Here is a 144,179-nt window from a genome sequence, read left to right on the forward strand (position 1 = left end):
ACTCAGATCTTCCTGATTCCAGACCTGGTGTTCTATCCACTGTACCACCTACCTGCTCTAAAGCTATGGTTCTATCTTGTGGAGGTTTGGGGAAATGTAGATAGTTAATCCTGCTGCATGTGTGTGTTCTTTCTTCGTTTTCAGAAAACACCATACCATCAGAGAAATGATAACATGACTTGCACTTGACTTTGTTTTGAGTGAGGGAAGGCTGTGCAAAGTCACCAGCCTTACTTCTCCTCCAGAGCCATCTGGATCAGATATTCATCAGGATGACTGAAGACGGGCCAGGATGCAATGGGAGACCTTGGCCTTTTTAAGCTAAGGCCTTTTCAGGTGTTAGAGTGAGGTGATGCCCATTCAGTGAATAGGCCTCTTTAAGAAGTAATCAGAGAATGGACCCTTTTATGAGCAAAGGAAAAATATATAAGTAAATCAGGCTGGGAGGGAAAGAGCAACAGTTACTATTGATAATCACTCTGAAGCCAGGAAGGTCCAGAAAACAGATCTTAAGTGGAGTTTGGGCAGAGACTTATTGTTGTACAATCCGTGGGCTTCAGAGTGCAGTGGGTTTAAGGTTTAGGGAGGAAAAGAAAGAAAGGAAGAAAGAAAGAAAGAAAGAAAGAAAGAAAGAAAGAAAGAAAGAAAGAAAGAAAGAAAGAAAGAAAGAAAGAAAGAAAGAAAGAAAGAAAGAAAGAAAGAAAGAAAGAAAGAAAGAAAAAGAAAGGGAGGGAGGGAGGGAAGAATTCTAGCCAGTAAACCCCCATTTCACTGGGCATCTTCTGGCCATCCGAATTTGCCTTCCTTTGGAGAGGAAGAGAAGGGGGCTGGGGATAGAAGGGAGAGGATGAGCTCAGCTACCCAGCTAGCTGGGTCTCCATTCAGGCAGTTCATGGACCAAGTGATAGAATTTGAAGGAAACATGTCTGCTCAACAGAAGAATTTTCTACATAGAGTAGTCACAAAGTGGACTGGACGACCTCAGGAGATAGAAATAGTTTTATCTCCAGAGTTCTTCAAATAGAAAAGCTGTAAGGCCACATGGGGAATGTAGACGAGCTACAAGCTTCAACCATGAGTTACGCTAAATGACTGCGCAGAATTAGACCGAGACCTCAGAGGTCACCTCAGAGGTCAGACTTGTACTTGAACCATAACCTTCCTATACATTCTTAATGAGAGGTCATCCAGCTCACTGGAAAAGCTCCAATGAAGGCTACCCAGTGCAAATTGAAAGGAGGGGGGGGAATAAGCATTTATTAAGCACCAAATATGTGTAAGAGACTCTGCTAGGTGCTTTATAAATACTGTCTTATCTCATTGTCACAACAACTTTGGGAGGTAGCTACTGTTATTATCACCATTTTACAGTTGAGGAAACTGAGGCAGTGTAATACTGCTAATAAGGGTCTAAAAGTAGATTAGAACTCCAGGCTTCCTGACTCCTGGCCCAAGGCTCCAACCACTAGGATATTCAGGCTATGTCTTCTGGTCTGGGGTTATACTATTCAGAGTCATACAGTAGGTGCATAATAATTGGTTTTTGAATTTGACTTGAACTGTGTTGTACCTTGTAGGCTCTTGGGAACAAATGAATCCATTTTATGAGCTGATGGGTGTCCCATCACATGCTGCCTTGGTGAGGCTACATCTGGCATATTGTCATGGCTGGAGAGCTTCCAGATGAGGACATAGAGGATGGTGAAGGGCTTTTGTTTTTGTTTTTTAGCACCACAAGATCATTTAATGAAACTGGGGGTTTTTAGTCTCAACATGAGAAGATAACTTCTTTCAGTATTTGAATGACTGTCTTTCGGAAGAGGCTTGCTCTGATTGACCCCCGAAGACAGGCTTGGAGTGAAAGGCAGTAGTTTCAAGGAAGATTTAGGCTTAAGGTAAAGAAGGACAACATTTCTAACAATTAGAGTTTTCCAAAACCTTAATGAGAGGGTTCAGTCTCCCTGGAGGTCTTCAAAGAAAGACTGATAGACCACTTGTCAAGTATATTGTAGGGGAGACCACTGAGTAGGACCAGTTGGTCTCTGAAGACCTTTCCACCTCAGAGGTTCTATGAATCTGGCATTCTGGGAATCAAAGGAATGTTTTTCTATTCTCATTGGAGGGCAGAACTGAAATAGTGATCGATCTGTAAAGTTCCTAGAGCAGAGAAGGCCACCCCATAGCCCTAGACCTGAAGGCCAAGGGGAGTCACATGGTGTAATATATTTACCCAGTGATAACGCAGACCACACAAAAATATACAGTGGGGTGGAAAAATACATGTCTTAGCCAGGGAGCTATTGAACATTTAAAGCCTGGGAGCAGCAAGGAATTCCTCTGGCTTCCCTAACCAACAAATTACCAGGTTCACATAGTCAAAAGTATTTTAGCCCCAAGGCCGGGAGGTCTAGAGATGTAGCCACTGGAGTGAAGGAGTTTTTCATTAGTGAAGCCTGTGGATGAAAGTGAAACCCCTGACTTGTGGTGCCCAGGGGCTAATATCTGGATTCCTCACTCCCGAAAGGGGGGCTCTGTTCAAGAACAGTGCCCTCCCCTATGCAAGAATTGGCCGGTGGGATTTCTTCAATTTGCACCTGGTGTTGGGCAGGGTTTCATGAAAATCCACAGAAAGGAATGTTTCCAAGTTGAATGGTGGGAGGGAAAAGGAGGGGGGCAAAGCTTTACGAAAGGTTCATTGAAATCATGAAAAGCACTGATTGAATTTGTTAACAGGCAGCTTGAACACACTGGCTGAGGAGAAACTTCTGAGTCTGCTATGGTGGGCTGTGCTATCCTGTCCATGTGCCCAAGCAATGCTGCCCACCAGGCTGGGAATTAGACTTACTGGAGTGTTTGTTCTTCTTTATAGGTTTCATTGGTAAGCTAGGCAGAAATCTAGCCACAGCCTACATATGGATTCTGAGTCCTTTTCCAAATGAGAGATGCTTTTAGCCTCTCAAGGAAAAGCATTCTTCCTCACAACTTTCTCCTGGCTCCAATTAATCCTCCACTTGGCTGCCAAGGTGATAAACTAGATCTGATCATATCACCCGTTCCCCCACTGCTCAGTGGGTTCTAGGGGCTCTCTGTAAACTCCAGGTTCTTCTGGAAGCTCCTCTGGTGTTTAAAATTCTTAACATCACGGCCCCTTCCTCGTTTTCCAATCTTTTTACAGCTTATTCCTCAGTACAAACTCTGGAGTTCAGTTATACTGACCATGCATTTCTTCAAACACACTCCATCTCTCATCTTTAGGATTTTACATTGACTGGATTCCTCCCACTCTACCTCACCATATCTGGAATGGTCCTTTCCCTCACCATCTCCATCACTCATTTTCCTGGCCTCCTTCAGGCCTCAAGGTGGGATCTCAAATCCCACCTTCTATAGAAGGCCTTTCCTGGTCCCACAAGCTGCTAATGCCTTCCTCTTTCACAGTATCTTCATCCACTGGGCATATTATCTGTACCTACTTATTTGCATGTCAGCTCCGCCATTAGAATTCACGCTCCTGGAGGTCAGGGATTTCTCTTCTGCCTTTCATTATATACCCAGTGTTTGGTGCTTGGCAACAAGTATTTAGATTAAACATGAGATTAGTTTCCTTAGTTGCCAAGCCTAGAGGCCTGTATTGGGCTACCCGAGTCTTTCTTACCTGTCCAGGTCTTCGGCTGGCCACGCCGGATGCACGTATGAGAGAAAGGACGTTCCAGAGTCAAACAGGGGTTGAGCTTTATTACAGGGTTTCGGTTACAAGTGCAGGGGGTCTTCTTTCTTAGGACGAAGAGGGGGAGATTTCCTAAGAAGGCTAAGCTTAAGGGAATGGAAGTAGAAGTACAAGCGGGGAGAGAGGGGGAGGGGAGAGAGGAAAGAAAAGAAGCGGAGCCCTACTTTTCTCTTTGGCTCCACACGTGCTAAGAGAGCTTTTAGGCTTCCTCAATCCTACTTAATCTTCAGCCACACAGTTTGCATCTCAATACCGTGCTGTTAGGTAACTAGGTGTGCTCCAATCCGGGACGACCTCGAGGGCAGGGAGACTCCACCCATCAGGTATCTCCGGGGGAGAGGCGGAAATACCCGAGCTAGCCGAGCTAGCTCAGTCTGACCTTCTCGAACCCCCGCTGTTCATGGAGGGCCTCGTAAGACTCTAAGATTTAGAAGTCCCACTTTTACCTGCCCGAGACTGTCCACACGGAATTGAGCTTCCAGTCCCAACACTTAGTAAAGTCTGCAAATTTCCAGTATGTTCTAACCCTACTTGCAAATTTTAAAGGAATTCTCTCTGTTTCTCTCTTTCTCTCTCCCTCCCTTGTCAGGCCTAGAGGCCTAAGGGCTACCCGAGTCTTTCCTTACCTGTCGCAGGTCTTCGGCTGGCCAAACCAGACAAACGTATGAGAGAAGAGACTCTCCAGAGTCGAACAAGGGTTAGGCTTTATTCAGGGTCTTGGTTACATGTGCAGGGTGAATTCTTCCTCAAGAGAGAGGAATCCTCCTCCCAAGGAGACAAAGATCTTACAGTAAGAGAATGGAAGTGGGAGTGGGAGAGGGGAGAGGGGAGAGGGGCCTTCTGTCCTCTAAGGGCCCCTCAGCACTAAGAGCGCCTTCAGGCTTTCCTGACCCTACTTAAGCTCTCCCGCCACATAGTTTGCACCTGAATACCGTGCCTGTTTTCAGCCCTTAGACAACAATAGGTGTGCTCAGACCATGGATTAATCTCGAGGGCGGGATGCTCTCCCCAGCAAGTTTCCCATGGAGAAGAGGCGGAAATGCACGAGATAGCTCGGGTCTCACACCTCAATTCCCAGCTGTTCCCTGGGGGGCCTCATGAGAACTCTAAGGTTTAGAAGTCCTCACTTTTACCTACCCGAGACTGTCCACATGGAACTGAGCTTACACCCCCAACATTCCCTCTCTCCTCTCCTCCTCCTCCTCCTCCTCCTCCTCCTCCTCCTCCTCCTCCTCCTCCTCCTCTTCCTCCTCCTTCTTCTTCTTCTTCTTCTTCTTCTTCTTCTTCTTTTCTCTCATTCTCTTATCCTGAAACTTACATATTAAACAAAATGCAGGATTTTTGAAAAGAAATTACAATCATTTTTCCATCTATCTACACCTCAAAAGGATAGGCCATTCCACAGATATTTGCAGATGGTGCAAATGGCTTCCATAATGTGACAACAATGTTACTTGAGAAGCACAGAAAATTTTCCAACAGCCGTTCTTACAAACTGGAGGCAAGGACCACATTATGAAACTTGGGTGAGTATATGATCAAACCCAGTATGAGGTAAGGAGAGAGTGATTCAGGTTATGGGTTGGGTCCATCCTAATGAGAGAGAATTGCAGTGTTAATCCTGGAGACTTGGGGAAAAGTTTGACTTTATTTCAAATAAATTCTCTGTAATGTTTATTTAAAAAAATGGTTGTTCTGACATTTCAGTCAACACATCAGGGCGGGTGGCTGATATTCTGACTCACATTTTCAATTTCCATTAAGCATTTCATTCGCTCACAGGTTGACTTATCTTGAGTCCAACCTAATTTCTTCCAGGACTTTTTGACATGGATATGAACTCATGCTTTAATGGAAAGAGCCACAGATTTGAAGTCTGAAGACTTGTGTTCATATCCTGCTTCTCCCATCTACTACTTGTATGACCTTGGGCAAGTCATTCAAACTCTTGGAGTCTCCATTTCCCCATTCATAAAAGGAGGAGGTAGGACTAGAAGTCTTGTGAGGTTGTTTCCAGCCCTTAAATGTGATCCTATGAGTTCATTGATATGGCTGGTAAAATTCATGGTCCTTTGTTAATGATGAATTCAATAATGTTCAAAAAGGTATTCTAGATATTCAGAATATATTCATGATGAACTGAGAAACCAGACTGTCTGAAATTCAGTTACCACATCTGTCAGATAAGCAAGTTAGAACAAATGATTTCTTCCTGTTCTTTCCCACGATCTGCATTCTGCTTGGCTCCAGAGGGCAGAATCAGGAACAATGAAAAAACAGAAGCTGAAAACTATCCGAATTATGCTGGAAGTCAGAAAAAACAAACAAAACTTTTCTAACAATTAAAGTTGTCTATGAATGGAACAGGCTCCCTGGGGAAGGAGTAAGCCTCTCCTCAATGGAGGCCTTCAAGCAGCAAGTGAGTAGTGGGGACTCTTTCTCAGAAATGATGACCTCTGAGGTCACTTCCAACTTTGAAATTCTATGGAAAAGTTGTAGAGTAGACAGATAGGCAGGGCAGGTAGGTGTCACAATGGATAAAGTGCCAGGCCTGAAATAAGGAAGACCTCTCTTCCTGAGTTCAAATTTGTCCTAACTGTCTGATCCTAGGCAAGTCACTTAACCCTGTTTGCCTAAAACGAACTGAAGAAGGAAATGGCAAACTACTCCAATATCTTTCCCAAGAGACCCCAAATGGGGTCATGAAGAACCGGACACAACTGAAAACTGACTGAATGACAGATAGATAACCCTTGTCTTTTCACAAGACGTCTCAAATCAAAGTAGGCAATTAGAGGTAGCTAGGTGGTACAGCAGATAGAGCACTGTACCTAAAGTCAGGAAGATCTGAATTCAAATCTGGCCTCAAACACTTAACTTCAATTTTCTCTTTTGTAAAATGAAGGAAATAATAGTGTGCATCTCCCACGATTGTTGTGAGGATCAAATGAGCTTCTATTTGTAAAGCACACTGCAAACCTTAAAGCTCTTTATAAATATGAGCTGTTATTATTAGCTTTCTGTGTTGGCTTCTTGGCAATGGAATCATGGCGTTAAGCTAAGTTCCCCCACTAGGAATCTTGGATAATTACTAATTCTCCAAACTCTTCTCTCCTTGCCCTACATCTGTGTGTCCTTTATATACACATCTTGACACTTACCTCTCCTACACACCACAAATACATACAAGGTAGGTAACTGAATGGAATATGTGCCAAGTGTTCGTCACTGTGTTTCCTAAGCAATCTGGTAGCATAGGTTTGGTTTACGTCATTGTTTACTATGATGCCTTGTAATTGTTCTTTTGTGGTGGTATAGATGTCTCAGTTTGTATGAACGACCAGCCTTTAAGATCCTTGAGAACAAGGACAGTGTCTCATAGAAATGTATCTCCCCCTGTGCTTATTGATTGATGGATGACTCACCACTACAGTTGTGAGACAAGGCCTCAAAGGCATTGAGAATGAACTGATAAGTATTTATTTTCCTTTTCTCAAGTTTAGATAGTCAACAAAACAAGAAATGAATCCTTGATTATAATGCTTGTCCATTTCTGAGATACACAAAGATGTTCACACTGAAAGTGTACTGATCAGCTCTTGGGAGTCCATTTGCGCCACACAACCCTGGGCAAGGACCATTTTTTCTGCTTACAGATCTCAAAACAATTTCTGCATGTACATAGCACTGACACACACAGCATGATATAAGAAGCACTATATCTGGAGCCAGGAGACCTGGGTTTGTATTCTACCTCTCACCCTAACTCTAGGACAACGAATAAGTCACTGAACCTTATCTGATTCTCAGTTTGCTCATCTGTCAAATGGAAATAACATTCACACTCCCTACTTCACAGATGTATGAAGAGGAAAGAGTTTCAGGAACCTCCAAGTACCACTGTAACCTGAGTTATTATTTTTAAAGACATTAAATAAATATTTATTGAATGAATGGGGGAAAAAAATCACATGTGGATTCCTGAGGCCAGAAAGGGAAACAGGAAATGACAGCAAAAAAAAATCAAGAAATGACCCCCTCAGTAGTATAAGAAGCAAATCTGTCCTAGAAAATCGTGCAGAAAGTAACCTATAAATCAGACACTTTGAAAAGGTCCGTGTATCCTGGCTCTCTGTCTATTTCATCCACCATCCACCTACAATGTACTCCATTGGAACAGAGACTGCTGGGCTGGGAAGACCTGTGGGGTAATAATTTCTATTCATTCACCCATAAGCTTCACTTATAAGTGTGACCAAAAATGTGAACAGCCCCTCATTCTTGCTGGCTTCTGCTTATTTATGTTGGTAGAGAGGAAAAGGAACACCTCACTGCAGGTGTGTCTCATGTTACTTTCGTGGATACTAACAGTAGATACCCAATACTCTTAGACGAAAATAAAGCACCTTTTTTGTTTTTAGGGAGAGATATTCAGGTGGTAGTAGCAAGGGGAGTGATTTTGAGAAACACTTGGTTTTAGAAATCAATTTTCTTTAAATAAGAGAAACTTTTTAAAGTTATAGCTAAGCTAATATAATAAAACACTGGTTTCTGATAAGCAGAGGGCTTATTTTTTTTTCTTTTGTAAATTCAAACTCTGTTCTCTGTTTGGAATGGGGTGGGGTAAAGGCACCATCTCTGAAACCTAGTTTAAAACAGGTTTGAGAACCAACGCATTAACACACACAGTTGTTTGTTTTTATGACACATGGTCAGGCTGCATCCCATCTCAACTTGCCATATGATCCCTCCATCCTGGTATGATGCAATACAGAGTCAAGGCAAATAACCCACATTTTTCAAGCTGTCTTTTGGGGAGGTGCATCTTCCCTGGAATATCTTGCACAGAAGACATTCTCTTTCCACAGTCCCATGACACACTGTCATCTTTGGGAATAAAGCCAGTAGCTCAGAAGAAGTTGGAAAAGCTGTGCATTACTTTCAAGCAGGACAAACTGGGCATTCAATCAATTTGACAGGCATGATTTCCATACCCTTTCAGGAAAGGTTATGGCTAGGGCTTCCTTTTTTGCCTGTCCAATATATTGGTGGACCTTGTTGTCCAGGGGCCCCGGACATTCAACCTGGCCTACTATCTCCCAGTTGAGATCTTATTGGACTGATATTGACCAAGAAAGCTTTATAGAATTTTTGGATTTCCTTTTTTATCCTTTCTTTGGAATTCAAATAAATGAAAAGAAAGGAGGTAGCTAGGCAGAGCAGTGGACAGAGTTCAGCACTTGGAATCAAGAAGACCTGGCTCTGCTATTTACTAACTCTGTGACCCTGGGTGAGTCATTTAATTTCTCTCTCTGAGACTCAGTTTCCTTATCTGTAAAACAAGAGGGTTGGATTTGATGGCCTCTAGGGTACCTTCTTTAGAGGCAGTTACGTGGTTCAGTGGATAGAGTGCTAGGGTTTGGATTCAACAACACCTGAGTTCAAATCTGGCCTCAGACACTTACTAGTTGTGTGACCCTGGGCAAGTCACTTCACCCTGTTTGCCTTAATCCACTAGAGAAGGAAATGACAAAGCACTGCAGTATCTTTGCCAAGAAAGCCCTATGGACAATACTGGCATGCTACGGTCCATGGGATCATGAAGAGTTGGACATAACGGAACAACAAAAAAAACCCCAACAAAATACTTTTCAGCTCTGAAATCTATAATCCTCCTTTCAAATCTGTCAGAAGGAAAAAATGGGAAACAACACCATCTTAAACGCGGGCATCCATTCTGAAACTGCCATGGATATTACATCTCCAGGATCCATTTCATGTTGCACACACGGGGCCTTCTGAGTTAGATGAACAGAGCTCACAACCCATAAGGTGCCCTGGATATGAAGTGAGTTAGTTATTCAATGCCACTCTGATCCTTGAGTGTGAAGTCAGAAGCTCCCTTTAAATTACACACTTTTAGAGGGTAGGGAGAAGAGAGCTGAGAAGAATGAATCTGGACCTTTGCCAGTCCTATAATTGTTGAGAAATTGCTTGTGTTGCTTTGCCAAACTCAAAACACAGCCAGGTTTTCTCATCTCTGCATTAAAGGAATGTTAAGGGCCTTAACTATTGACCCAAACTACTAAAGGGAAGGTAATCTAGGGGTTGAAAATAATGCTTTTTTGAAAAAAAGAAATCTTCTGTTGCCAAGTTACTGCTGGGATCTCAGTGTGTAATATTGCATGTCTAATGTTGGATATTCAATAATGTGTAAGTGTGAGCTTTGCAAATAAGTAAGGGAATGTTATACAGAGGGCAGGGACCAATTAGCCTTATTAACTTGAACAGGCAGAAGAACAGACAGCAGGGGAAAGCTGGGTTAAAGTGCTGATAAAGGGGAGGTCACCCACCAGAAGGCCAGCCACATGAGGCAGACCTTTATCAGTTAGCAGAGAAGCATCACCTTCAGATACTCAAGAGAAAGGCACTCTGGGAATCAATTATATGAATAAGAAGTAACATGGCAGAGTGGAAAGAGCCCTGAATTTGTTATAGGAGCCAAGTTCGGATTCCAGTTTCAGTACTTATAGCTTGGGTAATGTTGGGGAGAGTCACTTATACTCTTGGCCAAAGGATGGGAGCTGGACTAAATGGTGTCTGAGGTCCCTTTCAGCTCTAATTCTGTGAAGCTAAGATCTATTTAATTGGCTGGGTCACAGCAGCAGTAGGTAAAGTGCCTGGAGATTCTTAAATCTTCCCCTTCGCACTTGTCCACTTTTCACTTCTCATGAGATTTCAAGTGTCCCTTCTCCATAGGCTAAGAAGAGGGGAGATTTCTTTCTCAGACACAATCATGGTTCCGTTAGACCTTAGTCACTCTAAAAAGGCATCCCACATGCCAAAAGTGGCTTGAAAAATCACAAACTCTCATTCAACAAAAAATCTAGCATTTTACAATACAAATTCAGAGTATAATCTGGGTCAGAAGGTTATTACTGAAGTCCTGCCTGACTAAAGCCTGTGCCCTTATGGACTTTTATTAATTATTCATATTTTTTATTAATTATTCTTTTGAAGTCTGGCCCTAAGACACTAAATAGTATAGACATTACGGAGTCTCTGACTTTCAAGAACTGAAATCCTCTTTACTGGAGGAGCGTTAGGGATTTTACAGTAAAATATTTAAAAATTTTTCCTTTTCATGTTCAAATATATACATTGAGTTTTTTGTCTATCCTAATAATTAATAAAAAGATGATAAAAACAAAATAGACTACTGCAAATTCCTTAAGTTTCAGGAATCCCGGGAATAAAGATGATTTTTACTTCCGAAAAGTCACAGACCTCAAACCACAGGTCACCATAACAGCTATTTTACTCCCCCAAATTCTAATGATTAGATTATTATATTGTGGAAGAAGAGAGACTTTGCCACTGAACACGTCCTGTCCTGCTCAGAAGTCGAGTCCAACCCTGAAGCTTCTAATTTAACAGTGTCCATCTCTTTGACAAAGCCACTTGTTGGGAGGCAGTGAGAGAGAAAGGAGGGTGGTGCATATTGGGCATCAATTGCAAACCTCTGATTGTGCACACCCAGAAGCAGGGACCAAAGTTGTCTTTCTAGAGCCTGTGGTGCTAAAGCAAATGCTCTAATGGAATCTCCCCTCCTGTGTTAAACTTGATACTTGCAAGTATCGAAAGTTTTAGAAGTAGCATGAAATATTGCCCATTAAGGAAGGAAGAGCTTTCTCTTCCAGAAAGTCTCCTTCCCTAATAGGATAGTCTGTGCCCAAAATAGGGGCAGCTGGGTGGTGCAGTGGATAACATACAATGCCTCAGATCAGGAAGACTCACCTCTCTGAGCTCAAATCTGACCTTAGACACTAGCTATGTGACCCTGGGTAAGTCGCTTAATCTTGTTTGCCTCAGTTCCTTCATCTGTAAAAATGAGCTGGAGAAAGAAATGACAAACCACTCCAAAATCTCTGCCAAAAAAAGCTCCAAAAAGGAATCACAAAGCATTGGACACAGCTGATAAGATGACTGAACAGAATGCTCACAATAGTATTACATGGGAATCTATTTCATTAAATGCTACAGATACTGATTAAATGTGAACTACGTTCAAGATACCTAGATGCCAGAGCTACAAAGACACAAAGAAGCAATCACTGTTCTCAAGGAATTGAAGTAAGAGGCAGGGATAAAATGAGCACACAAAAAAGTATGTTACAGGTGTAGATGGAAAAGTCAGTCCCTCAAGAAGCATTATTTATTAAGTACCAACTATGCACCAGGCATTGTATTCAGCACTGGGGCTATAAAGAAAGACAAGACACCCTCAGTTCTCTGAGACCTTACAGCCTAATGGACATAACCTATAAAACACTATGTACAAGCCGGATATTTACAGGATAATTTGGAAATAATCAACAGAGGGAAACATTAGAATTAAGAAGGATCAGGAAAGGTTTTTTTTTTTTTTAATCTGTGACTTGAAGGAAACCAGGGAAGCCAGGAGGTGGGGATAAGGAAGAAGAACATTCCAAGCATGGGGGACAACCAGGAAAATGCCTGGAGCTGGGAGATGAGTGTCTTGTGGTAGGTCACTGTCACTGTATTTTTTGTGGTCGAGATTTAGAGCCATCTCCACTCCAGACATTCATAGGGACTATTTGTGCCCAATGTGGTGGAACCTACCAAGCTCCAATTGGTCTGATGAGCCACGGTCAGACACACTATTCCTTGACCTCAACATTGAGATGTCACTTTGGTCCTTTTCAAGAACAAAGGACAACACCCAAGCATTGCAATTTGGGGGATGAATAAGGTGTAAAAATACTGGAAAGGGAGGAGGAGTTCAAAATATGAAGGCACTTCAATGCCAAACAGAAGGATTTTTCTATTTAATCCTAGAGTTACTGGAGTTTATTGAGTAGAGTGGAGAGGAGTAACATGGTTAGATTTGTGCCTTAGGAAGATTCCTTTGGCATGGCCTGGAGTGGGGAAAAACTCGTGGCATTCAAAAACTTTTTCATTTTTTTCCCCAACCCCTTTTTAGTTTTAGCTTCATGTGTAAGAATTTTAACTGTGGCTGAACTTTGAAGTGTAATGGGTATGATCAAGAGAGTCCTAGGGGTCTATAGGATAGAGGTACCTCCCATAATACTGGGCTTGCACTCTGGTCCCTTTTTGTGGGGTATGCGCTCTTGCTCCTTTCCCAATGGGAAGTGACCCAGTTCAACCAATAAGGGGCTCCCCCGATCATGCTGGATTATACATATCTAGTAGAAAGCTGCTCCTGAGAATTTGTCACACTGGAAGCTTTCTAGGTGTAACCGATCAGCATGGACTTCAAAATGTTAAATGGTTTTATCAGAGGTCCTGAAATGCCTGGATAACAGTAAGTCATATGATTATGTACTTTTAAGATTTTTCAAAGCACCTTTCTCACAACATCCCTGTCAAGCAGGTAGTACAAGGACCTCATTTTATAAATGACAAAACTGAGGCTCAGGGAGATCAGCTGTCCTAGCTAGTAAGTATTAGAGACAAAACATAAATCCAGGGCACCTTACTCCAAATTCAGAGCCACTGTATCCCACTGTATCTAGGATCTGTAGGTCCCAGATGACTAACTTAGTATGATGGTAGACTGCTCTAAATGGTTTGATCAGATATACCTGGAACACATAATGAGGCCAGGCTGCCGCTGTGACTAACTCTATGACTAACTCTACAAGGAAAAGGTAATGATTTGTCCAGAGTACCTTAAACAAGGAGTCAGAAGCAGAGCATAGGTGTATAAACTATATGCTTGCTGATTTACGCACAGAGATGCAAACAAGTCTGACCTGGATGGCTGTTCTTTGAGACCGTTTACTTGACAACACAGTTACATAACCCTCAATATCTGTCCTCCAGTCCTGAGCCAAAAATTCCTGTGATTCTGCCATTAACAAAACTCTAAGGAAAAATTCATATCCGTACAGGTGAAACCTCTATTATCCCAAAAATGGACCCTAAAAACATATGTACTTTAGAGGATCCCTCTGTGAGCTGTTGTAGCCCATCCCCAATCTCCAAAGAATCTGTCAACAAGACCATATCCAGAATTTAGACAAGGTCAGAGGGAGCTGAGGGAGTTCATAGCCTTGTGCAACTGGGCTTTCCCTCAACACCTTCACACACCCAGGGTCTAGCATTTAAAGTCTAGCATTTGGGCTCTTCTGTCTTGTCGTTTCCTTCACAGCCCTACCGACAACCTGGGGCTAGCCCCGGTTAGCCCCTTGGTAAGCTTCGGAGAGTCTTCTGTCAGATGTGTTCATGTCAACACACCACCTGTTGGCAGGAAACCAATTTCTCTCCTATTTCTTCTTCCCCGGGAAATGTGTCTGTTTCTGGCATCTGTCCCCAGTACTCCTCCTTCACAGTTGGAGACAAAGAAGTCATTTCATTTTTTTGTAAAGCCATGTCTTCCCGTTTAGCCAATAATTTACTTGTGTCACTTCTCAGGGACTGTGCTGTCTCCTTCCTGTTTCCATATTTATTTCTGTATTTGAAGATGATTGTTTTTAGTTTGTCCATTCTTATGCCTTCCTTCTCTTTAGACTTCCTTTATTATTCCCACCCCCACCCCATTCTGCAGTTTCATAAAAGGACCTCTGAGGTCAAAATGCCTTTACAATGCTTCCCTAGGACACAGTGGATAGACACCTGGCCTTGGAGTCAGGAGGACTTGAGTTCAAATCTCACCTGTGACTTTTATTAGTTGTGTGACCTTGGACAAGTTCCCTAATTTCTCTGTATCTCAGTTTCCCCACCTATAAAATGAAAATAATAATTCTCATAGTACTTGCTTCATATATCATTGTAAAAATCAAATGATGACTTTTAAATAAGGAAAAGAAATAAAAGAATGACAAATAAAATAAAGAGCTTTAAAGTACCATAGAGCACATGTACAATGGCATAATATGCAGCCACTGGGGGAGAGGGACTGACTTTTTAAAAAATGAATACATGACTTTCAATTTCCTATGCCTTTTTAAAATTTATTTTTCATAAATATGTCTTGTTTTTCCTTTGTTTGTCTCCCTTTTCATTAGTTAAAGAGATTAGGTGAGAAAACCAGGAAGTACTGTCTCACCTACACCAACTGCAGGCATTGCAAAGAAACTAAGGCATGACAGATGGGCATCTGTTGACTGCACAGAAACTTCCCAGCATACTCCTCCTGGACCCCCTGAGGAGCTTTGTCTGGACGTCAGGACCAGTGGATGGGCTGATTTTGACTTAGGAGTCCTTCCTCATCACTTCTGGACTTGAGAAGAGAAGAAAGAGAGAGGCCAGGGCCAGGGTAAGTGCTGGGGAGGGTTTCTGCCAAGAGATCGTTGGTGAGGTGAGGTGGTATGAATGAACATCTCACAGGGCTCACGTCCAGTGCCCATTGGGCAGACAGATGAAGGCTTGTCAGGATCAACTCTTCCCTTTGCCCTCTCTCATTCTCATCTTTCACCAAAGGGTGAGTGAAAGCTTCTGAGACTGCTGTTTGTCCAGACACGGGGAGCTTATTTTTGTTTCTTAAAAATGTATTTACTCTTTTCTATTTAAAATTGTACTTTTTGGCAAGTCAGCAAATGTGATAAAGGTATTGATTGATGAGTAGTTAAACTGAGGGCTATTGTATTGCTTGAATACAGCACTGAATCAAGTGGGGGACATTTTTAAAATGTGTATTTTGCCAAATCAAAACTTCTGACTGGGCACTTTTGGTCTGGAAAACAAAATTATTGATTCTTTTTTGCAACTTTCCACGGAAAAGAAAATACATTCATGAGTGTTTCTTTGGGCAAATAAGTTTACAACAATGGCCGAACAGTTGACCGGCTAGGCTGGCATTTACCATTCCTATGACCTGGTTTGGAGAGAAGACAACTCCTCCCCAAGGGAGGGATGGGAGAGAATAGGAGGAGAGAAAGTCACAACTCAAGGGGAAGAGGACAAGTCACTGACAGCCCTGCTCACCTGTTTAGCAGATAACAACCACGGCTGCTACAGTGAGATCACAGACGGCACTCTAAGGGACTTCAGGGGACCTTCAGCGTCCAACTCTCTTGTTTTACAGATGAGGAAACTGAGGTTAAGAGACTTCCCTTGTATATCAGACAAATCATCATCAATCGTCATCATCCTCATCATCGTTAATATAGTGCCTTAAGGTTTCCAAGCCTCTCTACAATGATCACGCCACATTGCGAGGTAGAAGCTATTATCAATATTCCCTTTTTACAGCTGAGAAAAAGTAAAGTAGACAGAGGTTAAATGACTCACCCAGAGTCACGTGGAAAGGAGGAGTCTGAGGCAGGATTTGAATGCAAGTCTTCTTGACTTCAAGTCTAGCACTCTATTGACTGTGCTACCTGACCTGCTTCAGAGAGGTCAGAAATGGTCACTGAATCCTGGTTCATGCACTTGAGAGCCAATGCCCTTTCCATTTACGTCCTGATGTCCTTTGCATTAGACGCTGAGATTTTCTAAATTTGTCATACAGATGATAATCATCCTGCCCTGTCCCCTCACCTTTTTCCGAGCACTGAAAGAGGCAGGATTCTTCAAGTGGCCACCTGAGTAAACTTTGAGGCAGCTAGGTCTCACAGTGGATAGGATGCTGAGTTTGGAATCAGAAGGAGTTCAAAATCAGTCCCAGATATGTAAGGACAAGTCATTTCATCTGCATTTAGCTCAGTTTCCTCATCTGTAAAATGGGGATAATAACAGCCCCTTGTTATGAAGATAAAATGAGATAATATTTGTAAAGTACTTTGCAAACCCTTAAGTGATGTATAAACTCTATTTGATATTATTTTCATAATTATCACTATTACCTGGACAGTTGGATTCTCTCCTCCCTATAGAATTATGACATAACCTTAGTGAAGTGACAAAATGGCACCAGGGAAAGGAGAACATGATGGAGTTTGGAGCTTAATGAAGTTTTTCTTAATTCTATTGTTTAAATGCCTCTGACCTTAGGGAAGTCAGGTAATCACAAGAGATATTTTAGTTTTACCTCTTAAAGAGACTGTAATAATGACTTCAAAGCAGAGCTTAGGTACCATCTCCTATGCTGACTTTTCCTGATACCATATTGGCTCTCTGTCCCTGTCTCTCTGTCTCTGTCTCTCTGTCTCCCTCTTCTTCTCTGTCTCCATCTCTCTCTCTCTCTCCTTCTCCTCTTAATTTGTATTATTTCATTTACTTCTGTGTGTCCATGGCGTATCCTCCCTTCCCCACCACCCAAGTAGAATGCACAATTTTGGAGGGCAAGGTTTGTTGTTATTTTTGTCTGCTGTACCCCCAGCACCTAGTCTAGCCCCTGGAATGTAATACGCAATTAAATAAATACATGTAATGTTGAACTGAATTAGCATTTTAAGATGTTTTCTTCACAATTACCCTGAGAGGAGAGAGTGCAAAGACTATGACACTCATTTTACAGAGAAATTGAGAGGTCAAGGGACCCAAGCATGGTTCTGCAGCTACTAAATGTTTATGGCAGGATTTGAACCCGGGTCTCTTGACTTGGTGTCCAGTACTTTCCCCGCTCTGACACACCCTCTCTCTTAAAAACAATCTAGTATCTCAGGGTAATTCAATAAATGTGGACTTGAATTCAGTTAAAGAAACATTTCAAGCAACAATTACGTACAAAGTGGCATGAGTGAAAAACCAAAGGAAACATAATGAACTAATTTTAGGAGCTGACTGTGGAATCTCCCTCCCTTTTTCCTTTCCGCTGTTGCTGCCATTTTGAAAAAACTCCATTTCCCTTACAGTAAATTCGTCTACCTTGTAGCAGCCCTTGGGTTTGTTAAATGGCTTTTGTAGAAGGCACAAGTGAAAATGCAATGGAGAAAATTACGAAAAATACTAACTAAAAGGAAATTTGCAACAAATATCATTGGGGAGAGATAGGATTTGATTTTTCTTTAATCTTCATTCGTTCATTCAGTTAACCATTGCTAAACATCTTCTGTGTACAAGGATCTGGGGTAGCTTCTATGAAATACAGAAAAGTAAGTAGAACAGGCCTTCTGGATAAGAAATCTCCAATCTAGCTGGGGAAATCAATTTATACTAAGATTCAAAGTAGAGCATAATGCTTGCATGGAAGAGTTATAAAAATAAAATGTCCTGGGAGGTTAGAGGAAGGTAATTGAATACAGCTGTGGGGGTAGGTTGGAAAGGCTTCATGGAGTAGGTGGCATCCAGATGGATTCGGAAAGATGGTAGGATTACAAGAAGTAGAGATTGGGGCAAGAACATTACCATCATGTGTAACAATATAAGTAAAAGTCACAGAGGTAAGAAAATATGGGACATGTTCATGGAAGAGTGACTGTGTCTTCTTTGGAGTGTAGGAGAAAACACGAAGGTGAACGGTATTAGATAAGGCTGGAAAGGTAGACCGGAGTCAGGGTCTAAAGGGCTTAAATGTCAGGCCAAAATGGTTAGTTTCTAATCAGAAGTCAATGGCGAAATCTACATTTTTAACCCATTAATGGTTGTTCTTTTTGAAATTTGCATCATTTCTAAAAAAAATGTAAAATATTTTGTTTGACTATCGAAAAGTCGTGATTCAATTCAACAAATACTTATTATATGTTTCTATGTACCATTCCTTTGGGAATAAGATTACTTTGGCCATAGCGTGTAGGATAGTTGGGAGAGTAGAGAAGCTAAAGGCAGGAAGACCAGTTAGGACTCAATTTTAGCCATCAAAATAATAGATAATGAGGGTCTCAGTGAGGGTGGTGGCAGCAGAAGGGGATTAGATACAGGAGATATTGCCCATGTAGAATCAACAGGGAACACACAATGTGGAAATTTCCTTTACTAAACCAGAAAAACAATTCATCTGCCAACCCAGAGCACGAAGAGAGTGTGACTTGACAATAGTCAAGCTGCCATTACCTGTCAGTGGCAGGATCTGAACCCAGATTTTTATGATCTCAAGGATACGCTCCTATCCACTATACCATGTTGTCTATGAGTCTTCCATTATCTGAAATAATTAATTGAGTGGACTGCAAATGAAATCTTAGAGTATGAATTAAACAAGTCTCAGATACCACTGTATTTATCAATTGATTAATCAATAAACATTTATTAAGTGCCTACTATGTGCTAGGCATTGTGCTAGGTGCTTTTTTAGACCTTGCTTCCTAATTTCACAGAGGCCATTCATTTAACTGTCCAGAGAGGGTATCCCTATGTTGTGAGAACAGGCTGGTCTTGCAAGGTGCTTTACTCAGCTCACGAGAAAGGTTGTCTGCCAAAACAACCTATTATTACCTTCTCCCATGACAGTGGGTCAGTCAAGGGCACGCATCAGCAAGCATACTCACAGACACAACACTTAGCTATAGGAGTGGTCCCAAACAAAGTTTATGAGCCCTAATCAGATGTACTTTGCAGCTGAATGCCTGAAGCACTTCTTGTTTTGGTCTGAAGTAACCTGCCTAAAAATATAACCTTCCTCCCAATCAGGACCTGTTCCCTGTTGTTTCCCTCCCACCTCCTCCGCTAAGGACCCTGGGCATGTCCTTGACTTCAAAGGGCTCCCTCCCAGCCAGTTCTTTAGAACATGAGTTGACACCAGTGTCATGGATTGCCTTGCAGATTCACGGCCCACCTGTACATAATAACAAGGGCAAGGTGTTATTGTACCGCATGATTACTATGTTGTTGATGGTAATGGTACTGGTGATGATGATGATGGTGGTGGTGGGAGTGGTGGTGGTGGGTGGTGATGATGGTGCTATCAGCTGAATCTGCATGCAAACCCAGGGTGCTTCAGTACATTGGCAGTCAGGTGGACGTGCACACTCAGCCCTACAAGTTGGAGATCAAATATTCCTCTGCTGTTCAGATCTAACAGGATGTTTCAACTTGATGGCATTAGGCAATAGAAGGGACGGTCAGCTTTCAGACTATCTCTTGCATTTGAACATGCTGAGAACCAGACGAAAACCTTAGAAATTACTCAGCGTGAAGATGGGGAGAGGGAAGGAGGAACCCAAAGGGGTGAATTTTAAATTCTACCTCCTTTCTCAGTTGCAAAGAATCCTAGGATTGTAGATTTGGGAAGGAGCTTAGAGATTGTCTAGCTCTGTTCCCACTTCTCAGAGATGAAGAAACTGAAATGTTAACACCTAGACCATGACAGGCAGAGGAGAGAAATGGGGTTACCTGACTTCTTTCCCAGACCTTAACTATTAGAAAATTGTGCCTCAAGTTCCACATCTGTAAAATGAGCTTTACATGGCAGAGTAGCACTGAGGGGAGAGCGTGACTTACTAGATATAAGGTCAGCTTTGGAATCAGGAGGATATAGATTGGAGTGCTGCCTCTGATCATCGACAAATCACTTCAGCTCTCAGTGTTTCAGGCAGCTTTCTGATATTCCAAATTAATGATGAGTAGATGACCTAAGTGAGTGCAGAGGGTTTCCACACAGGAATTTCCTCCCATTGATGAAATCATAGGTCCATAGTAGAAAAATGACAGAGCTACTTCCCCAAGGTCCTACAGAGCAGTACAAGGAGTTCTCCTTCTGGAGGCAAAGGACCTGTGTTCAAACCCCAACTTTGCCACTTACTGCTTCATGGAGTAACCATGATCATCTTTAAAATCTGGGGAGGAGATTAATCCATTAGATTATGAGACCCTTGGGTACAGGGCCTACTTTTTGACCTCTTTTTGTATCTTCAAAACTTAGAATAGTGCCTAGCACATAGTAGGTGCTTAATAAATGTTTATTGATGTTGGCCAATTGATAGATGGTCTATGAGTTCACTTCCAGTTCTAGATCTGATGGGGTACAGGCTCTGGGAACCCCCTTGAACTCTCCTTGAACCTTCCCCTTTGATCCAGGGTCCACTTGAGGCCATAAGCCTTTCATTATCACTTTGTCCAATTGCCTCCTTCTCACCCTTGATTCCATCAAAATCCCACCCTCTTAGTTCTGACCTAGTCACTCCAGTCTCATCCCTCCTTAGACTTCTCCTCAAGACCCTCCCTATATCCCTCCTCCCAGACTACTAGACCACCCCTAGATCCCTCCCATAATCTTTCTGTATATAAGACCCATTGCATTTTCAAGAAGGTGCTTAGATTCAGTCTGGCCTGCCTATCAATACAAGTGCCACAAAATGTTTAGACTCCGTAAAAGTCTACCCAATATGGTGGATCTTTAGGAAACTGTTTTTCTTTTGGCTGAAAGAAGGCTTGAGTCAAATTCATTTGGGCAAGACCTGACCTGTCGGTATTTTGGGATCCCAACCACCCCTAAACCTCAACGAATCCACATTTGCATGATCACATCGTAAGAGTAACAGGAAAACAGGAATTCTCTGAGATTTGAAAGCAATCCGTACATATCCTCACTGGTGAAAGGGACAGGAGAAATCATCTAGTCCAGGGGTGGGTCCTTGGATGTGGCCTTTTGACTGAGTCCAACTCAGTCCCAGTCAGGACCCCAAAAGCCTCACCCAAGGACCTAGAAGATCACATGTGGCCTCGAGGCTGCAGGTTCCCCATCCTTGATCTAGTCCAACACCTTTGTTTTTTATAGAAGTAGATGAGGGTCATAGTCACACAATTAGCATGTGGCAGAGCTAGGATGTGAACGCAGATTGTCCCCGCTGTACCATGCATGATACTTTTTTCTGCTGTTCAATCATTTTCATTTGTGTCTGATTCTTCATGACCCCATTTGGGGTTCTCTTGGCAAAGCTTCTGGAGTGGTTTGCCATTTCCTTCTTCAGCTCATTATATAGTTGAGGAAACTGAGGCAAACAGGGTTAAGTAATTTGCCCAGGGTCACACTGCTAGTAAGTGTCTGAGGCTGGATTTGAACTCATGTCTTCCATCTTCCAGGCCCAACACTCTATCCACTATGCCACCTCTCTTAAAAAAATGCAAAATAATTAAGCTTGTGAGATTCTGCCTTTTACACCAATAAATCCCCTATTCTTTATGTAACCCTTTGTACCCCTGCTCTCCTCTATTTCACGTTTTTCACTTCAGCAAGAAAATACCTTTTCTCAATTTGGGGTTTCTCCTTCCCCCAGTGCGTTTCCCCTTGCCTAGAAGAGGTTCTATTTCTGCCAAACCATGTCCTTTAAAAGATTGCTCAAGATTTTCCTCTTTCATAAAACTTTTCAGCAGTCAATTCTTCTTCCACCCTGTGATCATCCATAACAAATCTCAGCCAGATGGATGTTCCCAACATTCACAGATATATCAGCTTTGCATAAGCAGAATGGTCTGAAAAATTGGTGCCCCGGGCACTTACCTCACCCTTTGAACATCCATTTATTGTGGTACCCTGTCTGGCTAATTAACCTTCTCCTTTCCTGTTCTTTCTCCTATGCTCTTCCCCACTGATGTCCCCAGGTCCTGACAGGGTCTGGAATAACTAAATGCTTTAGCTTCTGTTCCCACTGTGTTTTCTTCTAGAGATGATTCCTAGCAAGGGCTGGGATCTGGGATTCAAAGCTTCTTTTCTTGCCTTCCAGTAATAACAGCAGTCCACCTGGGGCCTGTGACCTGCTGCTGAGATATACATTGTAGGCTCCATTAAGACTGAATTAGCTCTGCATTTATGACAGTGTTTAGTACCCAGGAGCCACTCCAGAAATGGCCTGTGCATTGCCTGTTAACGTATGTTCTCATTCTTTGAGGGTCCATCGTTTCATTAGTGTGAGCATTTCTTCCATGAACATAGATCATGACACCCTGCTAGAGGGTCTTCAAGAGTTTCCATGGCAACACACACACACATATACCTCATATGTAAAATGGAATATATGATATATGTGAATATACATGTAGAACGTAATATAGATATACAAATTCCACCTTGCCCGTGTCCTTTGTAACCTTCCTGATCCTAACATGATGCTCTGTACATAACCGAAGTACTGTAAACGGTGTTATTGCCCACGCTGGTTGGCACAGTGGGCAGATAGCTGGATCTGGAATCAGGAAGACCTTAGTTCAAATCTGACCTCAGACACTTATGACTGGGCAAGTCATTTATTTGCTGTTTGCCTCATTTTCCTCATCTGTAAAATGGAGATGAGAATAGCACTTCCCATTCAGGGTTGTGAAGATAAAATGAGACAAATAGTTGTAAAGCACTTTGCAAAAGCTCAAAGATGCTTCTACGTAAATGCTGCTTCTATTCGGACCTCACACCTTGTCACAGTCATGCCCAGGTTTCTGGGGACCTCCGGCTTTAGAACTGAAGGCAATGACTGGGCGAGCCATCTCATGTGTTTCGTTTGCCATCCTTCAGATCATGGATCTTTAAATCCCAAAGTGTGCGGAACAACTCTCCCTCTGGTCCAAATCACAGTGCAGAATGCACACATTCCAGATGCACCTCCTGTTTCTCAGCCTAATCCACTCTCCCTGTAGCTCCTCAGAGCTTAGGAATACGGGGGACATTAATAATACATCTATGTAGTTTGGTCTGTGTTGTCCTGAACATGCTTTCATTGACTCAGAATGTAGAGCTAGAAGAGACTCTGGAAATAGTCTGGTCCTATCCCTTTGTTTTACAGATGAGGAATATAAACCTTGAGAAAATGTGACTCACCTAAAGTAACAGCCAGTAACAAAGACAGGATTTCAGGCTCTTCTCACTTCCTCATTGTCAAATGTTTTGTCTCTTTGGTTCACTCCTCAACCAACTTCAAAGAGAGGGGAGGGGAGGGCAGGAGAGGAGAGGGGAAGGGTAGGGAGGGGGGGAAAGAAGGGAAGGAGAGGAGAGGAAGAGAGGAAAGGAGAGAGAGAGGAGAAGGGGAGGAGAAAGGAGGGAAGGAGAGGAGAGAGGAGAGGAGGGAAGGGAGGAGAGAAGAGTGGAGGGGAAGGTGGAATAGGATATTTCTCATGCAAGATAGGAAGCTTCTTAAATTCTGCTTCATATTTATATCCCAGGTACTTCAGGGAGATGGGCAGCAGCGCCCTTTCTTAGCTTAGGGCCCAGATTCCGGTTGTCCAGCATTCACTCATTTTGCTCCCACCCAAGGACAGACCCCTCTTCCTTAGCTCCAGCAGTCTTCTACAAATCACTTAGACTTCGAATGATAATAATGAACGAAAATAATCTATTTATAGAAACAAGCTTTTGATATCAAGGAAATACATGACGAGTAAGCACTCTCAACTCTGACTGCCTCAAGAGACCCCCAAGGGATGAAAGGCAGTGGCTTTGGCGCAGTAACGTGCCATTGCTTGGTCCCAGCTTGAAATGTGGGAATGACAGCTTGCCCACAACCACAGGAACAGTACATTGTTGAGATTTGGAAACAGCTGCTGCTGTCGCTGCTGGAGATTGAAACATCGTTGGGTATGGACTCTGTGGTTTCATGTGGGAAGTGTGGTCTATCGTGGGTCCAGAGAAATATGGGCCACTTTGAATCTGCAGGGCAGACATGCGCAGGAGGGATGCAGTGTTCTGTCTCCACATCTGTCCTTAATAGCTGACCTTGATCCGAGGGGAGGATGGATGTATAACGTGTAATACTTGGGGCAGGACAAAGCACGTCATCTTATCGTCCTCTCCTGTCTTCCTTACCTCATTTCTCTCTTCTCCCCAGTGTTTCTTTAAAAATGTCCTGTGACTATTGGTTATCTCTTCTGTACTCTTTATCTGTCCCTCAACTCTCTCCAACCCCACTGTATCCAAAGGTCAAAGCAGTGGCCAGGTACTGAAATACACCCTCTTGATACTTGGCATGACCCTGGACAGGGTAGGAGAAAGAGTGTGCAATAAATTCTTGTTGAATGAATACATAATAGCCTGATATAATGCCATGGCTTCTTGCCAATACAGTCATGACCATAAAATGATATACCTTATTCAAATTTAACCCCTATTTAAAAAAAAAAAAGCCAACAACTTGATTTAAATGTACCTTCTTTATGCCCTAGGATCATTGGACTTTAGAGCTGGAAGAGAATTTGGAGGTGTCCTGGTCCAACCCTCTCCTTATACAGATGAAAAACTGAGGCTCAGAGAGGGAAGTAAATTTCCTTGAGATCAAGTAGGGAGTAAGTGGTGCAATCAGGTTTTCAACTCTAGGTGTGCAGGTCCAGATCGAATTTTCTTTTCACTCTCCTAGGCTGTCTCTCCAAAGTTAATCAGGGGACTCCCCTTGAATGATAGAACAAGCTAAGATTTAGCTTTCTCAAATATCTGCTTTCTTGTCACAGTAAATCCCATCTAATCACGAGATGCTGATTGGGTTACAATTTTGGCTTTGCTCAGAATGTGTCGTAACCTCCCTCAGAGAACGTTCTAGCATTGTACTGTGGAGGATTCTACATTCCCATCCTCAGTGAAATTATTCAAGTCCTTGTGACTCAGGGCTTAATCACTCCACATCATGTTAGTCTAAGAGACTGAAAAGCTTCCTTTGGACTTCAACTCTTACCTGTCTCCTAGAGTTCACTCCACGGTTCTTGAACACGTCATCTGATGCATTAAGCTTTTCAGGACATGACTGCCTTTCCCTCTTTCCACGGTCATTTAGCCAAACATCCAGTGATGCTAACTTGAGGTCATAGACTTAGAGCTGGAAGAGGCAATCTAGCCCAACTCTCTCATTTTTAGAGATGAGGAAACTGAGGCCAAGGGAGTTTAAATGACTTGTATAACATTACACAAGTAGTAAATATGATAGGTGGGATTTTAATCCAGGTTCCATGACTCCAAATCCAGTGCTCTTTCCACTGCACCACATTGCTGGGGGGTATAAAAGATAAAGTTCACACTGATGGAGAAGCAATATGGTACAGTGGACAGAAAGCCTGCCTTGGAGTTGTAACAAACCCAGGTTTTAATCCCAGTGTCGACACTTAGTCGTTGTGATATCTTAGAAAACCCACTTAGCCCCTATGGACTTCATCTTCCTCATCTACACATGGAGTTGGGGCCATTAGATGACAGAGTGGATAGAGTGCCAGGCCTAGAGTCAGGAAGACTCATCTTCCTGAGTTCAGATCTGGCCTTAGACACCAACTAGCAAGTCATTTCACCCTGTTTGCCTCACGTGATGGCAATCAAAACGGGATCTTTCGCCGTTTTTATCTTCTGCATAATCAAGTGCCTCTGATTGAATCTTGCCTTTATCAATCAAGAGTCTTTACAAGGAGTAAAATATGGAAGCAAGTTTCTTTAACTAGACACAGTGTATTTGTATTGTTAATTATTTTAATGTGGTTAAACATCTTTCCCACTCATTGATGGGCCTGCCCATTGTGGGAAGCTTGATTAGGGGAGTTGTTTTATAGGAGGGTCCCAAGTACCTTTTGTTTTTTCTATCAAGGTACTGGGTCAAAGGGCTGTGATGCCCTCTGGCTTTAAAAAGTATATAAATACTCTGAGGTTGAGGTTTTACTTTGGGGCTTAGGTTTTGGTAAGAAGGTTTGAGTGCCACATGATGACTCTGGGAAGCCTTTAAGAAGTACCCTCTATCCCCCTACTCTGCCCCCCCCCACCCCAGCCTTGAGAACCCAGATGTCCCTGGTATCTCTGGTCAGACAGTTGGGGTCCAATTGTCTGTTGAATTCAGACAGAGGAAACCATGCCTGTTGATCTCTTGATTTCTCTGTATTTTCTTTGAAATTCTGGGTGCTAACTCCCTGGACTAACTGAATGCTATATGTACTTGGTTAAAGGAACGACACATGTGCTGGATTAAAGTGATTGTTAACCCCTTAAAAGTTGCTTTCCTTTTATGAATGCAAATCTAAGAACCTGTGTGATAGCAACCCCCCTGTGCATGTTGGGGTACTTACTGATTCACCTCGGTCTCCTCATTTGTCAAATGAGAGAAGGAAATGGCAAACCACTCCAGTATCTTTGCCAAGAAAACCTCAAATGGAGTCATGAAGAGTCTGACATGGCTGAAAGCAACTAAAGAACAGTAAATAAAATGGAACTAACCAACATTTACCAACCACAGCCAACATCACAGGGTGACTATGAAGAAAGAATATGGCATGTGGTAAACACTTAATAAGTGTTTGTTGACTAATTAGAGCTAAAAATGATGTCTAAATGTGAGTTGTTCTGGTGACCTAGGTTTGGTCAGTTGAGCGTTAATAGCCCTAACTCTCAAGATTAAGGAAGTTGCTTGTTATCTCTCCCCCTTATAGGACAGTATTGGGAGAAATGGTACTTGTAAAATAGTTTTAAATGGCTGGGAAACAGATTCTAAAAGAAGTCAGTGGAAGGGTCTGATGGACTTTCATGACTATAATCTGAAAATCTCTAATCCTCAGAAGGTTCTGTCGAGGACTCAGCTCTTATTAATGATGACAGATTCAGAATAGTCAAATACCTTCGTCTCAGAACTCTGGCAATACAGGCTGGTACAGGAGACCCCTCCTGGAACCTATATAGCAAGCAGATAGCTACTGCCTCCCTGCTCCCAGAATTCAACTGTTCTGCCTTCTTCCCATACTAAGAGTCAGATTCCATTATTGCCAAAGCCATTCTAATACAATCTCTCTGCAAGAAAAAGGAAAAACGGAAGCAAACCATGATACACAAAGGACCAGCCTCCCATGAAGAAGACTCAGGTTCAAGTCTTTCCTTTGACAAAAGCTAATTATGTGATTGTGGGCCATTATCTAAACTCTCAGTGCCTTTGGCGATACTATGCATTTTGTGGTCGTTCAGATGTTTCGGTCACGTCTAACTCTTCATAACCCCATTTTGGATTTTTTGGGCAGAGATACTGGAGTGGTTTGCCATTTCCTTCTCCAGCTCCAGATGAGGAAACTGAGGCAAACAGGGTTAAGCTAGTAGGTAGGTGTCTGAGGCCAGATTTGAACTCAAGAAGAAGAGTCTTCCTGATCCCCAGTATTCTATCCACTGTCCTCCTAGCTACTATACATTACAGATAACAATAATAATAGTGGCTAGCATTTTAGTACTTTCAGATTAACAAAACACTTTATTGAATTGATCCTTACAACAGTCCCATAGGGTAAGTAGTAATATTATTCCCATTTTACAGCTGAGTAAAGTGAAGGACAGAGAAGTTAAATGACTCTCACCATTAGTATGGAACACAGATAGGATTTGAACTGATTTTCCTGCCTCCAAGTCTTTTCTAGCAAATGAGCTGAGGATCTGCATCTGTGCAGGAACTTTCCATACCTAGAGATATTATGAAATCACAGATGTAGAACCTCCCATCCCCTAAATCCTCTGAAGGAAATTTCCTAAGTGCCAGCCCACTAGTATCAGGCAATAACCATGAGGACCTAATTCTAGTAAAAGACATAAAGTTCCTTGGAATTCATTTTAACAAGCGGAACAGTTACTATTCATGTTCCCAGCTTATCCCTGGCAAAGCTTCTGAGACTCCCCAGTGTGTTTATCTCTGACGAACAGGTTTGGGAACCTCCTGTGGTTCACCGCCATTTTGCTATGCTCTCTCATTTTTGCCTTCAGAGGCCAGGCAGTGCAAAATAAATGCAAGTCTCTGTGGTTTCCCAAAGTTGTGGAAAGAGGACCGTGAACAATTGGTAGCAGGCTAGAGGAGGGACATTTAAGGGCAGTAACTGATTCTTCCTTTGGGAATGAAATAGCTACGTATGGACTGGGTTTCCAAGGTGAGCTTCTGTAGTGGGGAAAGTGGTGTTGATGTATCAAATAGTCAATTGATACTAATTAAACACCTACTATGTGCCAGGCTCTGTGCTAGGCTCTGGGAATACAAAAAGAGGCAAACGATGGTCCTGCCTTCAAGGTGCTTACAACCCAATGAATTAAATTTAGGGACTATAAGGCTCCTAGATATCAAGATGGAAGAGACCTACCTCAGAGGTCATCTAGATGATACAACCCTTCATTTTACAGATGAAAAAACTGAGGCCCAGAGATGTTCAGTGATTTGCCCAAGGTTATACCTTAGTAATCATCAAAGCTAGAATTGGAACTCAAATCCCTTAACTCTAGAGCCTTTTTTTCCCACTTAACCATGTGACCAGTGGAAATTCCCCTCCATTGTGAAGATCTGCGTGTACCAGCCAAGTAAAAACAGCTTTGAAAGCTATAGTTCGGACTTACTATATAACTTAAAAGAAAAGCAGGTTGTCGTAATAGACAGCTGCATTTTCATGTGCTGGGCTCTTTTTCTATTCTGCTATGTATATGCAAATATCCACTTATTCAAGGTCTAAATTCAAGATGAAAATTTTTTTTTTAAAAAAGAGAGTCAAGGTATAGGATTTAGTATGCTTTTAAAAAACTGTAACTTAAATGTATTCATTGAGTTAATCAGCCAACAATTCAATTCAACAGACTGCTTTGAAGTACATCATGTACGCAGGGTGCTATGCTAAGAAATGAGGAAAGTAGAGGCATAAGACAAGGTCCCTGCCCTCATGCAGCTCACCATATAATAGAGGACAGAGTCCATACACAAATAAAGATAGTAGAAAACAGATACTCATAAGATCAGAGAAGTAGAGCTATGTGAAGTCTGACTGGGGGTAGGGGAGACAGATGGAGACCATGACAGTCCCAGGAGGAGGGAAAGTACTTGAAAGTACTTGATCTAAATCTTGCAAGATGGATTCAGCAGGCAGAGGAAAGGGGAAAAAAGGTTATTCTAGGCAAAAGGAGCAAAGACACAGGAGGACAAAAGTCTGTGGCATCTGTAGAGGACAGTGAATAGCCAGTTTGGCTGGAGCATTGCCTGTGCAGAGAATAACGTGAGACAAAATTGAAAAGAGAGGGTGGTACTTGATGGCAGAGATTCTTGAATGTCAGACTAAAGATCTGAGATTTTGTTCAGTCATTCACAGGCACCCTCCATTTCCTCATTTGTAATATGTTAACACTGTGGGAAGTAAGCACTATCAGGAGGTCACTGTACATGGTCACAGCAGTAGTAACGATGACCAACTATGAAAGCCTCATTAAGACAATGATCTAAGACAATTCCAAAAGTACCCAATGATAAAAGACGCTCTCCACCTCCAGAGAGAGAACTCGTGAGCTCCGAATGCAAATTGAATCATACTTCTTTTAACTTTATTTTTCTTGTTTTGTTTTGGTTTTGGTCTGTGCTTTCATTTGCAACGTGGCTGATATGGAAATGTGTTTTGCATGACTTCACATGTATAATCGATATAAAATTGCCTTCTCCAGTAGGGTGGAGGAGTTGGAGGGAAGGAAAGAATTTGGAACTCAAAGTTGTCAAAAATGAATGTTAAAAATAAAAATGTTAATAAAAAGAATGGGAAAAAAAGACTGAACTGGATAGGTGATCTCTAAGATCCTTTCCAGCTCGAAGATATTCTAATAGTGTCCATTTCCAGAAAGAAGCGTAATTATTTGAGGGGAGTGGAGAGGAGCTCTCATCATAACAAAGAGAGTGGAGCCAACGTGTGGGTGCAACACATGTGTCCCTCTTCCGGGATGAGGAAGAGGGACAGTGAAAGCAAATTCTCAAGTGTGTACATCTGAGAATGAAGTACTAGAATAAACAGTAAGGAGTGAAGACAGGAAATTTTAGCCCCCCTTGCATTGGTCCTTGAAGTTTGGCTCGGGGAATCCTAGCCTTCTCAGACACTGCACAGCCCTGGGAGTGATGTGGAGTGACACACAGAGAAGACTTTCCTGGAAATGAACTGGGAGGACTGCTTATTATAAACTCTAGGCCTTTCTCTGTAGGATTGAAAATAAACGGAGACAGCATGTGTGTAAGGTTACCAGGACGTGCTGAAAGGCAAGACCTACCATCTGTAACTGATGGAGATATTCTGGAACCTGGTTCCCAAAGTATTCTTGAGAGAGGAGAATTAAACATAAGGTGGCTGACTCAGCCTGGACTTCCTTATATGGCTGTTTCACCAAGAGGCGTTTTCCATGGCCAGATGCCAAGGATAGTGCTGTATTATAAGGAGATTCTAGACTAGTGTATTTGTCAAGCCTTAGCTGAAACTTATATGTGATGCTTGAAATGGAACAGCAAACATACATTTTTGTTCTTTTAGGAAAAGAAGGCTGTTTTGTCCTTAGAGCCCCAAATCGTTTCTCAAGTTTTAAGGAATGAGGCGTTACTGATGGGCCTTAAGGATTTGTTCAGAGAAGTCTGTTTCACCTCTTGTGTATTTTTCTCCATAATTTATATATGACCATAAATGTCTCCCTGTGCACGTTCCCCCCAAGGTTATTTGGACACAGGGCAGCTTTGCTCCTCACTTTGGTTCTTTAGTCTCCAGTAAGAAGTCAAGTCTTCCATTCATGCAACTGGGTTCTTTATGAAGCTTCTGGATAACGGCTGTCCCTTGGAAGAGGGATTAGACTTTTTCTGCTTAACCCCAAAGGACAGAAGTAGGAATAATAAATGGAAACTGCAGAGAGGCAGGTTCAAGCTTTGTATCAGGAACATTTTCCTAACAATTAGCACAGCATCAAAAAGACTGATCTTTCTTGGCATATGGTGGGTTCCCCCTCACAAAAGATTTTCAAGTGAGGCCCAGATGGCCCCTCAACAGGCTTTAGTAACAGAGGTTCTATTCAGGTGTAGATTAGGACAGAAGGTCTCTGAGGGTCTTTTTAACCCTGAGATTTTGTGATTCTCAGGTAGATGAAGGTAGATTGCAAAGCATGAAGTGTCCAGACTTGGAAAGCGTATTTTCCCATATATTACTATATAGTTACTAACGCTATCCAATAGAGAGGTACTGACAATTCAAATCTAGAGGTGACGTTTCTACTGGACTTCTCTTTAAATGACACTTTCCTTGTAGCACTAGCTAGTTGTATGTTTGTATTAACGGCACATATTTAGAGGGATCTTTTCCTATGAGTCCAAAGCACTCAAAGAACTTAGCAAAGAACACTTTAATAGGTGATTTGGTAACATTGTTTTACTCTTTGCAATATCCATTTTGGAAGCAAAAGACTCTTCATCGTTCTAATTATATAATTTTCTAATGCTTGGCGCCTGAAGAAAGAGTGCATGGGTGGGTTGTAACCTGCACCACTGGAGGGACTACTCATGTAGGTAAGAAAAGAATTTATGGAAATAATCTATTTCACAAGCAAATTATTCTGGCCCCGTTTCAGGCACCAGATTCCTGATTTAAATGTATTCCTTTACTTTAATTCCTTTGCCTTGGATAAGCGTTGTTGGTGATGGTTAGCCTCCATAATTCCATTCTCAAAGTACTGAACTCATAAAGGGAACTTGCTGGGGAAAAATCTGTTGTCATTTCAGCTGTGCTTTACTCTTCATGACCCCATTTGGGGTTTTCTTAGCAAAGATACTAGAGCGGTTTGTCATTTCCTTCTCCAGCTCCTTTTACAGTTGAGGAAACTGAGGCAAAGAAGGCTAAGTGACTTACCCAAAATCACACAGATACACAGTGTCCGAGGCCAGTTTTGACCTCAGAAGTTTGAGTCTTCCTGACTCCAGACCTAACACTTTATCCAATGTACCTCTTAACCTCCACTGGGAAACACAGTTATCTTCAATCCAGATCAACCCTTTTGAAGAAGGTTGGGGTCTAGGAGGAAATCAATCATAAGGACTGCTCCTCAAGCCCCAAAATATTTTTGTAGTTGTGGAAGCTAAGTGGATAGAGTGTTAGGCTTGGAGTTAGGAAGACCTGAATTCAAATCTGGGCTTAGACATTGACTAGATATGTGACATTGGCCAAGTCATGTCACTTCTGTTTGCCTTGGTTTCCTCATCTGTAAAAGGGATGTAATAATAATGCTACCTCCCAGGGTTATTGTGAGACTCAAATGAGAAAATACTTGTAAAGTACTTTGAACAAAGCCTGGCACATATTAGTTTCTGTAGAAATGTTCATTCACTTACACTGGCTCAAGGGTCTTAGATACACTCTGGGGTGGAGAACAGTCTTTCTCAAGTTAATGGTCTCTCTGGAAACTCCATATAATGAAGAGTACTTCTCCCTGGGACAGCCTAAAATGAAGAGGCAGGACTAAGAAATCCTTTAGTCTTCTTTCTCCTAGGAACTTAATGAATTTGTTTAAAATTCAAATTTAATTAACATAGGAACATAGTGCAAAAGTTTATAGATTTAGAGCCAGAAGGGATTTTACAGATGAGGAACTTCATCTGTAAGGGACCCATTATTTTACAGATATGGAAACCAAGACTCAAAGAGGTTAAGCAAATTGCCCAAAATCATGTAGTTAGTGTCTAAGGCAAAATTTGAACTCCCTGACTCTGTGGCAGCATATATGTAGCATGAATTTCCATGACCACCAGGGGGCCCCAGCGGGAAAGTATAATAATCAATCAATAAACATTTATTAATCACCTAATATGCACCAGGCACTATGCTGAGTGTTGGGGATAAAAAAAGAGGCAAAAGATAGCCCCTGTCCTCAAGGAGCTTGTCATCTAAAGGGGGAGACAAAAAGCAAGCAGATATATACCAACAAGGACGTATACAGAATAAATAGGAAATAATTTATACGGGGAGGGTACTGAAATTAAGGGAGTTTGGGAATTGCTTCCTGTAGAAGATGGGATTTTAACTGGGACATGAAGGTAGCCTGGAAAGTCAGTAACATAGAAAGGAAGTGCCCTATACATTGACCAAAACATCATTAATACACTCATTGCTGCTTGAGAAGTAGGCATTATGACTTGAAAATTAATCAAGACATAGCCATTCAGCAAAGGGAAGAATTTTCACTGAATGATGCTTTCAAGTCACTGTTCCATGAAAGACACAAAAAATGGAACAATCCCTAGAATCCCAGGCCACAAGAAAAGGAACTCCCAGTGAATGAATCTGAAAGGGAAGTCCCTTTAGGAGATGGTGCTCCTGGGAAAGGGGAGACCTTGCAAGTAGATGAGGAGTTGACTTTGTCTCTTGGACCTGCTAAGCAAAAATCATAGATCAACCTATTTTCTGCCCACTCTGGGAGGGAGAAAAAAGACACTCAGTTTCTTCAGCAAAGCTTGAGAGGATTGGAACATGTGTCTGGAGCTTAATGATTAATCTAAATCCCAGAAAATCCAGAAAGCAAAATTGGTAGGGGCCAGGGGTATCTACGGGAACTTTAATTGTAAGGTAACTGTAATACCATAATACTTATGGGGGCCTTGGGAAAAGTGGCTGTGAAGATGGGGGTTGAGATGAACAGAAAGACAGCAGGATAATATTCTGATTGGTTCATACAAAAGAAGGCTGGACAGAAATCTTTTTTGTTTCAACTCTTTCAGTGGAACTTACTCTCTTGTTCAAGATTTCCTCAGTGGGGGTGGATCTGATATAGATTTCTAAGGTAGACCACAACTACATTAGGAGGTCTCCAAGAGTGGATGTGGCCAAAAATGCCATCTGCCTATGACCCAGAAGGTTGAAGAGCCTCTCCTAATTAAGCGAGGCTGGTCCTAGGTCAACAGCTACGTCACCCAGCACCATGCCCACATAATAACAATAACTAATGTTTATATTGTACTTACTGTATGTCAGGCACTGTGCTAAATGCTTTACAATTATTATCTCATTTTATGTTCACAACAAACCTTGGGAGGTGGGGGTTATTATCATCCTCATTTTAAGATGAGGCAAACAGAGGTTAAGTGACTTGCCCAGAGTCACCCAGCTAGTAAGTGTCTGAGACTGGATTTCTACTTGGTCTTCCTGATTCCAGGCCCAACACTCTATCTGCTGTGCCACCTAGCTGCCCATACCTGAAACCTTTCTTAGACCCTCTGCAGTTCTGACTTCGATGGTATAACTTTCAAGAACCCAGGGTCCCATCCATGAGACACTGGGATATTTGATAGAACTAATTACTAAGACGTATGAGCTTAGTCTCAGTCCTAGAGAACAGAGGATGAAATATTCCCTACTCAAGAGGGATGGGGAACTTTGGGAGCAGAGTGTCAAGTGCATCACTAAATGTAGTTATCGGGTCAGTTTTGCTTATCTACTTTGCTTTGCTATGACAGGAATCAGTGACTGTGTATATGTCGAGGGGAGAAGCATACTGGAGGGTGCGGCCATGGTGTAACGTGACAAAAGTTACCAATAACATTTTAAAAAATTAAAATAATTTCTGTGTCTATTTTCCTGTCAACACAATTTATATGAAATGATTCAGATGCCTCCAGTATTTTTGTCACCATCACAGAGTGACAGCGTACAAGAATGTCGATACAGATATTGATGTTGGTATAAAAGATTAGGCTGAAATTTTGGTAAGTTCAGGACTCACTTTGGAAGTTATGTTTTTTAGTTTAGTATATTCCTCCCTGGGATATATTTATTTAGTATATATATGTATGTATATACATATCTATATTTAGTAAATATATATATTTATGTATATACAATTCTAAGTATAAGTTTGTTTCTTTTAATTTACCTCCATCTAAAAATGGAAAGTTGAAGAGAAAATCTAGTTACTTAAGGACCCTCTTAAGTTCATTAAGCTTGTATTGCTCAATAATTCCTATTCTGGTCCCTTGAACTCTCCCCCCACAGAGAAGAGGAGGGCCTGAGGCTAGCTTCATCCTTCTCAGCTTTCCTCACTCCCATCTGATGCTCTCTCCCTAAGGTCTCAACAGAGTGGGAATGGAGTGTGTAGGCCAAGAATTCTTTTTTGTTCCCCTGAGACACTTCAGCCAAGACCACGGTGGGGAAAGGTTGCATCCCAGCAGCCCTGTGGAGTTTGGAAGCACAGATTTTTATTGTTACTGCATCTGAGATAGGAGTGAACAGATAGAAAAAAGGGGGGAACACAAGAGAGGAATGTGGAGGGAAAGAGAGGGAAAAGCGTTGTGTTTGTTTTTTCTGAAATTGAGGATGAGGTCAAACTGGTTAGTTTAAAATTTGTTCTTAGTTTCTGTGTACCCTGACGTGAACGTTGGATGGTAGGCTGCACTGGTCAATTAAAGTCAAAAGAGAGGGAACGCTGGGTTGGGAGCAAGGAGACCTGGATTCAAGTTTTGCGTCTTCTAACTAGTCGGAGGTCTTGGGTAGGTCACTGAGAGTCTTGAGTCCTCAGATCCCTCATCTTCACATGGGATTAAGGGCAAAAGATGCCTAGAACTAGAAAACCTTCCAGCTCTAACTTGATGATTCTAAGTATTTCAACTGAGAATACAAATAACAAAGCATGTATCACTCCAGCGCTGATGCTTTACTGGAAAAGGCTAGAGCGTCCGCTGATTTCATGTTGTGGTGCTCACTTTTCAGGCAGGCAGCTGTCATAATTCTCAGGCATGTTTTCCATTATACCAGCTCATTTTATTTTATTTGGTTTTTAGAGGCAATCAGGGTTAAATGACTTGCGCAGAGCCACACAGCTAGTAAGGGTAAGTGTCTAAGTGCAGATCTGAACTCAGGTCCTCCTGATTCCAGGGCTGGTGTTCTAGCCACTGTCTCACCTAGCTGAGCCCTAAGCTTTAAGTTTGCCAATCTTCTGCAGTACCCAGTAGGCTATGACTGGATTTTTATACTGTGAACTTCTCAAAGCCAGGGAGTAGGTCACTTCATCCGTGTATCACCAGGACCTAGCTTAGCGCCTTGAGCAAAGTTGTTTTTTTTTAATGTTGGCTTATTATTCATTGATGGCTGAAGAGGACACAATCTCAGTTGGTGAAGAGTCACACCAGGTTCTAGTTTCTGAATGGTCATCAGCAACAACACCTGTGCTCCTGAATGGAAACCATTTTCTGTTGTTGTTGAACTCTTACCAAAGTATAGCTGTTATCTTTAGTGATGAGTAGTTAGGTGCTACGGTGGCTAGAGCTCTGGACTTGGAGTCAGGAAGACTCAGCTTTTATGGATTCAAATCATGCCTCAGATATTTACTAGCTGTGTGACCTTGGGCAAGTCGCTTAACTCTCTTTGCCTCAGTTTCCTCATCTGCAAAAAGAGCTTGAGAAGGAAATGGCAAACTTCTCCAGCATCTCTGTCAAGAAAACCCCAAAATGGGATCACAAAGAGTTGGACAAGACTGAAACAACTCAACAACAACAAAAATTTAATGACGATGATGGTACAATGACTAATACCAAAGAGAAGGAGTGACACAATGGGAAGAATGCTGGACCTGGAGTCAGGACAGGCCTGGCTTTGAATCTTGCCTCTAACACTTAACGAGTTGAGGAACCTTGGGGAAACTTTTTCCAGCATTAGGTCTTTGAGCCAGCTAGGTAGCACAGTAGTTAGAGTGTTGGACTGGGAGTTAGGAAGACCTCAGGTTGAATCCTGCCTCAGATACTGACTAGGTGACCCTGGGCAAGTCACTTAAACTCTCTAGGCCTCAATTTCCTCATCCTTAAAAAAAGTCATAAGTTTAACACCTACTTAATAAGTTTGTTCTGAGGATCAATTGAAATAATGTATGTAAAAGACTTTACAAAGCTTAAAGTTCCAGAGACATGTTAGTAATCAGTGCTCACCTCAGAGGATTGTTTTGGGATTAATTAAAGTATAAAAGTGCTTTGTGAACTTAAAGGCAAGATTTAAATGTTGACATTCAAGAAGAAATGAGTCCCCTGTCTCTTATTGAGTCTGCCAGTTGAGCAACTGTGACTTGTGTAAGGGGGAAAGCAGAGAGCCCACCAGCACTGAGTAAATTCTGTTGTAACTCAATGCCATTTAGGGACTCTAGCACCAGGTTCCAATGACCTAGCCTGACTTCCACCTGAATATAAATCAGATCATAGAACAAAGATGAACTGAGAAATGGGTACCCCCTTTCAGAAGATCATTACTACATTCTGGCAGGAAAAAGCTCATGTATTCCAATTCAATTCAATAAACATTTATTAATCACTTACCATTTGCAATGCCCTGGGTGGGGCTCTGGGAATGCAGATTAAGAAACTACATACCTTGCCCTGTAGGAGCTCACTGTCCAGGAGGGAGTCCAAGGCAATATCTTTCTCCTTCCTTGAAAATAAACAGTCTTTGGGGAATGCTGCATTATACAGTCAGGATTTCTCAAAGGAAAGTTGTTTATTATTATTTTTACATGGGAGAACAGTAGATGATCCACAAAAATGTCACCCAGCAACTAGGGTAATGTGAAGAAAGCCCGATCCTGTGTGTCTGGCCTTTTTTGCCTCAACAAGCCGTCCAACTGCTTTTCAGAGGTCCTTCCATCCGGAATGCGTTCCTTTACTCAGGACCCATAATACCATTTCTGATTGTGGTATTGGCAGTGGCAGAGGTGAGGACTGAGTGATGTGTTCTATTTAAATTATCTTAAAACAAATTTTTTGGCGCACTGCTCTAGAATACAGCTTAGTATATAGTGTAATGAGCAGCGATGTCGATGTCAGAAAAGCTGAGTTCAAATTCTACCTTTCATACTTTCTACTTTTATGACCTTGGGTAAGTTACTTGAACTCCATTTCCTCTTCTGTAAAATGAGGGGACTCATGCTACATCACCTCTGACGTCTCTCTTATCTATAATATGGCTACAATATCATGAGACTAGACCACACAGAAATGGAGGTGTGGGGGCAGGGAGAGAATTTATCACTTCTTCCCCTTTCCTTTCCTTTCTTCTTTTCCTCTCTTACCTTTTAGGACGTTGCAGGATTCAGGTGGTCTTGGGGTCAATAATTTATCTCCAGTTTGGTTTTTTTTTGGTTGGTTAATTGCTTATCTCTTGAATCAGAACCATCCCACCAGCCAAGCTATTAGGTCTTCCTGTGACTCAATTCATCTTCAACTAAGCAACTTTCCGAGCATGTGAAAGCTGTTGATCAGATAAATGGGTTTTACCTAAATTTTGGTGAAGGGCTTCATGTGTCACGCACTTATGAGAAGCCGTGTGCTGTCATTAGATTGAATCTCTATGTGTTGCTGGAATTTTGAGATACAGCATCCGTTCAAATTCTGACCCCTGTGATTCAGTCCCCTGAATTCACCAGTCTTCAGGTCAAAGTAAAAGAATTCCTTGATCAGAACACTCCCAGGAATACATTCGAAGCAATCTAATTAATTCTTATATAATGATATCTAACCCCCCCCTCCACACACACACACACACAGTGTTTCTTGTGGTAATGTCAGTCAAAATGGCCAGCCCTTAGAAGAGTCAAATAAAGAGGTCGTGCTTCTATTACTAGATCTACAAGTTTGGAGGTCAGGAGAGAGGTTAGAGCTGAATAAGCTGATCTGATATAATTAGTATAGAAAGAGTAAGTGAATTCATGGGAACTGATGAGATCAATAAGCTATGTAGTATAGTGGAAGAAGACAAGGGACCCAGGACAGAGCCCTGTGGAACAGTCCCCCTTAGTGGGTATGGCGTGAGTGAAAATCCAGCAAAAGACACTGAAGAAGAGTGTTCAGATGGATTGGAGGAAAACCAGTATAGGATAACATCATGGAAGGGAGCAAATCTGAGAAGAGGATAATCAGAGATGTCAAAGGTTGCAGAGAGGTCAGGAAGGATGAGGAATGATAAAGGACCATTAGGTCTGGCAGTTAGGAGATCCTTGGCAACTTTGGAGACAGCAGGTTCAATGGAAAGTTAAGAAGAGAGTGAAAAGAGAAGTGGAGGCATTGATTGTAGATGGTCTTATCAAGTTTATCCACAAAAATGAACAAAGGTGAATTGTAGCTAATGAGGACAGAGTGAGCAAGTGAGAGTTTCTGAGGATAGAGAAGATTTGGGTATGTTTACAGGTAGCAGAGAAGTACCCTTCAGAGAGGGAAAGAATGAAGATGTGTGAAGGTAGGGATGACAGAGTGGATATTTTCTGGAAAAGATGGGAATTAACAGGATCCCTGATACATGTAGCAGGGTTCACCTGCCTAGGCAAGAGGAAAGACTACTTCATCATGTGAGACAGAAATGAAGGAGAGATAGTAGGAGAAGATATCTGAGTTAGACGAGATGAGGAGAGGAGAAAAAGTTACCCTTGAGACCTGGTTTCAGTTTTTTTTTTTTTTTCAGTGAAATATAAGGCAAAATTCTCAGAGAGAGGATGGAGGGGAGGGAGACCTGTGGGATATTTGTGGAGGGATGAAAATGTTTGGAAAAACCACTGTGGTGAGGGGAATAGTAATTATAGAGACAACCAACTGAAGAATATATTTAGGTATTCTTCTTGGTTTTCCCCCTAACTTTACCCCCCAAATCAGAGAACTTCCTTCCCTAAACCTCTGGGGCCAAGAAGCTCTCATTTACAATTCCTATATTCACAGCTCACGGAGCACAGGGCTACACTGGTCTGGGATTGGACTAAGCATGCAGAAGGATGGCAGATTGAACCCAAATGCAGGAACTCGGAGCAGGAAAATGATAAAGACGCATCCAGTCATCATAACATGGTGACTGGAGTTGTACTCAGAAGACCTGGGTTCAAATCCTACTTTTCTATTTACTATTTTTGTAACTTTGGCAAGTTCCTTCACTTCTCTGAGACCATTTCTTCAATTTTAAAATGAAGCAGGACACAATCAGGGTTTAAGATTTGGAGTCAAAGGAGACCTAGGCTCAAAGTCCACCTCTGTATGATATTGTCCAAATCAGTTCCCCATTCTGACCCTCAGGTGTCTCATTTGTAAAAGAGAATTTGACTGAATGCTCAGTATTGTCCCTTCCAACTCAAAAGCTACGATCCCATGACTTTTCCTCATCAAAATTTTGTGCCAAGATTTTCATGTGGCTGAGAAAGGAAGAATGATAGTCATGTTTCTTCTGTGCTTAGGAGAGGAGAGCTGGTCTCAGGGAAGAGTCAGAGGAAAAGTCAGGCAGAAGGATGAAGGTCATTAGGTGCTTAGGGGAAACAATAAATGTATTAATGACTCATAGCATGGGAGGATGCATGAGACAGCAGGCGCCGTGGCTATGAGAAAAGATGAGTGAGCCCTGGGGAGGGTGTGGAAGGGAAGAAAGTTTTGCTATAGACTGACAACTACAACTAACTAACAGCAACTTGGAGACTGCAAGCTATGATCATGAAACTCATGAACTTAGAAAAGGAAGGGACCTCAGAGGTCATCAAATGTGACTCTCTTATTTAACAAATGGAGAAACTGAGGCCCAGGGAGGGTAAATAATTTACACAAGGTCCCACAGATGTTAAATAGTAACGTTGGAATTTGAATTCAGGGGTTCTGGCTCCAGATCTAGTCCTCTTTCCATTGTACTGTCTTCCAGAATCCTTTTAGAACTTCCCAGTGAGAAGGAAGCAGGAGGAAGCAATAAGGAAGGATGTAGTCAGAAACTTAGGTGAAGTAAAAACAGAAGATATCCATGACTTTTCTTTTTAAAGAGAACTTCCCTGAGAGTTTCACTTTGGGAAACACTGATCTGAAAATTGTAAGTATGGAAACTGATAAAGGAGGCAGGGAAGAAATCATTTGGTCCCAGGCCAGTGTTTCACTCCCTGCCTTTAGATGGGCTTGCTGAGGTCAGTCATCTCTTCAGTTGGAAATGTCCCTAAGCTGTGTGACACAGCAAGTCTTTCTTTAGGAGCAGGTATCCTGGAAGTAAGCTGGCAGGGAACAATTCAGATAGGATGTGAGAGGCTGGGTCTGATAGCTGCTCAGTGTGCTCATGCTTCCCTTCCCAGGGGAGCGAAGCCATTCAGCTTCAGAACTGCTGCCCTGGGCTGGAGCAGTCCTGGTGAGGGAGGGAGTGACGGAGTGCAAGCTCACCTGACCCACTGTTATCTAGACAAACCTGGACCATGATTCATCCTGGGGGTTTTGTCATCTGCACTGTTTCCCGTCAGCTGAACTCCACAGAGACCAAAATGTCCCATGGAAGGACTCTCCATGCTGTGCCCAGACCCCTAACACTAAAATATACTCCTCCTTCCTCTCTGTTTCTCAAGATCTATATTTTCCTTCAAGGCTCAATTTGGGGATCACCTTTGCCATGAAATCTTCCATGGTGTTTCATTGGTTAGTCCCTATTTCTGCTCTAATACCTCATGTGTACATGTTGCTGAATGCAAGTTTCTTAGAGAAGCAGCCTGTGGCAGTGGCTAAGAGAGCAACCTGGTGACCCTGCACAAATGACCTAACCTCCCAGAACCCCAAACTACTCTCTAAGACTTGTTTAAGTGGCAAAGCACTTATTAATTTGCCATTGGCAGAAGGAGTATTTGGTGCCAAGAAAATCCCTGGTCCAGTATTTTTAATAGTATATAAACTCCATTGTTTCATTTTTGCCTTTGTCCCTCCAGTATCTTGTCCTTGGTAGTCATTTAGCAAATGTTTGTTGAATTAAAGATGCAACAGAACTAGAGAAGGGCTACGTGTGTGTGTGTGTGTGTGTGTGTGTGTGTGACAGAGAGACAAAAACAGCGATGGAGAGACAGAAACAAAGAAACAGAGAGGAAAGGGAAAGAGAGAGAAAGGAAGAGAAACAGAAAAAGAGAGAAAGAGAAATAGAGAGAAACAGAGAGAGGGGAAGAGAAAGCAAGAGAAAAAGAAAGAGAAATAGAAAGCAGAGAGAGGGAGAGACAGACAGAAAGAGAAGGAAAGAGAGCCAAAAGGAGAGAGGAAGAAAGAGAACAGAAAAAGAAATAATTGCACATGTACATTTATATAACTATCTAGATGTTTATACCCAAATGTTTATATGTATACATTACACATTGCGTACATGTAATACTTCTCTCAGTTATCACATAGTGAAACCAGTATTTTATTAGAACAAAAATCAAAATATGATTTTGGGCTATAGAAAAAAAAAACTAGATTCCATTTTAAAAAGGATGGTGCCATTGACTAGCAATTGGTCCGAACTCTAGCGCTGTTTTCACTCTGCCTCTCTGTTCTGTAGTAAAATTCCAACTGCAAAAGAAAGTTCCTGCCTGAGCTGGTCTTCCTCTCCAAACCCACATGTGGGAAGTCATCTCTGTTCAGTGGCAATGACCCAGAGAGCTCAAGTAAGCCTGCAGACAATGGAAGGAAGAGCTGCTTGTTCTGTGTTCTCCAGCTTGGCTGTTGATGCTTTCCGCAATCAAAGGATCCTTTTGAACCATGTACTGCATCTTGTGCTTGAGAACGATTGTGATTATTTAGCCAGTTTTCAGTCGCATCCAACTTTTCATGGCCCCATTTGGGTTTTTCTTGGCAAAGATCCTGGAGTAGTTTGCCATTTCCTTCTGTAGCTCATTTTATAGATGAGGAAACTGAGGCAAACAGGAGTAAGTGACTTGCCCGGGGTCATACAGCTGATGTCTGTGGTCAGATTTGAGCTCAGGAAGATGAGTCCTCTTGACTCCAGGTTCACGCTCCCATCCACTGCACCACCCAGCTGTCCCTAGGGAACATTAGGAAAAAATAATAAAACTTTTTGTGTACCTTTGTTACAGGGGAGGTTGTAAGAATTGGACATAGCCCTGGTTGTTTGGACTTTAAGCACATGACAATCTGCTGTACCTTTGAGTGTACACAGGTGGACAAGTGAGCAAAAGTCTAGTGAACCTGAGTAGTGAGGACAGGAATAGCAGATAAAATAGCATGCCATCAGGGGAGTTCTCAAGGAATTCTCTTCATTCTCCACTCCATTGTGCTTGCCTTGGTGGCTATACTTTGTCCTGTGAGGATCAGTGACTTCTTCAGCCTCACCCAAAGTTTTTCTCCTGATCATCTTGGTACAGAACCAAACGATGACTGGGAAAAGGGCAGACCAAGAAAGAATGCTAAAAGGAAGGGATGTGGGGCAGTGGAAAAGTACTCAGTGTCCACATGAGCTCCCAGGGGGAGAGGACTAGCATAGTTTTCCTAGGAACAGATTCCCTGGGACATCTACTATTTCTCAGGTCAAGTCCCATTACCATGAACTCCAAAGGAGTGTCAGGATCTTTGGGCTGTCTAGAATGGTTTTTATATATTTATATCAGATATCCTCCCTTGAGTAGGTCAATGCCCGGGTCTTGGAAAATCAATTCACTAACCAGTATCTTTATTGTAAAGGTATTTGTGGTAGTAGAATTAGGCCTAGAATCTTATTTTCACTGTGTTACCCATTGCCCTCCTCCAACCAATCCCCCCCCCAAATTAGAGCAAGCAAAATGTTAATTGGATACAATAAACAAGGAAAATGAAAGTAGAGAAGGAAAAGAAGCAAATAGTTTCTTTTTCTTCGGCTGCATTGGAGCGTGGAGGACAAATTGTTGTCGGCCTCCACATTGGGAAAAAACCATAGGCCTTCTCCCACCTAGGCTGTGGTCTGTGGGCATGGCCCGGCTTCTGCTTCTGTCTTTGTGGGATCCATTCTTTCTTGTTCTTATGTGAAAGAGTATTGAAGATAGCAATGACCTTGAGGGCTTCCAAAGGTCAGAACTGTAGAACTGCTAGAAATCCAAGAGGGCAGCTAACTGGTGCCACAGAGTGCTGGGCCTGAGGTCAGGAGGACTCCTCTTCCTGAGTTCAAATATGACCTCAGACACTTATTAGCTGTGTGACCCTGGGCAAGTCACTTCACCCTGTTTGCCTCAGTTTCCTCAGTTGGAAAAGGAAATGGCAAATCACTGCAATGTCTTTGCCAAGAAAACCCCAAATAAGGTCGTGAAAGATTCAGACACAATTGAAACAACTGAGCCACAAGAGAACCAGGAACTAGAGTTCACACTAGAATTTGCAAAAGACCAGCCCATTAAGGAGGGAAGCCCAGCTGTGAATCACCCCCACCCCACTCCAGGGACCATTCTGCAGAGCAGTTTCATTCACCAGGCACGCCACATTTGAAAGGGAACTTGGTGGGTTGGATGATTTGTAGCAACTGTCCTAAGTTTGAGCTCATTTCTTCAGGGGCAAATGAGACAATACTTGTAAAGAGCTTCTGAGCACAGGGCCTGGCACATAGTAGGTGCTAGGTAAGTACTTTTATTCCTTTCCCTACCCTTGTAAGGACTGAGGTGCTGTAGGGAAGAGCATGGTCCCCTTCTCTTGATGAGGTTTTATACTTCGGTTTTTGCTCCACCTTCTCACCAAACATCCCTTTCTTAAAAGCTAAAAGGAAGACAAGTGAGAAAGAATAATAAATCTGATATTGTCCTAGACTGAATGTGCCAAGTCATTCTCACATTTTAGCTTTCCTCTGATGTATTCCAAACTTCAAAAAAAGCACAGGGTAAAAAAAAAGTTGTGATGATGGGGGAAGATGAGTCAGGCAGTCATCCCTCCCCTCCTCCCCTCACCACCACCCCTGTCATGTTCTTCATGCCTATCCCTTTGCCTTTGCTTTGGCTCTGGGGACCTAGAGGGGCACTTGCTACTCACTTTGGTTCTGTCTCTGAAGCAGTAGAATCAGAAAAAAATCCGGAGGGAAGGAGGCACATTTATAAATCTGCATCTGTAAATGTGCCTGAGGCCAAGGTGGATTTTGCAGACCACCTACAAAACCGGGAGTTTTGCCCCCAAGCAAGTGCATTTGTGGTAGGGGTGGGGTACGAGGGTAACAGTGTCAGCACACAAGACAGTATGTTGGGAGTGCATTTGACTCTGGAGTGGTTTGTACTTCAGTGAGTCTTCCTTGTTTTCCCCACAAAGATTTTTTTGGGAGAAATGGTTCTGGGTGATCGAACCTATGGTGATAGGGCCCATGAATGGCCATGGAGGGTCATAGGCTGGAACAGGACAGTGAAATGAAGAGTGTGCCTACTGGGCAGAACATTTCCTTTCTGCAGATGCCCGTGATGAACTGCAGCCACATCCCAGTCATCCCACAGTAGTTATAGCTCATCCATATATCCAACAACCACTCACCAAGTATTCATTGAATACCCAATGTGCACCAGGCACGTAGACCAGCTCATGTTTGGGGGATGCTGTTCGTGAGGCTCTATGAGCTTTATGTAGCTGTGACTGACAATGGGCAGCAGATGATACCTGGGATTTATTCTTTTCTAAGCACAGTGTTAAAATCGTGCATTAAACAGAGAAATTTTAGAAAGGAAGCAGAAGGAGGCAAGTAAATAAAATGACCTGTACTTTTATACTCTAGAAATGAACTGCGTAGCATTTGTAAAGCAGTCGTAAACTGAAAAAGCAATTCCTTATCTCACTTGTACAATGTCAGTAAATGACTTCCCCATTAAGAGCAGGAAAGAGGGAAAACAATCCCTCTGATGAAGTGCACACACAATTACCAGGAAGTGATGAAACAACCATTTTCCCACTCCTGTGGAGAAAGTCATGGTTAATCAACGTCTAAAGTTAGTCATTAGAAAGTTGGGAATATGCTTTGAACAATTCTTAATGAGGAAGAGGAGAAAGAGAAGGAGGAGGAAGAGAATGAGACCAGGAGAAAGAAGAGGAAGGGAAAGAGGAAAACAAGGAAAGACACAAGTTCCTAGCTTCCTGACTCGTTCAGGGAGCAAGGAGATCTGAAGTCCTTCGCGGTTCATGCTCAGGCACATCTGAACCCTCTAAAGGGAATTTTTCTTGTAAATTTTTGGTTTCTGAAGATTCTCTACAGCAGAGAGAAAAATGTATGAAGGATCTGTGATTTCTCCGGTGTGGAGAACTCCTGGTGTGGGAACTCCCTCTACCATGGCAAATCATATCCACTCCATGAGTAAATAAGGGAGGCTGTCAAGGTCAGCCAGCTTTCCCAGGATAACACAGGTCATAAATAGCAGGAGGAACGTTTTACACTCGACTCTCAACTCCAAGCAGGACACTGGAATGCCACATTTGAGAGTGAACTCGGCATGCTGCGTCCTTTCTAGCAACTGCTTTAAGTCTGAGCTCACTCTTTCCAGGGTCAACTATATTTGAACAGAAAACATCCTTAACAATTGATCAGCTCTTCCTTGTACACCTGTTTTAACTTTCCTTTTACCTTTTCCTCCTTTTATGGACAGCTAGGAGGTATACAGCGTCTGACCTGGAGCCAAGGAGACTCATCTTTCTGAGTTCAAATCCAGACTCAGACTTACTAGCTGTGTGACTCGAAGTCATTTAATTTTGTTTGCCTCAGTTTCCTCATCTGTAAAATGAGCTGGAGAAGGAAATGACAAACCACTACAATATCTTTGCCAAGAAAACCCCACATGGGGTCACAAAGAGTGGGATATGACCAAACAACAAATTCATCTCTATTTTGCTATATCTACAGCTAGGTCCTGTTTAGTGAAAGTAATGAATCTGCGGAATTGGTCATATGTATTTGAATTCTCACTATCTGAAGTTATAATTACGGCAGTTAGTTCCAGTACAATGGAATTATACGGTGTGGATTGGAATTGACCACTTCAGGGAACTTGTTGCTCACACTAATCGAATTGGGACCTACCTAGGTGTAGTTGTACAGACCAGTGATTGAATCTGCGTAAGAAGCTTTCAAGTGAGTAAACTCCCTCTGTCAGGGCAAACTGATAACTGTCCTGTAACTGCTGGCCTTAGAGAGCTGTCTGGGACACTGAGAAGTTAAGTGACTTGTGGAGGATCCCACAATCAGTATCTGCAGGAGGTAAAATTTGGACCCAGGTCAACTTGATTTGAGGGCTGACCCCTGTCCACTAGACCACACTTGTACATGTATTGGCACATATATTTCTCTATTTTTATGGTCAAAGGCAATGTGTTTAGAGTTCCTCTGCTTCTGCTTGCATTGGTTAGACTGGTTCCCATTCATTCTTTCATGAAAGAAAATTTGCAGCCTGTGCCCTTGATATCTCAAGAGCTTTATGTCCTGAAAATTTGAAGAGTGTTGGAAATAGAAAATGAAGTCCACAACACCATGAAATACTGGGGGGAGAATAAATATTTTGACTGAGTTTTCCCTGAAGCTCCTCCACCCCATTATTATCAATAATACCCAGATAACATCTTCAAACGAACCGGTGTGAAGGGCAGCTGAGGACTATACTAGCTGGATTTGGGTGACTGGATTTAGGAAGGATCCAAGCGCAGTTTTGTTCGGCATGCTACTTCCCTTAGGATTCAGCATCCGTTTTGCTATTGTTTACGTAATCTGTGCACAGCTTAGTATCTTCTTTATTTTTGAGCATATAGGGATTTTGGGTGTCCTCACATCCAGAAAGTGAGACAAGAGTTTGATTTTTTTTTCTTTTTGCTCAGTGTTCTAAAATGTGGAGGTCACAGAAAGGAAATTCTCACAGAAGAAGTGAAAGGGCAGGATCACCAGATACTACAAGACTTGAACATGAGATTCAATGGGCACTTAACACACGCCCCCCTTTCTGTGCTCCAGATGTCTACTGACCCTTGGACTTCCGCTGGGCTATACCACTGGTACCGATTATGCCACTGAAACATTTCTTTAGAAGCATTTATACAGCAGACTGATGGAACCGTTTTGCTTTCAGTTTTTTGGGGTTGTTTGTTTGTTTTTCTTATTCCAACTATCTTAAGTCGAACGATGAACAATAATTTAGGTTACCATTTATTCCATCTGGTTGTTAAAATGTTGCAAATAGCCATACTACACCATGATCCATTTAGAGCTGGGGTGAACTTATTCTGATTATCTTAACGGTTAGCTGAAGTCCAGCACTGAACAATTTGGCCGCTAGCTAAATTAAAGTTGGTCTTTGTAAACCCTAGCTGGAGACTGTCATCTTTTTTTTCTTCATTCTTTGGCAAAATAAGTTATCAGCTTGCGTTATATTTCCCCAAGTTTCAAGGTCCTTCAGACACAGAAAATGATACTAACTCATTGTTGAAATAACTATTTTCCGAAGTATTCAGTCTTGATGTAAACCACTATGGAAAATAGGCCAGCTTTTTCTTTGAAATCTCTCTTAATGCAGAGACTTCTAAAAGATAATTTTATGACACAGGCACAAGCAAATTCTCCAAAATGATTTAATTTTTCCTGTTTCTTTTGTTGACACAGGTGCTAGTGGGACAAAGAGTAGGGAGAAACAAGAGAACAGAATCATCCACTAACAAGGTAATACTCATATTAGGGCAGAAAAAGGGTTTCACATCACCTGAACCCAGAGCCGTCATGGCGCTGTTTCTAGTTGTTCGATATTGCTTCGTTGTCTATGGATTCATGGAATATTTCCTCTTACTGGGAATGGGTTCATCAGTGAACCCCTCAAAAAAAGAAATTTACATGATAACTTTATTATATATTTAAAAGGAAGAGTAATATATATATATAATAGATTTGAAGTTTCATGTGTAATCATCTTTTTATTATACTCTTATTGAAACGCTGGTTTTATTCCATACATTTAAAAATAAAATAAATTTTTAAAATTAAAAATTAAAAAATTATATTCATACATGGAAAAAGTGTTACATGGAACTGCCAAAGAAGAAGGAGCAAAATAATGTCCTACGTATGATAAGGAATGGGTAAGTTAAGCATGGTGCGTTCTTGTCTTCTTAATGGGAAGATATATGATGCAATCATATTTGAAGACACAAAAGAATTGAATCCACTAATGCTATTAAGATAGTAAATTTGAAAAATATTTAAAAGAAACTGGAGAGAACTTTACAAATTAATAAAAAGTAAAGAAAAAGCAAGCATAACATCATGGATTTACATCTAGGAAGGATATTAGAAGTCACTAAGTCTATTTTATAGATAAGGAAGCTGTGACCCAGAAAGATTAAGTGACTTGAACAGTGCTTAGTACATAATAGGCACTTCACAAGTACTTGTCACACAATTAGTAAGTACCTGAGAAGGATCTGAATCCAGATCTTTGTGTCCAAGTCTAAGACCCTATCTACTACACCACACTATCTTATTGTAGAACCAGGAGGAGGGTGCATGCTAACTGTGCCCTATATGAAGAAATAGGAATAAGATTAATGGACAAAATGAAGACTTGAAGTAAGGGAGAAGTTAAGACCTCTACCCATGGAAATAAATTTAGCTAAATGGAGATGGTTTTTAAAGTTTAATTCATTTTATAGATGCCCAATACATCTATAATAAGTCATTTAAAATATTAATCAAAATATGGACGCATTTTGTCCATACCCATGGACTGTATAACCATATACCCATGGATATTGTTAGTTATCCTCAAGGAACTTTCATCTTAGGATTTGATGAGATGGACATACGCATGCTCTTCTTTCTTCTTAAATTATTTATTACATATCTTGTATTTTTACTCTATGGAGTAAAACAAGCATTTCCATAACACAGTATAATAAAAAAGATGATTGTACATGAAACCGCAAATCTGTTAGGTACAACTCATTCCTTTTAAATATATAATAAAGTTATTATATAAATATTTTCCCTTGTTTTCTTCCCTCTTCTCTCTCCCACCCTAGAGATGGCTACCTTTAGATACAAATGTGTGTTTATGTGTGTGTGTGTGTGTGTGTATAAAAATCATTCTCTACATACTTCTCTTTCTCAGTTCTTTCTTTAGATTTGGATAGTGTCTCCCTTCCTATATCCTTTGTACTTAATTTGGGCGTTTATAATAGTCCAAATGACATTCCCTCAAAGTTGTTTTTAAAACAATATTACCGTTACTTTATACAATATTTCCTTGGTTCTGCTCATTTCACTTTTCATTATTTCATGCAAATCTCTCCATGTTTTTCTATGATCCTCGAGTCTATATTCATGCTTTCTTTTCTATGCTTTGGTAGCCAGGTGGTGCAATGGACCTAGAGTGCAGGATATGAGTTCCAATTTGACCTCAATACTTACTACCTGTGTGACTCTGCTCAAGTCACTTCATTTGTGTTTGCCTCAGTTTCCTCATCTGTAAAGTGAGGATAGTAGTAGCATCTCCCTTGTTGGATCTTTGTTGTAAAGACCAAACAAGACAATAATTGTATAGTGACTGGCATAGAGCAGGTGCTTAGCAAACATTGGATTATTAAGAAAAACATGCTTGCTCATTGGTTCATCTTGAATCTTTACATCTTTCCTTTTCTTTGGTTACTTGGGAGGGATGAATGCAAGATGAAGGTTTTCTCTATCTACTCACCATAAGGTTTCCTAGAAGTCATGAAATTGAGAGTTGAGATTGAAATCAGGTCAGGAAGGCGGCTCAATGGATGGGGACGGAGGGTTTGTTGCAGCCACATGGCAAGGTCCTGTTATTTATGGACCCATAGAGACTATAGCACATGCTTGTCAAGGCAGCTACATGTGTCGTCTCATTTTTCCCATTATTTCTACCAACAATCATGCTTCCTCTAGAGTCAATGCCTCAAGCCCTAAGACCAAGTCATAACTTTGGAAACACAAGCCATTGACTGGCTCCTCTTTGTGGTGGGAAATGGGCAAAAGTGCAAATATAAACATTTCAAAACCCTAATATTACTTAAGACTGGAAATCCGTTGCCATGATTTTCTGAAAAGGAGTAATGTGATCTAGAAGCTTTTAGATCTAATTCAGTTAAATGTCCGTCCTTGATGTATGCCCTGCACGAGCCGTCTTGAACAGTTTTCACAGCAGGCCTGATATAGAAGCCGGGGGTGACTTTGCTGGAACGAGGCCCACAGTGATCTCAGTCAGTAGAAATTCTGCATCTATAACTACAGTGCCTCTGTAACAGGCAAGCAGAATGGCTGAGTGCCTGTGTACCATGAATGTCATCCTCTGCTCTTTGGTCATTTAGCATCTGACCATTTGAAACCAGAGAACCACAGATGTTAGAGGTGGGAAGGGACCTTAAAAACTCTTTTTCTTTTTCAACCAACCCATTCACAATCATTTACTAAGTCCCTTACTCCATGTTAGTTATTGTGCTAGGCTCTAGCGATGCAAAGACAAAAACCAAAAATCTGCCTACGTTCTTTCAAGGGAGAGAATACATCCACATAGAAGTCTATACAAAATATGCACAAAATAGATACAAGATTATTTTTGGAGCGGCCAGAGGGATCAGGAAAGGTTTCATCTAGAAGGTAGTTTTTGAACTCAATTACAAAGCAAGCAAGGGATTCTGAAAGGTGGAATTAAGAGCAGAGTGAACTCAAGTTGTGGAGGAACAGCCATATACAGACAGATAAGGGAGATGAAGTATTGGGTGCAAGGACAGTGGAAGGAAAGAGAATAAGCATTTCAGGCACTGTGCTAAACACCTTTTTTTAAAAAAAAAAGAGTTTATTTTTCCCCTAATTACATGTAAAAAATCATTTTTTAACATTTTGAAAAATAGTTTTGAGTTCCAAATTCTATCCCTCCTTTTCTCCCTCCTTGAGACAGTGCACAGTCAGATATAGGTTATACCTGTGCAATCATGTAAAACATTTCCATATTAGTCAGATTTTACAAGGAAAGAGAGAGAGAGAGAGAGAGAGAGAGAGAGAGAGAGAGAGAGAGAGAGAGAGAGAGAGACAAACAGACAGACAGACAGACAGACAGAGAGGAAAGAAGGAAGGAAGGAAGGAGGAAGGAAGAGAGGAGGAAGGAAGAAAAAAGAAAGAAAGAAATTAAGAAAGAAAGGAGAGAGATGCTTCTTTTTCCTATTTTTCTGACTACTCCCTTCCCATTTCCCTTCCCCTGTCACAAATTATTATGGTCAATTAAAAAGAATCAATACATTATCCATGTTTGTAAATGTGTGCTCGATTCTCCATTTCTGCTCCACTATTTCCACTGAGAAGTAGGGGCTTTGCTTCCTCCTCAGACTTCTGAAGTTAAGATCAGGGATGGCATGGATCTGCGTTCTGAAGGCTTTGACTCTTAACCTTTTCATGTTCTTGTAGATGATTATCATGGAAATCATTCTCTTGCCTTGGCTTATTTTACTCTCTATCCTCTCACAGAAGTCTGTCCAAGTTTCTGTGAATTCCTCATATTCATTTCTTACTATGAGGTTTTATTGTGGTTCAGTCATTTTAGTTGGGCCTGACTCTTCATGACCTCATCTGGATTTTCTTGGTGGAGATTCTGGACTGTTAGGCCATTTCCTTCTTCAGCTCATTTTACACATGAGGAAACTGAGTCAAACAGGGTGAAGTGACTTGCCCAGTCACACAACTAGGAAGTATCTGAGGTCAGATTTGAACTGAGGAAGATGAGTCTTCCTGACTCCAGGCCTGTCTGCCACCTTGCTGCCCTACCATGCAGTAACACTTGATTACATTTACTCACCATAATTTATTCAACAACTCCCTATTTAATAAATATCTGTTTTCCTTTAGTTCTTTGTGCCTCCAGAAAGTGCTCCAATAATTATTGTTAAATCTCCTTGGGATGGTCCGCCTGTGTTCATCCTTTGTTTTCGAAAAAGACCTTGACATCAGAGAAATGGTGACATGACTTTCACTTGACTTTGTTTTGAGTGAGGGAGGGCTGTGCATGGTCACCAGCCTCACTTTCTCCTCCTCTCTTGGGACAGTAGGTGCTTAATAAATGTTTATTGGAGGATTGATTGATAGAGACCTAGTCGTGGGGTCCCTGGGTCAAAAGATATGTACAATTTAGTGACTTTTTTAGTATAATTCCAAATTTTTATCCAAAATAGCAATGGTCTTATTTTACAGATGGGGAAATTGAGGCTCAGGGAAATAAAGTGATTTTTTCCAAGGTCAAAAAGATAAGGTGAAATAAGAATTCAGCTCTCCTGACTCCTGGACCTTTGCTCCTTATAGTACACTATACTGTTTCATTCTGAAATCATAGGAGGCAGCCGGCCATAGTGGGAGGGTATTAGACCTGGAGGCAGGGAGACCTGAGTAAAGATCCCACCTTTCACTTACTATGTGAGCTTGGGCAAGTCTCCTAACCTCTTTGAACCCCAGCTTCTAGATCCATAAGCTGAGGCTGAAAATCCCTTTCGCATCTCCTTCCTCCTGGTATTGTGAGAAGACACAAATGAGATTAGGAACAGTGTTCTGCAAACATTAATGAGCTGTTCAAATGCAGGCAGTTACTCTTTGTTGCTCAGTCATGTCCAACTTTTTGTGACCCCATGTGGGGTTTTCTTGGCAGAGATACTGGACTGGTTTGCCACTTCCTTCTCTGGCTCATTTTTATAGAGGAGGAAGCTGAGGCCAACAGAGTTAAGTGACTTGCCCGGGGTCACACAGCTAGCAAGTGTCTGAGGTCGGATTTGAACCCAGGTCTTCCTGACTCCAGGCCCAGAGCTCTATCCTCTATGCCATATGGCTACCCCAGTAGTTACTATTACTGTTTGTTATTATTATTTACTGCAGATAGACAGCATGGTATAGTAGTGGACAGAGCACTGAACTAAGAGACTGGATGACCATGGACAAGTGAGGTAAATTTTCTGGGCCTCAGTTTCCTTATCTGTAATATCAGGGGTTTGGACTACATGACTGCCCAGGCCCCTTCCAGTCTAAATCTTTATCATCATCATCATTATTAATTATTTTTATAATAACACAGTGACTCCCAAAAGTCTTAGCTTAGTTTTAGGGTACTTAAGCTTTGCAAACTTAAAATCTCACAAAGAATTTGAGAAACCCTATGTAGAAAGTTCAAGAATATTCTTTTTTAGAAAGCATAGATGAGAATATGACTTCAATTTATTTTTGCATCAGTAAGATGATTCTTCCCTGGCACAGTGTGTGTGTGTGTGTATGTGTGTGTGTGTGTGTGTGTGTGTGTGTGTGTGTATGTGTGCAGGACTCGTTTTTTGGCCTGTAATAGGTCATGACTGAATGCCTTCAGGAATTTCCATGGTGACTTCTAGCCTGTTAAGGTACAACACTTCCCAGAAGATCAGAAATCTCTCTTCATACCAAGTTCATTCCTCTTTTTTGTTGCATCATCAGGCTGGGCTGCTGAAAATAAATCAGCTAAAAGGGAACTAATTACTAAACTCACCTCTAGGCTATTAGTTCTGGGAAATAGCCTGGAAATGGGGCCTTTGACAGTAACTCAACCAGGCACCAGATTAGGACACTGTCTTGGAATGTTGGTAAACTTCTCTGTATAGCCACCTTCAATAAGGTTTCTCCTGATTTACAGAAATATCAATTCAGAGTCTCTTAAATCCTTAGGCTGCAAAGTGCAGCCAAAATTTAAGAGGAAGAAATGGCACTGACCCCATCCACATTCCATTCGCCCAGTCCACTGGCTCTGTTGTCTCTAAACATCTTTTCTTTCTCCTCTAGAACCCTTTATCACTGGGAAAGTAAGCATTGCTCTTGCAGGAAACAGCCTCAATTTATACTCAAATTACAATTTCCTATGTAAACTAAATCAAACTTAAAAGGAATGAAAAATCAAGGCAAAAAAATGAATTCATTTTCATTTAGGTTAATGTTTGATTTTCCTCTCCCATCTCATTTCCTTTAGGGTCTCCTGGATTGTTCTCTGACACATGGGCCAAAGCTGATTTTGGAAGCTGGGGGGAGGATCTGGGATCTCTACTCCCTTCTACTTCTCTCACATCTGTAAATCTCCTGTCAGAAGAACTCTTCCTAGCCTCAGCCACAGAGTCCCTGGATGGACATTGTTAGGCAATAAGCAGCGTAAGACCAGGAAGTTGGCAATGCTAATGGAAGGGGAGGAGATGTTAAAGTAATTACCTCATTAGTGGCTGCTGTTCAAGTGTCCATATTTGTTTTTGCCCATGGTAATGCCACTCTCTTTCTTGAAATCTGGGTTTTGTGTATCAAGAATAGGACTCCTATAGATATGAATACAACATTTGTTTCAGAATTGCCTGTGGGATTACTTTGGGGGGACTATTTTTGTGTCTACTCCAATAAGGAAGATAAAAACAATTTTTCTATTAGAATAATAATAATAATCATCGTGGCATATAATTTGTCCTGTGCTACATACTGGTTGTGTGGCCATGAGTAAATCACTTAACCTCTCAATGCCCCAGGCATCTCTCCAAGAATAAATGAAAGGTAAGTTGCCCATTTTCATCACTAGTGCGAATCACCACATTGGGAGTTTCCTAAACTAATGAAATCCATGGTCTGAATTAAATCGTTATTATTCATCATGATTGAGAAGAGATGAAGAAACTGGAATACCTGGGGTGGGAGGAGAGGGGAGGGAAAGTTAGGTTTCCCTTGACTTGACACCTGAGAAATGAATAGTCCAAAATAGAGGCAGACATGACCATCATGAAACATCATTTCACCATGCAACAATAAAAGTACATGCCATCGGATCTGTCAGATGTTATAGAAAGTAGGTTGTCTCCAAAGAGAACCTATGAAACAACTAAGGTCCAAGAATGAAATCAAAAGGGCTATCATGGGTGAACTCAGCCAACAATATTCCAAAAAAGAATCATCCAAAAAAATGTCCTACAGATTTATTGTGGAAGCATATGATGACAATTCAAGTATAGGTCATTGCTACCAGAAATTCTAAGAAGGTTGTCATTAAGTAGCCTGCGGAACAGTGGAAACCATCAACATCTCACTCACTAGAGGCTACCAAAAAATAGCATCTTCAAAATACGTCTCCAATTCTTGTGGCTAGAATTACACCTTTTTCATGTACTAATAGAAGATAAATCCACACATTACAAATATAGTCCTTAAAATATTTTCAAAAAGTCAACCAGTAAACTACACTAGAACCAGACCATTATTACAGACAGAACCCACAAGGACCTAGACATAACACTGATCTATTAAAAACTGAAGAAGAACACCAGATCTCCAAACTGTGTGGAACGAATCCTTTCAGTGAATCTACAGAAGATAAGCCAATATGCCAATACTCTTATTCATTTATATCATAATAGTTTTATTCAATTACAAAATGCCATATTTTGCCTTCCTGTGTGATAGTCAGAGTAACATTATATACAAAAAAATAATTTCCTTCTGGTGACTTGTCATCTGACTATTTCCGTGTAAAATTCATCCCAGAAGACAAGAACAATGCTTAAATCATCATCATCCTCATGGTGTACTGAGTATTGTTTGTCCTTCATTTTTGAAGAGGACCAACGCCATCCTGAGGTGATATCTTGACTTGGATTGGATTTAAGTGAGGCAGAGCTGCACTAAGGCCAAGTCATCAGCCTCACTATGTCTTACACTCATCAAAGTCCAGTGGCAAGACAAAAGTGAGGACGACTAAGGATGGCCTGAGATGCCATGGATGACCCTGGTGTCTTTGGTGTCTGACTAAGCTCTAAGTGCTCCATAGCATAGCACCTGCTTCTGCCATCTTCCTGGCATAGGACTAAACCAAAACACCTGAGTTCTAATTCTGCTTCATACCGATTTTGTGACCATGAGCAAACCACTTAATTTCTCAGTGCCTTAGCCATCATTCTAAGGGACGGGGAAAAAGAATGAGCTCTTAGGGATTGTACTAAGTATTTTCTACAAATATTATCTCATATTATCTTCATTAAAAAACCTGTAAGCTGGGTGCTATTATTATCTTAATTTACAGTTGAGGAAACTGAAGCAAATAGAACTTAAGTGACTTGCTCATGGTCACATGGCTAGTAAGTGTCTGAGGCATGATTTGAACTGAGGTCTTCCTGACTGCAGACCTGCCCCTCTGTCCACTTTGCCACTTCTCTAAGTGTAGGTTGTGACAAGATGTCCATCTGTAACAGTGGAAGGAGCCACCATATTGGGAGTTCTCTATCCTAATGATATCAATGGTCTGGATCAAATTATTATTAATCATGATGATGGTCACTATGGCACTAGCAATAACAACTTAGATTTATAGAATTTTTAACTTGTTTGATTCTCATTGGATCCTCACAATGACCGTGGTAGGAAGGTACTTTTATTATGCCCACTTTACAGATAAAGAAATCAAAATCTAGTAAGGTTAATGACTTTTCTGGAGTCATACAACTGGTAAGTATCAGAGATGACCATGCCACCCCCTATTCAATCAATTCCAGTTGCTCACTCTTGCCTCCAGGGTCAAGTACTAAATTCTCTATTTGACTTTTAAAGCCATCCATAGTCTATCCTCTTCCTACCTTACCAGTCTTTTTTATACCTTCCACCCCTCCACATACATATATTCTGCAATCCAGTCACACAGATCTCCTTGCTGTTCCTCATACAAGAGTTTCCATCTCCAGACTTCATGCATTTCCACTGATTGCCCCCCAGGCCCAGAATTCCTTCCCTCCTCATCTCTGCCACCTAACTTCCCTAGCTTCCTTCAAGTCACAGCTAAAATCCTCCCTTCTGCAAAAAGCCTTTCCTCATTCCCCTTAATGCTAGTGCCTTCCCTCTGTTGATTAACTCCAATTTATTGGACATAGTTGTTTCCATGCTGTCTCCCCAATGTGAGCTCCTTGAGAACACTGGCTGCCTTTTTGCCAGTCTTTGTATCCTTTGTACTTAGCATAGTGCCTAACATATAGTAGGGTGCTTAATAAATGCTTGCTGACTGACAGATAAAAGTTAAACTCACATGTTTTTGTCTCCAAGTCAGGAAGACTTGAATTTGAATCCCAACTCTGACTTGTGTGAACACTGGCCTCAGCAAGCTCTCTTAGATTATAAGACACAAATTGCAATCGGAGTGGAAAAGAAGAGCTCCCACACCTGGAGTTCCCAAACTGAAAATATCACAGTTTTTGATATATTGACATGGGACTACATGGTGATGTATGTAATTATGTACTATTGTAAACCTCTCAGGAGTTTCCCTGGTGGGAAGCCATGACTCATAGAATTGAAAGAGCTACAATAATACAGAAGGCTAATTATGACCAGGAGCATTCATCTTCATATTCCTCTGTCTCCTGGGAGGAGACAGAAGGGACACCAGCTGTGAATGGTACGAAGAACCAGCAACTGGGTCTCGTCTCAGGCTAACCAGTGTAAAATCCTTACGTTGCCATCCCGTTTGGTACTGGTTAAGAACATCTTCAGATTAGACTCCTGTGTTCTACAACTGGACAAGTCTGTATTCCAGGTGCTTAGTTTATATTTCCTTCTCTTTCTTAAATGTTAGTAAAGGTCTTTTGAAAACCCCAGCTACTATCTTTGAGGTACTGGGAAGAAAAGTTTAAGTAAGGTAGAGAGAATAACAAGGAGGAGCGCAAGCCCTGTGTGGCACCAGGCTCAGGAGGCAAACCTAGGGCAATGCACCGTCCCCAGCAGCTCCATGATAAATGACTACTGAAAAGAAATTAGGTTGGATGGAAATGATTTTTTAAAAAGTAGGTCCCTGTTCCTGAGTGGGGTCTGCTTCCTCAGGATCCCAGCTCCAACTCCAGGAGTCTATGATCTCATGTCTGTTCCAAAGGCTGTCCTCACTGATTTCTGCTCAAGAGCAGAACCCAGCACAGCCAAGGCCTAGGAGCCTACAGGAACCAGGCATACAGGTCTCCTCAAGGAAAGGCACACACCCCTTTCCTTTTCGGCTCCTGCCTGCTCTGTCACTGACTCACTGCCACTGACCCCATACTCAGTGCAGTGACCTAGTCCTCCCTTTGCAAGGGATTAGAAGAGGGCAGTGTGTCCTTCCCCAAAGAACCACACCAGAGATCTCCTGAGACTGTCAAGCTCCCCTGATTCCTTCTTTTAGTGAACGGGGGCACATTTTGGAAATTAAATATGCGCATACCCACAGAACTCTGCACTTACTGTAGGGTTAACCTGCCGCCGATCCCTTGTGTGTCACCAGCAGGTCCAGCTACAGACCAGATTCAAGTCATAGCCCATGTGGCAAAAGCAGGATGGTTTCTTCACCTTAATCTGCAAACATGAGAGAGGAGAAGCAGCTGCTGCCCTTTGGGATGTTTCAAAGGAAAGGCGAGTACATGTCACATGGTTTAGGCTCAGGATCTTTTCTAAAAAAAGGGCTTTTCTTTGATGTCTTTTCTTTAAACATCACAAATCCTTACCCCAGTATCCTTCCCAAAGGACTATCTCATATAACAAATAGCATTTATTTAAAGATGAAAAATTTAAAAAGGAGAAAAATCAGTAAAACGGATCAATTCATTGAATAAGTCTGAAAAATCTGTGTAACATAAAAGACTTGTGGACCTCCCACTTCTGCAGAGGAGGCGTAGGGGGTGTCTTATAACGACTTTCGAGTTCTGCTGGTTCTTTATAATTTTGCAACTTTCCCTTTTGAGTTGTGTTTGTGTGGTGGGCCTTTCCTTTTCCATGTGACAGTCATTGTGTGTGTTGTTTTCTTGGCTCTGGGGACTTCCCTCTGCATCATTTCATATAGATCTTCCACATACTTAATTTCTTATAACACAATTAATATTTAGCCATTTCCCAACTGCTGGGTGCCTACCTTCTTTCCAATTTTTTGATATCACACAAAAAAGTACTGCTATAAATATCTTGGTGTGTATCTGGATGCATCATTTCTAAGCATAGGCACATGCTTGCAAAATTGAATGAAGACAATGATTTGTACAAAGAATCTTGATAAATCATCCTCTTCCCCTCCCCAAGGAAAATACTCTTTGTGCACAACTATTAGCATGACTGTTTCCACTCTCATATCATTTTTCATGTGTAGGTATAGCTTAGAGAAATAGTGCAATGAAAAATGTATTTAAGTACTTAACATCTTGCACCTGACACATAGTGACTGAATGACCCTGGGAAAGTTGCTCAGTCTTTCAGCGACCCCAACAACTCTCTAAGAATGTAAGTAAGAGTGTAGGGACCAATCTACATTGGTAAAAGGAATTTTCTTACTAGGAATTCCCTATACCAATGACATTGCAAGTCCAGTTAAAAAAAGGGGAGGGAGGGAAAAGGCAGAGTGGTGATGCCATGAAACCTGGTTTCAGGGTCAGGATCACCCGGGTTCAGTTCCTGCTTCTGACACAGTGGCTAGGTGACCCTGGCTAGATCCCTTAACATCTCTAAAGCCATCACTTGCTAATCTGCCTCAGGAGAGGAAGGGAGCTTCCTTACCAGGAGTTTCCTATGGATCTCAGCATCTCTTTGTCAAAGCAGCCTTGTTCTCTCCTGATATTGTTTCTTTTTTCTGAGAGGTTTTGGGGTTGGATTTTTTTTTGGTGCCAAATGTCACTCTGAGGTCCCTTAGACACAGGCTGATGTCCTGCAGCATCTCACACCACCAGCTGACAAAGTTTCCCATTCAATGATTCAGCCATATGAAATGGCTAATCTTGGTAACTGGAGCATACCATATGCAAAGGCAAAGTTCAACATTTCCCCCCAGGCACAAGTGGCTTGTCCATTTAAAAACTTTTGCAGTCTTTTTTTTTTTTAGATAAGCTGTGGGGGCTTAGGACACATAATTCATAAAATAGGGTAGGATGTGTACATTATGACTCCAGATCATCTCGAGTTTTATCGATGTGATGGATGTCTCACTTCTCATTTTGCCTTTGGAGACCATAATCCTCCCCTTACCTTGGTCAATAGTCTTCACGAGTTTTTGGTGCTTAAAAAATTCTTTGCCTGGTGGCCCTACTTCTGGTAATGAAACTCTCAAAGCTCCCCTCCTAGAATGCCCTCTTTGAAGGCAGGGACTGTTTCAATTTTGTGTTTTAGAACGGCCACATTAAGCACTTCATAAATGCTTTGTCAGTTGATTGACGGGATTTTGGTTGATTGTCAGTTGACAGAAATACACTCTTCTGATGCATCTTAATGTCAGGAATGGTCTTACTTTTGTCTTTCTGTCTCCAGCACCAAGCACAGTACCTGGCATATAGTAGGTACTTAATAAATGCTGATTGATTGGCATGAGAAATGTATCAATCCTCAATTTCTCAGCATGTCCTGAGAAAGAGAAGAACGTTGAAAGAGAGACATTGAAACACAGAACAGGCTTCAAATCAGCACTGCCTCCCCTCAGCTACTGCTGGAAACTGGATCCTGAACCCAAGACCCTTGAGAAGAGGAGTGCCCTCCAGAGCCATCCCTGCAGCCATCCATCACTATGGAGAAAATCCTTGTGGAGAGGGCTCCCACCATTATCAACAACACCAACACTGGCCACTGACTAAGAGCCACCTATAGGCAGGAAAGTTCAAGAGCCTGAGAATAACAGGACCCCTGCCCCCATACCTCTGGCCCTGCTTCCAGTTCAGCCCCTCCAGCCAGCACTAGGAAAACCTGGAGACAAGAGACTTGGCAACTTCTTCTAGCCTACGTAGCTGAAGACACAGCTTCTACTGATTGGGAAAAGAATGTTTCAGTTTCCAGAGTTCTGAGTACTATAAAATGGTTCAATGTCAGAAATGGGCATTTTGTATCAGTGGAAATGATATCAAAGAGGTCTGACCATCTGTTTTGGAACTGTGCACTAAGACCATGGGGCCTTTCTCTCCTACTTCGAGTTGAAACCTTCTCCACATGTTGTCTCGAGAATTAGAGCATGAGCTACATGAGGGTAAGGTATGTCTTACTTTTCTTTGTGTATCCCCAGAACCTAGCACAGTGTTTTGAATACAGTAAACACTTAATAAAAGGCTTTTTAGAAGTATTCATTCATTCATTCATCTAGAGACTCTAAAACACAAAGTTAAAAAAAAGAAAAAAATTAAAGCTATACATTTCAATGAGCAAGCATTTTTTCTCTTTGCCACCTTCCCACCTACTGAGCAACAGAGAAAAGAAAAGCCAAACCCTAATAACATATACGCAGTCATGCAAACAAATTCCAACGTTGGCCGCATCCCAAAGTAAAGGTCTCCTTCTGAATATTTAGTCCATGATGTTTGTGACAGGAGGGAGGTAGCATGCTTTATTATGAGTCCTCAGGAACCGTGGTTGGTCATTTTAGTTATCAGAGTTCTTAAGTCTTTCAAAATTGTTTTCTACTGGGGAATTGCTGAGCAAATGATGATACATGAATGTGTAACCTGATCCCCAGTGCTCATTGGTATGAGATTCTCCTCACTGGTGGAGATCAAAGCAAGGCAGAGTTGATGTGAAGAAGAGAGAAGAAAGTTCTTCAGCTTTCTTCAGACCCTCTTTGAATCTCTTCCATCTCTCGGGTCTCTGAAGTAATTTTGGGTGCTTCTGGCTTCCAGGTAACTGAAGGAAAAGACTAAGAGAAGAAGCTGATATGAGAGGAGCTAGCAGTCTCTATCATGTCCTTATTCCCAGCTTTCTACAGTAGAGACTTTGGGGAACTTTCCTCTTGGGTGAGAGCTGGGTCAGCTTGCTTCCAATGAGACACCTCCTTCATTCTGTATTGTCGGGTATACACTATCCTATGGATGCTTTCCTTGAGTTCTATTTTGCTGCTGATATGAATAAATAAATTTCATTGCTACTCACTATGTGTATTCGTTATGGAACTGATTTTTGGTAGGAAGGAGCCCAAGGCTGGCATAGAAGCATGGGGTCCTGCATTCCCCATTCATGAAACAGTGATAAGCAGTTAGCGTGAAGTTGAAGACCACATTCCCAGGACTCATGATATTTAAGCAATCAGACGATGTAATTCTAGCCCTGTACTTTCTTTCTTAGAGGAGAGTGGAGAGGCCAAGCTTTTGGACCCCAACCTCCTGACGCCTCTCCCAGTAGGAATTAAAGCCCCACTTTGGAGAACAGTAGGGGAAGAAGCAGCTAGAGATGTTTATTCTACTTCTCTTCCAAATACAAAATGACAAGCCTATACCAATTGTGGGGGCAGCCCTTGCCACAAATTTAATGGAATACTATTGAGCTGTGTGAAACAACAAAAGAGAGTTCCAGAGAATCTTAGGAAGACTTGTATAAATGGAAGCAGAGGCAACATTGCTAAGCATCATACTTAAAACCTATTCAAGTTGATAGACTGAGGCAATCTACTCTAATAGGGTCATAGATTTCATACTGGAAGGGACCTCATCTAATCCAACCCCATATTTCATAGATGAGGAAACCGAGGCCCAGAGTGTTTAAGTGACTTGTAAGGTCACAGAGATAGTAAGTAGCAGACCCCAGGATCCAAAATCGGTCTTAAATCTTTAGATCTGTCTATAGGACTATTGGACTATTGTGCTATTGGACTATACTGTCTCATTCCGTTTACTTTAAACCTAAAACATGATTTGAATGACTGCTAAAAATTCCAATTTGTGCTGTAATTATCTCTGAACTCGGGGCTATGTTGTCAAATTCTATGGGTATTTTCTTTCTAATTTGCTGTATAACAAAAGTGTCAAACACACATCCTGCAGACTGCATCCAGCCCAGGATAATTCTGAGGGCCTCCCGAAGCAGAATAGAATGTAACTGGGAAATATTGAACAAAATGAATTACAAATTCAGTAAAACAGCAAAAATATTAACATATGTTTTTCTAAGTCCATATTCAGCCTCCCATAAGGGATCCTTATATTTGGGTTAATGGCCCCCATTTCTTTTTTAAAAACTTATTTATTTTTAGTTTCCAACATTCACTTTTATAAGATTTTGAATTGTAAATTTTTCTTCCCTCCTTCAGTGCCCCCTCCCTAAGACAGCAAGCAATCTGATAAGGGCTGTACATATAGGATCATACTCAGCATATTTCAACATTAGTCATGTTGTGAAAAAAGAATCAGAACAAAAGGAAAAGCCATGAGAAAGGAAAAAAAGACAACAAAGGAAAGAGAAAATTGTATGCTTCAATCTGCATTTAGACTTCATAGATCTTTGTCTGGATGTGGATGGCATTTTGTATCAAGAGTCTTCTGGAATTGTCTTAAATCATTCCATTGCTGACAGAGTTAGGTCTAACCAAGTCAACCATAGCACAACGTTGCTATTACCGTGTATAACGTTCTCCTGGCTTTATGCACTTCATTCAGCATCAGTTCGTGCAAATCTTCCCAGGTTTTTCTGAAGTCTGTCTGCTCTCCATTTCTTATGAAACAATAGTATCCCATTATATTTGTATACCACAACTTAGCCATTCCCCAGCTGATAGGCATCCCCTCAATTTCCAATTCTTTGCCACCACAAACAGAGCTACTGCTATACAAATTTTTGTATGTGTGGGTCCTTTCCTGTTTTCTATGATCTCTTTGGGACACAGACCTAGTAGCAGTATTGTTGGGTCAAAGAGAATGCAGTTTTAGAGTCCTTTGGGCATAGTTTAAAATTGTTTTCCAGAATGGTTGGATAAGTTCACGACTCCACCAACAATGCAATTTTCCCACATATTCTCCAACATTTGTCATTTTACTATTTTGTCATGTTAGCCAATCTGAACAGTATGATGTGGTATCTCAGAGTTGTTTCATTTCTCTAATCAATAGTGATGTACCTCATTTTTTAAAAATATGACTATAGATAGCTTTCATTTCTTCATCTGAAACTGCCTTTATCCCTTTATATCCTTTGATCATTTATCAGTTGAAGAATGATTTGTATTCTTATAGATTTGACTCAGCTTGAAATGAAGCCTTTATCAGATACACTTGCTGTGAAAATTATTTCCCAGCTTTCTATTTCCCTTTTAATATTGGTTGAGCATAGCTTTTGTTTGTGTAAAAACTGGTTAATTTAATGTAATCAAAATCATCCATTTTACATCTCATAATGCTCTCTATCTCTTGTTTGGTCATAAATTTTTCCCTTCTCCATAGATCTGACAGGTAAACTATTCCTTGCCCTCCTAGTTTGCTTATAGTTTCACCCTTTACATCTGGATCATGTATCCATTTTGACCTTATCTTAGTATACAGTGTAAGATGCTGGTTTATGCCTAGTTTCTGCCATAATGTTCTCCAATTTTCCTGATAATTTTTGTCAAATAGTGAGTTCTTATTCTGGAAACTGGAGTCTTTGTTATCAAACAGTAGATCACTATAGTAATTGACTACTGTGTCTTGTGTACCTACCCCATTCCACTGATCCACCACTTCATCTCTTAGGCAGTGCCAAGCAGTTTTGATGACTGCTGCTTTATAATACAGCTTTAGATCTGGTATGGCTAGGAGTGGCCCCCACTTCCATTTGAGTTTGACACTATTGCTATGTAATCACCTCAACCTCATAGCAAGAATGGGAATCCATGAGGTGGGAACAGGAAAGGAGAGGGTAGTCACCACACTCTTTGTAGGGTTTGGTACATTTTTGGTGCCTAGAAAAAGGTACCTCCGGTATGAGGGCTTGTCAAGTTCTTTTCAGGGCTGCTTTCTTTCGAACATCTTTGATGTCCACCTGTCATTCAGCTTTCACCTGTGGCTCCAAGAAGCTGTATCATGGGCAAGGCCACACACTAGTAAAACCATCTTGGCAGACAAGATAGACTAGATTGGAGGTAACCAATAGCCCTTAAACCCATTGGTGAGTTAAGGGGATGTCTACCCCACGCATGTAAAGACTTCCCCTGGCAAGATGAATGGATGAGAACAATGTGTTTCCACAGTCATGAAGGTAGCTGATGCAGGCTCCATGGAGTACTTAGAACTTGGTCAGATATTGAAGATGCCAATCATCTGCTGTATCTTGAGCCATTGCCAGTTGTCTGGACCTTTGTCCTGCCACTGGACTTCAACGACTCTAGAAGAGAGAGAGTGAGACTGTTGATTTTGTGCAGCTCTGACTCACTTAAATCCAATTTACTTGAGAGTCAAGACATCACTGCATCGTATCATTGGTCCTCTTTGAAAACAAAGGATAAACAACAACTATTCCAGTCATATTTTTAGACCATTGTGGAATTTATTTTATTACCCCTGTTCAACATTTACTGAGCTCCTTTATAGGATAGTTAGAGGAAACCCTCTCTACCTGCACTGAAAACCTAGCTGTGTTTCCTCCAACTGACCTGTCATCAGTTTTCAGGATAATAGGGGTCTAAACTCATTAAATCAAATTCATATCATGGCCATATTTTCTAAAGCTAAAGCTGGGACATGTCATCTGACAAAGAATATTTCTTTTGCAATATCTCATTAAAGAAACATTTCTTTTTGTTGAAATTGGAACTAGCCTGGAAAAAATGCAAAGATATGGGGTCATTGTATCTATGGAAGAAGGTGGAGTTGTTTGAAAAGGTAATGTTAAGAGAAAGAGCAAGACAGGGAGGGAGGGAAGGAGAGGAGCTCTGTCACTCACTCACAGACAGTCTGTCTGTCTTTCTCTTTGTCTTTGTCTCTCTCTCTATCTCTCTGCTTCTCTGTGTCTCTCTCTCCTTTAAAAAACTATCCTGGAATTCAGTCAAAATTCACATGAGCTCTCAGTGAGAGTTCAGCTGCAAAAGGAAGTGGTGCTGGGATGAACCTGAGACTGGGCCTGCTCCCCAACCAGGCTGGTTTTGTGGCACATGTGGATAATGTGATGTGGTGGTAATACTTGTAACATAAGCCTATATGGTAGTGAGCCCTGGTGTGGGAGCACTGTGAGTAGTATAATGTCCCATAGGAGTAGTATTTGCATTGTAATACCCCAAGCTGGTGGTGATCAAAGTTCTAGAAGCAGTAGCAACAGTGTGGTTGCTCCAGAAGTGATGATGACAGTATGAGAGATAATAGCATGAGTAGTAGTAGAGGACTCTATGTTGGTGGTGGTGGTAGCAGAAGCTCCACGAAGGTGGTGACAGTAGTGGTAGTAGTAGCAACAGCGGCAACATATCACACTTGTTCAGTTGTTTCAGTCGTTTCTGACTCTCTGTTGTCCCATGTGGGATTTTCTTGGCAAAGATGCTGGAGCAATTTGCCATTTCCTTCTCCATCTCATTTTATAGATGAGGGAACAGAGGCAAACAGGGTTAAGTGACTTGCCCAGGGTCACACTAGTGACCTAGTGTCTGAGACCAGATTTGACTCAGAAACATGAGTCTTCCGGACTCCAGACCCAGCACTGTGTCTCGTAGCTGCTCTTATATTTGTATAGTTTTTATCATTTAAAAACATTTTCACATGGCTTGATAGTTTGATAATGCTAACTAAAGTATTTACTGCCCAAAGTCTCCATCAAACCCAGTGCCAAATAGTGGGGGACCCAGCAGAAGTTATCACTGGGAATTTCCTGTCAGAGTTTTAACTCTGTCTGACAGAAATACACTTTCTTTTTCTCCTTTCTTCTCCAATTTCCTTAGTTTTGTTTGTGGAATGGTCATGGAACTCACTCAGGCATTGTTTTATTTGAAACCCTAACAAGGTCTACTCGAATTCCTTTTGCCTGCCCTGAACCTACCGGGTGTTCCTGTGGATTTACACTTCTGTCCAATTGTGTTTAAAATGACTGATTTTGTCATAAGAATATCTGGAAAGTTCTATGTGATTTACTTTAAGTAAGCACGTGCTTAATAATTCAAATTGACTGATGTCCCTACTCTTTTTTTTTTAAATTTTTTTTATTTTTAACACAGTTTATAACAGATAAAGCAATTCCAACTTTTGGTCAGGTGGTACATCTTTTTAAAGCATTTACAATATAGATCACAAAAGAATTTTTTTTTTAAACATTAACCAACTGAGACACAAATAATATTTATGTTGCGAACTTCACAAGCTCTTGACCTAATTGTCTCCACAGTATGGCTAAGAATTAAAAGACCCTAACTTATTGTTCTTGGTCTAGAGTCCTGTGCCTAGCAGCTTAATTTTAGACAACCTCGGATGTTCCCCTGCCCATAATCTATAATTGAATAGATCTTGTATTAAGTTTACAAACCTTTGGACTATAGGAAATTGCCACCAAGAGTAGGGACATTGCAGGGATACAATATCTCCCCAGCTTCATGTCAATTCCAGGCAAGATTAGATTATCCACTTGCATTCAGTCAGGTTTAAAGTCTGCCAGGTGTCAGTGGGGAAATTGAGTCAGGAGAATCCCATCTCAGCCCATGCTAAACAGCCACTCTCCCACCCTTCCCTTGAGATCACCTATGCAGTTCATACCGGCATCTCGTCAGCTTACTGGCACCATGGATTGGAGGCTCAGATCATCTTTCTTGCCTCTCATACCTGGAGTTAGACTCAGAAGAACAGTTACTTAATTGTCCCATAGCATCTAAAAATGGCAAGTTCCAATAACCAAATCATACAAGTCATTCCCTAATTGATAAATGGTCAAAGGATATGAACAGGCAATTTTCGGAAGAAGAAATTAAAGATATCTATAATCATATGAAAAAAATGCTCTAAATCACTATTGATTAGAGAGATGCAAATCAAAACAACTCTGAGGTACCACATCACACTTATAAGATTGGTAAACATGACAGAACAAGAAAATGATAAATGCTGGAGAGGATGTGGGAGAGTTGGAACACTAATTCATTGTTGGTGGAGCTGCGAGTGCATCCAACCATTCTGGAGAGCAATTTGGAACTATGCCCAAAGGGCTACAAAAATGTGCATACCCTTTGACCCAGCAATATCGCTACTAGGACTGTATCCCCAAGAGAACATAAAAATGGGAAAGGGTCCCACATGTACAAAAATATTTATAGCAGCCCTCTTTGTAGTTGCCAAAAACTGGAAGTCAAGGGGATGTCCATCAATTGGGGAATGGCTGAATAAATTATGGTATATGAATGTAATGGAGTACTATTGTGCCATAAGAAATGATGAACAAGAAGACTTCAGAGAGGCCTAGAAGGACTTATATGATCTGATGCTGAGTGAAAGGAGTAGAACCAGGAGAACTTTGTGCACAGCAACGACCACAGTGTGCTAGAGTTTTTTCTGGTAGACTTAGAATTTCGTAATAACGCAAGAACTTCTTAAAAAAAAAAAAAAATCCCAATGGTGGTTCTCAAGGCAAAATGCCTTCCACACTCAGAGAAAGAAATATGGAAGTCATTCGCAAAATGTAGCAGATCATGTTTGTGTATGTGTATGTTTTTGTGTATCATGTTTTGATTTGTTATATGATTTCTTTCATTTATTTTAGTCTGACTACATAGCATGACTATAGTGAAAATATACTCAATAGGAAAGTATACATAGAACCTATACAGAATTGTATGCAGTCGTGGGGAGGGAGGGGGGTGGGGGGAGTAGGTGTGGGGGGAATAAAATCTCAATTGTATGGCAGTGATTGTTAAACATTAAAAAATTAAAAAAAATTAAAAAAAAAGTTCCAATAACCAGGTTTCAAATATGATTAGTTTCACTTTGGCTAAGGAACATCTTTTGAGGCAAGTCTTAAGTGGCTTACATGCCTTTCTATATGTGTTCTAGTTCCTGATTAAATGTCAATCATAAAGTCTAATTTACCATTAAAACCTTGACTTTTCCATCAATGCCAAATTTTACCTGAGGTTACCTTCCTCTTGGAAAGTTAGACTGAAATTCTTTTCTCCAAACTAAAGATGTCATTGATTTATTCTCAGTAATTAATTCAGTCAATTGTTTTGATATTAATTTTTTTACCTCACTTTGTAACATGTCCAATTTTTCTCCCCATCGCTCCCCTCCCCCTGCTTCCTAATACCTTGCATTCTGATTACTCCTTCCCTCAGTGTACCCTCCCTTCTATCACACCCCACCCTTCCCTTATCCCCATCTTCTCTCTTTTCTTGCAGGGCAAGATAAATTTCCATACCCCTATTCCTGTAGTTCTTATTTCCCGATTATATGAAACAAAAATTCTCAACATTCATTTCTAATACTCCCTCCCCCACTCCCTCCCCAGGCCTACTGAGAAGGCAAGCAATTCAATACAGACTAAATATGTGTTGTTTTGCAAAAGACTTCCATAGTAATGCTAATTATATTGCCCTCTGACCTACCCTATCCCCTCTTATTTTTTTCCCCCTACAATTGACCTTGTCCCTTCTTGAAAGTGTTTATTTCTAGTGAGTCCCTTCTCCCATTTGCCCTCCCTTCTAACATTCCCCTCGCTCCACTTGTTGCCTCCTCTCCTACTTTCCTGTGGTGTATATAAATTTTCATATCAAATTTAGTGAGCATGTTATTCCCTCCTTCAGCCACATGTGGGGAGAGTAACTTTTTCCCCCCTCTCAACTTCTCCCTTATCTCCTCCATTGAATAAGATTTTTCTTTTCTCTTTTATGAGTTATAGCCTGCCCCATTCCATTACTCCCTTTCTCTTCCCAGAATTTTCCTCCTTCACCCCTTAATTTTTATTTTATTTTATTTTCGTGTGTGTGTGGATATCATCTCTTCTGATATAACACACCCTGTACTCTCTATCTATGTGTATGTGTATGTGTGTGTGTGTGTGTGTGTGTACAATCTCTCCAACTGCCCAAATACTAAGAAAAGATTCGAGTTAAAAATATTTTCTTTCCATGTAATGATGTAAACAGTTCAGCTTTAGAGAGTCTTTTATGATTTTTCTTTTCTGTTTATCTTTCCATGCTTCTCTTGATTCTAGTCTTGGGAAGTCAAATTTTTAAATACATAACATGTATTTAAAAAAACATTTCAACATGAAATCTTGAAATTCGACTCTATCACTGAATGACCATTTTTTTCCCTTGAAGTATTATATTCAGATTTGCTGGACAGGTGACTTTTGGTTTCAATCCCAGTTCCTTTGACTTCTGAAATATCCCACTCCAAGCCCTTCAATCTCTTAATGTTAAAGCTGCCAGATCCTATGTTATCCTGATTGGATTTCCACAGTACTCAAATTGTTTCTTTCTAGCTTCTTGTAGTATTTTCTCCTTTATCTGGGAACTCTGAAATTTGGCCACAATATTCCTAGGAGTTTCTCTGTTTGAATTTCTTTCTGGAGGTGATCGATGAATTCCTTCAATATCCATTTTGCCCTCTGATTCTAGAACATCAGGGCAGTTTTCCTTGATAATTTCATGGAAGATAATGTCTAGGCTCTTTTTGTGACCATGGCTTTCAGGTAGTCCAATAATTTTTAAATTGTTTCTCCTGGATCTATTTTCCAGGTCAGTTATTTTTCCAATGAGTTGTTTCACCTTATCTTCTATTTTTTAAAATTTTTGGTTTCGTTTACTAACTCCTTGGTTTAACTCATAGTCATTCATTTCCCTGAACTCAATTCTCTCTTTCAAAGAATTATTTTGTTCAGTGAGCTTTTGAATCTTCTCCTCCATTTGGCTAATTCTGCTTTTTAAAACCTCCTTCTCCTCGTTGGCTTTTTGGACCTCTTTTTCCAATTGAGTTAGCCTCTTTTTAAAGCTGTTTTTTTCCTCAGCATTTTTTTGGTTCTCCTTTAGTAAGCTGCTAACATGTTTTTTAAGATCTTCTATTGCCTGAGCCCATTTTAAGTTCCCTTTGGGGGCAGAGGCCTTGACTTCCTCTGACAGTATGCCTTGTTCTTCCTCATCTGAAAGGATAGGGGGAGACACCTGTTCCCCAAGAAAGTAACCTTCTATGGTCTTATTTTTTTTCCCCTTTTTGGGCATTTTCCCAGCCAGTTACTTGACTTCTGAGTTTCCTCTCCACACCCACCTCACCTCCAGTTCTGCCCAGCCAGCGCTTGGGGGCTGAGATTCAAATGTGCTGCTCCCAAGCCCTAGGGGTTTTTGGCGGGGTGGGGATGCTATTCAGTGTGAGATTAAGTTCAGCTGCTCAGGTGGGGGCAGGGCCACCACATGGGGTTCAGTTCTCTCAGGGGGTTTACGAGGAGACCTTCAACAATGGATGTGGGCCACTGCCTTCTTTGGGAGCCCTTGTCTGCTGCTGCCTCTGCTGCTGCCTCCTGAAGTGGCCTGAGTTGTGGGGACAACCCGTTCCCCTCTCAGTCAGCTGAAAAGACCCTCTCACTGAGCTTTGGTGCCTGTGAGTTGAGGGATTTGCGCTGCCTCTGGAGATTCCGTCCCTGAAGCCTGCTCGGATCTGCTCTCCTGGGTGCCACGTGGCCAAGGCAGGGCTGGGTTCTGCTCCGGGTCCAATGTGTAATAGACCTTTCCCGTTGGTTTTTCAGGTCTCTCTGGGATAGAAATCTCCTCCACTCTGTTGTTCTGTGGCTTCTGCTGCTTCAGAATTTGTTGAGACTTCTTCTTTACAGGTATTTTATGGGCTGTGGGGTAAGAGCCAAGTGTATGTGTATCTTTCTACTCCACCATCTTGGCTCTTCCCCTTGATGTCCCTACTCTTTCATATGAGTAAGACAGAGATCTCTGTCCAACACTGTCCAGCTCTAGCCAATACTCTCTATCCACATGGCTGATATATATATTTTTTAATTTTTAAGATGTTTTATTGATATTTTTAAACTTTACATCATTTTCATTTCCAGATCTATCCCTCTCCCTCGCTTTCACAGCCAGCCATCCCTTCTAACAAAGAATAAAATGAGGGAGAAAACTGTTCAGCAAAACTAACTAAAACATCAACTGAGTTTGACAGTATACCTGGTGCTCCATATCTACAGTACACCCACCTCTTCAAATAAAGGAGGGAAGTACATTCTCATACCTTTTCTTTAGGGATGAGTCTAGTCAATGTAATTACAATTACACATTGTAATTACATTGTAATTGTAATTAAAAATGCTCAGTTTGTGTGGTGGCCTTTATTCTTTCCACCTGCACTGTTCTAATCACTGTATACACTGTTTTCCTCATTCTGCTTACTGGACTCTTCATCAGTTCCTGTGTCTTTCTATGCTTCCTTGAATTCTTCAAGAAATTTTATTTTTAATTCATGAAATAAAATAAGCATTTCTATGACAAGTCCAATAAAAGAGATGATTGCATGTGAAACTATAAATATACTATACACAACTTGCAATAGCAAATGTATAACAAATGTATAAGAAAACTAACTAAATTTTTTTTTATTTCCCTGCCCCCGCACCCTAGAGATGGCTACCATTTAAACATAAATAAGCACACACGTATCATATTATATATAACACACACACATATATATATGGAGAATTATTCCATACATACTTCTATTCATCAGTCCTTTCTCTGGATATAGACAGAGTCTTTCTTCCTATGTCCTTTATAGTTAATATAGGTTTTGATAATATTTAAGATTACTTATTTGCTCAAAGTTGCTCTTAAAACAATACTGCTCCTACTGTGTAAATTGCTCTCTTGCTTCTGCTCATTTCTCTTTTCATTATTTCATGAAAATCCTTCCATGGTTTTCTACGATTTTTGAGCTCATCATTTCTTATAGCATGATAGACATTGACTATGATTTCTTATGATTTCCTTTGGGTAGGTACAAGGTAAAATCTCAGAACTGTAATCTTCATTTCCCTTAGTATTAGTGTTTTGGAATCATCTTTCATGTATAATTGTTAATAGATCGTAATTATTTCAAGAACTATTCTTTTCATGTAATTTGACCTCTTATTTGGGGTAGAATGACTCTTCCTTATAAGATTGTTAGATCGCTATATGTACTGGCTACCTGATCCTGATCAGAGCTTTCTGATGCTTTTTTATTGCTAGTACTTTCAAAAGTTCACTGCCAAATTTCTCGTGGGCTATGAATGACGAAAACACTTACGGAGAGAGTTTCTGAGTTATGTGACCCACAAGAGGGAGGACTAGGTACTTTCTCTGATCCCTACAACCCCCTCAAAACCAGAAATTATATGCTTCAGTTATCTCTGTGTTCCAAGATGCCCAAAACCCAAAGGAAGGTTTAAAAAAGTAAACAGATGCCTACCCTAGCTCATGCAGCACCCCTTCTGCCACTGAACCCCATGCTACTGACCGTGAGACCATACTAACCTGCCCCAGTACTGACTCATAGGGTTACAACAAAGCACAACTTCATGCTCCAGTTTTCCCCATCCTTTTTCTAGTGCTTTGGAGATGTGAGCTCCAAACTCTAGAAATTTATTGAAGCTACAATAGCTAGCACCTCAGCATTGTTCTGTGCTGCTAAAAGAACTCTCCAGGAAAATGGTCTTGTGTCTTCCCTCCTGCCAGATGCCCAGAGACCCAAACTCCAAAGAGACCATTCCCCAGCTGCAATGGTACCAGTACTGCAGTGTTCTGAGGAGTCAGGCCAGAAGAATGAGGAGCAGATGATGCCAGGCATGATAGATACCCTATGTGCTGGTGCTCTACTAAGCCTGGTGATGCATTCAGCAACTAACTGAGGATGGCTCTTCCCCCAAAAAAGTTACATGGGGCAGAGACCTAGGCTAGTAAGCCATGAATTGCTCAGCATGCTTTGAGATGGTCTTCCCCCAAGGAGACCACCATCAAAGGGAGATGGGTAGGAGGGGAAATAAAAAAGTTAGCAGTCAGGAGAAATAAAGGGAGGGGGAGATTGAAATTACCAAAGATCTCAGGAAGAAAAAAATTCAGAGACATTGCACACAAGCAGGTAAATCAAGAAGGAAAACATTAACAGCAAAAAAAGCTACTTAAACTTTGGAAAAGAAGTTACTTATTAGGACTTCTGGATCGTATGACCATGAGGATGGAGGACTAGACATTTTCCCCAATCTTCTTGACCTTTCAAACCTCTCCAAAATGGGAATTTTGTGCAAAAGATAAGGCAATTTAAACATCCTTTTTATCTAGGACACCGACACGATCACTCAGCAGCTTCTCTCCCACTGTCCACCATTTTTCTGCAGGGCTACACAAGCCTATTCACCCGTTTGCAACAGAACTCAACCCTACCCACCCTACCTCCTCCCAGTACAGTAGAAAAGTGAAAGCCAGAAGTTTGTCCTAACTAGAACAACCATATGACAGCCCTCTGTGCTGCAGCAGAGCTCAGTCAGGGAACTAAAGAACCAAAGGACAGGACATATGTGTGATTTTGTGACTCTCCAAAATGCCTGGGGTACAGAGCTGAGCATGCAGCTAGAGCCAGCTCTGTCCTTCCAGCAAGCCTGGTTAAATGTCAAGTGCCCAGCCTCAGAATCGGTTCAAATCTTTGAGGTTCAGCCCACAAAGTAACTGCTGTCAAAGAAGCAGTCAGAAGGGGAACAATGAGGGACTATAAGGAGGAAAAAAATGTTGGTTACCAAAGATCTCAGGTGGAAGAAAACTGTTAAACACCTGATGTATCGCATATAAACTAATATGGAAGAGAGGGAGTGTGGCCTCCAGATCTGCTAAGCAAGCCCAGGTATCTATGAATAAATATTACAAGAAAAAGGAAAACGAACCAACACCGGACAAGACAGGGAACCCTGGGGATTCTCAATGGAGCATAAAAACACAGCACAAGTTCCCGAGTTCCCGAGTAATTTAAAAGTGAAATAAGAATTAGGAAAGTAGAATTGATGACCTGCACCGCAGAAATAATTAGCCGAGAGAAAAAACTTGAACCTAGGGTGACAAGACTCACCAAAAAAACAAGAGAAAAATAACTGAGAATAAAAATAGATAAAAGTGAGGTCAATCTGGAAAGAGAGAAGTAAAAATGTAGTAACACTAAAAGAAAACACAGGCCCCAAACAAGTAAAACGTTGACTTCAAAGACAATATATAGAGAAACAAATTCAGGATTAAATGTCTGCCAGGAGAACGACAGGTTGGAAAAACAAACAAAACCTGAACACCATAATGTAAAAAGAATGCAAGAAAGCTGCCCTAAAATTCTGAATGTGGACCGTAAAGTTCCAATGAAAAGAATCTACAGATTACTTAAGTAAAAAAAGAAAACCCCATAGCACCAATTCCAGGACATCTACCTATCAAATTTACTAATTCCACTGTCAAACAACAAGTCGTGCAAGAGACTCGTCATCAGGAGAAAGACGTAATCAAGTCAACACCCTCAGGAAGGAGAGGCACTACAGGAGAATGGGAAAGGAGGAAAAAGGATGGATTGAGACAGGAGGGAAGAGAGAAATTTTGTTTAAATTGTAGGAAGGGACACCAATGATGGAAGCTTCATTGTGGGAGGACAGAGATTCTACAAAGCGAGACGGCAGAATTACAGTGGACGTAATACGCAGGGTATGGTGCTCTGAAAGATGGCTCACTCTGCCTCAGAAGAAAGAAAATCAAAGTTCTTGTCATCAACTAGTACCCAAAAGAGTGCAGGGCATGGACCTGGGGAAGTCATTTTGAGGTAAATTTGGAACTCAAAATCTTATAAAAATGAATATTGAAAACTATCTTTACATGTAACTGGAAAAAACAAAATACTGTGGGGGGGGAGGGGAACTACGTAGACTTTTGGGTTAATTGCATGTCTACCTTTGGTTTCAGATTTGGGCCAAATTCTCAGACTGACTTGCACGTGAACAGAAAGAAGAAATTGTAAATAAAGGGTGACCACAACAGCAATTACTGGGACCATATCTATTCCCAAATAAGCCATGGGTCTAAAAACTGTGTTCAGATTAAACAAAAGGGCTGCCTAGCAGCCCTGCTCCAGGATAGGCTGGATCTGCAGTCTCTCAACACTGCAGGTACTCCCTCCAATGGTATAGATTGCAACCCATCTATGTCATCTGATATGGAGCAATTTTTTTTCACATTTTGCCATGACACCACTAGAAGAGCTAAAGATTACTGGAGACTTTTCTAAGGATGCTTCAGAGTAAAATGGAATGAGAGGATCTGGATTTGGGTCCTACCTTTGTCACTAGCTGTGTGACCTAAGATGAGTTACTATATCCTTCGGAGGCTTAGTTTCCTCATCTGGAAAATTATATGGTTGGATTAAATTAGTTCTAAGGTCCTTCAGCTTCAATTCTATGATTCTATGATCCTTTAGATTTTTTTAAAAGTAGTCTGTGACTGGCAGGGTAACCACGAGGGTTACACGTTGCAGAAGAACTCAAAAGTACAAGGTGATCAGGATAATGACGGTGTTGAAGGTGAGGGATAAGGACTGGAAATGTGATTTCATTTGCATAAGGAACTCCCAGATGAGAAAATTGCATTTATCAGTGCAGGTCAAAACCTTCTCAGCAACTTCTAATTTTAGAATCAGATTAGAATTAATCTTAGAGTGTTGTCTAGAACACTGGGAGTGACGTGACCAAGGTCACACAGCTCATAAGTGTTTGAGGTAGGATACTGAAACTGTCATTTAATAACAGTATTAGCTGACATTTATTTAGTGTAGTTTGCAAAGTTTTTTACATAGATCATCTCATTGGAATCTATGGTAGGTGCTAGGAGTATTATTACATCTTTGCTTTTCAAATGAGGAAACCAAGTCTCTGAAGGATTAAATGACTCTTCGAGGATCACATAGTTAGTGTCTGAGGAAGGATTCCATCCCAGGTCTTCCTAATTCCAAGTCCAGAACTCTATCCTTGATATCATGCTGCTTTTTATTGGAGAAATGATTGAGAAAGGAAGGAATATTGAGAGATTTAGAGTGGGGTGGGACATAAAGGTCTTCAGGCAAGAGCTTGGGGATAGTATTCTCATTCTACTTGATGCTGAAGAACAAAATTCAAAGCAACAGGTGGAGGTTACAGAGGGGTGGTTTTTGTCATGATGTAAGGGAAAACGTTCTCAGAGGTAGAATAATTATTCACAGAATTTCTCAGAAATTAAACAAACTGCCTCACAAGGTGCTGGGTTCTTTGTCACTGCTGGTGGTCAAATAGATTATAGAGATTCCCGCACTGAATGAGAGATTGGTCTAAAATTTAGACCCATATGGGGTCATAACCCACAATTTAAGAAGTGCTGAAGGGTTCACAAGTGGAGAAAGGTTGAAGAAGTCCTGGTCTAAATCAACTCTAAAGTCTCTTCTGATTTTCTGTGATTCTGAGAGCTTTGCTTGGGAAGAGAAAACATGTGATGTAAGGGTCAAAAGTTCTAGCGACCAATGAATTGCTGGAGAGGACCTTTGACATCACAGAGTCTGGCCTCCTCATTTTACATACAGGGAAACACTGGCCCTAAAGACTTAGGTGACTTGGGATCATGGGGTCTTAGAATTTAGACCCAAAAGTGTCTTGAAGGGATCATCTAGTCAGTAACTTAATGGACAAGAAACTCAAGATGCAGAGAGGTGAAGCAACTTGGCCCAAGTCCCCAAACTGCTGGCAGGTAGAGCTGAGATGAAAAGCCAAGTTTCCTGCTTCCTGGTCCAGTGCCTTCTTTCACCCCATAATGTTGTCTGTCCTTTAAGTGTTCTAGCATTGCCCAGTGCCATGACGATGCCATAAGGGGAATGGTGCCAGGACTAAAAAAGACTGATTTCTTCTGGGCGATGAAATTTTCTTTACTGAAATTATTGATAAAGATTTAGTCACACAAAGTAAACATTCATCCTGGCACACACTTGGTGCACTTGCCAGACGAGCAGAGAGGGAGCAGAGCTGACTGATTCGAGGGACAGACATTTCCGGAAGAAATCTTGGGCTTGGAGACCGTCTAGCCGCATGATCTTGAATTAGTTGGCCTTCCCTTCTGGTGGAATACTTTCCCATGCATAAAATGGACACAAAAACCAACACAGGGAAGATGTTCTTGAGCACAGACTGACATTAGGGATTGAAACAGATAAAAGGACAATTGAGGGCAGCTAGGGGGCATAGTGGATAGAGCACTGGGCTGGGAATCAGGAAGACTCATCTTCATGAGTTCAAATCCAGTCTCAGATACTTACCAGCTGTGTGACCCTGGGCAAGTCACATAACCTTGTTTGCCTCAGTTTCTTCATCTATAAAATGAGTTGGAGAAGGAAATAGAAATTCACTCCAGTATCTTTGCCAAGAAAATGGGGTCACCAAGAGTTGGACAGGACTGAAAAACGACTGAACAGTTACAACAGAAAGGTGAAGCACACGTTATCCATTCTAGAGTCAATGAACACCAATTCTGCTGTGTGGTTTGATACCAGCTGGAGAGTTGGGTGACCGAGTCAAAAGAGGCCAGGATAGAAGAACACAGAGCTCTGGAATGTTGTAGGCTGCACAAAGAGAACACCTCACCCTTGGTTTGGAGGTCTTTTTTTTCTTCTTCACTAAGTTAGGAAATAAATCAGGTCACATTCTCAGTTTGACCTTAGGGAAAACCACACCTTCTCTCTGTGTGACTACTAATGAAAGATGAGAGTTGTTACTCTTTCCCCTTTGTAAAACATTTTAAAGTTAAATAGAATCTTTGGTGTTCTAACACCAAATATATGTTTAAAAGATAATTATGGCCAAGCCCCAAAATTCATGAATTTTTATTGCATGTCCATAAATCATTGTTGATTCCTGTAGATGACTGTGTATGTGTTTTTTTACTTAAAAAGTTGATGTATTGATTGTGACAGATCCATCAAAAAATATTTATCACGTATACTTTATGATGGCCACTGTGCTAAAACAGATGCCAGATGGACAGATTTGGTGAGCAGATATTAACTCCCCCCCTTACTCCCTGGGGAGGAAAAAAAGCAGGTTGAATTAATTTGTGGACTTCTCGGGGTTCATTTTCTTCTTCAGTAAAATAAAAAGGTTGGGGCACCAGATTCAGTCAAAAGGCTGCACTTAAGGATCTAGAAAGTCACATGTGGCCTCAAGGTCACAGATTCCCCACCCCTGGACCAGAGGATTTCTAAGATCTCTATCAGCCTGGAAACTATGAGGTTTCTTAAGTTATAATCCCATGACATTCATAGTTTTTGGAAGTAGAAAGGATTCTGGAGATTCTCCAGTTCTTATAGATAAAAAAACTGAGGCTAAGAGAATGGAAACAACATCCCTGAAGTCAAATGGCTAGTACATACTTCTATGCCACCACATTCAAGAGTTTTTAAAGGTTCCTCATAGCCTCTAGTATAAAATACCAAACCTTGACATTTAAGAACCTGCATGATCTGGCTTTCATTTACTCTTCTAGGATCATTTCAAATTATTCTCTTCCAGAGACTTTCTTTTCCAATTAAATGGACTGCTAGCTGTTTTTCTGTCTATGAGAATCCATCTTCAAACCCAAAAGAGCCTTCTTTCTCATCTTCACTTTTTGGAATTCCTCCATTCCTTCAAGATACAACTCAGATCCCGTTTCCTGTGCAAGGGCTTTCTTGACATTTCAATTAATAACTCCCCTATTCCTCTTGAAATTTCTTTGTGCATCCTTTGTGTGTATACTTGTGTTTGTGTACATGTTGTGTCTCTCCATCCAAATATGAGCTCCTTGAGGGCAAGAGCTGTCTCACATTTTTTGTCTTTATAATTCCAGTGCCTAACACAGTGCCTGGCATAAGCCTGGTGCTTGTTGGATGGAACTGAGGGCGTATTTTCAGAATGCATTTGATGGGCTGTCTCTGTGGAGAGTTTCCTTGTCTGAATATTAACCCCTGAGGAGTGTATGATATAGAGATAATGTTAATGAAATGAGTTTATGGGAAAAGACGAGATCCTGACATATATTCTCCTGGTGTCTCAGCAATTACTAATCTTTCTTAAACTTGGATTTTACTGTCTCCTTGAGTTGACCAGCTGTCTGGATGCCAGGGAACCTCTAAGAAAGTTTTTTTTTCTTCCAATTCATTTGTTTAGTTAAAATTAGTTCAATTTATATCTCTCTTGTCTGGGATGAACTCCCTGACCATCTGTATCTGCTAAACAGGGGTGGGGAACCTGTGGCCTTGAGGCCACGTGTGACCTTTTAGGTCCTCAAGTGAGGCCCTTTCATTGAATCCAGACTTCACAGAACAAATCTCCTTAATTTGTTCTGTAAAACTTGAATTCAGTCAAAAGGCTGCACCAAAGGACCTAGAAGGCTTCAAAGTCACAGATTCCCCACTCATCTAAAATGTCTTTAATCCATAGCTCAGGTGTGGTTACCTCCTCCAAGAAGTCTTTCCTGATCATCTGTTCAGTTGTTTTTCAGTCATGTCCAATTTTCTGTGACTCCATTTGGGCTTTCCTTGGCAAAGATACTGGAGTGGTTTGCCATTTTCTTCTCCAGCTCATTTTACAGATGAGGAAACTGAGGCAAACAGGGTTAAGTGATTTGCCCAGGATCACATAGCTACTGAGTACCTGAGGCCAGATTTGAACTCAAGAAGATGAGTCTTCCTGACTCCAGGCACAGCACTCTATCCACCATGGCACCACCTAGACCACCTAGATGGGTTAAGGTTTTCTTCTAGCTCAGAGTCTTTGATCTAATGCTCTTGTGACCTGTCCCCAGACCCCAGGCAAAAAGAATCTCTCCCTCTCAAATATCACATAATTCCCTAGATCTCTCCTTTGTATTTATCCCACTATCCCTTTTGTCTCAATTATTTCTGGATATACTTGTCCTTTGCCCTTTACTAAATTGTAAGCTGATTGAAAACATAGTGGGAAACAAGTCAGTTTTCTAGGTATACAGCCTAATTCAGTTCCTTGCACATACTGGACACAATAAATATTTCTTGAATTGAAAGTATTTGTATCATTTGAGCTCATGAATAGGTTGTCAAAGAACGATCTTTTCCAAAATTGAGGTAAAGTCATATTGGTGCCAATAAGAAAGATGTTTATAATGAAATCAATGTGCCATCCCATGCAATTTAACCCAATGAACATTTAATAGGTACCTACTCTGTGCAAATACCTTGGCAGTTAGGTGGCAGCTAGTAGGTAAGACCACCAGCCCTGTGGTCAGGAAGACCTGAATTCAAATGTGGCCTCAGACACTTACTAGTTGTGTGACCCTGGGCAAGTCATTTCATCCCATTTGCCTAAGTTTTCTCTTCTGTAAAACGAACTGGAGAAGGAAATGGCAAACCACTCCAGTATCTTTGCCAAGAAAAGCTCCCATGGGGTCACAGAGGGTCAAAAATGACTGAAATGACTGAACAACACTGGGCAAGGCAATGTCCTGGGTGCTGGAGATCTCCAAAGACAAAACAACAAGTAATCCTTGCCCTCGGGGAGCTTACGTTCGGTTTGAAACTTAATAATAATATTTTACATTTCTACAACACTTGAAGATTTACAAACTACTTTCCTCCAGGCAAGACTTCAAGGTAAGTACTGTTATCTTCATTTGTCCAAGAAAGTGGGACTTAGCATGGCTAAATGATTTGCTAGGCGGTATAAAAGTGATTAACCAGCAGAGCGGAGATTCAGAACCAGATCTTCTTTTCCCCAGTCTGGTGCTCTTTCTGCTACAACAAATTGAAATGAGATCATCTATTTGCTTGAGAACTAGATGAGCAGCTCACTCTTCCATGATGCTTTACAACTTGCAAAACACTTTTCTCACAATAATCCTTCAAGGTAGGTGAGCAGGGAACATGCCATCACCCCCATTTTATTGATGGAGAAACTAAGGTCCAAAGAAGGAAAATATTTTGATTGGGGTCACACAGCTAGTAAGTTGTAGACCAATCAGGAAGTAGGACCCTGATGGCTTCAGTTTTAATGCTTTTGCTAATATAGGTAACTGAAACTGAACATGTATTAAATGGCACAAGTGAAAACTATCACTTTTCTAGCACCTGCCTGAGAAATCACCTTGTCCCCGATCAGGTGGCTCTAACTCCTCACGGAGCAAGTTTGCAGCACAGTCTTAGAGGAGCTTGTCCTCTGCACTGTGGCTATTTGAAAAGTGAGACGTTTAGTCAAGTGGCCAAGAAACTGCTTGTCTGCATTGACTTGTAAAGCCAAAGTGAATCAAATCAGCTGGAGTATAGACAGAAGCTTTATCTAAGATAGCAATGAAACTGCTCAGTGATGGAAAGATCAAAAACTCAGCCAGCTCAATTCTTTTATTTATATGATATCAAATTGTGCTTCTCATCTTTTTTCCCTACTGAAATGACTAGTTATTTTGATGTCATATGGAAATACTTGAGTCACAAAGTGACTTTTACAGCATTGAGTGAATTAAAAGATGATTTTTTTCTTTGTTTTCAAATTTCAAACTATTTTTTTCCTTTTTAATATCCATTTTGGGGGGGAGTTGTGAGAGAGAGAAATGATGGGGATGTGGGGGGGTGGGAGAAAAGAAATGAAAGTAGCAATGAAACATTAGAAACACGTAGAAGAAAGGTCAGAAGGGAACACAGACAAGCATTGCAACGTTGCTACCGTAGTGTTAAATTTGACATATGCTTAAAAAAATAAACTGTACAGGAGAGATTCAAGGTTTTGTATATAACCATCTTTTTTTCTGATCCACTTCGTATGAGGAAATTTTCATGTTTGTTGATATTTGTCAAGTTCCTAATAAAAAAGGGTTTTTTTTAAGAATGTGACATGTGTCCTAATTATAACCATATGAAGAAAAGTGATGAGAATGGATAGACAAAGAATTCTGCGGGGGACTTACAGGAAAGGACTGGAAAAGTGCTCTTATACTTCAAATTCATTGAAATGTAAGTAATTACTAAGAAAGTAGTCATTTAGAGTGATTTTTTTTATTGCTAGTATTTTAAATTTGTATTTATTTTTAATTTATGGAATAAAACAAAAATTTTCATAACAAAATATAATTTTTAAAAAGATGATTGCACATGAACTTGCAAATCCATTGTGTACCACTTGCTATTCCTGTTAAATATATAATAAAATCACCATGTAAATTTCTTCTTTTTCCTTTTTTCCTCCTTTCACCCTCCCTTCTCCCATTCTTGAGATGGCTCCCATTGGTCACAAATGTGTGTATGTAAAATTATTCTATACATCTATTCATCAATCTTTTTCTGGATGCAGATAATGTTTTCCTTCTTGGGCTCTTTATAGTTAATTTGGGCATGTACAATAGTCAAAATGACTTTTTGATCAGTTGTTCTTAAAACAATATTGCTGTTACCGTACACAATGCCCTCTTGGTTACGCTCATTTCACTCTCCATTACTTTAAGTCTCTCGGTGTTTTTCTAAGATCATGGAGCTCATCACTTCTTATCACTCAACAGCACTCCCTCACAATCACGTACCTCAGCTTGTTCAGCTGTTCCTCATCGCTAGCCATCCTTACAATTCCCAGTTCTTTGTCACCACAATATATGATTTGTTTGCTTTTTTTAAAATTCAGACCTTTGATTTTTTTTAATGTGAGGAACTACATGAAGGAAATTTTCCCCAGTAATACAGATGGGTAATTGTTCTGCAGTTTATTGACTTAGGGATTTACCTGGAGCATTGAGGGACTAAAGGATTTGCTCAGGATCACACAACCAGTAAGCTGTCGAAGGCCAGACTCGCACTGAAGTTTTCCTGACCCTGAGGTTGACCTTCTGTGCCAATCTGCTAATTTTTAATAAAACATCTTTTCACAAGAATGATGATGTAAGGGCAGAAACATACTTGATGGTGAAATACATGAGCAGTAGCAGTCCTATCTATCTAGCAATCACCTGTTTGTCATCTATCTAATCCAGCCTAGAAGTACAGGGGTTTCTCACAGCCCGGTTCCACTCCGATCACATGGGAGCTTAAGTCTTCTCTGTTTCTGTCTTAGGCCAATATGGTTTTCCTTAGGAAGGCTTCCTCAGATGGCTGTCACTTGAGCTCTCATAGCTGAGATGACGAGTGTTACCACATCTGCTCTTTTCCCCTATTTTCAACAACCTACCAAAAAATCATACAGCCAACTATTTAACTTATCAATGAGACAGGAAGAATAGTCTATGCTTTGACTCCTAGGTAAAACCACCCTTAATCTATCAGCCAGGTGGCTTTATCAGACAGTATTCACTGCCCATGTGCTGCCTTTCACAAGGGTTGCGGTGGCCCCATTGCTCATTAATAGATGCTCAGCCCATAAACCTAGAGACCACTGCCCCCTCACACAAGTGTGGGCTCATAGAGATGTTGGGGCCTGAGAACTAGCTTTAGATTCTTCACAGAATATAATACAGAATGAGCTCCTAAATTGCTAAAACAGCAAATTCCCACATCTCTGCTCTTGACCCACTACCCTATATTTGGTAAAGTGCCAGATATCAAATCGACCTACTGCATGCATAAGATTTCGATGATTGACTTTTTTGGTTAGCATATGGTTTATTAAAATGTAGCAGGGCAGTTCCAAAAGAACCATAGCGAGGCAAAAGGAAAGAAACCTATAAAGAAGCTGTTTGTCCTAATTAAACATGCTCTGCCTTCTCCCTATCTCCTCCCCTTTCGGCAGTGGATAGATGAGGGAGAAGAACAGGAAACAGATTGTGAGTCTGAGAGATGACTTAGCAACCAATAAAATGAGAAGAAACTCTGGGAGGTGAGGCACAGGAGTAGCCAATCCCATTCATCTGCATCTCAGGCTGGTTTCTACTTCAGTGTCTAGCATTGTCACACCTTGTCCATGCTACTCTGAGTCTCCACCTTTGGGATCTCTACTGACACTGACACAGTGCTCAGGGAACTGTCCCAATTTGTCCATTGCTCTGTCCAGATGACAAGTAGAAGGCTGCTGTTCCTTCCTACCAAGAAGGAAGTCTGAGTCTACGTAGATTCAGAAGTGATTCTACTCAGAGCTACATGGAAGTCATGGCATCGAATGACTGACCTTAAGTGTCTTCAAAGCCAGAGGTAAAGAAACCATGGGGATTTGGTGGAGAAGTAGGATATCTGCCCAAACATAGGTCTCCCTTTAGTTCCCACATTCTCTCACCAATCTCATTTACCATCAGAACTTCCTGGAAGGAGAAGGGTTATTTGGAATACTCCAATGCAAAAATCTTTTTATTATTGTTGAGTTCTGTTTTGGCTGATTCTCAAAATCCTTTCTAAAATGTGGTGCCCAGAAATGAACCCACGAATCCAGATGTTGAAGTGAGGTGGCACAGTGGATAGAGTTCCTGTCCTGGAGTCAGTTCAAATCCAGCCTCGGACACTTACTAGCTGCGAGAGTCTGGACAAGTCATTTAACTTCTGTTTGCCTTGATTTCCTCATCTGTAGTGGGGAGTAATAGTAACACCTGATATCTTCCAGAGTTGTGAAGATCAAAGGAGGTAATACTTGGAAAGCACTTAGCACAGTGTCTGACACGTAGTACGCACTATGTAAACCATTATATAAATTCTCTATATACTTTATATTATAAACTCTATTATTATTTGACAGTCTCAGTAGGGCAGAACACAACAAGACAACTATTTCCTTCCCTCTGTATATGGTACTTCTTGTAAATATTCCTTAAAAGTGAGAGCAAGTACCTAGTTTAAAATTAATTCTCCGAACATGACTGCAATGTATTCATAATTATTTGAGAATTGGTTATGAAAAACAGAACTTCAAAACAAAGTATGTGCAGAGGGGGGATGTCCATGTGTGTGCTTAGGTAACATGAGATATCAGCGTTTGCACTCCCAGGATGGGAAGGTCTGGAAGGACTGGGGAGGACCTTTGCAGAGAAGGTGGATGAATGACAAGCAGACTGGAGAAAACCAAAAATCAAAACATCAGCCCCAGGGTGAGAGAAGAGAAGAGCTTAGAATTGGGCCTTATTCATGCCAGCCTAGAAAGGAGGACTTCCCTTAGCTACACCCAGTCAATGCCAATGTGAGTGGTAGGAGGCATTTCTCCTTATCGGTGTGAGACTCTGAGGGGCCTGATGTTCCCAGTGGAAGCAGTGGCAGATGTTTACCTGCTGAGTTCCGGAACAAAGCAGTCAGCTCGCCTGCTCTCTCTCCCAATCATCCAACAGACAAAGCGTCTACCCTCTGTCCCCCTGTGCTTTAATTTAAGATGCTGTGCTGACAAGTTAACACAGGAAGCTGGAGTTCACACAGTGCTAGGGTTGGAAGGCGGGTAGTTGTAAAGAACTGGGTGTTGAGAGTGATTGCTGCTTAAATTCCTTGTTATTTATTTTACATTCTGCTTTAAGTAAATGTGATGTCACATGTTTAATTCTGTCTAGGCTGAAGCGATCCAGTGTAAAACAGAAAGGTAATAAGCCTCTGATTTGAATGGATGATGGTCCCCAAAGGGTTCTAGCAACCTGAATGTGACTTAAGGTGCCTGCCCCTTACAAAACCCTCCCTCCCCACAGGCACACACACACATACACACACACACACATACACACACACACACACATGCACACACACATATACACACACGTACAGAAATGATATAATTGCCAAAGGCCATAAGGTGTTTAAAATTATTAACTCCCATCCCCTGCCCCACCCTCAGCATTTATTTTAATATGAAATAAGACTTACAAAGAGAAAATTAGCTAGATTGAACAGCTATCAGACCTGGGGAACCTGTGGCCTCCAGGCCACATGTGGTTCTCTAGGTCCTTAGTAAAAGGATTTGTTCTGTAAAACTTGGACTCAGTAAAGGCCACATCCAAGGACCTGGAAGGCCACATGTGGCCTTGAGGCCACAGGTTCCTCACCCCTGAAGATGATAAAGGCTGATTGGCCTTTATTTTTGGCCCTTTGTGCTCCCCTTGCCAATAAGAAAGAAGTCTTTGCTTCTAACCCAGCATTGATTCTCGGGATTTGTGCTACTGATTTCTAAGAAGCTTTGAAGATGGTGTTGGTCCTTTTCAGTCCTGGAAGTATGCAGATAAGTTTGATCTTTCCGTAGGGGACCAGCCTCAGCTGATTTATCAGACATAATCTGAGGCAGTCTCATGACTAATCACTCGATTGACTCATATTGAATTTGAAGCACACTCGAACCTGCAGATCTTTTCCAGACAAACTGATAACTAGTCATGCCTCCCCTGTCTTGATCTTATGGTATCTATTACTTTAACCCAAGAGTAAGTCTTTGAAATTATCCTTATTAAAGTTTATCTTAGCAGATTTGGTCCAACGTTCTAATCTTGGGGTGGTGGAGAACCTGCAGTCTCAAGGTCATATGTGTCCCTCTAGGTTCTCAAGGGCAGCCCTTCGATTGAATCCAAACTTCGTAGAACAAACCATCTTAATAAAAGGAATCTAACCTGTAAGGATCATTTGGGTTCCTGAAGCTGTGACCCAACATGTTAGCTATTCCTATTAGCTTTGTGTCATCTGCAAATGTGACAATATGCCAGCTATGTCTTTATTCAAGTCAACAATAAAAATCTTAACACTGGACCAAGTGCAGATCCCTAAGGCACTCCACTAAAGACCTCCTCCTAAGATGGCTTCAAGCTATCAATGACTATTCTTTGGATTCTGCCATTTAACCACTATGTACCATTTGTCTAATCCATAACTCCCCTTCTTCTCTACAATGATAGAATGAAAGATTTTAAAACACCTAAAATCTAAGTAAAATATATCTATGGTGTTCTCCTGACCTTCCAGTCCAGTAACCTTGTTTTAAATAAAAAGGGGATTGATTGTCTGGCACTGAAAATAAATAAAATAATCTAATTTAAAAATAAATTGTGGTCTACAGTTCCCTCATCTGCAAAATCAGCGGATTGAAGGAGGTGACTTCACAGATCTAAATCTATGATGCTGCAAAGCTCTTCTGGTTCTTTATAGTCACAGCTTCCTGTTCTATGTGATTAATAGAATCCTTCCTTCAATTATGTGCTCTAGAATTTTACCAAGAATCAAAGCCAAGGTCACTGACTTAGAGTCTGAAGACTCCTTTTTCCAACTGTTGAAATCCATGTGAGAATGCATGGATATTTAGTCTAACACTAGCCCCATTGAGTTATATTGGCTGTGCAGCCCCCTTTAGGGGCTGTAAAGCTGCGCAGACCATTTGACCAAGGAGTACCACATGTGTATTCCAAACCGATGAAAGAAAAAGAAGAAAGGACTATTTCTAGCAGCCCTTTTTGTGGTGACAAAGAATTGGAAATGGAGATGTCCATCAATCAGAGAATGGCTGACCAGGTTGTGGTACATGATTGGGACAGAAAAATATTGTGCTATAAGAAATGAGTAGCAGGGGGGCTTCAGAAAATCTAGGAAGACTTACATGAATGATGCAAAATGAAGTGAGCAGAAGCATGAGAACATCGTATAAAGTCACAATAGTATTGCAAGAATGACCAATTGTGAAAGATTTGGCTACTCTGATCAAGGCAATGATCCAAGACAATTCCCAAGTACCCATGATGAAAAATGCTATCGACCTCTAGAGAGAGAACTGATGAACTCTCAATGTAGATTAAAATATGCTTTTTAAACTTTATTTTTATTTTTTCTGCGTTTTATTTTACAACATAGTTCATATGGACACATTTTTTGCAAGATTTCACATTTATAATCAATATCAAATTGGTTGCCCTCTTAAGGGGGAAGAGGGGTGACAGGAAGAGAGAGAATTTAGAACTCATAATTTTTAAAAAATGAATGTTTAAAAAATTTTATACATAACTGGGAAATAATCAATAAAGTAAATCAAATATATCTAGAAAATAAGCCCTTTGGTTCATTTATATTCTGAGAGATTTTTGATTTTTATGTTCCCTTTAGGATGAAAATTTCTTAAGGGAAGGCGTGAACGTGCACCACTGGACCCTGAGGGACACTGGGGAATTCAGGATGGTCACATGTCTGGAAAGGAAAGGGAGAGAGAAACCTGCCTGAGTATACGGATCCACCGGACTTTGTACCATAGAGGGTAGCTACAATGTGACAAGGATAGCAGCTGGAACAGCCAGAAGTTCACAGGAGACAAAAAGCTAAGGACTAAGTAGTTAGTCATATTTTCCAATGTCTATACACAAACAAGTGTCAACAAGGATGTACAAATGATATGCAAGCAAATTTGACCTTCTAGGAATCATTGAGACTTAGTGGTATGAGACCCATTTTTAGAACATGGGCATGTTCTATTACGGATGAGCATGCCAAACTCCGAATATGTGGAATAGGTGAAGTAGAGTGGATGGTGTATATCAAGAAAATAGACTCTTTTGCAGAAATCCAGGAACCAAATAAGGGAAACATTTGAATGAAGGTAGATAGAGGCAGAAACCAAAGTGATGTGCTATTGGGTTAGACTTCTCAGACATAAAAAAGGAAATAGATGATGTATTTCTTGAAAAATAGATCATAAGCCAACATTAAGGCATGATATAGTGGGGAGAAGACCTCAGCTATCCAGGTGCCTGGTGGAACACTCTCTCTTTGAAAAACAGAGCAACTAACACTGACCTCCTGGTAATTTCATCTTTCAGAAGATGGAGAAACCAACAGACAGAATGAGTTAACGGTGTGATGTGACACCCAAGAAAATGAGTGAGATCTTGGGTGGCTCTAAAAGTAATAGTTTCCTGAAGGAAAGAGGCGAGCATCCCCCTGTATTGTGTCTTGATCAGATTCTATCTGGAGTACTCTGTACCAATGTGAGCATCACATTTTAGGAAGATCATTAATTAATTAGAAAATACCTACAAAGGAATAACCAGTTTACAGAAATGCCTTGAAAGCATGCCATATGAGGACTGGTTTAAAGGAATACTTAAGGATATTTAGCATGCAGGAGGAAAGACTTATGATGATATGATAGATATATTCAAGTAATTGGAAGGCTTTCGGGTAGAAGGGTAAATTGACTTTTAGGGAAATTTAGACTTGATTTCATGAAAAGCTCCCTAATAATTAAGCAGTTCAAAAGTGGAATGGATTGCCTTGGGGGTAGGGAATATGGAGGCATGAGTAATGAGGGTTCCCTCATTGAAAGTCTTCAAACAGAGGTTGGATGTCCACTTCTTTGATATAATTGTAGAAGAGATCCTTTTGCAGTTATGGCTGGGTTGGACGAGCTAGTCCCTGAGTTTCCTTCTGACTGAAATTCTGTAATTCCTTGATCTGATGATGCTTTACATCAGGCCATCACCCCTCAGAGATCATGGCTTATTGCAGTCTTCAGATATATTCTAGAGCTGCCTCACCATAAGGGAGAAACACTTTTTTCTTGTTGCCTTTTGCTCTGTGTTGTGGGTTTTTTGTTGAGAGATTCAAGCTGGTAGTCATGGATTGGTGTACCAACGAATGCACTATATTCCCTCATACCAAGCGAGCAAATTTGCAGCCAAAGTAAACCATGTCTTCTGTACAACAGACCAGAAAGATTCAGAATGAGGGATGGAGTACATTATAATGTATGGTAGAGAGCGCTAACAAGGAGCCCTGGAGAACCAAGGATCAAAAGATCATAATCTTAGAGTGGAAAGATATCTTAGAGGTCACTTGATCCAATGCCCTCATTTTACAGTTAGAGGAACTAAAACCCAGAGAAATAGTGACTTACTTAAGGTCACTCAGCTGGGACTTAAACTTAAGTCCTTTGATTCCAAATCCCACTACAACACATAAGGATGAAAACCCAGTGTGTGTGTGTGTGTGTGTGTGTGTGTGTGTGTGTGTGTGTGTGTGTGTGTGTGTGAAAAAGAGAGACACAGAGAGTGCAGAGAGATTTTCTTTGTGTACTCATGATGTCAGTGTTGGGGAGAGATGGAAGGATCTGTAGAAGTCCAAAAGCCTTCTAGGCCCAAAGAAAAAAATTTCTAACAGGATTTCAGGGCAATGAAGGGAAGGGAGGAGATAAGGAGCTTGCCTAGTTCCTTTTAAATCTTGCCTTGTAGCCAAGACCCTACCTATCAATAACACATCTGGAACATTCATGTCTACAAACATCAGAGAGCCGGCTACAAAGGAAAAAAGAAGAACAGTTATGAAATGCCGACTGTGCCAGACCCTGGGCTGAGCTTGTTGTCTCTGAATCTTTGCAGTGACTGGGAGATAGGTGCTATTATTATTATAATTCTACAATTGAGGAAACGAAGGCAAACAGAGTTAAGTGACTCTAAATGGTCACATAACAGGTAAGTGTCTGAGGCCTCATTTGAACTCAGGGCTTCCTGATTCCAGGCCCAGTACTCTCCACCATCCAACTGCCTCACACGCTAGTACTCTTTAACTAGACTGTTGAATACTTGGAACGTTCTGGTTTGTTAAGGAATTGGCCATTATCCTTGTTTAATGGCCTGGTTTTCACATATTAAAGTTTTTAGTTATTCTGACCCACTGCAATAATTTACTTTAAATCAACTGAAAAAAACCGTAGCTGAGGTGACCCAAGATTGCATTTTCCTCTTGGGAGCTTCTCCTCAATATTCTTAGCAACGGCTGGAGGAAAAGTCCTGCTCACTGGGCGCTGTCACCCATGACTGCAGCAGGCAAAGCTCACTAGCTTGTTGTTCTCTTTAGAAAAAAAATTTTCAGTGTCGAACTACACCTATGTCTATGAATGTATAAAAACACACATTTGTATTAATGATTAATAATGGTAATAACAACTCAAATTCACAGAGACCTTTAATGTTTACAAACAGCTTGAAATAGACTGTCTCACTTGATCCTCACAACAGGTTGATGCCATTGTAATCTCATTTTACAGATGAGGAAACTGAGGCCCCAAGAAGCACTGGCTCTAGTCAGGGAATCTGCGTTCAAATCTCAACTCTCTAATTCTTGCTCTCTGTGGGACTTTGGACAAGATGGCTTCCTTATCCAAGGTGTTGAATTAGGTAGCCTTCAGGAAATCTTCCAGGTCTAAATCTTTGTGATCTTGTGATTCTCTTGGGTACTTATGCTCACACAAGCATCTTGTGCCAGGGTTGATCATTTTGCTTGAGGGTTGTTTTTATCCTGTATCTTATCCTTGCTTTGTCTGTGTTTCTTTGCATGACCTTAGATCATAAGGTCCTTGAAGGCTGGGGCTCCCCTTTGCCTCCTTTTGTATCCCCAGTGCTTAGCACGATACCCAGCACATTGTGGATTTTAATCAGTTCACTGACTGATTGATTCTTGGGCCCTAAATGTCCTGGGGAAGCAGAAAGTTTTAGCTAGGGCAATCTCAACATTCTCTCTTTATATTCAATGGTCGTCCTGGTGCATTTCTGTTAGCACAAAGGGTCAGGGGTAATTTGGATTTCTCTCTTTTATGTTTGGCACCCACTGAGCCTACTTCCTGGTTTTGCTAAGGGGTTTCCCTGTCTTTAACAATTCGCTGACTTTCAAATTCTGTCAGCTGCGCTTTCCTCTTCCTGTTTGACTCAGTGTGGCTGCTCTTTCTGAAACGTTCCATTTCTGACCTGGTGTTCCCCAGCCCTTACCAACCAAATGTCATGCAGCTCTGCAGGCAATGTGCCCCTCACCACCAGACCTGGAACATCCCCCATTCCACCCACAGTCTGCTCTCTGTATTCTGCAGATTATGAGTCATAGGCCGCATGGCCTTCCTAGATATAACTATAATTGGAATATCTCTTTCTTCACTGAGGTCATGATCTCTCAGAAACATGGCTGATTTTATGAACACTCCTAGATTTTCATCGTCCTCCTTCTGGAAATCTTCTTGTACCTCATGGTCATGGTCCATTAGCTCAATTACAAGGTGACTTGCTACGGTTTGCAAAAGTCTGGGGCTGTTACTTTATTTTGGCTAACAATTCATTAATACCAGTTCACTGCAATGCAACAAATATTTATCTGAGCAGCTATTCTGTAGGAATCATAGTTGAGGTTACTATATATGGCAGGGGCAGTCCCTTCTCTCAAGGAACCTATAATTTGGTTCAGGTAACATGCCAATCATTGGGGAGGAAACAGTTAAATACAAATACATCATAGGATTAGCAGCAAAAATGAGGAAACGTGTTCAGAAAAAGAAGGTAACGACAACATAGTGTTTGCAAAGTAGGTGTGTAAACATGAGGAATTCATTTAATCCACATTGTTACGTAATACCAATCAAATCCAGCAAGAAGAGACAGAAAGAGAAATTCGATGTAAAATTACTACAGAGAGTATAAAATACTTGGGAATCTATCTTCCAAGATATACAGAACATCTAACAATCCTCTCCTCCTTTTTGGAAAGGAAGTATTAATCTTTCTACACCTGCTTAGGGGGTGAGAAGTCTTGTGCTTTGTTAACATTACAGGGTTTTTGTTCACACATCTTGTACAACCATTTTTGTCAGTTTGACTGGATCAAAACACGTAAATGAACAACGGCATTAGTTGGCTGGGTGAGATGGCACACCTGTAGTCTATTTGAAGGCTGAAACTGAGAGATTGCTTGAGTTTGGGAGTGTTGAGTTGAAGTAGGGTAAAAGCCAATCAAATGTCTATACTTTATCCCTCACTAAGATGTTTACCATAGCCCCCAGGAGTGGAGGGTCACCAAGCTACCTAAGAAGGAGCTAACTGGCCCAGGTTAGAAAAACTTCTATGCCAATCAGTATTGAGAATGGGCCCATGAATGGCATCTGTATTTCCAAGCTGGAAAAGACAAGAGAGATCGTCTCAATTTGCTTTAAGTTTGTTCTTCTAGTTAGGCTTTAAGTTCAGGATGCCAGTCACTCTCTTAACATATATACCCTCAGCTTTCCCTTTTACAGCCTTATCCTCAATGCATCTTTGCTGGAGATGGTCAATGGATTTATAAGATCCTCTTTATCTTTTGTTTCAATTTGACATCCAAGTATTAGTTAGCAAACCTCCAATCCCTACTCTTCTTTGGCAAACGTTAAGAATTTTACACTTTCACTGATACAGTGTTGGTGAAACTGTGAACTGATCTAACAACTTTGGAAAGCAATCTGGATCATGCACAAAGAGTTCTAAAACCAGGCATATCCTCTGACCCAGCAATAACACTATTGGGTCTGCTTCCCAATATGATCAAGGAAAAAGGAAAAGAATCTGTATGTTCTAAATTATTTATAGCAGCTCTCTTTGTGATGGCAAAGAACTGGAAATTGAAAAAATGCCCATCAGTTGGGAAATGGCTAAATAAATTGTGGTATATCATTGTGATGGAATACTACCGTACTGTAAGAAATGAGGAGCAGGTTGATTTTAGAAAAACATGGAAAGACTTGCAAGAAATAATGAAGACTGGAATGAGTAGAGCCAAGAGAACACTGCATACAGTAATAACAACATTGTTCTAAGTATAACTGTGAACAACTAAGCTATTCTGAGTATTATAAATATTCAAATCAACTACAAAGGATCTATAAAGGAAGATGCCATCCACCTCTAGAGAAAGAACAGATAGATAAAAGTATTTATAGTATGGTTTGCTTGGGGGTTTTTTGTGTACGTGTGTGCATGCGTGTGAAATGGTGGACTTTTCTAGTGATGAGTGGGGAGGAAGGAAAGGAGGCTGTTTGGAACTTAAAATGTAACAAAAAATAAATTAAAGTAATTTAAAAAGAAAAAATGATACTTTACATAATTTCCAAGTGACATTTCTATGTCACCGGAGAAAATTTCCATGAGATCTAAAAGCAATTTAATGGACTTTTCAGTGAGCTATTTAACTTAAAGTCATACAGATATATCAAGTGACTAGCATGTTTTGGTAAAATTATTTTGGAAGTCACACTCAATGCCACTCAGAACTGATGATAATGGATTGAAAACTAGAGAGCACCACAGCAGATTTAAATTGTTTTCTTGGAAGATGTTTTATATTGCATGCTAACATTTTATTAATATTTTCTATTAATTGCACTTGACATTACTGTGCTGATGATATTTAAATAGAAAAGTTTCCCGCATGGACATCAAATACACGAGCGTTTTCACTACTTTTGGCTCTATGTTGTATGATTGCAGCACGTGATGAAGCCAAGAGTCCAGAAGTGAGACAAAGGCTTTGTGATGACCGGTGAAGGGTTCTAAATGCTACAGGCTCTGAGGTATCATGTTTAAAAAGTGCCTGGATTGCTAATGAGTTGCTCCTTAAATTCCTTGATCTTTTTGGTACATGCTTTGCCTCTCAGCTGACATATTTTTCCTTGTATGCATTTATGGATTTTCAGCTATACACACTGTGAATGCTTTTCATCACATCTATAAACACGTCATTGGCCTATATTTGGAGGGCTGCTACAGTTCTCATCTTTAGGTAAGAAATATATGATCATCTCTTCAGTTGAAAAAGATGGGATTAAGTTTATGGCAGAAAAGAAGCTGGTAAAGTGCTTTGTTTGTCATTCATTTACTATTGTGAAGCTTTTGAACCAGTAATTGTGGGCCTTCGCCAACTCTACCACTTTCCACTTTTGCAGAGTAGCTAATATTTCAGTCATCTCAATTGATGTAAATTTCTGTCATTCATTACATTAAAAATCCACATTCTGTTTCACATTTAATCCAACTTTCACTTTTATTGTGTTGGCTTTCTTTGGAATACATAGATGACCAGAAATTTTCTATATCTTCTTCTTCTCTTTCTCCTCCATCTCCTCCTTCTTCTTCTCCTCCTCCTCTTCCTCATTGTTGCTATTAGTGCTTTACTTCTCAAACCTTTATAGTATAGCCTTAAATTGATTATGAATTATGTATTTGTCCTTTGACTCATATCACATTAGCCAGCGGACTTTTATTTTTCATTGTTGAAATTGTTGATATATTTCTGTTTCCTGGATTCCATTCTGAATGATTTTTTTTTTTAGTGTCTAATTAGGTGACACAATGTTCACATTTTTCCATTGTGCATGTTTGTTAGAAAAATGAGGTAATCTTCCAATGTCTTTCCACAGGGTTTTTAATATTTTCTTCCAGGCACTTATACCATGATGGCATTTGATGCCTCTTCCTAGGATTATTCCTCAATAGCTCCTGTGTTCCTTATCATAGCAAAAGCTACAGTATAGATTTCTTCATACATGTCCTAGAATATTTTTATACTATTGGTCAAATATCATGATAGAATATACAGTTCATTATAGTAATAGGCTATAATGGTTTTTTCCCCCCACGTTACTCCATTTTGGTTTTTAATAGTTCTAATTCAAAGATTTTTATCCTCAGATTCACAGATGCTCAGGAGATAGATTTCAGGGAATCTATGGCATGGATGGAAGAAGAACTGCATTTTTATTTCAATATAATTAGTTCCCATTGTAATGCTGTGTGTTTTATTTTATTCACTTGAAAACATTGTTCCGAGAAAGCATCCATAAACCTCACTAGACCAGCAAAAGGATCCATGATGCCCAAAAGGTTAAGAGAACCTAGTCTAATTGAATTTTTGCCATCTAATTGAAAAAGAGCATTTTGAAATTCCAATCTAAGTATACCTATCTCCCTTTTAAGACCATTTGAGATGACTGCATTGTTTTTGCCATCCATTTCATGAAAAGGTGACACTTTTGGCATTTCTGTTAAGTATAGATTTTTTCAGTGCTTTCAGGTTTCTTCTTCAAGTTTAAGGAATCTTTCAATTTCTGTTCTTATTTCCTCCAATTTGGGTTAAGGAATGAAGTTATTGGGACAAAAAGCAGTATGAATTTCTTGCCTTGGTAAGATAGATTTCCAAGTTTGTTATGACACAGAAGTAGCCCATAACAAAAGCTCCAGGCCACTTCATGCACATTTGTGATTTGCCTGCTTTGATGGTCAGTACTATCTTCACTGAATTATTTGTAGTAGGGGATGAGGGGTTGGGATTGGTTCTTCTGAGTTGTTCCAATATATCTTGCCTTCTTGTGGTATGGGAAGGTGAAGGAGCATTACTCACTTCTCTGTCTTCTGTGTCCAACTGTTCTTCACAAGAGCTCAGAGTAGGACCAGTCTACAACCTTATGCAGCGAACTTCATTTTTTAGCTTCACAGGAGCAGTGGCAGCAATCACCCTGATTGGAATGCTAGCCCAATCCACCTGACCATCATTTCAGTGTTCCTTTTGGGCTTTCACAACTAAGAAAATGGTGTCAGGGCAACGCGGGGTCCCAGCTGCACATAATCCTAGCTGCCACTGCTCAATGTCCTCGTGACATGGATGACACATTGAGCATTGAGGTGTGATACTATTGTTGTTGGTGATAAGAACTTGACTGGAAGGCATATTGATGTGCAAGAGGGTTCAGGTTTATTTACTTTCATAGGGATAACTAGGAATAGGAAATAGAGTCAATTTTCAGTTTGCTATAAGAAAAATGCACTTTCTTATGATTCCTAATTGTTATTAGTACTAACAGTCAAGTCAATAGTATTTGTTAAGTATCTACTGTATGCCAGACACTGCTGAGCGATAAGGTATGAAAAAAGGCAAAAGCAGTTCCTATTTTCAAGGAGCTTACAGTCTAATGAAGGGGACCGCATGCAAACAACTGTGTACAAAGCATAGATAAAGATAGATGAAAGATAAATCTACATCTGTATAACTATAGATAGAAATAGATCTCTATAGATAGATATATCTACATGTAGATACCTTTATAATACATACACACAAATCCATTTATATATACACATATGCAGGACAAATTTGGAGATAATCTCACAAGAAAGGCATTAACATTAAGGGAGATGGAGAACAGCTTTTTTCAGAAGGTGCAATTTTAGCTAAAGCTTGAAGGAAGCTAAGGGAGCCATGGAAGCCAAGAGGAGGAGATGAGGAGGGAGAGTATTCCAGATTTGGGGAAAATCCAGTACAAATACATGGAATTGGGACACAGAGTATTGTTTAAGGAAAATTGGGGAGAGGCTAAAGTCACTGGATCACAAAATATGCGGTGGGAGACAGAGTAAGGTGTAAGAGGATGGAAAAGTAGGAGAAAAACAGGTTATGAAAGGTTTTAAAAGACAAATAAAAGAATAGTATGCTTCTAAAGAAACACGCTACCCACCTCCCTATAGAAAGGTGATGGACTCGACAGGCATATACATATCGCTACATACATATATATATATATGTATGTGTACATATATGTGTGTGTAAATACACATGTTATATTGGACAAGACCAATTTGGAAATATATTTTGAATGACTGTACATGTTTGTAATGAATTTTTCCCCCTTACTTTCTCAATGAGGGTAGAAAGGAGAAATGAGAGGGGAAAATGAAAACCTGAAAATAAAATAGAATTTAAAAAAATCAAGATGGTGATAATAATAGTAAAAATGTTGCTGTAACAGTAAAATGTTAACGTAGTAGATAGCTGACTATCAAGGGTGAACACACTAGTGGAGGGCTCATGAAGTATGGTTTTAGGAATGCGGGTCCAATGAATACCTTGAACTTGGGATAGTCATCCTACTGGGGACCAAATTGTGAGGGTTAAGTTATAAGGCTAATCCCAGAGAAAGTGCTGCTCTGTGTTTGTTTACCATTACTGGAGGTTTTTGAATGAAGGTTGTATGAATACTTGGGGAGGTTTCTGAAGTGAATCTGTGGTTGGAATAAAGTGACCCCTGATGTCACTGTTACCTCTGAGAGTCTGTGATCATATGTGGAAGGAAAGGGGAAATTAAATGTCAGTGAATACAATACTAGGTCTGGCATCAGGAAGCCATGAGTTCAAATCCAGCCTCAGACACTTATTAGTTATGTGACCTTAGACAAGTCTCTTAACCCTGTTTGCCTCAGTTTCTTTAGTTGTAAAATGAACCAGAGAAGGAAATGGCAAACCACACCAATATCTTTGTTAAGTAAACCCAAAATAGAGTCACAAAGAGTCAGACAAGGATTTGGACAATTGAGATGGATGGGAAAGGAACAGTAGAAAGAAAGGCATGGAGGTTGAATGAGTGTGCACTAATTATGGGGTTATAGACCTACAGCTAGAAGGGAGCTCCAAGACCATCTAATTGAATCTTCTCATTTACAGATGAGGAAACTGAGGTCCAGAGAGGTTATGTGATTTGTCTTTCATTAGTGGACCAGTGCTTGCTTCATAGTATTGGGCCACAATGAACAAGAATCAAAGTTTATTACTGAGTTATTCATTGGAATCACTGACTCTTTGGTGTTTCTCTTTTTCCTTATTCTTCCCACTCCATTTGAACACACTCAGACTGTCCTTACCTGGGAGAACTTTTACAGTTATGGCTAGAATGAGAATGACTGCTTTTCCAGATTAATCTCTGAAAAGTGGGGGCCCCTAGACTTCAGTTTACTTTCTGGTGTGAGGTTTTGACAAGCCAGACGTGACAACAACTGAACCTTTGATCATGAGCCCCAGGCTGTGAGCCCAAGAATGTGGGTAGGACTGTAGATCTATAGGGTCATAGTCTCAGAGCTGGGCATGACTTTAGAGATGATCTAATCTGACCCCTTCCTTCCTTTTTTCCTTCTTTCCTTTCTTCCTTCATCTCTTCTTTCCTTTCTTTTTTCTTCATTCCTTCCTTCCTTCCTTCCTTCCTTCCTTCCTTCCTTCCTTCCTTCCTTCCAAACGCATTTGGTTCCCAATTATTCACCAAGTCTTATGCTAGGTTCTAGGGATGTAAATAATCCAAACAGTCTATGCTTTCACAGAGCTTACATTCTACTGGGGAGGGGGCTGGAAATACACACATGGGATCATATACAAAAATCATTTTGGGAAAGGGCACTAGAAACTGGGTAAGGAGATCTCTTACTGAGTAAGTTGTCTTGATGTAAGGCACCACTTCTAACCTGAAAGGGTATGGGGAAGGGAAAGGAAGAGGCAACTTGGAAAGGTAGAAAGAGGATAAGACTTGGAGTCAGAAAGATCTGGATTCTAATCTTATCTTGGACATTTATTAGCTGTGTAACTCTAGGGAGGTTATTTAGCATCGCTCAGTCTCCATTCATGTTCAGGAGCATCTGCACTGAACTTTGAAGTAAACTAGGGATTCTTATGGGCAGTGGTGAAGAGGTGAAGGCAAGGGAGAGAGACTGTGCCAAGGCACAGAGAAGGTACAAATAAGGAAACAGATCTAGGCAAGTTACAGGAATTACCCACCATCAGTCACATAGGTAGAACATGTCAGAGACAAGATTTGAACCCAAGATTGTTTACTCCAAACCCACTCCTCTTTTCGCTGAACCTCCCTGTTATCATTCTTGCCCATAGTTTGCCATATCCTTTTGGAGTCATCAATTAACATTTCCATTTCTTTGTTTCTCTCTTTTAAGAATCAATCAATCAACAAGTATTAATCAAGTAGCTACTATATACCAGGCACCGTGCTAGGAACTGAATGGAAGGGATGATGGGAAGGGGATATTTGCCTACCAGAGGGACCAAAGGAGAATATCAGGAAAGGCATTTTCAGCTCTTTATTTAATAAGGGGGTAGGGGGGGCAAGCTAAAAGCATTTCTCCAAGCATTAACTAGAAACCTTGAAGAGGGTACACGCAGGTGAATACTTTTCACAGTGGTATCCTATCAACTGATTTTCCCTTGGCAGTTTTAGTGTATATAGAGTGATGGAGGGGAAAGGGCTTCACATGTTTCCAACACGTGCAACACTCACGACCCCCTTGGGAGTGAGTGCACCACCACTATTCAATGACCATTTCCTTTCCAAGAGAAGAAGCAGGTGAAAGGGGACTACAAATCTCTTGCCACTGGTGGTTTTTTGGGGTCAAGGAAATGTCTGGAGCAAAACCTATGTTTTCTACAGAGTGCAAATCTTGGCCTGAATATCTCTTCCTCCTTCACTCTAAGGTAAAGGGCAAGGCTTTCAAACTGGAGGGGCAGAACATCAAAGAGTGCGATAATTTTCAGAGATTGTCAACCCAAAAAATGGACTCTTGCCAGGAAGGAGACCAGGCTGCCTCAGAGGTCCCAAGAAGGGACCTTGGAAAACAATTAGTCAAACACCTTCCTTTTGATGAGCAGGATGCTGCAGTCAGAAGAGGTGGCATGACGAGTCCCAGATCACACAGGCAATAAGGAAGAGAGCCCAAGACTCAATCCTAGGTCACCAGAGCCCAAATATTTTCCAGTGAGAGAACAGCTAGCAGTAGCATGGAGTGGATAGAGTGCTGGGACTACAGTCGGGAAGAAGAGTGTTGAAATCCTCTCTTTTCAGCCTCTAGACACCTACTAGCTTTATGGCCCTTAGTAAATCACTGAACCCCCAAGTATCCTCTTGTGTAAAATGAGGGGGCTGGGCGCTGTATCTTCCACGGTCCTCTCCAGTTCTGAGTCTATGGCTGATCAAGTGTTCTAAAGGTACAAAGGTACCACTAAGGAAAATCAAAACCAGCATATCCACTGGCAAAATTCTTTCACCAGCTGATTTAAATAAACATTAACCATTGGACAGTAGAGGATCTGGAGAGTGTGGATAGTAGAGGTCCTGACCCTTAATCAGAAGGCTCTCCTCAGGCTGCTTCTCTGCCCTCTACACTTTAGGTTAAAGTATCTTCATTGTACAGGGAAAGCTCTATTCCTATCATATTGGGTTTTTTCCTCTTTCTAACATGACCCCTGTCTGACACTCTGCCCATGGAATATGTGCCAGCCGTCATAAGCATCAGTGGCATTCTTTTACCAGTTCATGTCAGGTCCAGGGATGTTAGGGAGTGTAAGGCAATGTGCTTTTTGAATAAAGAAAACCATTGTTGCAGGGCAACTCAACTTGGAAAGCTCCGGAATTACTCAATACCAAATAGATAGGCAACGATCATGTCAGTCCATCTTCCAGGAAGGACATCAGAAGACCCTCTTTAAGCAACTTCACCGAGAGGTTTATCAGACTTCCCAAGGATCTCGAAGTGGAAGATACCTTCCTGAGCACTATCAGGGACTTAAGCCAATGGAGAGGTGGGAAGAAAAGCCAGAAATGAACCTTAAACCTTATGGAGCCCCAGTGGTGACATTTTTGTAGACTTCTGCCTCTGGCATGCACTGGTTCCATGTGATCTTGGACAGGTAACAGTCTCTCAGTGCCCCGGATTCCAATTTGGATGACACTTGCTGATCTCTGGTGACAGAGAAGTTTTCTCAGAGGGCTCCCTAGACTGCTGAAAGCACAGGTCTGAAGGGAAACAATCACAAACCAAACTGGAGCTTGTTTTGTTTAAACAGACAGACAGGAGGACTGACGGACAGACTGGCAGATACATACCACATGGAAATGGAAACCTAAATTATATGCAGAACTGAATGCAGGTTCATTGGCTTACTCCTAAAAACTGTTCAACTGGAACCAAAACTGGAACATTAGAATGTTCTCTTAAACAAAACTGATATGTTTCTATTTTGAAGTCCACAACAAGGCACCTGTTAGAACATTATGCTAATGTCCTTAAGGAAAAGCAATACAGACAAATTCCATTCCACAAGCCTTTATTAATCACCTACTATGTGCCAGACATTTTGCCAGGGACTAAAGATAGAGTATTTAGCACAGTGTTGGAACATAGTAGGTATTTAGTAAATGCTTGTTGACTTGAGTTGAAATAGTCCCTAGGGCCAGAGAAAGGGAGAAAATTTGGAAATCAAAATGTAAAAAAAATGTAAAAAATTTGTTTTTACTTGTAATTGGAAAAAAATAAAACATTTAAAAAATAATCCTCGCTCTCAAGCAGATGTCATCCTATAGAAGAAAACAAATATTTCTGGTTGAGTAGATACAAAATATAAAGTAAACACAACTTACTGGAGAGGAATGAGACAGAGCCCTGAAGATGGGGAGGCGGGGAAACTCTGGAAATGAGGCAGGAGAAGATGGCAGGCTAGAGGATGATTCCATTCAACAAGCAAGCCTTTAGTAATGTTCAATAATGGTGGGATCAGTGCCAACACTAATTCCATTTATTTAATACTAATAAGTGCAAGGTGAAAGGCATCATGGAGTGGTATATCGAAGACCAGCCTTGGAGGCAGGAGGAGCCTCTGACATGCACTAGCCATGATCGTAGGCAAGTCCCGAGGTCTCAGAGAAGTAGCTCTCCAAGGCTACACGTTACCTAGAAGTGGGAGCTCATGGATGACATCATGGGTAGCCCCTTCCTCTGTCCTCCAAACAAACAAGGCACACTGCTAGGCACTGAGGAGTGCTTTTGCTTGTGGAGCTGTGAGAAGTCTTGGAGAAGCTTCAATCTGGAATGCATTCTCAGCGATGCATTGAGTTGGTAGAGGTTGGGGAAATGAAGTTTGCCGTTTAATCACTTGACATAATAATGGAGAAATCATTAGATTTCACAACCTTGACCAAAGGAGAGCTGAATAGTGGGTAGGAAGTAGACCTTTGCTTCCTTCCACCTATACTTTCATAATCCTGCCTGACAAAAAGGAGTGGGCATGTGAATACTGTTCTCTGAACGAGCGCTGAACCGGGCTCTGGGTTTTATCCTGGCAATTCTTTCTTTTCCCTTTCTTGTTGACATCATGACTTATTCTGATTATACCCCTCCTGACTATTGCCAACCCCTTTGTGTTTAATCCCCCCTGCAGTGGAGAGAGCTGGAGCCGGAAGCAGAATGAGAGGTACTTGAAACTAGAAAAACTTAATCACCCTCTCTCCCATCTCCAGGAACTGTATAAGCTTGAAAGACAAATTAAGAGGGCATTCGAAAGGAGCCACTGTTGGGAAGCAGAGGGGTGCAGGGGAAAGAGCATTGACTATTAAGTAAGAAAACTCATGTTCCCTCTGACTTTTCAGACCTGTATGACATGGGGAAGTCACAACACCTGCACCCCTCAGTTTCTTCATCTGTAAAATGATAAAGGGGTTAGATCAGATGGGTTCTGAGGTCCCTTTCAGTTCTACATCTAAGACAACATGACCCCAGCCTGGAGTTTTGAGCAGGCAGAAATTAGGAGGAGGTGAGAGAGAGGGAGAAGGCCAGAAGAAAAACTGGTAAACTTTGTAGGTCTTCACTATATGGCTTCCTCATTTTGGTTAAAGTTTTGTGGAAGTGAAATGTTTCTTCTTTTCTACTATCCATTATACACCTCTCCTCTACTGACAGAGCGGCTGGAGCACAGGTACTCAGAGCCAGTCAGACATACACGCAGTTCCTGCCTCTGACAATTGTTGGTTGTATAACCCTAAGGAAGCCCCTTAACCTCAGCCAATCTCTATTTCTCTATCTGAGAAATAAGGACTGTAGCGCCCACATCACAGGGTTATTGTGCAGATAGAATGAAATAGCCCCCTTGGCAAACAGTGAAATGCTATTTAAATGTTAACTTTGATAAACATTCAAATTATTATAACCGAGAGTTGATTCTGGGTAGAAGGGTACCTGGCTGTGTATTCACTGTGGCTTTGTTGCTATTGCAAAATGTTGAGGCTGGGACCTGACTCAGTAGGCCTTTGGAGGATGCTCCAGTCCAGGCAAGGAGCACTAGCAGTACCCATCCTTCAGAAGACCCTGCAGGCTAGCAGCATAACGACTGAAACTGCCTGGTTGAAGTGAACGATTGGAAAGACAAATAACTATGACATTTGGAGGAGGAGGCCTGCCATGCTACCTCCATCAGCTGCTGTCTGTTGTTAGGTAACATCGGATCAAAGTGTTAAAGCTGAAAGGTATCGAAAAGGTCTTCTAGGCCAACCCTCTCATTTTCCAGATGAGGAAACTGAGATATGAGGATATTAAGTGACTTATCTAAGGTCATGCTCCTAGTTACTGGCAGAGCTGAGATTCAAGCCCAAATGCAGTGGTCTGTTCGCTGTCCCATGCTGCCACTCTAGGTTCGCTAACCAAAAGCCTTAGTAGGATTGTACAATACTCAGATTCATTTTTAATTGGCCTTAGAGGTATATTTTGACAAAATGATTAGAGAGGCCTTTACATATAGCACGCACCAGCAATTGCATGCCAAGGATTGCGGTCCTTTCTTCTAGTTATAGTGAGGGATTAAATCACCAGGACTACCTTGGGAGCAGCTATCAGACTCTCTGCCCTGCCTGCCTCCTTTCTGCAAAACCAGGAAGAGTCTTCCCGGAATAATTTGGGTAACTGGTCAGAAAGGTTTGGAGGAAGGTAGGAGACTTAAAGACAAATGGAATGATAATGTTTCTTTTATATCCCAAAAGTATCGAGAGGGAGAGACAAACCCACAGCTCGATGTATGTATGTTGAGCTAGGAAGAGTCAGTCTGCAGTGAGAAACAGAGACTCCTTTGATCAGAGGGAAAAAAGGTACTAGTTCAATTGAATCAAGAAGGCGTCGCTCCAAGCTACCTGGGAAGCGGTGAAGTATGAGATCTGGGCATTAAAACAGTAGAGTTTAAATGTACAGGAGGCATGGAATGATCCAGTGCTGAGAAAGATCTGTGACCCTGCAACAGATGGCTGTTCTAAATAAAATAAGCATGTAAAAGGTAAAGGGAGTTTGAGACCAGCATCCTGGAGCACCAGCTCTGTGCTCTGACCACAGAGAGACCAAGTGAGAATTCTGTTGTCACTAATCTGCAAGTACCTATTGCTTCAAATTTTGTTCTTTCTTGTTTACTGGCATCATTCTCATTCAGCCACTCACTGCGATGCACATCCTCTTATTACACACACACTCACACACACACACACACACACACACTCACACACACACTCACACACACACTCACACACACTCACACACACACTCACTGTCACACACGCACACTCACACACACACTCAGTCACACACACACACTCACGCACACACACTCACACACACACTCACATGCACACACACACTCACAGTCACACACACACACTCACACGTACACACACACTCACACACACACTCACATGCATACACACACACACCTCATAGATGTATGTTCACATTATAACCATTGCTGTTCAGTCATTTTCAGTCATGTCTGACTATTCAAGACCCCATGTGAGGTTTTCTTGGCAAAGATACTGGAGTGATTACCATTTTCTTCTCTAGATCAGCTTTATAGATGAGGGAACTGAGGCAAAGCTCGGGGCTCCACAGCTGATAAGTGTCTGAGGTCGGTTATAAACTCCAGTCTTCCTGACTTCAGGCCTGGGGCTCTATCAGCTGCATCATTTAGTTGCCTAATATTATAACCATATTTACACACATTATAAACATTACATATTCATTATCTGCATATACATTTATACTTATGTGCACACATGTACACATATGCATACATTATGTGCATGCATACATACATAAGAGAACGGATCACAGAATCACAGATTTAGAACCAGAGGTCATCAGGTCAAGAAGTATCCACCGAGGATTCCCAGGTACCTGCAGCCCAACCCACAACATTCCCTAGTTTGGCAGGAACAAGATTAAAATGCAATTCAGAAGTACTTAACAAAACTCGTAAAAATCCAGTAAAACAGACGTGATACTGCATTTGAAGCTAAGCCAACATGTGGTCCATAGGGATTAGCAGCCCCCACTGGATTTGATACCTTTGACTTAGTGCACAGGTTGGTGACCCAAGCCCAAGGGCCAAATCCAGCCCTAACCATTCCTAACCTAAGAATGATTCTGACACTTTGCAGATGGCCTGCTCTAACCTCCTCATTTACAGATGGAGAGAAGTGACTGGCCCAAGATCACGTAATGAGTAAGTAGCAGAAAGGGGAATTTATACGCAGAAGTTCTGACAAAGAACTTCTGGCTCTGTTCGACTCCTCTTAGCTGGGGCATTATTTGGGAGACCTTCAATTCGGGAAACTTGGGCTGCATCCTGCACATGTCCTTGGCATCTTTGAGTAGCTGATTGCCATGTCTCCAACCTGCCAGGAAATGCCATGAGTTTTCCAATATCTCAATAAAGTCATTCTATTGTACTCTGTGGTGCAGGCCTTATATAACCAGCTCCCTTTGAAAGAAGAATCCTCCTTGCCTTCCCTGGTAGCCCAGAGGGAGCCCACATAATGTTCGCTGTTGGCAGTGTGTGGTGGTAGCACCGGGATGGGGGATGGCTGGAGGGGAGGGGGGTGCTGCTGCTTATTGCCCAAGATGCATTTCCTGGGTACAGGGGAAAGCAGGAGGCAGAGATCCTGATGCACAGCAGGCTTTGTTTGTATAAAGGGGCAGGGATGGATGGGCCACACATTTTCTTTTTGGCTTTTTTGGGGGAAACTTTCTACTGAAAATAATATGACAAATACAGCAGCCTGACTCGGAGGCCCAAACGGTACCAGCTGAGGGAACAAACCCTTCCCTCTCCCTCCCTCCCCCCAGCTCCCTGCCATTCAGCACTTGCCTGAAGCTCCAAGCTCTGCCACTCATTTGGAATCATGAACTAGAGACCAGGGGTGAGGAACCTGTGATCTCAAGGCCATTTGTGGTCCTCTAGGTCCTCAAGGGTGGCCCTTTGACTGCATCCAAACTTCACAGAACAAATCCCCTTAATATGTAAAACTTGGACTCAGGCAAAAGACCGTATCTAGAAGGCCACATGTGGGCTTAAGGACACAGCTTCCCCACCCCTGCTAGAGACATTCCCTGCACCTCTGTCACACAGGCAAGCTGTCTTGGTACCCTTTCAGAACTGGACAACAGGGGACCCTGTCAGGGATTTAAGGGTACACTAAACGGGGAACCTAGGATGGTAGAGATGGGACAGAACTGAAAATCAGAGACTTCTAGTGGGTGTCCCAAAAGTCTTAGTGCCATTGTACACTTTAGTGACTTCAGAAATATAAAGTGCTACAAATTCTCACACACACAAATAATATTTGAAAGGTTAATTATTTATAATTTTAAAATATTAGCATATTTCTTGTTAAAAATTCAACATAACCCTCTATCTTGCATTATACATCTCCAGCTGACTTTCAAATTTTGTAAAACTTTTGTCAGCTGCTGCTTAGTTAACTGGTAATGGTTTTATAATTTCAGCCTTAATATCATCTAAAGAGAGAGGTTTTCCGACAGGAATGATGGGATCCTATAAGAAAAATTCTAATAGAGTTAGATCAGGTGACCAAGGGAGCCAAAGAGATGTCCCATTCTGTCAGTCCTTGGGCGTGGGAAAGTGTCACCTCGATACTGTCCCCCATGTGATGCAAAAAGAAAGGCTTTCATGACTTGTTAAAGTGATAACTTTAAAAATCATCATTAAAAATTCATAAAACATGTAAATACAAGAGAAATATAAATAAATTTTCAAATGATGGCGTTTTTATGTCTGTAGCTTGTCTATTTCTGAAGTAAATAAAACTTAAAACTGCACTGAGATTTTTGGAATACCCTGTATTTGGACAAATCAGTCCACCCCTCTGGCTCTCAGTAGAATGGTGGGGTCAGTTCTAACAGGAATCTGAGCTGTGATTAATTGTAGTAGGCAATCTGGATCTTGGAGAACCAATTGTGAAATGTAATTCCTTGCTTTCTGTAGAGTGGTGGGGATTCATGGGTACACACTGTCTGATGTAATTACCAACTTGGCTGGCTGTATTTAACTTAATTTTCTTAAGGGAGAGCTCAGTTTAGTACAGTGTAAAGAACAATGGTTCTTGAGGCAGAGAACTTAGGTTTGAATCTCCCCTCTAACATTTACTAGCAGAATGACTTTGGACAAATCCCTTAGCCTCCCAGGGCCTCAGTTTCCTCATCTGTAAAACAAAGTTTGAGCTTCTAGTTTAGGCTAGATGACCTGTGAGGTCCCTCCCAGCCCTAGATCTATGATCCCATCACATTTTTTGGGGGGTGGGGGTGGGTAATATCCAGAAATGAATGATGTCAAAACCAAAGGTAAAAGTAAAGTAAAACTTTCTTTTTTTAAATTAAAGGATTAGACTAGATCATGGGATCTTTGATTTAGAGGTGGAAGGGATTGTAAAGATCTTCTAGTTCAACATTGATACATGAGGAAATGTAACCTTAAAGGGCAAGGCAGCTAAGTGGTGCAATTGATAGAATATTGAGCCTGGAGTTAGGAAGATCTGAATTCAAATCTGTCCCATATGACCCTGAACAAGTGACTTAACCCTGTTTGCCTCAGGTTCCCTGTCTACAAAATGAACCAGAGAAGAAAATGACAAACCACTCCGGTATCTTTGCCAAGAAAATCCCAAATGTGGTCATGAAGAGTTGGACATGATAAACCCTAAAGAATTTGGCTTTACCTAAGGGGCAGAGCTGGCATTCATACCCAGATCCTCTGACCCTAGTTTCAGTTCTCTTACCATGGCCCAGCACTAAGGTCCCTGGCAGGTCTGAGCTTCACTGTGATGAAAAAATAGAAGACTCTAGACCTTTGAGGCATGCTTGGGGTTGATGACGTAAGAACTGTACAGTGGAGCTCTCTGTCCCAGCAGCACTTCACAGATGTCTCTAGCTCCCTCCTCCCTGCTCCCTCCCTCTCTATCAGCTTCTGACTCATGTCAGCCCGTATGTCCTCACCCTGATATCACAGCAGCGTCTGTACTGAAGCCTGGGTGATTAGAAAGGAAGTTAGCCACCACCTCAGCCTCCACTTCCACCCCCTGGTTTCCAGTCTGGCATTGAAATCATGAGTAGGTGAACCTAGGCCAGACACTCACAATAAAGCTCCTAAAAGGCTTCCCAGTGCTTGTCCCCTTCATTCAATGCAATATGATTCAGGAGACACGTGTGGGACACTTTGTCCATGCACAAACACTGGACTGGACACCAAGGACATCAAGATGGGGAAGAAAAAAGCACCATCCCCAAGGAGCTGAAAATCCAGCAGAAAGGAAAAGATAGACATACATGAATGATTGTAACACAAGTTGGAAAATAATTAAGTTCATAGGAAAGGTCAGAGTGACCTGAGATGTCAGCATGGTTTTTCTTACCCCACATATATATGAAAAATGACCAAAGGGCAGTTTGTCTGTACTAACAAAAAAGAACAACTCAATGAATTTGAAAGTGGGAAACGATTTTGTTTTTATAACCAGAATACATGGTATCTAGGCTGCAATGAATGTGTGTTAGATGATGGCACTTATTTGTGAAAAACACTGCTGTTACCCAACTCTGATTATATATCCAAAAATATTTATTGAACATATATTGTAACAGCGATGTGTTGGAGCCAGCTCTTGCCAGCTCTGAGAAAGCTGATTGTTAAATTTTTAGTGCGAGCATTTAACATCTCAGAAACTGACAAACACAACAAATTAAGGTTTGGTTTATTGTTTTGTTGATTGTCTAGAATTAAGAAAGTAATGAAAAAATGTTAATAGTGTAGATTAAGGTATATCTTGAGTTGTAAGAGAACTGGTTGTTAAACATTTATCAGCACAACTCTATCTGTGTAGTTATCCATACAAATATATATATATATATATATGTATGTATGTGTGTGTGTTTGTGTGTGTATGTATACATACCTCTGTGTGTGTGTGTGTGTATCACTGTGTTCAGTTCTCTGTCATGACTGGGTCAAACATTTTAGACACGATCGTTTTTGAAGTATGGGCTGAGCTAAGTGGCCATTGAGGTCCTTTCCATCTCTGAAATTAACAATTGGTAACATCTATGTAATATTTCAAGGTTCTCTAAATACTTTACATGTCATCTCATTTGATCCTCACAACTACCCTGATATAGGCACTATGATTATCCAATCTTACAGATAAGGAACTTGAGGCTGAGAAAACTTAAATGACTTTTCTAGGGTCATACAGATAATAATTATCTGAGGTGGGGTTAAAAATTCAGGTCTTCTTGACTCCAAGGCAACATTCTATCAACAACTCCATCTTCTGGATTGATTGCCATAGAAGAAAAAGAGGCAGCCCCATTGAATACACAGAGTCCTAGTTCTGAAATCAGTACAATGAGGGGGTTGGATTAGATCACCTCTGAGATCATGATCCAATAAGCCTGACTAACTCCCATCTTGTAAAGACTGAATGCGTCTATCTCTAGTTTACAATAAATAAGTGAATAGATAGAAATAATGGAGGTTTGCTTTACAGAAATGTTTTTAAATTGTACATTCACAATTTAATCTGAAATAGTCCCAGAACAGTGGAATTGGAGAGCATCTTTATTCCAGATTTCCCACCCCTACCCCTCCCAACAAGCTCAGATCTCCCTTATCATAAAAACATAAACAAGAAAACAAGCAAACAGAAACTCCTTTTATTTGGTTTTCTTGACCAGTTGGCAAGTATCGTAATTCTGTCTTTTACATTGTGAGAGTTAAAAGCTTTTCCGCTCTCCCTGAAATCTGGCTTCTGCCTACTCCCTCTGAAGATGGCTGCCTAATCACTAAAGCCAGAGATGACCTTCTCCTGGTACTTGCTTTTATTTCATTTTTTGCTACCAGATCTCCCTGTTAAGGTCCAGTTCCCCGATACTAATCAGCATAGAAACTTTAACCTGCCCTGTTTTTCATACTTAGGCAGATCTAGGTAGCCTGGTCCCCTTCGCACCCTCTCCCCTACCCTGATCGCCATATTGGTGCCAAACTTACTTTGGACACCCAACCCACTCCACCTCTCCCTTAACTCAGAACTCCCAAACTCAAGTGATCCAGGACTTGAACTCAGCCTTTTAAGCAAGAAGGGCTGCAGACATGTGTGTGCCACCATGCCTAGCCAGTCTGCTTTCGTTTTGACTTTTCCGTAGCATTTGGAAAGTCAGTCCCTCCGTATTTCTCTTCTTAGCTTCCATTCCAAAGTCATCAACACAACAGAAGCGCATCGAAATAGAAACTCAGGTTTCCAAGAACAGGAGAAACTTGAAATCAACAGAGAATATTAACATAAATATACTCCTAGACATATTAAGGATAAGCCCTTGGGGGAAAAACGTGAACCAAGCCCCTCTATGAAGGTCTGTGTTACTTGTGAGAAGCATCTCAACTCCGGCATGCAAAGACATCCCCATTGAGGCCTCACATGTGGCGGTCCTATCCAAATGTTACACGCGGGCATCTTTCCCTTGAGAAACATCATCCTTGGGGCCTCCCAGTTCATTCTTTATACATCTACTGGTTTCCCAAGCTCATTTGATTTTTCTGGCAAGTCTGTCTTGTCTCACCAATTAGAATATGAACTCTGAGGAGAGGAATAGTCATACCTCTCTGCGCCCCTCCAAACACCAGATACAAGCAGTCAGGTCTCGGGGGCAGAAACACTTGAGGGATGGACAACTTCAACCCTGAAGCAAGGGTTTCTTCCTAAAATCAGGCTGCAGTGGTAAACTAATGCAAGTCAAGTGAAGTCAACAAGCATTTAGAAATCTTCTACCATGTGCCAACTGTACTAGACACTGGGGTCAATACCAACTCCCCCCAAGAGAGGTAAAAACAGTTCCTGACTCCAGTAAGTGGGGGAGGTAGGCAAACTATGTAAAAACGGAGCAGCTGGGGGGTGTCAGGGTGCACATAGAGGTAAGCCCAGAGTCAGGAAGACCTGTTTTTGAGTTCAAACTTGACTTCAGACACTTACTAGCTGTGTGACCCTGGACAAGTCACTTAACCTTGTTTCCCTCAATTTCATCATCTGTAAAATGACCTGGAGAAGGAAATGGCAAACCACTCCAGTTTCTTTGTCAAGAAAACCCCAAATAGGGTCATGAAGAGTCTGATACGACCAAAAACAATTCAGCAACAACATCTACAAACAAGTTACGTACAGGATAAATTGCATGCATAATTGCACTTATTAGAGATTCAGTAAATATTTGGGTGAATTTAACTTAGACATAAGATCACAGACCTAGAGATAGAAGCGACTTCAGTGGTCTGTAGTCCATGCTCTCATTTTACAGATGAGAAAACTGAGGCCCAGAGTGTTCAAGCGATTTCTATAACCCAAGGTTTGAAATCAGGTCCTGGAATTCCAAGCTCAGAATCTGATTGGAAAACTTTAAGAAAAGGTAGAAAATTATTTCAAGCCTAAATTTTTTAAAAATTAAAATGCTTTTGTACAACAATAACCACATAATTAAGATATATTAAGGAGAGAAACTATAGAACTGGAAAGATATTTTTAATAAAGAACAGCTACAAAAATATATATAAGAAACTGACACAAATATATAACTCTAAAAGTCACTGCCCAACAGTGTGCTCAAGAGAAAGAAATTAAGAGTTTTTCAAATACTCAAACATAAATTCTTGCCTAAGAAAGAATATGAAATTAAATGAAGGGGACTTCCAATAAATTTGCCTGAGAGAATTAAGACGAGTTCTCTGCAAGGTCCTAGCAAGCAGGTGAATGACTTGGTGAGCAAGAGGGAGGAGTAAAATAGGCAGCACAGGTGATTTACCAACTGGATGATTCAGGGTTAACTGTTTTGCAATATCACCACCTGATTCCAGGATCTCTGGCTCTTGGCTTACCAGAGATAAGTAGCTTTAAGTGCTAATGGATGCTCTGAGTCAGGTCCTGGGAGTCAGGCATTCTTCCAGCACCTTGCTGGGTGGCCTTATTTAGAAATGTGTACCTTCTGTCTGCCTCAGTTTCCTTCTCTGCCTAATTGGCAGAATAGTGTTGGCCACCTTCAAAGAAGCATTGTGCAAGTTAATTAGCAAAAGACAGTCAGGTATTTTGGAAATGCAATGCACTATATGAATAGTGACGCTTATTATCCTTAGTATGGGAGACTGAAAAACTGAAACAGGAGAGAAGACTCATAGTAGAAATGAGGTCAAATGCTCTCAAAAGGCACCAGGGAAAACCAGTCTGATGCCGGTGGCATCCGCCCCACAGAGTGGGATTGGGCAGCCAGGTCCTCATCAGCAAAAAGAAGCAAAGAACTTTACTGGAGACACAGCATAGTCTTTGCCATAAATAGAGTATAAATCAGTAATTTGGGGATCTCTGAAGGGAAAAAACCCCACTAACAGCACATGGGCAGATGCAGAAGAAGCTAGGAAGGAAAATTCTGGTAAAGCACGTGAGAAGATCCAGGTACATTCCATTTCACCAGACAGGGGACTTTACATTTTGCACAGCGTGGCAGTCAAAACTGCTAGTAATTGATCCTAGTCAAGTCAACAAACATTTATTAATCTCTGACTATGCCCCAGGTGGGGCAGATAGATAGAGCAATGGATAGAGTACTCTGCCTGGAGTAAATCCAGCCTCAGACGCGTACCAGCTGTGTGACCCTGGGCAAGTCACTTCACCCTATCTGCCTCACTTCCTCATCTGTAAGATGAACTGGAGAAAGAAAAGACAAACCACTCCAATATCTTTGACAAGAAAAACTCAAACTGGGTCACCAAGAATCAGATACAACTGAACTACAACCCCAAAGTTGGGCAGGTGCTGCACTAAGACTGGAAGGTCAAAAAAAGACAAAAGATGGTGCCCTGCTTTCAGGAAGCTCGCCGTCTGAGGAGGGGAGCAGCATGCAGACAACCAGGTATAAACAAGACATGGGCAAGATAAATTGGGGAGTACGGTCATCTCGGAGGAGAGGCGCTAACATTAAGGGGGACTAGAAGACACTTCTTGTAGAAGGCAGGATGTTAGCTGAGACTTGGAGAAAGCCAGAAGAGCCAGAGGTAAAGATGAGGAAGAAAATAATTCTAGGCATGGGAGTCAGCCAGTGAAAACACACAGCACTGGGAGAAAGAACATTTTGTTCAGGGAACAAGTTGGGGATTGAGGTAAGAACACTCAGATCTTGAAAGGAGGTGGAGTGAGGAATAAGCATTCATTAAGTACAGGCTGTGTGCTAAGCCCTTCTACAAATATCATCCCAGTTGATCCTCACCACAATACTGTGCGGTTGGTGTCATTATTATTCCCATTTTACAAATAAAGAAACTGAGGCAGGAAGAGGTTAAATGATTTATCTAGGGTCATACAACTGGATTTAGATTCAGGTCTTCAGAACTCCAGGGCCAGAGCTCTATCTATTGCACCGCTTGGCTGCATGAAGGACTATAAAACCCCAATGAAGAAGTTTATATTTGATAGTTTTGTATATTTTATTGATTATGGTTGATATTTTATTTGGTATTCTCTGTCTTTCATATTTGAGGTGAGAGGGAGTCACTGGAGTTTATTGAATGGGGAGAGGACGTGATCCTAGCTGTGCTTTAGGAAAAGGGAGCCTACAGTTGAGTGGAAGGTGAACTGGAGTGAGGAGAGACCTAAGGCAGGCAGACTCCCCAGCAGGCTACTGCAAGCGTCCAGGCAGGAGCCAATGAAGGTCTGCTCCAGATGGATGGCAGGACTGCAGAGAGGCGCACGTGCAAGAGGGAGACACGACAGGACTTGCTAATCACAGGTCAACCAATTTGTCCCCATTAACCTATTGTCAACCCTTGGTGCTGCTCTGTGAGATGGGAGTCAATTTGTTCCACAAGTATTTCTGGAAAAATTATTGTATCAAGCAATCTAAGAATCTGTGGGAATTCTTCCAATTTGGTTTAATATATTGATTTATTGCTATTATTATTATATTTGTGTTAGAGAAGCAGTCATGGCTCTCAGGAGCAATACTGGCCTTGGAGTCAGGGGGACCTGAGTTTAAATCCCACCTCTGACATACACTGGACATGTGGACAAATCATTTAACCTCCAGTGGTGGCATGAAGACGAGAGTGCTGAGCCTTAGGTCAGGAAAACCTGAGTTCAAATCTGGCCTCTCACACTTACTAGCCACGTGACTATGGGCAAACTGCTTAACCTACATCTGCTTCAATTTCCTAAATGTGAAATGGGTGGAATAAAAGCGCCGACTTCGGAGGGTTGTTGTGAGGACAAAATAAGATAGTGCTTCCACAAGGGATTAGCGTGGTCTCTGGTTTCCTCCCTTCCTCCTTCTCTGCCTTTCCTCTTTTCGACTTTTCACACCCCTTCCAGCCCTTCTTTCCTCTCTTCCTTCTTTCCTTCTCTTCTCTCCCTTCTTTCCATTCTTCCTCCCTTCCTTCCTCCCTCCCTTCCTTCCTCCCTTCCTTCCTTCCTTCCTTCCTTCCTTCCTTCCTTCCTTCCTTCCTTCCTTCCTTCCTTCCTTCCTTCCTCCCTCCCTCTCTTCCTTCCTCCCTTCATGCCTTCCTTCCTCCCTTCCTTCCTTCCCTCCTTCCTTCCCTCCTTCCTTCCCTCCTTCCCTCCCTCTCTCCTTCCTCCCTCCCTTCCTTCCTTCCTCCCTCCCTCCCTTCCTCCCTCCCTTCCTTCCTTCCTCCCCCTCTTTCCTTTAGATGTAAGTTGCAGAAAAGGTGCTGACCTGCCTTGGTAGAGGGCGTATTCTCCTCTGAGAATGGCCCATCCCATTTAAACCCCAGGTTCCACCCCTAGCCTTGCTGCTGATATGATTATCATTAGGAGTAGTTGTTGTGATAGTCAATATTTGTTCATTTGAATGGTACACTAAAATGCAAGAGATGACTCTGTGAGCCTCTCCTGGCTTCATCCTTCTTCAACTGGCAATTCTTTTGCACTTAGTAAGTGTGTGGGATGTAAGCCTCCTCTTCTCGCTCCTGACAGCAGCTGCCACACTTCCAGAGGGAGGAAGAATCTTCAAGCATCAGATGCTTCCCTGAGTGGGCTGCCCGACCCTCTCTGCCTTCACCTCCCTGTGTGGTGCCTGGGACGTTTCCGTCCTCTCTATAGCTGCCCTAGCAGCTGGGGGTTATTTTTGTAGCCATGCCACTCCATCTATCTCAGGCCCCAAAAGGGAGAGGAGCACAGTTGCCTGGGGCTTTTCCCTGCAGCATTACTAGAGTAGGTGTTTTCTGATTCTACAGAATGTCATGCAGAGGATGGCTTAATAGAGAATGGCCTGAACTGGTGGCTCTGACCTAATCCACATCTCTGACCCCTTACCCCTATCTTGTCCTCTTATTTCCACCTCCAAGCCTTCTCCAAAATGACTGCAGCCAGAGGAACACAACAAGAGATCACCTTTCTACAGCCATTTAGAGCTAACTAAACACTGCTCACAGCTATGTTGTGAGGTCGATCATGCACGGATTATTTTTAATAGGTCACCTCTCCTCTCTGGTCTTCAACTTCCCCATCTGTAGAGAAAAGGTGGGGTGGGTTAAGTTTTAATCTTTAAGCTTTTTTATCAGCTCTACATCCTATGAGTTATTCCATTTTACTGCTAAATGTAAAATGCAATTTAAATATGTATGTATTTTGTATGTATCTCGTATATTCTCATGTAAGATGGATAGACCAACAAATAGCTACTCTAGTGGCAGTAGGAATTGTCCCCACATGTCATATAGATACCTTGCTGAGTGTAGCTTGAAGAGTACCTCCCCATAGAATTCTTCACCCACAGATAAACTAGAGGGGGAGGAGGTAATGGTTGGTATCTCTAGTAATTTAATTTAGTATTATTACTACCACCACCACCACCATTCACCACTACTACTACTATCACTACAACTACTATTACTACTACTGCTGCTATTATCAATAGTAATAGTGCTACTATACTACTACTTCTACTACCACCACCACCACTACTACTACTACTACTGCTGCTACTACTACTACTACTTCTACTACTGCTGCTACTACTACTACTACTTCTACTGCTGTTGCTACTACTACTACTACTGCTTCTACTACTGCTGCTACTACTACCACTACCACCACTGCCACTACTACTACTGCTGCTGCTACTACTACTACTTCTACTACTACTACTACTACTACTACTACTATTTTTATGGTTATTATTAGAGGAGCTGCTAGTATAATGGATAGAGAACTGATCTCAGAATCAGAAAATTGATATCCCATCTCAAACACATTTTGGCTATGTGACCCCAGGCAAGTCACTTAACTGCTTGGCAAAGAATCCAAAAAAGGGAATGCTCAAGGTACGCACCAAAATTTACCTACCCTCCCATGTCCTGATTATCTCACAAAACTTCTTTTACTATATCTAGGGGCTTGATTCACTTTAGTAATTTGATTCACTCTCTTTATACTCTTTCCTATAAATCTACTTTGATCTGGTTATGAAATATTATAGTTAATTGACCACAAAATATTTGTGTTTTGGGACTTGGGAGGAGTAGCTTTATTACTCTGCCATCTTCTTGTGCTTGGTACTGAGGTTGGGTTCCCCATCTCTATTAGTGCATTGACACTTAACATGCCACAGAGATTAGTTACCCCTGCTATTATCATTGTATTACAAGGAACATTGGGAAAGAACAGAGAACAAATGGGAGTTTGTCATTACAATTAGATAGCTAGATAGCTAGATAGACAGACAGACAGACAAAACTGCCTATTTTAAACTACTTCCTATTTCAGGGAAGAGTTGAGATAAAAACTCCAGAGAAGCGGTGTAATTTATATTAATGGCTTCCTTCCCTCTACCCAAAATCCCAAAAGAAGAAAACTGGTTCTGTAGGGACATCTGGGTAACATCACCAACACAGACCCAACAGATGACAAGAACACAGCTCTTCTCTCAGTCTCTCTCTGTGAGGTGAATAAATTTAGGATGATCCCAAGATGGAGGGCAAACTCTACTATTTTGACCAAACATCTCTCCTTGGGTCTTTCTTACAGAAATCACCAGAAAGCAGTCCCCAAAGTCCCAGTTCCACATACATAATCACTAACTGGAGAATTCCAAAATAGTGTCTCTCATGTCCAGGATGACAACAATTTGGGGTTGCACTAATATTTGTACATATTGTCTCTTCTGATAGAATGAGCAAGAAAGTTTTTATTTTTGTCCTTATATACTCAGAACCTAGAGCACTACCTGGCACACAGTAGGCACTTACTCAGTGCTTATTGATTCCTAGTCCATGACTCTTCTCAGAATATCTTCCCCCTCATTTTAATAAGCTATTATCCTTAACTCTTGTTCAGATTTCACCTAAACTCTTGCCTCTTCTAAAAAGTCTTCCTGAAATTCTCAGAGAACTAATGACTTCCCCTCAAGAGATGATAACTTCCCATTGGACTATTTGGATTTAAAACTCCTAGGACTCTTCTCTGTTGTCTCTGCTCCAGTGAGATTGGAGCTAAACCTCTTCAATACTTCAAGGATCTGTGATTTCATAGGTCTTTCTTGTACTCATGCAACCTTTCCACTAAGAAGACAGACTTTGAGAGTTTCTATGAGCAAAAATCTATCATCTTGCAACTACTGTATCCAGACTTAGCCAGTCTGGCCCTCAGACAATAGACACACAGAGGGCTATCACCAGTTTCCTTCTCTCAGCCTTTAGAGTTTGGTGGATACCTTCCAGAGTTTCACTGGTGTCAACTTCAAGAATCCAGAATTACTCCCGTCCCACAAGAGCCCAAAGTTCTCAGAGTAAGTGTTCTGCAGAGGAAACTGGATCTATAGGTGAAAAAAGTTAGTATTGGTTTATAGATTGGTTAATAGTTTTTCTTCTTTTCCTGTGACCTTTGTTATTGCATGTATTGGTAGGGAGATCCTTTAACGAGCAAAGACCACATCTTTAGTTTGTCAAGTAGCTCCTCAACACTTAAAGTCCTTTGAAAATGGATTGGGATGCATCCCAATGAGACGGAGGAGACCAGAAAAAGTTGAAGAGGAAGGTGAGAAAGGAGAGGGTAGAGGAGAAAAAGGAGGATGAGGAGAACTCCTAGTATGTAGTACTTTGAAGCTTAATAATGAGTTTATCTTGGAATAACCCTAGGAGATGGTGATTTCCCCATCACTGGAGTGTTCAGGCATAGGCTGAATGATTGCTGACTATGTTGGTGGTGCAGAGTGCTGGGTACATGACCTCTAAGGTCCTTTCAATGTCCAGAGTTTATGATTAATGTTCTTTGTACAGCTCTTGATGTAACAGTTTGTTCCTAAGGGTGTCAAGGGAACAAAAATATGCAGCCCCCCCAAAAAACAAGCTTAGAAAGGAAACTGCTTTTCTTATTAAAATATATGTGTGTGCATATATATGTATATATATTTATATATATATAGAAACATATGCATATAATTGTATTGCATATTTTTATTTCAGTTAAATGCAGTTTTATGTTGGGATGTAATTTCTAAGCAATGTTCTACAAGTAAGCACTGAATTATAGACATGTAACAAAAAACCACAGTTTTCAATCCTGCTGAATTCTCCATGGTTTTGAGGAGATCAATCAAGCCGTAGCATCTTAGGAGACAGAAGATTCTGCGTATCCTAATGCTGTGCTTCCTGAAGTTCGAGCTTGGTTCACTTCAGGCCAAATGGACCTGTCTTTTTATTTACAAAGGGCAGGGGATCCACAAAGACGTTAGCATCTTAACTTTATCTGGGAGGCTCTAGATGGGCTGGGGATGAGAAATGAGAGGGAAGGCAGGGTGTGAGCATGGATCAAACCAGTCACATTTAGAGGACAAACCAAGCAATTGTGCAATTAAGAACTTAATAAAAGATTCTAAAGGCATATTGAAGTCTAAGGCAGCTGAAAGAAGATGGGTTAAATAAACACTCCATCCAACTCCAAGCAATGTTTTATATTTTTATCTATGCTTTATTTAAAACCTTGAAAAGCTTCCAGTACTTAAAATGCCTTTTTTAATCTCCTTTTTTTCTTATTTCTGAGAAGATCCAGAGGGGAAGTAGTTGAACTCACTGGAACTGCTGAAACACCAGGAAGGAAGCTTCCTCTGGAGCAGCAGGGCTGGCCAAGGACTTTAAACACTGAAGCAGTCTACAGATGCCTGGTTGACAGATGCCTGTTGGAATAGCTTTCCCTGAACTAGCCTTACAGTTTAAACATTCAGCATTGTGACCATGGGGAAACTGCCCCTAACTGGGGCCACTTAGTCAATATTCCAGACATTTATTAAATCCTTCTTATGGAGAAACACAGGGCTAAATGCTGAGGGAGGTACAAAGTTGGGTTTGGGTGTATTCACTAACAACAAAATTTCAGACTAGGGCAGCCTGTGTTCCTGGGTTTGTCAGAGTATTTCCCTTGCCCAGTGAGTGGTCTTTGAGGGAGGTGGAACTCATGTGGCAAGCCAGGTTGTTTGAACATCCCAAGACCTGAGCATTTTCCTTCCCTCCCTTCCTCCCTTCTCCCTTCCCCTTCACTTCCTTCTCCTCACTTCTTTTCTCTTTACTTCTCCTTCTCTTTTCTTCCCTTCCTTTCCATTTTCCCTCCTCCTCTTCCATCCTTCTTTCCTCCTTTTATGTCTTTCTTTATTAAATTAGAAAAAAACTCAAACATAATAGGGAAAGAAAAAGTTCTTATTAATAAGTATTTTTCTAAGGTTTAGTAATTATCAAACTGCTAAGTGGTTTAAAAACTAACACACTTAGATTCATATATTATCAGAAGTCAAAGGAACCTTAGACATAATCTAACTGAAGAGGTTTTCCCTGTCTGCTGAAGTCTATGGACCTCTTCTTAGAATAATGTTTTTTTCTAATTTATTTATTTTTAGTTTTGGACATTCACTTTCATAAGGTTTCGAGTTCCAAATTTTCTCCCCATCTCTCCCCTCCCCCACTTCAAGGTGGCATGTGACTTGATATAGGCTCTACATATACATTCATATTGAACCTATTTTTCACATTTGTCGTATTGCAAAGAAGAATTAGGACCAATGGGAGAAACTGGGAGAAAGAAGAAGCAAGAGAGAAAGAACAAATAATATGCTTCAATCTATATTCAGGCTCCACAGTTTGTTTCTGGATATGGATGGCATTTTCCACCATGAGTCCTTTGGAATTGTCTTGGATCCTTGCATCGCTGAGAAGGGCTAAGTCTATCAAGGTTAGTCATCACACAATGTGGCTGTTACTGTGTACAGTGTTCTCCTGGTACTGCTCACCTCATTCAGCATCAGTTCATGCAGGTCTTTCTGTATATTATGAGTAAGGAAACTGAGGCAAAGAGAGATTAGGTGACTTGGCCAGGGTCACACAGCTAGAAAGTGTCTGAGAATTGATTTGAACCCAACTCTTCCTGACTACAGGCCCAAAGCTCTGTCCACCAGGTCACCTAGCTTTCCCAAAGTAGCTGCCACACAAGATTGCTTTGAGGATCAAATAAGATCTTATATGTAATGCTTCTATAAACCTTAAGGAAATACTTAAGTGTGAGCTATGGTAATTCTTTTTAAAAATATATTTCTTTTATTTAGTTGAATATTTCCCAATTACCAGTTAAAAATTTTTAACATTCATTTTTTAAAATTTGTAGATCTGGGGCAGAGCCCCACATAGCCCATAAAATACCAATGAAAAAATGACTCTAAACAAATTCTAGAGCAGCAGAAGCCACAAAACAACAGAGTGAAAGAGATTTCTAGCCCAAGACAGCCTAAAAGGCTAACTGGAAGGGGATATTGCACTGATCTTGGAGTGAAGCAAAGCTCAGCATGGGCCACATGGTGCAGCAGGGACAGGACAGAGAACAGGCTTGAGAGACTCTGGCAGCAGCAGCTCCCAGACTGCTCAACCCACAAATGCCAAATACAGCTTCAAAGGTCAGTGAGAAAGTTCCTTCTCCCAGGATAGGGGAAAGTGTCATCCATTTTTGGAATTTTCCACCTAGAGCCCCTGGGGGAAGTGAGTAGCTGATTTCAATCTCAGTCATGAGCTCTGCCCTATAGTGAGGAAGAGCACTGGCTTAGTGGAGCTAGAGGCAGTTGTGGAAAGGGAACTCTACTCGCAGATTCTGGGCAGAAAAGTTTTTGGTTGCTCCCAGACCAGTGCTCAGGCCAGGAGAGGGGTCAACTCCTCTCCCCTGATTGGACCACTTGGAGGGACTGAGAACTTACAGGTCCCTAGAGTATACTCTCCTCTTGACAAAGGACTCAAAAGTCAAGTAACTGTCTGGGAAAATGCCCAGAAAGGGAAAAAAAGACTATAGAATGTTACTTTCTTGGTGAACAGGTATTTTCTTCCATCCCTTCCAATGAGGAAGAACAAGGCATAACATCAGAGGAAGTCAAGGCTTCTGCATCCAAAACCTCCAAAATAAATATGCAATGATGTCAGACCATGGAAGAGCTCAAAAAGGATTTTGAAAATCAAGTAAGAGAGGTGGAGGAAAAATTGGGAAGAGAAATGAGAGAGATGCAAGAAAAGCATGAAAAGCAGGTCAACATCTTGCTAAAGGAGACCCCAAAAAAATGCTGAAGGAAATAACACCTTGAAAAATAGGCTAACTCAATTGGCAAAGGAGGTTCAAAAAGCCAATGAGGAGAAGAATGCTTTCAAAAGCAGAATTAGCCAAATGGAAAAGGAGATTCAAAAGCTCACTGAAGAAAATAGTTCTTTCAAAATTAGAATGGAACAGATGGAGGCTAATGACTTTATGAGAAACCAAGAAATCACAAAACAAAACCAAAAGAATGAAAAAATGGAAGATAATGTGAAATATCTCACTAGAAAAACAACTGACCTGGAAAACAGATCCAGGAGAGACAATTTAAAAATTATGAGACTACCTGAAAGCCATGATCAAAAAAGAACCTAGACATTATCTTTCATGAAATTATCAAGGAAAACTGCCCTGAGATTCTATAACCAGAAGGCAAAATAAATATTGAAAGAATCCACTGATCACCTCCTGAAAGAGATCCAAAAAGAGAAACTCCTAGGAACGTTGTGGCCAAATTCCAGAGTTCCCTGGTCAATGAGAAAATATTTCAAGCAGCTAGAAAGAAACAATTTGAGTGTTGTGGAAATACAATCAGGATAACACAAGATCTAGCAGTTTCTGCATTAAGAGACTGAAGGACTTGGAATATGATATTCCAGAAGTCAAGAAAACTAGGACTAAAACCAAGAATCACCTACCCAGCAAAACTGAGTATAATATTTCAGGGGGAAAAATGATCAATCAATGAAATAGAGGAATTTCAAGCATTCTTGATGAACTGAAATAGAAACTGAACTGAATAGAACTGAACTGAATAGAAAATTTGACTTTTAAACACAAGAATCAAGAGAAGCATGAAAAGGTAAACAGGAAAGAACAATCATAAAGGACTTTTTGAAGTTAAACTGTATACATTCCTACATGGAAAGATAATATTTGTAACTCTTGAGACTTTGTTCAGTATTTGGGTAGTTGGGGGGATTATACACACACACACACACACACACACACAGAGCACAGGGTGAGTTAAATAAGAAGGAATGATATAAAAAAATAAAATTAAGGGGTGAGAGAGGAATATATTGGGAAGAGAAAGGGAGAAATGGAATTATCTCTCATAAAAGAGGCAAGAAAAAGCTATTTCAATGGAGGAGAAAAGGGAGGAGGTGAGAGGGAAAAAGTGAAGCTTATTCTTTTCCCATTTGGTTTAAGGAGGGAATAACATGCTTACTCAATTTGGTATGAAAATCTATCTCACACTACAGGAAAGGAAGGGAGAAGGACAAGTGAGGTGAGGGGAATGATAGAAGGGAGGGCAAATGGGAAGAGGGAGCAATTAGAAGTAAACCCTTTTGAGGAGGGACAAGATCAAAAGACAGAATAGAATAAATGGGGGGTATGATAGGATGGAGGGAAATATAGTTAGTCTTATACAACATGACTATTATGGAAGTCTTTTGCAAAACAACACATATAGAGCCTATACTGAATTACTTGCCTTCTCAGCAGGGATGAGTGGGGAGAGAGGAAGGGAAGGAAGTTGGAACTCAAAGTTTTAGGAATGATTGTTGAGAATTGTTTTTGCATACAATTGGGAAATAAGAAATACAGATAATGGGGTATAGAAATCTATCTTGCCTTACAAGAAAAAAGTGAAGATGGGGATAAGGGAAGGGAGGGATGTGATAGAAAGGAGGGCATATTGAGGGAAGGGTAATCAGAACACAAAGTATTATGGATCAAGGGGAGGGGAGAAATGGGGAGAAAAATTTGGAACTCAAAATTTTGTGGAAATGAATGTTAAAAACTAAAAATAAATAAACATTTAAAAAAGTAAAAAAAAAATAAAATAAAATTTTTAGTTACAAATTCCTTCCAACTCTCCCACCTCAGCCCCTTCTTTGAGATGGTAAGTAATTTCACATCTATTATATATGTGGAGTCATGCAAAACATATTTCTATATTAGCCATGTTGCAAAAGAAAACTAGAAATACAATTTTTTTTTAAAAGTATGATTCAATTTGCCTTCAGAGTTCATCAGTTCTCTGTTTGGAGATGGATAGCATTTTTCATCATGAGTACTTTGGAATTATTTTGGATTCTTGATTTGATCAGAGTATCTAAGTTTCTCACATTTGAACATCATTACAGTATTGCTGTTACTATATATGGTGTTGTCCTGGTGATGCTCACTTCACTTTGCATGGGTTCAATTAAGTCTTTCCAGGTTTTTTCTGAAACCACACTGCTCATAATTTCTTCCTTCCTTCCTTCTTTTCTTCTTTTCTTTCTAGTTTCCAACATTCACTTTTATACGATTTTGTGTTCTACACTTTCCCCCTTTACCCCTCCTCTCTCCCCAAGAGGGCAAGCAATCTGATATAAACCATACATGTAATCATATTAAACATATTTCCACATTAGCCATGTTGTGAAAGAAGAATCAGAACTAAAGGGAAAACCACAAGAAAGAAAAAACAAAAAATGAGAAAATAGTATGCTTCAATCTGCATTCAGACTCCATAGTTCTTTCTCTGGATGTGAATAGCATTTTTCATCATGAGTTTTTTGAAATTGTCTTAAATCATTGCATTGCTGAAAAGAGCAAAGTCTATCAAAGTTGATCATCACACAATGTTGCTCTTATTGTATGCAATGATCTCCTGGTTTTCCTCACTTCACTCAGCATCAGTTCACAAAAATCCAAGTTTTTCAGAAGTCTGCCTACCCATCACTTATTATAGCACAATAGTACTCCATTACATTCAAATACCACAACTTTTTCAGTCATTCCCTAATTGATGGATATCTTTTCTATTTCCAAGTCTGTGACACTATAAAAAAAAGTTGCTACAAATATTTCTTTTTTGTATATGTGGGTCCTTTTTCATTTGTAAGATCTTTTTGGGATACAGACCTAGTAATGGTATTTCTAGTTCAAAGGGTATGCACAATTTTATAGCCCTTTGGGCATAGTTCCAAATTACTCTCCAGACTGATTAGATCAGTTCAAAATTCCACCAACAATGCATTAGTGTTTCAATTTCCTCACATCTTCTCCAGCATTTATCATTTTCCTGTTTTGCCATGTTAGCCACTCTGACAGGTGGGATGTAGTACCTCGGGGTTTTTGCAATTTGCATTTCTTTATCCAACAGTCATTTAGCTGCTCATCATTTCTTATAGCACAATCGTATTTTCATCACAGTCGTACACCACAAGTTGTTTGGATATTCCTTAATTGAGGGCCATCACATCATTTCGACTTCTTTCTGCCACAAAAAGAGATGACTTTCCCTTTTTTTGATCTCTTTGGCATACAGACCTAGTAGTGGTATTATTGTGTCCAATTGTATGCAGATTTATAGTATTTTGGAGATAGTTCTAAATTGTTCTTCAAAGTGTTTGAAATAATTGGCCACTCTACTTTGTGCACTCGTGACCCAGTTTTTCCACATCCCCTCCAACATGCATCTTTTTCCTTATCTGTCATCTTGACCAATCTGATAGTGGTGAGGTGGTATCTCAGAATTGTTTTAGTTTGCATTTCCCTAATCTCTAGTAATTTAGACCATTTTTAATGTCACTATTGATTGCTTTGATTTTTTCTTCTGAAAAATGCCTGTTATACCTTTTAACCATTTATCAATGGGGAATGGCTCTTTTTTTATATAAATTTGGTTCAATTCCTTGTATATTTGAGAAATGAGGTCTTATCAGAGAAAGGTGCTGTAAAATCCCCCTGCCCCCAGTTTCTTAATTTCCTTCTAATTTTGTTTGTATGAAAACTTTTTAATTTCATGTAATCAAAATGATCTATTTACTGCCCATGATCCTCTCTGTCTCTTGTTTGGTCAAAACTTTCTTATCCACAGACCCAATAGCTACATTTTCTTATGTTCCCTTAATTTACTTGATATCCCCCTTTATGTCTAAATCATTTATCCATTTACAGTGTGAGATACTGGTATATGCCTAGTTTCTGTCAAACTGTTTTCTAATTTCCCTGACAATTCTTGCCAAATGATGAGTTCTTACCACAAAAGCTTGGATTTGGGAGTTGATCAAATACTCAATTACTATGGCCATTTATTACTGTGTATTATGTATCTAACCTGTTCCACTGATCCACCACTCAGTTTCTAAGCACCAGATTGTTTTCATGATTATTGCTTTGTAATATAGTTTGAAATCTGGAACTGCTAGGCCACCTTCTTTCACATTTTATTTTCATTGATTCCCTGGACATTCTTGATTTTTTGTTCTTCTGGACAATTTTTGCTTTTATTTTTCATATCTCTGTAAAATAATTCTTTGGTTGTGTGATTGGTGTGGCACTGAATAAATAAATCAACTTAGGTAGAATTGTCATTTTTGTTATACTGATTCAGCCTACCTATGAGCAGTCACTATCTCTCCAATTGTTTAGATCTGTCTTCATTTCTCTGGAAAATCTTGTATAGTATTCATATGGTCTTTGAGTTTGTCTTGGTAGGTAGACTCCCAAGTGCTTTAAACTGTCTGAAGTTATTTTAAATGAAATTTCTCTTTCTAGGTCTTGCTGCTGGGTTTTGTTGGTAGTATATAGAAATGCGGATGATTTCTGTGGGTTTATTTCATTTCTTGCAACTTTGCTGAATTCATTCATTGTTTCAACTAGTTTTTTAGTTGATTCTCTAGGGTTCTCCAAATATAACATTATATCCTGTGCAGAGAGTGATAGTTTTATTTCTTCATTACCTAATTTTATTCCTTCGATTTCTTTTTCTTGTCTTATTGCTATAGCTAGAATTTCGAGTACAATATTGAATAATAGTGGTGATAATGGATATCCTTGCTTCACTCTTGATTTTATTGAGAAGGCTTCAAGTTTATCCCTGTTATAGCTTATACTTATTCTTGATTTTAGATAGATACTAGTGATCATTTTAAGAAAGGCAAAATTGATTTCCATGGTTTCTAATGTTTTTTAATAGGAATGCATGTTGTATTTTGTCAAAGACTTTTTTCTGAATCTGTTAATATAATCATGTAATTTTTGCTGTTTTTGTTATTGGTATATTCAATTACGCTGATGGTTTTTTTCATATTGAACCAACTCTACATTCCTGGTATAAATTCCACCCAACAATAGTGTATGATCTTTGTGATATATTGTTTTAATTTCCTTGCTAGTATTTTATTTAAAATTTTTGCATCAATATTGGTTAAGATAATTGGTCTCTAGTTTTCTTTCTCTGTTTTTGCTGTCCCTGTTATAGGTTTCAAACCAATATTTGTGTCATAAAATGAATTTGGTATACCTCTTTCTTTTTCTACTTTTTCCCCAGATACTTTATATAATATTGGAATTAACTGTTTCTTAAATGTTTGGTAGAATTCACTTGTAAATCCATCTGGTCTGAGAGATTTTCTTTTTCTTAGGAGCTCTTTTATGGCTTGTTCAATTTCTTTCTCGAAACAGGGTTTTAACATATTTTTATTTCCTTTTCTCTTAGTTTGGGCATTTCATATTTTTGTATATTCATCCATTTCATTTACCTTCTTACGTAATTCATTCATTCATTCACATACATTTCATTTACATCATTGAGCAAAATAACTCCTAATAATTGCTTTAAATCCATCTTCATTGATTATGAATTCACCCTTTTCATGTCTGATATTAGTAATTTGTTTTCTTCCTTCATTTTTTAAATTAAATTAACCAGTGGTTTATCTATTTTGTTGGTATTTTCATAAAACCAGTTCCCAGTTTTGTTTATTATTTCATTGACTTTTTACTTTCAATTTTATGAATCTCTCCTTTGAGCTTCAGAAGTTTCATTTTCATATTTAATTGAGGATTTTTAATTCATTTTTCTAGGTCTTTTTACTTGCATGCCCAGTTCACTGATCTGTTCTTTCTGTATTTTATTGATGCAGGCATTTAGAGATATACATATTTTCTCCTAAGTACTACTTTGCCTGCATCCCACAAAGTTAAGAATGTTGTCTTATTGTAGTCATTCTCTTTAATGAAATTATTAATTGTTTCTATCATTTACTCTTTGACCTACATATTCTTTGGGATTACATTATTTAGTTCCAATTAGTTTTTAATCTGTGCTTTCATGACTCTATATTAAATGTAATTTGTATGACACTATGGTTGGAAAAGGGTGCATTTAATATTTCTGTTTTTCTGCATTTGGTTGTGGGGTTTTTATGCCCAATGACACAGTCAATTTTTGTGAAGGTGCTATATATAAGTAACAACAAAGTATACTCCTTTTTATTTCCATTCAGTTTTCTCCAGAGGTCTATCTTATCTATCTTTTCTAAGATTCTGTTCACCTCCCTGACTTTTCCTTATTTGCTTCATGATTAGATTCATCAAACTTTAACAGGGGAAAGTTGAAGCCCCACCCTAGTATAGTTTTATTATTTTCTCCTGTAATTCATTTAACTTTTCCTTGAAGAATTTGGATGCTGTGCCACTTGGTGCATATATGTTTAGTATTGAGATTATTTCATTGTCTATGATTCCTTTTAACAAGATATTGTTCCCCTGCTTATTATTTTAATTAGGTCTATTTTTACTTTTGTTTTGTCTGAGATAATACCTTTTCTTTTAAACTTCAATTGAAGCATAAGAGATTCTGCTCCAGCCCCTTATTTTAGCTCTGCGTGATACCTCTATTTCAGGTATGTTTCTTGTAAACAACATATTGTTGAATTCTGATTTCTAATCCATTCATTTATCCCTTTCTGTTTTATGGGTAAGTTCATCCCATTCACATTCACAGTTATAATTCATAACTGCATTTATTTTCTTCCACCTTTTTTTCTTCTGTTAATCCTTCTTTCTCTCTTTTTATCCTGTCCCTCCTCTGAGGTCTGTTTTGCTTCATACCACTGCCTTCTTTTATCTCCCCTCCCTTTTATTACTCCTCCTTTCTCTTAACCCCTTCCTCTCCTCCTTTCCTATTGGGTAAGATAGATTTCTACTACCAATAGAATATATATTATATATGTATATATAACATATATGTATGTATGTATACACATATGTACACAAATCCAATTACATATACTAAATATATTATAAAATTATATAAACTCAAATATATATGCATATCGTATATTTGTACATATACATACATATATACATATGCATGTGTACATATTATTGTTCTTTGAACCAATTCAGTTAGGAGGAAAATTCAAGCATTGCCTGCCCTCCCAGCAGCATTTTCCTTTTCATGATAAAAGCTCCTCCTTGCACGCTTCTTTTATGGGAGATAATTTTCCCATTCTTTCTCTCCCATCCTCTTTTTCCCAGGGCATTCCCCTTTCTTACCTCTCCATAGTTTTTACACCTTCTCAGTATAATCAGCTCATTTCCAGACCCTCTTTCTATGCAGAATCCTCCCAACTGCCCTAATAATCATCAGCTTCTTTGAAGACACTATTCGCCTCCTATAGAAAGGTGAACAGTGAAACCTTATTGAGTCCTTTATGGCTCCTCTTTCATTTTTACCTTCTTATGCTTCTTTTGACTCTTGTATTTGAAAGCCACATTTTCTATTCACCTCTGGCCTTTTTCTAGGAATGCTTTCAAGTGCTCTATTTCACTAAATATCCATTTTTCCCCATGAAGGATTATGCTCAATTTTGCTGGGAAGGCTTTTTTTCGGTTGTAATTCTAGCTCTTTTGCCTTCTGAAATATCATATTCCAGCTCCTTTAACATGGTAGCTGCTAAATCTTGTTAGATCCTGATGGTGGCTTCATAGTATTAGAATGGTTTCTTTCTGGCTATTTAAAATATTTTCTCTTTGATCTGGGAGCTCTGAAATTTGATTATAATGTTCCTGGCAGTTTCATTTTGAGATCTCTTTCTGGAGGTGATTGGCAGATTCTTTCAAATTCTCTTTTATCCGCTGATTACAGGTGGTCGGAGGAGATGACCTTGGTAATTTCTGAAATATGATGTCTAGGCTCTTTCTTTGATTATGGCTTTCAGGTAGTGCAATAATTTCTAAATGCTCTCTTTTCAAACTATTTTCCGGGTCAGTTGTTTTTCCTGTGAGGGCGCCCACGTTTTCCTCTTCTACCCCCATTCTTTTGACTTTGTTTTGTTGTTTCATGATGCCACATGGAGTCATTAGCTTCCACTAAACTAATCTAATTTGAGGAAGGGATTTTTTGCTTTGGGTTTTTGTACCTCTTTTTCCATTTGGCCAGTTCTGCTCTTTAAGGAGTCTTTTTAACCTTGTTTTTAGTATTTTATTTTTCCCCAGTTACATGTCAAAATTATTTTTAACATTTATTTTTAAAATTTTGAGTCCCAAGGGGCAGCTAGGTGGAGCACCTGATAGAGCTCCAGCTCTGGAGTCAGGAGGATCTGAGTTCAAATACAGCCTTAGACACTTAACAATTACTATGTGACCCTGGGCAAGTTATTTAACCCCAATTACCTCACCAAAACCCCAATAACTTTGAGTTCCAAATTCTCTCCCTTCATCTCTCTCCACTTATTCCCTCTCCTTGAGAAGGCAAGCAATTCAATATAGATTATACATGTGTAGTCATGCAAAACATTTCCATAATAGTCATGTTGTGAAAGAAAATATGGATAAAAAAAAAAACTTGAGGAAAGTAAAGTTAAAAAAAAGTATGCTTTCATCTGTATTCAAACACTATCAGTTCTTTCTCTGGGGATAGGCAGCATTTTTTGTCATAAGTCCTTCAGAGTTGTCTTGGATCATTGTATTACTTGGATCATTGTAAGGTGTCATTCACAGCTTACCATCTTGTAATATTGCTGTTACTTTGTACATAGTACATTTCACTTTGCATCAGCCCATGAAATTCTTTCCAGGTTTTTCTGAGAGTATTCTGCTCATCATTTGTGATTGTGCAATAGTATTCTATCGTAATCACATACTACAACTTGTTAAGTCATTCCCTAGTTGATGGGAATTCCCTCAATTTCTAACTCTTTGCTCCCAGAAAAGAACTGCTATAAATATTTTTGTACATGTAAGTCCTTTTCCTTTTGGTTTTTTATCTCTGGGGATACAGACCTAGTAGTGGTGCTGCTAGGTCAAAGGGTATGCATGGATTTATAGCCCTTTGGTCATAGTGAGCAGTTATTCTCATCAGTGAATTTTGGTAACTCTTTTTCTTCATTTGGCCAATTCTGGTTTTTAAGATTTTATTTTCTTTAGTATTGCTGTGCCTCTTTTACCAAGCTGTTAATTGTCTTTTCAGATTTTTTCTTTCTTTGCTCTCATTTCTTTGCCTAATTTTTCCTCTACCACTTTTATTTGATTTTTGAAAATCATTTTTTAACTCCTCTAGGAATTCTTATTGTGTTTGTGTCCAGTTATCATTTTTTTGAGGTTTTACTATAAAACTGTTTTGACTTCATCATCTTCTTCCAAGTTTGTGTCTCAATCTTCCTTGTCACCATGGTATCTTTTTATGATCAAGCTCTTGTTGCTGTTTGCTCGTTTTTCTGCCCTATTTCTTGACTTGGGCTCTGTTCCTTGTTTGAGGGATGAGGAAGGGGAAAGGACACATTCTCAAGCTTCAGACTTTTTTGCACTACTGTTTTCAGAACTAGTTCTGGGGATTTTAAAATTTTCCATGCTTCCGAGGTGGTATGATCTAAGAAAAGGTATGGCCCCTGCTTTCCTGACCTGTACTCTTCTCCTTATCTAGGAAGGGTCCCTCATCTCTTCTTACCAGAAATGCTGTTGCTCCTCAGGATCCCTGGTCCCTTGTGAACAAAAGTGATATTGTCTTTCAGGGCTCCAGCTCTCTTTTGACCAAACATGTTTCTCTCCATCCTTAAAGATGACGTAGGAATGGGTATAGGGAATGGAGCTCTCCATCTGGTCCATCTGGTCTTATGTCCAGTGCTAACATGGGAGCCTCCTGAAAATCTCTTTCTGAATGGTTGTCAGGTCTCCATATCATCTCTGACTTGAGAGCTCCCACAGCTGCTGTTGCTGTTTCCGTTGCTACCTCCTGTTCCACCACTGGTGCTTCAACCATGTGGGCTCTGGGCCAGTTTCCACCCCTACATTACAGATCTCTTTTAATTGACCTCCTAAATTGTCTTGGGCTGGAAGAATGTCTCACTCAGACCTTTTGTTGGCCCTTCAGAATTTGATTTGAGGTGTTATTTTAAATTAGTTTAGGGGGAAATGGTGAAAGAGCTCAACTGAGTGCTTTCTTTACTCTACCATTTTGGTTCTACCTCTGAAAGTCCTACTGTTATTCTTAATCAGATTATGAACCCCTTAAACAAGAATTATTCCTATAGCTCTCATAGTATTGGTTTTAACACTGATTGTGGTCACTTTCCATTGATTCTTCCCTCCCCCAAATCCCCTCTTGTAACATAGAAGTATAGTTAAGAAGGACAAGTTAATATATTGCCTGTGTCTAACATCACTCTTTACCAGTAGTCCACCACCTCTCAATTGGGAGGCATGAAGCATATTTTACCTTTAAGTCTCTGAAATCCCTATTAGCCACTTTGTTGATTAGAATTCTGAAGTCTTTTAATATTGTTTGCCTTCCTAAAATCACATACTGTATATAAATAATGTTAGCACACTAGGGAAAGCTGAACAGTTAGGCTGGTGGGTAAGAAAGTTCCCAAAATCAATAGGTACTTTTTTTCTCCCTTAATTATCAGAAACATTTACTGTCCTTCTTTACCTCCCAAGTCAGCATGGAAATACCAAGCTACTTTTCTGAAAGTCCTGACTCATAAATGAAAGCGATGGGCTCAGAGTCTTAGAACTCGTTCAGAAGGAGCTTATAGAATAAGATACCCAGTCCTCTTTCCAAACCACATGAGTCAGATGAGTTCTTTGATTTCTGAAAGCATAACTATTCTCAGTTACTAAAACTTAGCAAGTTTATTCATTGCCCAGTGCTCAGGTAGGACATTTATTATGAACAGGCAATCTTCTGCTCTGCCACCTACACTTTGAATATACATAGCTGGGGCCAGCTCTAGGCAAAATTATGAAACAGGAAAACAGAGGCAACTGTGGTGGAGGAGAAAGACTACTGGCCGTGGAATGAACAGCCCTTCCTTAGAAGCCTGGGTTTGCTACTTTTAGACTTAGATGAACTTGACCAAGTCTAGTGACCCCCTCCCCTCCTCCTTGGATCCCAGTTCTCTTGTCTGTATAAATGAAGGGGTTGGATTGGTTACCTTTAAGGTCACTTCCAACTCTAATAAGGATGTTTGATCTGGGACTTCCTTTGATCATTCGTTTAATGCTATTACTTTTACCTCTTCCTCCCCCCACCCCCATCCCCACTACTTCATATTCTGTCTCTCTTTCCTCATCAATACTTATTGCCTTATTATGTTCTGTTACCTCAAGGTCTTGCTCTCCCTAGAGGCTAATCTGATAAGCTAATAGAAACCAAGGTGTTAATGGGTAGTAATAGCTTACTGTTAATGACTGGTCCCAGATAATATTTACTTTTAACAAGTTTCTAAAATTAAAGAGCAATTTAGCGAGCACTATGGGAATTCTAGGCACTGAGGTAGAGCTGGTGGACCTATATTTATTTAACTTTTTTTTTTTTTTTGCATATGTGTTCAGAAAGGTTTTGCTAATCACAGCGTGGAGACTTACCCTACCCAACATAAAATTAACCCTCTCTCTGTGGAAGAAAAAATACATAAACACACACATGCACACATATACATATGTGTATGCCATACTATACATACTTCTATTTATCAGTTCTTTCTGTGGAGGTGGATAGTATCTTCCTTCAGAAATCCTGTGCAGCTGATATGTTATCTTTTAAAAAATGTTTTATTGATGTTCTAAAAAATACTATTGCTTTCCAATAACTTCTCACCGCACTCTAAATGACTACTTCCTTTAACAAAGAATTATGGTTAAGAACAAATTTTGAAATGAAATTTTTTTTTTAAATACATTGACTATGTCCAACAAGGTATGCCTCATTCTTCACTTGTAGTCAGTCTCTGATGGTCCCTGAACTGATCAGAATAATGAAGTTGATAAATTTACATAATGTTGACAGTAAGGTGCTATAAATTATTTACCTTACTGTAGATTTCATAAAAATTATTGTCCTATTTCTGCCAGAAGCCATTTGTCAAGAGCTCTTTCTTCTCCCATCATCTTCATCTTACAGCCTCTTAACATCCTCCTCTTCTTCCCCAGTTTCCTTTTTATTTCTGTCTTTGATGAAAAGTGGCCCTTCTCCTTGCCAAAGCCAGCTCTTCTATGTGCCCCCTTCACCTCATCCCCAGATTATGTCTCCTTGCTATGGTACCCCTGTCTAATCTTCAGTTTCTCTCTATTTATTAATTATTTTCCTGCTCCCTACAAATTTCCCCTCATTATTGAAAACAAACAAGCAAAAGCTCATAGTATCACCCCATATCTACCCCTTTCATCCAAATTCCTGGAAAAAGTCATCCATGCCTCTACTTTCTCTCCTCTTCCTCTATCCATAAACCCCTACAATCTTTCTTCTTTCCTGATCACTCAATCAAACCAGCGCTCTCCAAAGATGCCAACACTGTCTTCATTGCCAAATCTGTCATCTTTTCTCGAACATCATCCTTCTTGACCTTTCAGCATTTGGCACTTTTCACAATCCCTTCCTCCTGGAGATGCTCTACTCTCAGTTTTCATGACCTGATCCTTGCTCTTTCTGTCTGTCTGGTCACTACTTCTTTGTCTCCATTGCTGGATCTTCATCCATGTCCCCCCTACTAACTCGGGGTAATCCCATACTCTTTCCTGGGCTCTCTTCTCTTTTTTCTCAATACTCTCACATTTGGTGATGTCTTTAGCCCCCACAGATTCAATTGTCTACCATCTTTGTGCAGATGATTCCCAGATTGATTCACTAATTATCTTTTGAACATTTTAAACTAGATATACTACAGGCATCTCAAATACAACACATCCAAAATAGAATTCATTGATTTTTCTCCATAAACTCAGGCCACTTCTTAATTTCTCTGTTGCTGAAGAGGGCAACACTATTCTAGTCACTGAGGTTCTTAATCTCCATTTCATCCTCAATTGATCACTCTCACATCTCACCCATTCAAATTAATTTCCAGATCTTGTTTTTATTTCCATGAAGTCTTGCTTCAATTATTCCAGTCATACCTTCACCCCTCATCTCTGTTGGGACTTGTAATATTTGAAGACCTACTTGATGATCCTTTTTGATGACCCTACTTCAAGCCTCTATCTGTACCCCAAATCCACCCAGCTGCCAAAGTGATTTTTCTAAGGCACAGATCTGATCATGCCATTGCCTTGCCTAAGAAACTCCAGTGGCAATCTCTTACCTCTAGCACCAAATACAAACTCCTCTGCTTAAAATTTAAAGTCCTTTACAGCCTTGTTTCTTATGTCTTTCTAGTCATCTTGCACTTTCCTCCACTTTATGATTCAGCCATACTGTTCATTCACAAAACTCTATCACCCATTATTTTGTTGGCTTTGTACTGTCTCTAACCAAGTATGTAATGATCTCCCTTCTCACCTCAGAAGCCTTTCAGAATTCTTGATTTCCTTCAGGAATCAGGCCAAGAGCCAAAAATGTTTCTATAAAAAAAGTTTCCTAATCTTACTCTCATGAATATGTGTGTGTGTGTGTGTATATATATATATATATATATATATATATATATATATATATATATATACATGTATATATGCATATATACACACATGCATACATGTATATTATGTACTCTTATGCATACATGATATCTCCCAGTTAGAATATCAGTTGGAAGAGGACAGGAACTTTTTCTTTTTTGCCTTTTAATCCCAAGCCCTAGCACAGTGCATAGCACACAGTAAGCACTAAATAAAGGCTTGCTGATTGATAGGTCAATTACACATTTCCCTCTGTATCAGTTTATCTACATCTTCCCAAGTTTCTCTGAATTCCTCAGGTCCAAAATATGTGAAGAATACTATTCCATTCCAAACTTGTTCAGTCAGTACCAATCTGTGGGTAATTACTTTCCTTCTAGTTCTTTTTACTACAAAAAGTGCTGCTATAAATATTTTCCCCTCTGTCTTTGACCTCTACAAGATATATGTCATGTGCTTTCAAGTGTGATCTGTTATTTTTTTAGCTGCCCTTCTTGCATTTGAGACAGTATTTTAACCTTTAGTACTAGAGAAAGTCCCAAAGATAGCTCTCACACACAATAGAGGCTATTAATTCACATAGAACACTGAAAGGAGGTGTGAAGGGAGAAGGAAATGCATTAAGAAGCACCTTGAAGGAGACTTTCCCTTCACAGCTGTCTAATGACTTATAATTGTCTTTGGTGCAGTCTTTGTAGTTTGACTAAACAAATGAGAAGAACTTATCATAGATTTAGAACCTAATAGGGATCCCAAGGATCCATACAGCCTCATTTTCTCATTGTACAAAGAAAGAAACTGAGGGGCAGGGAAGTTGAATAACTTGCCTAAGGGCATAATTAAATATCAGAGGCAGGGTTTGAACCTAGTCCCTTTGACTCCAGAGGAACTATTTTCCCCCTGTACCATGTTTGCAGGAGGAATCTGGGTGGCGCAGTGGCTAGAGCACTGGGCTTGGAATCAGGAAGATATCCTTATGACTTCAAATCTCACCCCAGACACTGACTGGCTGTGTGACCCTGGACAAGTCACTTCACCCTGTTTGCCTCAGTTCCCTCATCTGTAAAATGGGCTGGGGAAGGAACTGTCAAACCACTCCAGTATCTCTAACAAGAAAACCCCAAATGAGATCACAGAAAGTCAGAAATGACTGAACAGCAACAATCACAACAAAGCCGTATTCGCATGAGAGTAGGAGAGGCCTTCTGCTCTGCTGAGGTTCATAAAATTAGATATGGCCACCTCCCACTTTATGAGTCTTTTCTAAACTCCTGTGGAAGAAATTAGTTATCTAATGAAATATTTTTTATCTGTCATCCAGGCTGACTATAATCCAGTTTACACCCTCTGCTTTTTTTCTGGGTCTCCCTCCAACTTCTAAAAAAACTGTGTAAAAAGCACCTGGAGACAATGGGGGAAACTGAATCCAAGGTGAGAACAGAAAAGAAATGACAGTGAATAGAAAAATATCTTCTTTTTTTTTTTAAGTGATCAAGTAGACAATTTGAACAAGTGTTCTGATTGCAGCTAATGAGTTTGTCTTTCTCATCCTGAACACAGGATGTAATTATTGAAAACCTTTCACTCAAAACATTTCTTTAATAGTGAGGAAATTCATGGCATAATTTATCTCCTTTCATATTGGGGACTCTGGCCAGCCTGTTATGAAAGGGTGGTAATTCTTCAACCTATGCCTGAGGAACCTATACTAAATAGAGGAGAGGTGGATTTTCCCCAGGCCAGGAATTTCCCTGATACTCTAAAAGGTTAGCAGGTTTCCTTTACATTTCCCAAGCAGCTGTCATCCTCTAACATTTGTAAACCTTATTTATGCCACTCTGATGAGATATGTGACAGCAGACTTGACTCTAGAGATGAGGTAGAAAAAACAAAGTTTGGCCCAACTTAGCTCATAGCTCCATATGTAATTGGCTTTGGTAGAGAGGAAACTGAATGTTCATTCATGGTCTTGCAAAGACATTCTCAAGATGAGCCCTACCCATAAATTTCTAAGCAAGTAGTTGGTATTTTCAGGTTTTTTGAGGAGTAAGAAATAAGAAATAGGCCAGAGTCTTTGCAGGGCCCTGGAGTTTACAATTACCTTCTCTCAATGGTTTGACAAAGTTCTCTAAGACACAGGGCAAAACTTGCCTGTCTGGGTCCATCTTTTTGTCTGATTAGACATTGTTGTGTCATGTCTGTAACTTCTCCTGTTCAAGGTTTAGATTCTAAATGTAATGAGAGTAATAAGGTAATCCTCCCATGCCCCTAATCATTTCTGCCTAGGAACAAACCTGGTGTTTGTCCCCACCAAGTGCCCCATGTGCTATCTTTGGAGCAGCACCCCTGTTTCATTCTGCCTCAATGCTGAAAGATTTGGAGTTTGAGCATGACACAATAATTGCTTGGCCCCCATGACTGGGGGAGAGGGGAGGGAAGGAGGCAACCAGGGCAATGCTGCATTAGTGAGGATTGGCCACTGAGTCAGGAAGAGGTGCCCATTTAGTAGGAGTGACTCTATTATCTGATGGTCTCCCTTCCTTTCCCTTCTCTCTCTGACTTCTTATGAGATGTGGGAGAGGAATACCTAGCGTTTGTGGTGACTTTGAACACATGCACTGTCTAGGTAAACCTAAACTTGGCTTTCAGGCCACAAGTTGCCTTTTCTATTTTGTATTTCTGCTCCTCAGCATAGGTCCCTGATCAACACTGTTTTCCCTTTAATCTCAAAGCAGACTAATGACATCAGGAGGGTGATGACTTGACTTGCAAGTGAATTGGATTTAAGTGAGGCAGGGCTGTATAAAGTCACCAGCCTCACTCTCTCCTCCAGGGTCATCTGAGTCCAGTGGAAAGACATAGGGCAGGACTCCCAGATGTAGTGGAAGACCTTGGCCCTTTTTAAACTAAGGTCTTTCCCAGGTCTCCATTTGTCTGTGGCAAAACCCATTACAGGTCCCTGATCTTGAGCTACCTCTGAGTTGCTGTGAAGTGTGTGATGTCAGACTCTCCTAGGACCCCCAGATGTTATCAGCTTCACTATGGGAGGTTGGTACCCACTATAGCTGGGCTGTATGAAGTTTCAAAGAAGACTAGCCCCTCTGGTGTGAGGGTTACTGAGCCCTTTTCAGGACTGCTCATCTACTTTTGTGTCTATCTGTCACTCAACACTCACCTGTAGCTCTTAGAAGTTGTAGCATGCATGGTGGCCTCATCCTGGTAAAACTGTCTAGTCAGGCAGGCTAAACCAAGCTGAGAGGAACCAACAGGCCTCAAACCCATCAGTGAGTTAGAGGGATATCTATCTGCCCTAAGCATATGAAGACTTTTGGCGACATAATGGGTAGATGAGAACAATTGATACCAGTGACCATGGAAGTGACTGAAGCAGGCACGATGGAGAACTTAGCGCTTGCCAAAGTCATCTCCTCCATCTTGGTCCATCACTGTTTGTCTTGATTTTCATCTTGCACTGGATTTCAATGACTCTGGAGGAGAGAGTGAGGCTGGTGACTGTACCACTCTGACTCACTCCAGTCCAATTCACAATGAGATCAAGATATCACTCCATGATGTCCTTGGTCCTCTTTGGAGGTACAACAACACCCACTATAGCTACTGTGATGTTTCTTGGAGAAAACAACCTATAGAAGAAGGAGCACAAGCCCTGGCCTGGCTGGCCATAAGACGTTTCCCTTGAGGGACTGTTTGGCCAATATAATGCTGAGGTGAAAGGGAAAGGCCCGTTGAGCCATCTCCCAAGACGTCTCATGCTTGGTATTTATCAACCTTTCTTTCCCCTCTATTTTCATCTAAGTCTCTTTCTTTCTACTGTGGTCAGATTTAGATAGACATTATTAAATATTTCACACACTTCTCAACTCAAAGAAGGTTATTATCTACTTTATAATCTAGAAGGAGAAAAACATTCTAGCATGCCGTGTGTATATTCTAAGTTATATTCGAAGTAGGACTAGGGTTTTCATTGTTTTGGGATATTTAAGCCTTTAATGTTTGTTGAATATCTAGGCAGGTCACTCAGAAATATCATTTAACTTCTAAAGCTACACCAAAAAGGATACATGAAAAGAGTAACAATTAACAAAATTATGGTGGTGCAGGGGCTAGAGCACCAGTGCAGGAGTCAGGAGGACCTGAGTTCAAATCTCACCTCAGACACTTGACACTCACTAGCTGTGTGACCTTGGTTAAGTCACTTAACCCCAGTTGCCTCATCCTTGCTCATCTCCAGTAATCCTGATGAATATCTGGTCACTGGATTCAGATGGCTCTGGAGGAGAAGTGAAGCTGATGACCCTGCACAGCCCTCCCTCCCTCAAAACAAAGTCAAGTGCAAGTTATGTCATCATTTCTCTGAAGGCATGGTCTTCTTCAGCAATGAAGGACAAACACACAGTTAAAAAGGACCAGTATTAAAGGCCTTCAATTGGTATTACCTTGTGTCTTTTCTTTGATAAAGGGCACTGAGAAAGATAACAGAGGTTTAAAAAGTGTTTCTTAGTCTAGAATGGTGAAATTAATTACTAATCTTAACAACAGGTAGTTTTTTCTGCACAGTTCAGAAATAAAGCTCCCAGTCATCTAGATTCTTTTGGGTAGTGATCCCAGGGCCTAGCAGGAAAAACCTTAATGGGGACTGGAACAGAGTTTAAAATAGAGATGAACAGAATTATAAGGGCAGCGATTCCCCCCCATACACATTAGATAAACAAAATAAAAAGGAAGTATCATCTAATTCTCACTAAAACCACAAATGAAAATAGATATTGCAAGTGGAATTTTTAATTTATCTACAAGGATCTTAAAGACAAACCAAGTTTGGTACATTTTGATTTGGAAGTGGATGCTTTTCTAGGTCCTCGGTCTTCATTTACATCCTATTATCTTGTTAATTGTCAGAGCATTTCATTTTGTACTTGCCAAGAAATTGTATACTGTATTTGGTATTGCAGTTATCTGAGTAAGCCTTCCCTCTCCCAGTGGATGGTAAAATCCTTGAGGGCAGGATATTCCCTCAGTGCCTCACATCTCCACCCAATGACAGGCTCTCAATTACAGGCCTAAAGAAGGGGCTAACAGTAAGCACCTGCTGCATGCAAGTAAGGACAGGAACTCAAAGGAGAATCATTTAACTTCCCAAGAGTAGAGAGACAGGACGCTACCCAAAGCACCTACCTTTTGATTGCTGTTCAGTCATTTTGTGGTTGACTCTTCGTGACCCCAGTTGGAGTTTTCTTGGGGAAGATGCCGCAGTGGTTCGCCATTTCCTTCTCCAGCTCATTGGACAGTGGAGGAAACGGAGTACGCCATTGTTCTAATGTCTCTGATCCCAAATGGCCATACTAAAAGAAAGTAAAAGAGGGCAACATTTTCTGGTTTACTAAAATCATATCTGCCTTTCCAGTTTGTGAACCTGTTAAATAATTAACATTCCAAATCTGAAACAGGACTTCACATGAGGATAAAATCAGCCTAGCAGAATTATATTGAAATCACTAGCTCACAGAAAATTTTCACCAATTTTCTGAATGACCAACTATCATGGCGATGTCGTACCTGATGGGAGAGGAAAAGTACCCTAAAATAGTCACTACCAGCATGCAATTTCAGGCAGCGAATTTTAGTTTTAGCTTTTATTGAAATCCTGAATTTGCTTACCATGTTCATACCTTTCAAGTATAAGATCCTCTAATTTGCATGATTGGATTAAATATTGGTTCTAAATTGATTGGCTTTTTTTTTTACAAGATGGTAAGGTGTTTCTAAGTTGAAAAATGGTCAGGTATTTTTATTAGGTGAGTTTTATTTGTACATTTTGTGAGGCGGTACTTAGATCCTGACACGGCACAAGCTGGTTTTCTGAGGCATAGCTCAATGGGCCCATAAATTGGTCATCATCACTTTTTCTAGCATACAATTAGGAAAGGAGCAGATTCAGATCGTTTATTCCAGCCCATTCCTTCTTTCACACTTTAAAAGATCTTCATGTAGGAGGAAGAAGGCCAGAGACACAGAGAAGTGCCTGGTGTTAATACAGCTTTCAGCCAGTTGGACATGTCATTTTGGTAGGTCCCAGTGTAAAATACTGAATGGACAAAAGGGAGACATAGGAGCCAGGCTTGGGAGAGAAGCTGGGATGGCAGCAGCAGCAGCAGCAGCAGGAGGGATGTTTTACTCTTTGTCCACAGATCAACTTTTAAGAGTATAATAAGAGTTGCAAGTGACTCCTTTGTGTTTATGTCTTTCTCTATATATGCTCATGAATCTTTTTTGTGACTTAAACGTTTCTTTTGTGTGGAGGAAATAAATAATTGCCTTCTATCTCATCTACATGACATAGTGAGTACTTTTCCACTCCCTTTTGAAAGGAGTCTAGTGAGGAACCAAGTCTGAACTCCAGGCTGTTCTTCTCAGGACTCTGGGTGGGGAGGGGAGAGATGTAAAGAGCCAGAGGATGTTGGAAGAAGAGCCTGATGCTTCTTGGTAGAAGACAAGCTTCTCCAGTACTGAAACCAGTACAAAAGTGTGGGTTCAAAGCAAAAGACCACCCCCCTTTAATGGGAGAGGGAGAAGGCAAATGCTCCAGTTGCTTCCAGGCCAGGTGGATCCTGTGTTATTACATAAATAAATC

The 144,179-nt window shown here is 40.7% G+C and overlaps 1 long non-coding RNA gene across 2 annotated transcripts; it reads left to right on the forward strand.

The window, feature by feature from the left end:
- The first annotated feature begins 46,850 nt into the window (after positions 1–46,850).
- LOC140502117 (uncharacterized) lies at positions 46,851–97,637 on the forward strand. Of its 2 annotated transcripts, none has more exons than XR_011966540.1 (3): positions 46,851–47,050; positions 48,566–48,622; positions 89,647–97,637. It is a non-coding gene; the product is annotated as an uncharacterized lncRNA (long non-coding RNA). The 2 variants fall into 2 exon arrangements; XR_011966539.1 differs by lacking the exon at positions 89,647–97,637 and adding an exon at positions 62,584–63,089 and having other exon boundaries at positions 46,852–47,050.
- Positions 97,638–144,179: the final 46,542 nt, after the last annotated feature.

This window comes from Notamacropus eugenii, chromosome 4 (genome assembly GCF_028372415.1).
Source record: "Notamacropus eugenii isolate mMacEug1 chromosome 4, mMacEug1.pri_v2, whole genome shotgun sequence".
Taxonomy (NCBI): Eukaryota; Metazoa; Chordata; class Mammalia; order Diprotodontia; family Macropodidae; genus Notamacropus; species Notamacropus eugenii.